This window comes from Staurois parvus, unplaced genomic scaffold (assembly GCF_062004578.1).
Source record: "Staurois parvus isolate SC_StPar_1 unplaced genomic scaffold, SC_StPar_1.0 ptg001054l, whole genome shotgun sequence".
NCBI lineage: Eukaryota > Metazoa > Chordata > Amphibia > Anura > Ranidae > Staurois > Staurois parvus.
In genome coordinates, this window is record NW_028318850.1 from 394,389 (window position 1) to 538,567 (window position 144,179).

Genomic DNA, 144,179 nt, shown 5'->3' on the forward strand with positions numbered 1-144,179 from the left:
TTGCAGGTGGAATATTGCCTTCGACTTCTCCCTCTAGTTCCATGGCTACCAATCCACATACAACTTCCTCCTCTAATTTCCCAACATGCACTTCTACTCCGTTGGGTGTATACTGTATACAAGCTTGTAAGTTACTCAGCAGATCCCTTCCTAGAAGATTGCATGGTACAGTATCAGAGACAAGCAACTTATGAAACATGTTATTGCTTCCAATTCCTATTTGTATAGGGGGCGTTTCTTTGAGAGGAGTGAACTTTCCTCCTACCCCAATTGCTTGTGGGCCAGATTTGAGGGGGACGTTTTTTGGTAGGAGGGACTTTTGAATTACAGTTTGGGCAGAGCCAGAGTCAACTAGACATGAACTTTCCTGGTCTGTTAAAAACAAACAGAAAGGGAGTAGTGAGCGCTTAATTCCAAAAGCAGCTATGCACTCAAAGCAACCAATAATGCAGTAGAACAAATACAGATTAGTGCAGCGCTAAAATCATATAAAATTGAATAAATTCAAGACAACGTCCATAAAGTCTATGACTTGTGAAATGGTGAAACTGCTAGGTACTGGTGGTGCTCCTTAGGAATTGATAGAAATGCGCACTCACCAGAAATAAATAGGGTAAGAGCGTTGTATAAAATCCCTCATCAGGGGTCTGGTCAGAGGTCTGGTCAGCTTGGGCAATCCTCAGCTTGGGCAATCTAGGAGAGGACACACTGCTGAGCTCTGGGCACATTCCAGCTGTGTTCCTGGAGGGGGACTGAGGGAGGACTACCTATTTTCAGATCCAGGCACCATACCAAGAGGTGGAAGATTTCCTGTAAACAGGCAGTTACTTCCAGCCAGCCCCTTTGAGGAAACCTCTGGTTACCTGTATCTTATTCTTCTCTAATGAGTCCTGTCATCACATGGAAGGGAGGATTGCTCAAGCTGACCAGACCTCTGAGCAGACCCCTGATGAGGGATTTTATACAACGCTCTTACCCTATTTCTGGTGAGTGCGCATTTCTATCAATTCCAAAGGAGCACCACCAGTACCTAGTAGTTTCATCATTTCACAAGTCATAGACTTTATGGACGTTGTCTTGAATTTATTGAATTTTATATGATTTAGCGCTGCACTAATCTATATTTCCTGGTCTGTTAATTGTGGAAAGTGTAATGTTACAAACGCGTCTTTACCGTCAGTCTCAGAGATGCACAAGTTGGACCCTGTAGGCTCAGAAAGTTCAGGAGACATTGATAGTCATTCATCACCTTCTCCCTCTTTCTTCTGCTTGCGTCTGTCAGGTAGTCTGCACCTTTTAGCCTTTTTAGCCCAACCTTGCAACAATTAAAACATTTCCTGCTTTCTCTCCTAAAATCATTAGCTCCTTGAACATGGTCTTGAGCCACAAAAGTATTAAGTCTTTTCTCTCTCTTCTCTTCTTCCTGACTTTCAATGCTGCTACATACTTCTCTTAGCAAAGTCCATTCATATCCCTTCCACTCTGGTTTTGTTGCCATTAATTGTTTCCTTGTTATTTCTTTCAGTCCCATCACAACAGCATTCTTACAACCTACAGTTGCAAGAAAAAGTATGTGAACCCCTTGGGATTACGTGGAGTTTTTCATGAATTGGGCATAAAATGTGCTCTGAACGTCATCTAAGTCACAACAATAGAAGAACACAGTCTGCTGAACATAATACTACACAAACATTAGATGTTGCCATGGTTTAATTACACATAACATGTAAACATTCACAGTGCAGGGAGTTCCTCCACATTTTATGTCCAATTCATGCAAAACTCCACGTAATCCCAAGGGGTTCACATACTTTTTCTTGCAACTGTATGGCAGTGATATTAGTGCGATCTGTCACATCTATGCCCACAGTTTCTGCCATATATTGTACACGCTTAAAGTAATCAAATACATCCTCAGTCTTTTCTTGTCTCACATCTAGCAAGCTACCAGATTTGTTCTGTGAGGGCCGTTTGTTAATAATTCTTCAACATTTTGTGCATTTTCTTTCTATTGTTTTATCTTCAGCCTGGAACAAAAAGTTTCCCCAGCCTGTGGGGCACATAGTGACATTGTGATTGTCGTCTGCACTTTTCTACGCGACCTTGTTCAGGTCAGCGGACCCAAGAACTATTCTCAATAATTCATATATATTCAAGTAAGTTGGTGCAGCGCTAAATGATAATACACTTTAATATACACAATATCATGCCATTTCAAACATATGTGGATACGTGGTATCACCTTAAGGTGATTATTAGTGATATAATTAGTTCAATATGATTGTGTGGATCATGAAGAGATCACAATCCAAGTGTGTGGACGTCCTGATCCGGGAGTGACAACAGGTGCAAGAATGGATAAAAAACGCACTCACCAGATGTGCGTTTAAAATGCACAATAATTAATCCTGCGTCACCAGGCTATAGAGAGGTCATCAGGTCTCGGGTCAGGATACCATGCGAATCCCCATCCAAGCTCCACAGAAAAGGTCACCAGAATCCGCTACCAGGTATCACCATCAGGGTCATCTTTTCTCCAGATGGGCACTGTGAATGATGACACATATATACAGGATGGTTGTGGTTAGATGTCCAGTTGCTGCAGCCCCCCAGACGCGTTTCGTGCGATGCACGTAGTCATAGGGATAAGGGCCCTGATGGTGATACCTGGTAGCGGATTCTGGTGACTTTTTCTGTGGAGCTTGGATGGGGATTCGCATGGTATCCTGACCCGAGACCTGATGACCTATCTATAGCCTGGTGACGCAGGATTAATTATTGTGCATTTTAAACGCACATCTGGTGAGTGCGTTTTTTATCCATTCGTTTGGCTTGCACCTGTTGTCACTCCCGGATCAGGACGTCCACACACTTGGAATTGTGATCTCTTCATGATCCACACAATCATATTGAACTAATTATATCACTAATAATCACCTTAAGGTGATACCACGTATCCATATATGTTTGAAATGGCATGATATTGTGTATATTAAAGTGTATTATCATTTAGCGCTGCACCAACTTACTTGAATATATATGTACTACTGGAGGTTTTTCTTGGTTGCCTTTCGGTGAATCAGCTGCTTATTAACATAATTCGTTGTGTGTGTGTGTATGTGTGTATATATATATATATATATATATATATATATATATATATATACTTCTTTTTCATTTTATGGTAGCGCTCACTAAAAAATCTTTTTATTATATTCTCAATAATTGAGCCATATCTGCCCAACACAAATCTTGAGATTCTTTTAACCTGTTAATTTCTTGCATAAAGACAGCTTTATCTTTTGATGGGTGTAAATGGCTAGTAGCAAGAGCTGGTGGTGACCATTGGTTGACCACCATCATTCGGTCCTTGTCTAGTTTTAGTAATTATCGAAGAGGATATGCACTGTATCTTAAGTCCATTCTGGCTTCATTTTCTTCCTCTAAGTCCTTGATAACTCCACTATATGGTCCTTGTCCTGCACTGTTAGGATCAGGACAAGCTTGGTAACTTGGGGGAGGAGGATGATTTGGGTAACAGGGTGCTGTGGGAGATGAAAATACTGGAGAGTGAACTTGGGGCAACTCACTGGGTTGAAGGAAGGGTCATTGTTTTTACTTAATCCTTCCGGCCACTGTCGCTATCTTCATCCTCACTGCTCTCACTCTCTGCCTTATCTTTCTTTACCTTTCCTTTATTTTTCGTTCTTTTACTGCGTCTGCGGAGTTGTGGGCTGTCCTAGGACCACCCTAATTTTTCAGCCATCTCTGACAGATTTTCTTCACATATCTTTCCATTTCTTAAACATTTTGATAACACTTGCATTGTTTGGTGTAATTCTGTCTTTCTAGACCCGTCAGTAATATGCATTAGAAAAATCTTAACAGGGTGATGACTAATCAGGATTTCATCACGTTTCATACTTTCAAAAATCCAACATTGTACACAAATGATTCCCAGCAACAATTCTGTCAGTCTACCATGAAAGTCAACATACACAGAAACCCAGGTTGATACATCATAAACTCCTACGTTTAGAATTGGATCAGGTCTGCTTTTTGTTCAACTTATAATAGTCTTGGTGTCTTTTCCCAACCACTGTCCATATTTATTGGTCATTTCTGCCAAAGGACTGAATTTGCTTGTGCCATTTATACCTCTCCCGGCGTCGAGAGGTCCATGGGACTGCCATTTTCCCAATCTTTAATGACCCACTGGCCTTAAGGGATTGCCCAGGTGAAATTATGAGGGAAGGGTTAAGGCTGATTAATTTGAATAGAGTCCCCCTTAAATTTAGGGATCTGACCTGGCTGTGCTTCCATGGGAGGCTCTATGTTTGGAGCAATGTGAAATATTGCAGTGAGACGGATCATAGTTGTCCTCGGGAGGAGTGTGCAGGTGAGGAGGAGACTATGGACCATTTTCTGTGTCATTGCCCTTTCAACCTAGAGGTATGCAAACAGGTGGGGCAGGCCCTCGGTGTTCCTTTCCTCTCTAGGCTGTATTATGCTGAGTGGGTGTAAAGATCATTCAACACTGGTGGGGTTTTTTGTTTGGATACACTTTTTTTAGTCTAGTAGTCTGTTATTTCACCTGGACCGCACGGTGTCAGGTCACCACTCGGCGTGACATCTTTCCTGTTTAGGTGGTGGTGTGTGACATTTTGTATGGGGTGGGGAAGATTTGGGTGCTTGAGAGAGATAAGTGGGGTCAGGGGGCTTGGTTGAAGGCGTGGAGGGGTTTTATGCATCTTTTATGCACAGGGGTTTCAAGCCTCCCTGACTACTAGGAGTCTCTTTCCGGGGTGTGGCTGTCTGTCTCTTATCACCCTTAGTTTTTTTTTCCTCGATGCTTAATTTTTGAAAAATGACTGCATACGTAGGTGATGATTGTGCCTCTTAGGCCCTCTCTGCTGCTTTATGTAAATAGTTTTCAATAGTCTGAAAATTTTGGTAGTAAATTATGTATATATTCTATTATGTATGTACATTCCTTTTGTTTTCTGTTGTATGACCGTACTATGATTATGTTTTTTTTACTTTTGTATAAAATTCTGTTGCTTGATTCTTTTCAGTAAAAGATCAATAGTGTCCCATCATTGGTGTCAGTGGGAGGAATAGTGCCCCATCGTTGGTGTCAGTGGGAGGAATAGTGCCCCATCGTTGGTGTCAGTGGGAGGAAAAGTGCCACATCATTGAGGTCAGTTGGAGAAATAGTGCCCCATCATTGGTGTCAGTTGGAGAAATAGTGCCCCATCATTGGTGTCAGTGGGAAGACTAGTACCCCACTGTCAGTGTCAGGAATATGCCCCACTGTTGCTGAGAGTGGGGGTAATAATAACCAAAGGACCAGATAAAAGCAAACAAAGGGCCGCAGTTTGGAACACTGGTTTGCAGCATGGGTGCCCAACCTGCAGCCCTCCAGCTGTTGCGGAACTACAAGTCCCATCATGCCTCAGCCATTGGGAATCTTGCTTGTAACTGTCAGCCTTGCAATGCCTCATGGGACTTGTAGTTCCATAACAGTTGGAGGGCCACAGGCTGAGCACCCATGGTCGAGCAAGGCACCTTTCACACTGGTGTACTTTTGCCATTCTTTTCAAGGGTGAAAAACGCACATGAAAACTGTTCCCAATTAAATTCTATGTAACTGTTCACCCTGCGGGGTAAACATCCTTTTTACACAATGCAGAGGATTAACCCCTTAGGTTCCACAGTGAGTATAACAAGCATGCTTTACTGCATCTACAGACTGATTGTACTGTTGTGGGTTTAGTAACACTTTAACCATGAATAATAGGTCTTGAATTATTGCTTTCATTCAGGCATACACAGTGATATGTAATGGGTAGTGCAGTAAACATTTTCAGGCACAGGCTCCCCTGATGCTTGTGTTTATGTGTGTTTATGCATGTACAGTATGTGGCAGTTGGGGGTTTATATTTTATTTTATACACTTTTTCTTTTTTCAATATGCTTATTTTTTATTCACAGAGGGAACAAAACATTCTCTGTGTGATTCCTTTGTTGTGACAGGTTATATTTAGTAAGACATCAGAGGTCTACTAGTCCCCTGATATTTAACCCTCCCTCCATTGAAGCTAATGGAGTGCAGATCGTGCTTCATTAGTGTAACAGAACTGCACTTGAGTACTTCCGTTAGAATACCGCTTCCCCGTCCAAACACTGACAACAGACACCACAGCCGACCATACAAGACTAGAAGTCCAGTCTGTCTGAACATGGAACTCTTTATTTTAAACTAAAAAAAAAAATACAATATACACTGAGACTGATCACATGATCATATGAAAACACAGCTATATACAGAAATAGACTTAACACTCTAAACAGAAAGTTCATTAGGTTAGCTAGCTGGGTGATCAAAACAAAAGGTGAATGGGAATTCACACCTAGACAATGGTTTGATGAATTAGGATCTCACTACAGAGCAGATGGTCCAGCTCCTTCAATTCACATGTCTAGTTCAGAATCAACAACCAGGAATAGTCTTCAAATGGCTGATAAATATTACTGTCCCATCTGAAGTAATTCCAACCGCATTCTCAGCGTCCATCAGTCACCCTGTGCCCCTAAGAGACACAGGGTGACTTACACATAAGAGGGATATGGAGTGCTGTGACAGGGGTCTCCCAACCTCTGCAAAGTAAGCTAGGTTCCATGGGCCCCCCACCCAAGGTGACTCCCGTCACAATTAGCTTCTTCCCCTGCCATCTCGGCCTAGGAAAGTGACATATTACACATTGCTTCCGGGTTCTTAGTAGGATGGGGCGATCAATGAATAGACATTCGCAATAGGCCTTCTCCCTATCCCATGTCACAGGGTTTGTAGTCTTTAGTAGCCAATCACCAAACACTGGTCCTACCACTTGAGAGGAAAGGAAATTACTTGCATGCTCCCCCATACTGGAAAGTATGGGGAATTTTTTTGCTCCGCTTGGGTGTGTCAGATGATTGCAACCCTTGCCATACACTTTGCTTCCTCCCTCTGTTTGCTAGATCATTAACCGCTTCCCAACAGCCCTATAGCAGAACTACTGCTACAAGGCGGCAGGGCTGCACAAAAATCACAAATAAATATATTTATAAATATATATATATATATATATATATATATATATATATATATATGTGTGTGATTTGGCATTTCCGGGTAGGGGGTGCGCGTGCGCTGCCATTCCTTCTCCGCTATTGGTGGCTACAGATGTCGATCACTGGGTCCTGGCCGGAGATTCCCCGCCGGCACCTGGCTAACACCGAGGAACACTGACAGGGGAGAGGTCTGTGTGTAAACAATACAGATCTCGCCTGTCAGCACCAACATGTTGCTTTGTATTGCTCTGCATAGCAGCATGTTTACATAGTAAAACACACTCAGCACACAGTTAATCCTTTGATTGCCCCAGATGTTAACCCCTTCCTGCCCACTGTTATTAGTACAGTGTCAGTGCTTTTTATTAGCACTGGTCATTGTATTTATGGTACTGGGGATGTTCGTGGCAGTTAGTCAGTTCCTCCCAGTGTCAGAATGCCTGTCGCAGTCCCAGACTCCTGCTATAAGTCGCTGATCACCGCCATTATTAGTATAAAAAAAAATTCCAGTACATACAGTATACCGCCATTTGTAGATGCAATAACTTTCATGTAAACCAATTAATTTACACGGATTGGGATTTTTTTTAGCAAAGACATGGAGCAGAATACATTTTGGCCTAAATTTATGATGAAATTTGATTTTTAAATTTTTTTTACTGGACATGTTTTATAGCAAAAAGATAAATATGTTGTTTTTTTTCTCAAAGTTGTTGGCCTTTTTTTGTTTATAGTGCAAAAAATAAAAAACGCACAGGTGATCAAATACCACCGAAAGAAGCTCCATTTGTGGTAAATAAAGGACATAAATTTCATTTGGGTGCAGTGTTGCACGACCGCACAATTGTCAGTTAAATTAACACAGAGTCTTATCGTGGAAATGGCCTGGTCAGGAAGGGGGGGGAATCCTCTGGAGGGCAAATGGTTAAGGGCTTGTTTATACCGGAAGCAGTCAGGTGCATTTTTTAATGCAGCATAAATGCATATGCAATTAAAATTAATGTATTCCAATAAGACTAGTTTATACCATTGCAATGCTTTCGCATGCATTTTAAAACGTACAACATTATTTTGTTCTGGAACGCACTGCAAGTATGTGTAAACGCATGCAAATACACCGCAAATGCCCATGAACACACACAAAAGCTGACATCAGATATCTGTCACCTGCCTCCGGGAAGCTCAGAAACACCCTTTGTAGTCTTCTCTTCCTTGTAGCTGTTCAAATGACAGACAACAGATAAACAGGTACAACTTATGTAGGAGGATTTGTTTCATCTGTGTGTATCACCTGAGGCCAGTCACTTCACTGGGTATATGGAAGGGTTTACAGCCACCTTAAAGCAGAATATTTGTTTACAACCCAGTCATACCAATGTGTTATTATTATACAGGATTTATATTATTATACGGGATTTATATTATTATTATTATACAGGATTTATATTATTATTATTATTATACAGGATTTATATTATTATACGGGATTTATATTATTATTATACAGGATTTATATTATTATTATTATACAGGATTTATATTATTATTATTATACAGGATTTATATTATTATTATTATACAGGATTTATATTATTATTATTATTATACAGGATTTATATTATTATACGGGATTTATATTATTATTATTATACGGGATTTATATTATTATTATTATACAGGATTTATATTATTATTATTATACAGGATTTATATTATTATTATTATTATACAGGATTTATATTATTATACGGGATTTATATTATTATTATACAGGATTTATATTATTATTATTATACAGGATTTATATGGCGCCAACAGTTTGCTCAGCGCTTTACAATACAAAGGGAGACAATACAGCAACAATACAGTTCAATAAAGAGGGATCCAGTGACCGCTGCATATCTTGGTAAACCAATTCCGAATGGCCTGTGCAGATTGTTCTTTCCCCTTGGACTTGCAAATAGTGCTTGACATGTTGTCTCACTCTTCATTCTTCTGAATAAAATGTCCTCCATATTGCCAGTAAAACAGAAGCAGTATTTCTTACGGCGATTACATCTGGAAGAAGGATCTCAAGAAACCCAAGCGTCAAGCTGTAAACTACCTTATTGCTACCATTGTTAAACAGAATAGCTCTAGTCTCTTCTTCAGCACCATACAAAGGTCTGCAAATCTTTGAATCTGGGTCAGGACATTGTCCTTCCAGCATGTCCAAACTGAAATGTCTGAGTCTTCACAAGCATTGGAGGTGCTGCTAGATTGTAAGCTCGACAGAGCAGGGCCCTCGAACCACTCATGTTTTGTCTTGTTACTGTATTGTCTCATGTTCTGTCCCCCACTATAATTTACAGCGCTGAGCAAACGTTTTGGCGCTATATAAATAATGTATAATAATATAATAATTGGAGGTAGAGGAGATGTTGAAGAAATAGATGGAGGTGACCCTTCTTTCAGAAGGTCAGGCAATGGTCTCAGAAGCCCTTGCAGTGTCAGAAGAGAACGTTCGCTGTCCACTAGGACAATTGCATGGTCGATGGTCAAGGTAGTCTTATGGGCTTATATGGCGAAGATGAATCCATCAATTAAGTGCAGAGCCCACTTTACAAGATGGATTGCTCAGAATCCAGAGGTCCCGATTATTCTGCAGGAAAGCAAGCATAATTTGTTAGACATGCATTTCTTTTGAATTTTTTGTTGCTATTCTGTCTCTCAGGGTTACAATACACCTACTATTCGATTATTAAACTGATCATTTCTTTGTGAGTGGGCAAACATTCAAAATCAGCAGGGGATGGAATACTTATTTCCTTCACTGTATAACTGGTTCTGTTATTGGGCAGGGGAGAGGAGCCTCCCCATACGTATATGCTGCCATGCTTATGCATCAAAAAAGGAAAATTACTGTCAGGTAAGTATACATTTTTCCGTTATTTTATACTGTAATTGTACCTGTGGCCTGATCTATCAGGCAGCAGCTCAGCACCAAAAACTGGGCAAAGAGGAGATGTAGGTTAATGTACCCTCAGCATGGGCATCATGTAGGGGCATATTATACAGTTTTGAAGGCAGGAGGGGCTTGAAGACTGTTACCAGAAAGGACAAAGAGACTTTCTTGATAGACCAGCCCCCCCTCCTCCATTGATACTTATTTTCACAGTATTTCCATGTTGCTGTATTCCCCGGTTGGAGATCAAGGTCTAATTCTTGTGTAAGTTCCATGTCAGACATTGCCAGAGCTTACACAGGGTTGCTGAACTTTTCTCCTCCACCACATAACAGTGTTTAGTCCTGGTGATTGACTGCCCAAGCGAGAGAACTGTATATTGAAAGGAGAGGAAGAAGGCATGTTCCCTTATACCTGTAAGTTTGAGTTGTTTTTTAGGGTTCCTACATATGAATGCACTGACGATATTATAGTCATTAGGACTATACTTCACTTACTCACTTACTCTCCATTCACGGGTTTCGGGATTTGGGAGACTCTGGTGGTCAACTCTACACCTGAATGTTTTGCCAATGTCCATCTTTGGGATGTACAGAATGGAAGTAGTGCTGTACAGACCGTCTTCACCTTTACATAATTCACAGTCAGTTGTAGGTAAGTCTTCTTCCTCATTAAACCATTTTATCTCTATAGTCTGGGGGTGGAAGGAGTGGACTCTGCAGAAAAGCTTCATCTCTTCACCAACACGTTCGGAGGTGATTTGTTCCACAACAGGCTGAGCTGAAAATATACAACAGCAGTGAGAATATTTAGGAGGGTTTTTAGTAAGTGCAGTATGCTCTGCTGATTTTGCATGTGAGGAACATTGCAGATGATAGACTACATAACATTTAGCCCTCATGCACACGGGATGTTTTGATAACGCTGGTAATGTTAGTTGTGTAAAGTCACATTAAAAACGTGAGTATTTTAGCGTTCTTGCATCAGTGTTTAGCAGCATTTTGCCACGATTCGCTGCGTTTCCGTTTAGCTTTATTTTTCTTACAAAAAAAAAAACAAATTTATGTTTTGGTCAAAAAAAGTCAAAAAATTCAGGTTTGTGGCGTTTTACCACCAAAAAACATCTCTTTCAAAGAACGTTGATTACAGTCTATGTGTGCATGACCACATAGGATAACATGCTGGGGGGGTTTACTGACTGTAGAAAAAAACATCAGAAGCCAAAAACAGCCGCTGTAAAAACACCCCGTGTGGGTGAGGGCTTACGCTGCTTTCACACTGATCAGTTTTTCTTCAAAATTTGTGTTAAAAAAAGTGGAAGAAAAATGCATTAAAATAAATCCTATGGTTCACACTGGCCAGTTGCGGGTCCGTTTTCTGTAAGTCCTGTAAACTGCATTTTTGGTGCATGTTTGGTGTGGTAAAAAAAAAAAAAAGCGCACCAAAAGAAACACACATCTGCATTGAAATGAATTGAAAACTCAACAAAAACGCACCTGTGATTACATTTTTGGTGTGTTTTTATGAATCACATTTTTTTTGCAAAAAAACACATCGGAAACGTAGCAAAAATGCATATGTACTTTTACAATCAGCTTTTCTCTATTTGCTTGTGAACTGTAGGGATGTGTTCCCTGTAGCCGGATTAAACTGTGTGTGTTTACTGATTTTTGGTGTGTTAGATTTTGCTGGGCTATGATGCTTTCCTTTATATGATCTGCCAGCCTCTGTTGAAATATCTAGAAGTCTGTGTAAAGCCAGCCATAGATGGGGCAATCTTCGTTCCTGCAACCACAGATTGAAAATAGCTCAATTTCCCCATCAACACAGTCAGTTTTGTGGTGAAATATCTCCCACATAGCTACTGTGTTCTCCTGGCAGGGGGCGGGGGAGCAGTACCTGCCGGCAGCACACACAGTAATTATTACTAGCAGCTATAGCATATTGCATGAAAAACTCAACATGTTGATGGATCAATTGATCAACTTGAGTACAATCAGCCTGCTCATATATGGTTCCAATCTCAGCCAGGCCTTGCTGAACCGGATGAGACTTGAACTGTCTATGGCCGGCTTAAGTGTATTATGGGTTAACATGTTTAAAGTCAATTCTTGGTTTACAAGCTTTAAGAAGGGTCTTGAGTGTGGGATCATGGGACTAAGCCTAGGTCTTGAGGGTTATACCCCATCTCAAGCTGAAAAAGTGGAAGGGTCCTCCAAACAATCCCATTTCACAGGAGAACACTGTCCATGGAGTGCTGTCCTTGGAATTGGGTGACCCGAGACTTCTGGCATCCAGCCACATTGTAGATGGTATGCTAGACTGCAATCAGAACTAAAATAGATTTTGAGGCTCTTTGATCCTTTTACTACACCAGAGGTCTGCACTGTTTCCTCCCTTCCCCGAGGGCTATACCCTCTGAGCTGAAAAGGGAGGTGCTGATCTATGGAAGAAATAAACCATGCTGTTTTCTGAGGGGCAATGGAGTTGAGGATGTGAGAAAATGTGGTGCCAGACCACTGCCCTTCTCACCAACTTGAGACAAAAGACTGGTCAACCTCACACCGCGCTGTTGCTTACGCAGAAGTGGCACTCTCAGCAGCGCCCTGCACAAAGATTTTCCAGCTTGCGGGACCACAATCCTAGTCTCAGCAGACTGAGAGTGATCTTCAGACTGAGAGTGATAGTTACGTTAACTAAGCAATGAACCCTTTTAATGATAATCTTTGGGCCTATCAGCCCTTCACAACAACAGCAATGACAACTATTGTTTTAGAATAAACTTCTGTAACACGCACTGTCACCGCGGACAGGTACTGTATAATCAGAGGGTTACACTACAGTACCACTCTTCAAGAGACAGAGATTCTTTTAGTTTGCATTAGGGTGTTAGAGACAGTTTTACCACTTTTCAAAATCTAGTTTAATAGTGAAAAGGGTAAATGGTGCAAATAAAATATTTTACAAAAAACAAGAAATTACAAAGTAACAAAAACAGTGATGCAATAGAGAAATAATAAGGAGCTGAGGGTGAGAATGCTTAACAATGTCCTGGTTTGCGGAGTCCAATGAATATGCAGAAATGGTACAGTGGCTCTCTCCAGTCCAATTGGATGTTCTGTGGTTTGATGTTAAAACGAGAGCTGTCAACTTCAGGAGCAGTCTCCTTTTCTCTGATATCAAGGGGCAGTTGTTAGAGACCAGCTGACCAATTAAACGTCTGAGTAGTGGCCATGGGATGTCACCGGGTTTATGACTGTATCATGGCCCTCTCTTAGACACAGTTTTTTATACTAATAATAATATCTGCCAATATGTCCCGGATGCATTCTGGAAACTGGTAGTTTATTGTTCAGCATTGAATTTGTTTCCAGGGATACCAAACACAGAGTATATCGGATGGGCCTGTCACCCAGGAGGTATCTGACTGCTATTTCACGTTCTGTACTTGTCATGTATGATCTCGATTTGTTCGCTATAATATTCCCCATTCAAATATATACCTAATATTGATTTGTCTTGGTCTTGTCTGACTTTATGAATCGTGTGTAGATTTTTTGAATTGTGAGTTGGGCAGGGGTCTCGGAAAGGTCACTTCGAGCCTGACTGCTTTACGATTCCCAATAGCCCTGATTAATACAATTTACTGCATTTGGTGTATTCCTAATGGGTTTTATTGCCTCAACAAACCATGGGGAACAGAACTGAAGGATTTTGTGACTGTTTATGATGGGTCAGAGGGGAGTGATACTCTGTAGATTTTAATAGTTAGCAGAAATTAACAGACATCCTGCCAGAACTTCAGTTGGTTATTTACAGCTGTGGTAAAAACCTGTGTACTGGTATCTGCTGTCCCTAAGCTGAGATAACAGGCTCTTTGAAATGCGAGTTAAAATGCTATGGAGGTACACTCCTATGTATTTGCTGCTACAAAGTGTAACTGCTCTACAAAAGTGTTATGGCCAACCTATGATTCTTGGACAACATGGCTGCCAGATACAGCTTTTCGCGTGCCCAGTACATGATCATTACAGAGGACCCTGAAGCCAAACGGAAACATTATTAATTATCTGTTGCTTCAATACCATACCCAGTGAGTGAAGAAAAAAAAGGGACTCCTGGATGGTAAATATCTGAGTATTCATCCAGGAAGAAATACTGTAGGTCAAATATGTCAAACTAAATTTCATCATGGGCTACATCAGCATTATGATTGCCCTCAAAGGGCCGGTAGCATCTGTAAGAGTAAATGTCCAGAGCAACCCATCCCCCTTACATCAGATGTCAAAAGTTCCCCCCAGAGGAGGACTGGAGTCTGCTGGATGTTGAGACCAGAAGAGGCGGAGATGAGGGGGTGCTGTGTCTGTACAGCAAGGCACATGATCTGTAGGAGAAGTTCTGTCCTCTCTGCTGCTGACAGCTTAGGCGGGGGGCAGATCAGAGATCAACCTCTCAATGGCATGGAGAAGTGCAGGATCTGGTGGAGGAGTTCTGTCCTCCTTTCTGCTGCCGATTGCAGAGACAAGGTGGGGATGGAGACGAGGGGGGTGCTGCAGCTGCAGGAGACGTGCTAGGGCCAAATGAAATGTCCCGGTGGGCCGAATTCGGCCCATGGGCCTTGTGTTTGACACGCGTGCTGCACGTGGTACAAAATTGGGTATTCCATCTACTCTCTTCTGTTCTACAATAAAGTCAAAATATATTTACAGCAAAGACAAAATGTTTTTTTTCAGTTTTGGATGAAGTAGGGAATGGTTAAAACCCTTCGGTTCTGTATTTGTTGTCTTTGTCTTATTAGGAAAACACACCAGGAAGGAGGGAGACATGTTTCCTAAGTGAGGGGAATTCCTCCCTTACCCTAAGTTCACACCTAAGCGTTTTCTGCAGCATTTTTGCAGAAACGCAGTACAGTCCATTTAACATGATTTCCTATGGGACATGTTCCATGGTCAAGGACTTTTTTGAATGCAAAACGTTGCGTTTTTGGTTCTATAGACTTCAATGGGAATGCTGCAGAAAAGCATGTATTTGCTGCATTTTTGCCACGTTTTTGATGTGTTTTGCATTTTAAATCTGCCTAGCAACAAGAAAAAAAATGCACCAAAAATGCAAGTGCAACAATACAAAACGCAAAACACGATTATTATTATTATACAGTATTTATAAAGTGCCAATGGTTCGCTCAGCGCTGTACATTACAATGGGGGACAGAACATGTGACAGAACAATACCAATACAATGCAAAACATGAGGGGATCGAGGGCCCTGCTCTTTCAAGCTTACAATCTAGGAGGATGCAGAAACGCCTCAAATGCAACCTGCATAAGTGTGAACCTAGCCTTAGATTGTTATCACCGAAACAGGTGTCCCCTTTGAAGGATTTCCCCTCTAGTTCTGTTCTAGCAACAGTTGAATATTTTGGATTTCTCACAACTTTTAGTTCTGAAGACAATGGCCACAAATAAAGGGGTGCATCTCCCCAGTGCAGACACAAACAATAAACCTGACATTCTAACCCTTCAATATTCAATCCAAAATATAAAGAAGTTGACCTAGAATACACTTGACGGGAAAGGTTTTCAAGCACTGGGGTTGATTTACTAAAGGCAATTAGACTGTGCACTTGGCAAGTGCATTTGCTCCAGAGCTTAGAAAATGAGCAGAAGCTCTGCTGACTTATATCATGAAATCACGTGCAAGCAAAAATGCTGTTTTGGGTTTTTTTTTTTATCCTTGCACGTGATTGGGTATTGTTTGCAAAGTGAAGCTTTACCTCATTTACTAAGCTCTGGAGCAACTTCACTTTGCAAAGTGTGCAGTCTATTTGCCTTAAATCCACCCCTGTGCAGACACTGTCAGAAAAGTTCTTACACAAAGGACTTGTTCTTCCAAATTAACAGATGTTCATAATTAGAATTGTACTCTGACCCAACTCCTTACCTGTAATTAATGTCTTATGGCTGCACTTTAACATTTTTCCTATTTCAGAGTAGACGACAATGCAGGTGTACTTCACGCGGTGATCCTCCATAACCTTCGCCGTGAACGTCAAGTTGCTGGATGTCTTGAGTACATTACCCTTGCATGGTTCATCTCTGGTTTCTTCATGCTTATATCTTGTGTCTTGTATCATCCCATCTTTATATATAACTTGTTCCCCTTTCAGCCAAGTAATAGATAAAGGTCCCGGATCACATTTAGTGATCTCACAAGTCAGAGTCACTTCTTCCCCGTGTTTTAGACATTGTGGGGCCATAATATGAGCTGTGAAATTATCTATAAAATGAAAGAAATTAACTTAGAAGATGCAGAATAAACCACTCCACCTGAGGTATGTGAGGTACTTATATAGCGCCGTCAATATTCACAAGGCTTTACACTATATATATATATATATATATATATATATATATATATGGGCAACACAGTGGCCAAATGGTTAGCATCTCCGCCTGGCAGCACTGGGGTCATTGGCTTGAATCCCAATCCTGGCACAACCTGCCTGGAGTTTGCATGTTCTCCCTGTGCCTGCGTGGGTTTCCTCCTTGTAATCTGGTTTCCTCCCACACTCCAAAGACATGCTGGTAGGTGAATTGGCTCCTGTCCAGGGGCGGACTGACAACTCATGGGGCCCCGGGCAAAAGGGGATCATGGGGCCCCTGTGTCCTTGCCCAAACTCAAAAAAGCCTATGAAAAAGGTACCAGAGGCATCTCATGGGGCCCCCTACTGATCCCGGGCCCTCAGGCAGTGCCCGGGTTTTCAAATGGTCAGTCCGCCCCTGCTCCTGTCTAAATTGGCCCTAGTATGTGTATGTATGAATGGGAGTTATGGACCTTAGATTGTACGCCCCTTGAGGGTTAGGGACTGATGGGAATGTACAATATATATGTAAAGCGCTGCGTACATTGATGGCGCTATATAGAAGTACCTGAAATAAAAATATATACTGTACATTCACATCAGTGGAGCAGACACAGACACAGCTTGCTATTTTCTATGGTGAGATCAGATGTAAACAGACCGCCTGTCCGTTTCTATCTGACTGTCATGGGATCTGCCAGATGGATGGGGATTGGATCCCTATCCAACTGGTTTTAGAGTACAGGATCGGACTGGATGCCGGCAAGTGTCAGCAAACACACGTCTGCTGACACCTGCTGCTCCATAGAGATGGTCCGATCGGGTCTGCCTGAAAAAAACTGATAGGTGTACCCGATCGGACTGCCAGTGTGAAAGGGGCCTGCAGCACTGTCTCAGATGGTCTATTATTTCTTAAGCCAGCTATAACAGCTGTTGTATTCACCCAGCAAGTGTGGAGAGTGAGGGGTTGCAGGGGGCAGAATGATGGAGTGCTCCCTGTCTTTTGAGTGTTTTATTGGGGTCCTTCTAGAATGCCCAGTGTCCAAAATTTGTTAAACATTCATTGGTTTTCAAAAAAATTTAAAAAATGTAAAGCCCAATTCTTGTCCCGCATGGCAGCATGCTAGGGGTAACCCTGGATTCTGAACTATCCTTTCAGGCCCACATCCAATCCCTGTAATATCCACCTTCATTTTGTAAAGCGCTGCATAGACTGTTGGCACTATATAAATCCTGTATAATAATAGTCATTTTTTGTTAGTGTTGGATAAAACGCTTGAAATGGGGGAGGGGGGGGGGTTGTCCCTGGGACAAGAAGGCACAGACATTAACAAAAAAAAAAAATAACAAAAAACCTTGTCAGGAGTTCTAACCCTCCTTCACTCCACTGCAAAATGTGGTTATGTTTTTGTGTGTGTCCCTGTTGGAGGGATCTATCACCTCCCATCCTGATACATATATCTTACCTCCTTTGATGTTCAGTGTCTTCTGTATAATAAGCGAAGGTTTCACAGCAGCGTGTTTTACTTCAATGACGAGTTTGGCCTCTTTATCATTCTGTTTGTTCGGGATTATACTTATTGAACAAAGACAACTATAGGAAAATATTGAACTCCATGGTTTGAGAGGTTTTATCCTATTTTCCTGCCTAAGAAGCGCAATAAATTTTCCTCTCCCATCATAATGTGCAGGGACATAATTCTGGTCTTCTGGTGGCGGGTATTTCCAGGAATCAATTACTTGCCGCTGATCACCTCTCTCCAGGTAAACATTTATCTCAATGTCTCTTGGTTTGAAGCCTGACACCATCCAGAACAGATTGGAGATCTTCCCATGAAACAAATACTCCATTCCAGTGATGTCCGAAATCTTCGGTGATACTGCAAGAGAGGAGAAATTGAGGATTCAGTAAGATGATTCTAAAGAGTGATTGCAACATAACCAGAGGTTGTCAGCCTACAAGGTATTGGCATTCTTCATACTAGAAGAAATGATAGAGAGATTGTGGACATGCTACAGGTTTGGTTAAAGATGAAAAACATGCTGTAATAGGCAGACAAACTGGTTACATGATATTAGAAGGAATCACTGCTATTACCCCATGAAAGAACAGTGTTTCTGGGAGAGGGACTGTTGGGTTCCAAGGACCACAAAAGTACCAAACAGCTGCAGTTTGGGCATTAGACCACCTATAAGGGGCATCAAAGCCAATGTGCAGACCAGGGTACCATATTGTATAATGCTTGTCCTTTTTATATGCCAGTTGAGCCTCAGTTTTCTCAGACAACATCGACTTGGTAATCCCAGATATCTGCCTATCTTCTCTTTATATGTTCATCCATCTGGGACTTTCTGCCCAACTGAATGAAAATAATCAATGCTGTCCCAGCATTCTGAAGAAACTTTGGGGTCTATGCATAAAAAGTTTGCTGTGTGGATGTCTTACCCATTTTGCAAGGGCACCACTAATGTCTGCGTGCTGATTGTAGTACCATTATCACCTATGATTGTCAGTTCCATCTAGTGCCCATAATGCTGTATTCTTTTTTTAACTGAGATATTTTAGGAAAATACCATATTATGGGCACTAGATGGAGCTGATGATCATAGGAGATAGTGATAATACAGACAATATGGCAGGCATTCCTTTTGGCCATTCTAATGCTGAAGACACCTGCACAGTGAATGTTTCACATATAGACCCTTTAGTGTACAACAAGATGCATTTCCAAAAATTGGAAGGACAGCAGTACAAATTTTCCATAGGACCTAATGAAGATTGCTGGGTGCAAGTGGGAGGGAACATTTTGACAGTAGGCTATGGTGTTGAGGAATGGAATCTGTATGCTGTTTTTATTACAAAGCTCATTCTATCTGCATCAGTACAGGGTCTCTTTATGTGGTGAGAACCAAAGTGTAAAAATTTATGTTCTGAATACAATGTGAGACTTCTCACCATAGGAGTCATTTCCAGACAAGAACTTTGGGAAGAAGACGATTATTGTCTAAAGCAGTGATCTCCAAACTGCGGCCCTTTGCTTGCTTTTATTTGGCCCTTGGGGCACTGTTCCTCTTACTGATACAAAACATTTTACTGACACCAACCATGGGGCACTATTCCTATCACTGACACCAATGATGGGGCACGGTTCCTCCCACTGACGCCAACGATGAGGCACTGTTCCTCCCACTGACGCCAATGATGGGGCACTATTCCTCCAACTGATACCAATGATGGGCCACGATTCCTCCCACTGATATCAATGATGGGGCACTATTCCTCCCATTGACACCAATGACGGGGCACTATTCCTCCTACTGACACCAATGACGGGGCACTATTCCTCCCACTGACACCAATGACGGGGCACTATTCCTCCCACTGACACCAGTGACGGGGCACTATTCCTCCCACTGACACCAGTGACGGGGCACTATTCCATCCACTGATACCAGTGATGGGGCACTATTACATCCACTGACACCAACGTCTGCAACCCCTAAAGGCTGAAGGAAAGTAAACTGTCCCTTTGTTTAGAACGATTGGAGACTCCTGGTCTAAAGGGCCGTACACACGGGCCAAACATCGGGTGGAATTGGCCGGTTCGATAGAAGCTGACCAACATTTGGCCCATTTGTACAGCAGCAGGTCTGACAGAAGCCTACCATTTGGCTGGCTTCTGTCAAAGGGGCATAACTGAAAAAGGACTGCTGATTGTCATCCGGTCAGCAATCTCAGCCACCTCTGGTTCTGGTGGTCGGGGGGGGGTCGTAGTCCCCCTGTCCGAAGAGAATAGCATAGTGAAGGAGATCACTGTACGTACATTGGATAGTTAGTACAGCTCCCAAGCTTTTCAGCTTTTTGTTCGTTTAGCCCGCTGGGTTGAACAAAAAAAACTAAAAAAGTGTGTACAAGGCTTAAAGGGGAGCTCCACCCAAAAGGGGAAGTTCCGCTTTAAGGCTTCATCCCCCGCTCCCTTTTAAGGATTGGCACCTTTGGGGAGTGGGGGGGGGGGCACCAAAATTTGACAGGCACCCTTCCCAACTTCTGCTGTAATTGCCTAGGGCCAGGGGTAGGCAACCTGTGGCTCTCTAGCTGTTGCGAAACTACATTTCCCATGAGGCATTGCAAAGATTACAAAACTGACAGTTACAGCTATGACTAGCAGAGGCATGATGGAACCTGTAGTCCTGCGGCTCTCAGGAAGCAGAAGTTGTCCTCCAACCCCCCCCCCCTTCGGCTCCCCCTACGAGACCATTCACAAAGCGCAGCGCTACTCGCATATGCGCAGTGAGCAGTGAAGCCACAGGCGCCGGGGACACCAGCTGGTGTGAGGACACCGCTGGATCCAAGTGCAGGTGTCTTTTTTTTTTTACATGTCAGCAGCTACAGTTTTTGTAGCTGCTGACTTTTTTTTTTTAATTTTGACTGGACCTCCACTTTAACCGCTGTAGCAATATGTTATATGCTGTGTATGGCCTCTAGGGGTCTCACTACTTAGATACTGGTACAACTGTGTTATTGCCTCTCTTTGGTTGTAGTTCTTAGGCAGACACATGTATAATGGCAGCTAGGAGCATCTAACAAAAATGTCTCCTGTTAACTACAGTGTGTGAGCATCTGAGCAGGATCCACTAACAGAACATGGTGGCAGCTGGGCACTGAACCTCTGAATAGCAAGTCTTCTGTCTACAAATACAGATTGTGTGACACTAGAACTGGGGCTGCTGAGCTGACTAAAGACAGGCTGAAGATGATGGAGGGCACCAGTGATGCCTCAGTACATGCAGTATCTGTGAAAGGCAGAGCAAGGTCCAGGCTCCCTGTGAGCTCAGTCCAGTGTAAATACTGTGGCAAAAGACATGAAAGAGACAAAGAGAAATGTCCAGCGTATGGGGAGTCCTGCAGGACTTGTGGCAAGATGAACCACTTTTCAGCTGTGTGCAGATTCAAAACCAGAAAACAGTACAGACAAGTCCACACAGTGACCCAGGACACAGACGAGGACAGCACAGAGGGCATCACATGGCTGCAGCTGCAGTCTGCAACAGAGAACGTCAATGTAGTCAAACAGCCAATAGCCAATGATGCAAAGCAGCTCTTTGCCATATTTATGATGGATGAACAGCCTATAAGATTTCAGCTGGATTGTGGAGCAAGCTGCAATGTCATTCCATTTACTCTGCTTAACAAACAGGTTCCCATTGAGTCCACTGATAAGGTACTGGTCATGTACAACAAAAGTGTTCTGAAACCCATGGGAACATGCAAGCTAAAATTAAGAAATCCACGTAACAGAAAGAGCTACAGAGTGGAGTTTACTGTGTTGCAGGAGGACGATCACATTCCTTTGCTGGGAGTTAAAGCAGTTCAGGCTATGGACTTAATAAAGGTGCAGTCCCATAACATCATGGCTCTGGACGTTTCTGAGAATACTCAAAATCCGAAACAAAAGGCAGAATACATTTTGGATTTTCACCACATAAAAACAGAGTATGCTGATTTATTTGAAGGTGATGGGTGCCTAGAAGGTAAATACAAACTAGAAATTGATCATACAATACAGCCTACCAGACTGCCTACAAGAAGAGTACCTGTAGCCTTAATGCAACCGCTTAAAGAGGAACTGCAGGATCTGCACAGCAGAGGTATGATAGCACCAGTACAGGAAAGCACAGACTGGATAAGCAGTTTGGTGATAGTGAAAAAACCATCAGGCAAGTTAAGAATATGCATTGATCCTAAGCCACTGAACAAGGCCCTTAAAAGAAATCACTATCCAATGCCAACAATAGAAGATATTCTACCAGATCTATCAAAGGCTAAAATATTTTCGGTATGTGATGTGAAAAATGGGTTCTGGCACGTGGAACTGGATAAAGAATCAAGTTTATTAACAGCATTTTCTTCCCCATTTGGACGCTATAAGTGGCTTAGAATGCCAATGGGAGTAAGCCCGGCTCCAGAAGTGTTCCAACAAAAATTGATGCAAGCTTTGGAAGGACTGTCTGGAGTAAAAATAATAGCAGACGATATACTAATAGTTGGGGAAGGTGATGATCTAGAATCCGCAACAAAGGATCACGATAAAAAGATGATACAATTCTTAGACAGATGTAGAAAAAAAACAAATCAAACTGAACCTGGAAAAATTCAAACTAAAAATGACGAAGTGCCATATATTGGACATCTTACCTCAAATGGTGTTAAAGTCGATCCAGAGAAGGTGAGGGCAATACAGGACATGCCGACACCTACAGATATACGTGGAGTACAACGATTCCTGGGCATGGTGAATTATCTTTCCAAATTTTGCAAGCATTTATCAGACATGTGTGAGCCACTGAGACAGCTAACTCACAAAGACGTACTCTGGGAATGGACAGAAAGCCATGAAACTGCTTTTCAGTCAGTGAAAAATGCTATTGCAGACGCAGCAACGCTAAAATATTTTGATCCAGATCAAGCAGTGGTAGTACAATGTGATGCCTCAGAAACTGGCCTTGGAGCCACACTAATGCAGGATAAACAGCCAATCACATATGCAAGCAGAGCGTTAACTCTAACAGAGCAAGGATATGCTCAAATCGAGAAGGAACTACTAGCGGTAGTATTTGGGTTAGAGAAATTTCACCAGTACACCTACGGTCGACAAGTGGTGGTGCATTCAGATCACAAGCCTTTAGAAAGTATTACAAAGAAGCCACTACTGAATGCCCCAAAAAGACTGCAGCGTATGCTGTTAAGGCTTCAGAAATATGATTTTAACATTTGTTACTGTCCAGGAAAGGATTTACTGATTGCAGATGCCCTAAGCAGAGCTTACTTACCCATCACAAATGAAGAAGAAAAAGACATTGAAAGCATCAATATGTGTGAATATCTCTCTGTCTCAAAAGACAGACTGAAACAAATACAAACCTGCACAGCGGAAGATAAAACTCTACAGATCCTAAAGACTGTCATCTTGAAGGGATGGCCAAAACACAAGCAGCATGCTCCAATGGAGGTTTCTCCATTTTTTCACATAAGAGATGAACTCTCTGTGCAGCATGGAATCATCTTTAAAGGAGAAAGGGCTGTCATACCAACATCCCTTAGAAGAGACATTATAGAAAGATTGCACTCGACTCACTTAGGTGTAGAAGGATGTCTACGTCGTGCACGAGAATATGTTTATTGGCCTGGAATGAATGACCACATAAAAAACTTTATAGCACAGTGTGAAATATGTGCATCGTGCAATGATAAGCAACCGAAAGAGACATTGCAACCACATACAATTCCAAACAGACCATGGTCAAAAGTAGGAACAGATCTGTTCACGTGGAACGACAAAGAATATCTGGTAACTGTGGACTATTTTTCAAACTTCTGGGAGATAGACTACTTACAGGACACAAGGGCCAAAACAGTAATTAAAAAACTCAAGGCCCATTTTGCCAGATATGGCATTCCGGATACTGTGTTCTCTGACAACGCCGCTCAATTTACATCAGACAAATTCAAAAAATTCAGGGAGAGGTGGGAATTTGAGCATCAGACATCATCTCCTGGATATCCACAGAGTAATGGTAAAGCCGAGTCAGCAGTAAAAACAGCCAAAAGACTCATGCAAAAGGCAAAACAGGCAGGTACAGAGATATACCTGTCTATACTGGACCACAGAAACACACCCACACAAGGCCTAGACACCAGTCCAGCACAGCGGCTTATGAGTAGACGTACAAGGACTCTCCTACCAACTGCAGGTCAACTACTAAAGCCAAAGCTTGTGGGCAATGTTAAAGCCAAACTAACGAAGAATCAAGATAGGCAAGCTTTCTATTATAATAAATCTGCAAAAGATCTGCCTGTTCTCCAGAGCAATGACAATGTACGGATTCAGCCAATAGGCAAATATGACAAACACTGGAAAAAAGCGAAGGTTGTACAGAAATTGGGACCACGGTCCTATGAAATTATAACAGAGGAAGGAAGAAGATGGAGGAGAAATCGGAGACATCTGAGAAAAACACAAGAAGGACATGATACAGGGCCCTGGGAACAGTATATGGACACTCAAAGCAATGAGACTATGAATACCAGCAACAAAGAAACAGGGACTGCTGAGGAGCATAGGGAGGTCTCTAGGCAGAGAGAGACAGTCCCAGAAAATAGACTGCCAGAATCAGAAGAACACCAAGATTTCTGTGAAGAAACCTCATATGTTACGAGAGCTGGCAGAACAATCAGAAAGCCAGCTCACCTCAAGGATTATATCTAACTTATAGCTATGTTCTACTTCACCATTTTGTGTTTGTTATATTTCATTGTTCTTTTATTTAAAAGAGAAAGGATGTAGCAATATGTTATATGCTGTGTATGGCCTCTAGGGGTCTCACTACTTAGATACTGGTACAACTGTGTTATTGCCTCTCTTTGGTTGTAGTTCTTAGGCAGACACATGTATAATGGCAGCTAGGAGCATCTAACAAAAATGTCTCCTGTTAACTACAGTGTGTGAGCATCTGAGCAGGATCCACTAACAGAACAACCGCCTCCTGCCCGCCATAGAAAGAAATGACGGACGACGGCGGTTCAGTCAATCTGGGAGGATGTCGGATGATGTCCTCCTGCTCTAGCTGTACATGAACGCCCTGGGGTGCGTGTTGAGGGACTAGTGGTGCACTGTGTCTCTGGGACACAGCGGATCACCTATCGCAGTAAAGAGCAGATAACGGCGGCTCTGTCATGTGATCAGCTGTATTCAATTACAGCTGATCACATGTAATAGGAAATGCCAGTTATCAGCAGTCGTCTCCTCACACTGACAGTGCATGAGGAGAAGAGAGCTGGTAATCAGCATTCCTCAGAGGGGACATCTATACTGATCAACAGTGTAGCCCCACCACTGCCACCTGTCAGTGCACAGCAATGCCACATACCAGTGCCCATCAGAGCTGCCTTTCAGTGCCACCTATCAGTGCCAGTCAGTGCCGCCTATCAGTGTCCATCAGTGCCATCTAACAGTTCCAATCAGTGCCATATATGAGTGTTGGCTTTCAGTGCCCATCAGTGATGCCTGTGAATGCCCATCAGTGCCGCCTATCAGTGCCCATCACTGCAGCCTCATTAGCGCACATCAGTGAAGGAGAAAAATGACTTATTTACAAAATTATATAACAGAATCTAAGAAAAAATTTTTTCAAAATGTTAAGGTCTTTTTTTAGTGTGTTTAGCAAAAAATAAAAACCTGATTGGTGATTAAATACGACCAAAAGAAAGCTCTACCGGTCTCAAAAAAATTAAAAAGTTAGTTTGGGCACAGTGTTGCATGACCGCGAAATTGTCAAAGTGCAACAGCGCTGAAAGCTGAAAATTGGCCTGGGAAGGAAGAGGGTAAAATTGCCCGGTAGGCAAGTGGTTAAGAAGAATTTCTCAAAATAATATTTACCAAAATGATTATATAACCTCATTAATTATTCTACTATATACAGATGACATACAATAGTATTAGCAAATAGGAAGTTAGATAAATACTGTATTGTTTTGCAGGCTGGGCTTGTTTTACTATCAACTCAGCTAAGCTGAACTCAGACAAGAAAGATACAAAGGAATGCAGATGAATACATCATTAAGCCCTGGTTCACACGTTTTCTGTACGAATTCTGCAAAACATCAGAATCGCACCCCGTTCATGCGAACCGCGAGGGCCGTGTATGTTAAGTTAACAACACCCCGAAAGCGCTCCACAAAACGCGGTGCGATGTGCAGAATCGGATCGCATAGGTGTGAATAGGTGTGAATACCCATGTGATCGGATTCTAATGTGGACCCACAAAAAGGGTCCTGCGCCTTTTTGGTGCGGTGCGAATAGAGCCATACAAAATGTACGGCTCTGATCGCACTGTGCACAAATCACATGTGATTTGTACAGGAATGCGGTGCGGTTCATGTGCAAATCACATGCGATATACCGCACCGCATGCATGTGAACCCAGGACATGACACAGAATCAGCTTTTTACAGCAGACTGGGGAGGAAGAAGCACAGGGGTGCATCTACCACGAGGCAAACAAGGTATTTGCCTTGGGTGCCATTTTACATGGGGGCAGTGCCACCCCCCAGACAGAAGGGACACTGTGTGTCAGCGGCAGGGCCACCATGGGTGGGGGTACAGCCAAGCCAAGCTGACACACAAGTAGGGTCACCTGGACCAAGGGACCAGCTGCAGAGGAGGGCAGAGTGGTGGGCGGATCCCCGGTGTGCGCTGGGAGCGAGTGAGGGCCGGGGCCCGCTGTCTGTGTGTGTCAGGAGGTGCCAGCGGAGGGCCTGTGGAGGAGGAAGAAGACGACGAGGTCAGGGTGGAGGAGCCCCCCCTCTTTTGCAGCTGCTGCCGGAGATCCTGTGGGAGATGGGACACAGGTACCCCTCCTGGAGTGATCCTGACACCATCTGGAGGAGCCGCTGCTGGACAGGTAAGAGCTTGGAGGACTGGTACTTCCCCACTCCTGTCACACTTTCTCCCCCCCCAACCCACTACCCTCCGACTAGCCCACTTCCCTCCCCACATCCCATTGCCCCCCATCCATTCTGCCTCCTGTCCCACTGCTCCCTCTTGTCCCGTACCTCCCATCACGCTGCCCTCCACCTGTACCCCTGCCTCCCCACCCATCATGCTATCCTCCCGCCATGCTGCTCTACATCACGCTGCCCCCATCATGCTGCCCTCCCCGTCACGCTGCCCCTCTGGCCCTGCTACCCCCCCCCCACACCTGTCCCGATGGCCTACTCTTGTCCCGATGCCCCCCATAATGCTGCTCCCCTCCTGTCCCACTGACCCCCTCCTGTCCTGAGGCCCCCCGATCACGCTGCCCCCCCTCCAGTCCCGCTGCCCCCCCCATGTCACACTGCTCCTGTCCTGAAGAGGTGGATCTTAAACATGAAGGGTTAGGACAAATTTAGATGGGGGGTGCCTGATTTTAGTCTTGCCAAAGACAGCACAAAACCAAAATACTCCACTGGAGAAGCAGCAATGGGAGCCAGTCAGCTGTGTTGTATACTAACAAACATGCTGATAGAAGGAGAGAGCAGAGTGACAGAAAGATAAACTCATCAGTCTGCTACTTCTATTACTACTAAACTGCAGCAGATAAAAATCTGATAGAGAGTGCTGTGCAGGGGTGACAGAGCTGTGTAAATCTATGGACTGCAGTGACAAAAACACAAATCCTTTGTCAGGTGAAAGAGCGCTCTTATATGTATTTCATCTGTGTATTTAGTCATTTGCCTGTATTTAGTCGCTTGCCTGTAGTTGCATGATAGTGCATTTCCATGCATTTTGTAATGAGTGGGTTACTGCAATGCAGAGGAGTGAAGCACAAAAACAGTTCAAAACCTTACTGTCCCGTTCACATTATCATGTTGCGGCGACGCACACTACACATCATGGCGCAATGCGGTACTATCCAGAATGAACACATTTTGCTGATGTACAACAAACAATGGTGCTGTGTGCAGCCAAAACTGCTGCCTGCATGGCTTGTGGTTGTTGTGGTGCGTTTCGTAGCTCATTTAAATGAATAAGATGCCCTAATGCAACGCTTATTAATGCGAGACACATCGCAGGTTAACGTGCATGCGTTTAACTGCATGCCGCCCAGCCACTGTACATATACGGTGGCAGGGCGGCACTCACAGGCAAAACCACATTTTAAAACGTGTGTTTTGTAAACAAATAGGGGGCACGTGCGAGGCGCGCTGCCGCCCTATTTGTCCTGTGGATCACCGCCGCAGATGTCAGTTGCCGGGTCACAGCCGCTCATTAGCGGCTATGTCCCGGCGATCGGCGGTAAACGGTGACAGAGAGCACAACTGCAGTAGCTGTGCTGTCTGTCACCTCTCTGTCAGCTCGAGGATGAGCTGATCGAGAAAGAACAGTTTCACTTTCTCGATCAGCCTTGTTCCGCCCAGAACACACCCCCGCCCCCTAATAAAACACTCCCCTCACTCCTATAACCCTTCCCTGAAAAATAAAGTTAACCCCTTCCTCCCCAGTGCCATTAGTACAGTGTCAGTTTTTTTTTTTTTTGCACTGATCACTGTATTAGTGTTTTTGGGGACGTCAGTGACCCCAAGTCAGTACCCCCCAATGTCAGAATGTCCGACGCAGTCCCGCCATAAGTCGCTGGTCGCTGCCATAAGTCACTGATCGCCGCCATAATTCACTGATCGCCGCCATAATTAGTATAAAAAACCCCTAAAAATCCCAGTATCTTTCCCGCCATTTGTAAACGCTATAACTTTCACGTAAACCAATTAATTTACACGTATTGGGTTTTTTTTTTAGCAAAGACATGTCGCAGAATGCATTTTGGCAGAAATTTATGTCTAAATTTGATTTTTGCATTTTTTTTTTACTGGACATGTTTTATAGCAAAAAGTCCAAAATATTGTTTTTTTTCCTCAAAATTGTCAGCCTTTTTTTTTATAGCGCAAAAAATAAAAACCGCACAGGTGATCAAATACCACCGAAAGAAAGCTCAATTTGTGGGGGAAAAAAGGATGTAAATTTCATTTATGTACCGTATTGCATGACCGCGGAATTGTCCGTTAAACTAGCGCAGCGCTGTATAGCAGAAAAATGGCGTAAATTGCAGTATTTATACCATAGTTTGTAGACGCTATAACTTCCACACAAAGCAATCAATATACACTTATTGGGATTTTTTTTTACCAAAAACAGAGCAGAATACATTTTGGCCTAAATTTATAACCAAGTTTGAGTTTACTATATATTTTTTATAGCTGAATATAAAAAATATTGTTTTTCTTCAAAATTTTTGGCGTTTTTTTGTTTATAGCGTGAAAAACACAAAATTCAAATTACACTGAAAGAAAGCTCTATTTGTGTGAAAAAAAGGACATAAATTTCGTTTGGGTGCAGCATTGCATGACCGCGCAATTATCAGTTGAATTAGTGCAGCGCCGAGTAGCAAAAAGAGGCCTGGTCATTAAGGGGGGTAAATCCTCTGGAGCTCAAGTGGTTAATGCATGGCAGTGGACATGACTGATATCAATGGGCCCTAAAATTTCAAAGAAAAAATAAAACTGACACGATATCATTATAATTTACCTTTAAAAATATAAGAATTGTACTTACATTTCAAGAAATACAAAAATAATGGTATGACTAAACTCATAACCAAGATTAGAGCTGATGTTATTATTGCAGGAATATAATTTGGAGGTGTCTCTGTAATGACATAAAACAGACCATCAATAAAGATTATGCAGAGAAATGTTCGTAATTACCTGAGAAAAAGAGAACCTTGTGACTACTTACACTCATTTTTGTTTACAGCTAAAAATCTGTATTCTTTTGCTAGAAAAGGACTTAGAACACCCAAACTTTATATACAGTAGGTATTTAAAAAAGAATTATCCCCCTTAAAAATAATCACATTTTGCAGCCTGAAATGAAGACAGACAGTTTTTGTTTTATCCAGCGGTATTTTCTCAGTGCAACTTATCACATCCAAGTGAAAGATATAACACCAACATGTCAGAACAAAATAAGAAAAAATTCAAAAACAGAATCACTGAGTTGGAAAAAGGATCACCCCCCCCCCCTCCTAAAAATGAATTCTAAACTCAACCAAGTATAGCTAATCACCTTCTCAATGACACACAAAGCCATTTGACTTTCAACTGTGATCAGCTGTGGTCATTTTGATTAGCTCAGCATGAAAAGAGCTTTCCTGGAGCATTTCAGTCCCTGATAGTGCAACTGAAGCAAACATTCAACTATGGGTGGCAAGGCACGGTCATAAGATCTCCAGGATAAAGTTGTGGACAGGCACAAGTCAGGAGATGTATATAAAAAAATGCAGAAGGCTTTATCACTGGCTAGAAGCACAGTGAAGTCTATTTTTAGGAAGTGGAAGCCATTTGGTAGACCCTCCCTGGATCAAGACGTCGCTCCAAACTGGATGAAAGAGCCAGGAGGAAACTGGACAGAGAGGCTACCAAGAGGCCTACAGTAACTCTGAAGCCATGTCAGGAATTGATGACAAAGAGCGGTCATTGTGTGCATGTGGCATCTACAGTATATCACAAATCCTCCACAAATGTGGCTTGTATAGGAGGGTTGCACAAAAAGGCCACTCCTCAAGAAGGGCCACATTCACCACTGAGCTTTTCCAAAAATGCACCTTGAAGATTCTGAGGCCACATGGAAAAAGGTGTTCTGGCCATCTCACCAGCCAAATACCACCATTCCTATAGTAAAGCATGGAGGGGGGAATATCCTGTTATGGGGGGTTCTCTGCAGCAGGGACTGGAGCACTTGTCAGGATAGAAGGAAAAATGGATGGGGCAAAATACCGTCAAATTCTGGAGGAAAATCTGCCACCCTCTGCCAGAAAGTTGTCAATGGGAAGAAGGTTTGCCTTCCAACATGACAATGACCCAACGCACACAGCAACAATGAGCCCACAGTGGTTGGGGGAGAAGAAGGTGAATGTCCTTGCATGGCCTAGTCAGAGCCCAGACTTAAATCCCAATAAAATCTGTGGAATGGCTTGAAGACTGCAGTCCACAAACGGTCCCCATCAAATGTAACTGAACTTGAGCAGTTCTGCAAAGAAGAGCTGGCAAATATTGCAAAGTCTAGATGTGGAAAGTTAGTAGAGACATATCCCAATAGACTAAAGGCTGGAATTAAAGCAAAAGGGGGTTCAAGAAAATACTGACACAAGGGGGGATCCTTTTTCCAACTCAGTGATTGTTTATTTATTTTAATTTTGTGACAAGTTGGTGTTATATCTTTCACTTGGATGTTAAAAGTTGCACTGAGTAAATATAGCTGGATAAAACAAAAACTGTATGTCTTCATTTCAGGCTGCAAAGCAACAAAATGTGATTACTTTAAGAGGGTGATTATTTTCTATACCTACTGTATATTTTTTTAGCAGAGGAACTAGTGAATAAAATGGTGGGTTTTCAAATATGTCACATAATATTTAAACATTTTTTTTTTAACACAAATTCTTTGGAAAAAATACACTTTAATGAATTTTAATGCACAATATACAGTGCCCTGAAAAAAAGTCTTCATACCCCTTGAAATTTTTTACATTTTGTCATGTTACAACCAAAGACGTCAAATGTATTTTATTGGGATTGGATGTGATAGACTGACACAAAGTGGCACATAATTCTGAAGCGGAAGGAAAATGAGAAATGATTTTCAACATTTAATGACAAATCTGTGAAAAGTGTGGCGGCACGGTAAAAACATAAAAGATCTTCCATAGTGTAAAACCATTTTAATTTAATATATAAATCAATTTGAGCCAATTGCCCACTCACTTTGTATAAAATAAGCGGAAGCATTAAAACCACATGTTATGGGTGTACTTGGATGGGTTTTGGGTGTAGCAAGATGGTGTCCGCACCGGAAATACATCACCACGTTCCTACGCGTTACGTCACGTTATCACGCAATTTATTTTTTAGATAAGCGTTGGTCACTGTAATTGTGTTTTGGTTGAGTGATATTAATCCCATAATAAAAGGGATCTGTGACACATTTGTTTTTTTCACATTTTCAGTCCCATTTGGACTTTTTTTGATTCATCATATATTTCTTTTTAAGTCACCACATTCAATCACTTTGAGGATGTCACTTTGGATCCCTGAGTAGGATCAGCTCACTTTGTTCACTTTATCTTAGTCCCATTTGGACTTGTTTGATTTCACTTTCTGATTATTATGTTCAACCACTTTTTTTTTCACTATAGATCCCAGAGTGGATCAAGTTCACTTTTTTGTCATATATGTAATTATATTAGTATAATTTTGGTTAATAGTTTATTTATAGGTTAGTGCTGCACCATTTGATTTATTATTGTTGTATTTTTCATATGGTATATGATTGGGTGTTAGCAGCTCCCCACGGTCAGTAGCAATTTTATTTAAGAGTGCAGGAGGATCATACTACAATTGTTCACTTTGAAAAACTGCCCTCTAGCATTTCTGGATGTGGCCATCTTGAGTAAGGGAAAGTGATACATGTAGCATTTACAGTTAGGTCCATATATATTTGGACACTGGCACAATTTTCATACTTTTGGCTCTGTTTGCCACCAGAATAAATGAAAACAAAACAATCCAAATTACTTTCAGCTTTAATTCTAGGGGTTAAACATAAATATCAAGTATAAATTTTAGGAACTGCAACCATTTTTATACACAGTCCCTCCATTTTCAGGGGCTCAAATGTAACTGGACAAATTAATATAATCATAAGTAAAATGTTCTTTTAATACTTTGGTGAGAATCCTTTACTGGCAATGACTGCCTGAAGTCTGGAACTCATGGACATAACCAAAGATTGGGCTTCCTCCTTTCTGATGCTTTGCCAGGCTCTAACTGCAGCTGTCTTCAGTTGTTCTCTGTGGGCCTTTCTGCCTTTAGTTTTGCCTTTTGGCAAGTGAAATGCGGTTGCTTTTGCAGTGTGTTTTGAATCATTGTCCATCTGTACTGTGAAGCGCATTCAATAAACTTTGCTGCATTTGGCTGAATATGAGCTGACAGTATATCTGTAAACACTGCAGAATTCATCCGGCTGCTTCTGTCTTCTGTCACATCATCAATAAACACCATTGACCCAGTGCCACTGGAAGCCATGCATGCCCATGCAATCACACTGCCTCCACCATGTTTTACAGATGACGTTGTGTGCTTTGGGTCATGAGCTGTTCCAAGCCTTCTCCACACTTTTTTCTTCCCGTCATTCTGGTACAGATTCATCTTAGTTTCATCTGTCCAAAGAATGCTTTTCCAGAACTGGTCCGGCTTTTTTAGATGTTTTTTGGCAAAGTCTAATTTTATTTTCCTATTCTTCAGGCTTATGAATGGTTTGCACCTTGTGGTGAACCCTCTGTATTTGCTCTTGTGAAGTCTTCTCTTGATTGTAGACTTTGACAATGATACGCCCACCTCCTGGAGAGTGTCCTTCACTTTTCTGGATGTTGTGAATGGGTTTTTCTTTACCATAGAGAGGATCCTGCAATCATCCACCACTGTTGTCTTCTGTGGACGTCCATACCTTTTTATGTTGCTGAGCTCACCAGTGGATTCTTCTTTCCTCAGAATGTACCAAACTGTTGATTTGGCCACTTCTAATGTTGCTGCTATATCTCTGATGGATTTGTTTAGTTTTTGAAGCTTTACAATGGCCTGTTTCACTTGCATGGACAGCTCCTTTAAACGCATGATGTAGGTTCACAGCAAGAGATTCCAAATGCAAATACCGCACTTAGAATCAACTCCAGACCTTTTACCTGCTTAATTGATGAAGAAATAACGAAGGATTAGCCCACACCTGGCCATGAAACAGCTTTTGATTCAATTGTCCAATTACGTTTTGTCCATTGAAAAGGGGGGGATAGCTCTTAAGAGCTGTAATTCCTAAACACTTCCTCCAATTTGGATGTACATACCCTCAATTTTAACCTGAGAGTGTGCACTTTCAGCCCATATTCATTATATAACTATAGCTTGAACATGTTGTGGTCAATACCTGAAACAACTAAAATTGTGTCTGTGTCCAAATATATATGAACCTAACTGGACTTCCTGGAATCCATCTGCTCTTAGCTCAGGTATGCATGCATGCAGGAGAGTATGCTTAACTGAGACAATCTCTCCCCTCATGAAGACTCCTGGGATGTATGACATCATTTGCCTAGGCAAGAAACCAGGAAGTAACTGGAGAAATGTAAAAAAAAGGTTTAAAATAAGTACATATGATATACTTTCCTACCTATTTACTAAGGCTAGCAGCATGGGGATTAAAAATAATCAAGGTTCACCGCATTCAGTTCCCCCATGCTTTCACGAGAACACAGCTGCTGCTCACAATTTAGCAGCCTTTCCAAAGCACTGAATCTATGTCTATCAACAATTGAATAATAACAAACAAAATGGAATTTTATTAGACCCATGCAGGGATCCTGTTATTTTCTTTGAACATATTGAAGTACAGTCAGTTACCTTTCAATGTAAGAGAAAATTCTGGGCATAGTCACGCTCCAAGGATCTGTGACTGACGATGCAGAAATATTTGTTTCCATCTTCATGTAGACTCGATGGTTTCACAAATATACGGCTGGTTACATCAAACGTCCCGTCATCCGCCTCTATGGGCACGCTGTTACAAGTCTCTCTGTCCAAGGCCGTTATCACAGAGGAGGCACTGCGCTTCTCCCATCGAATTTTCACAGATTCGGGATAGAACTTGTGTATATCACATGTAACAGATTGCTCATTGCCAAGTTCAATCATGACGTTGTAAGTAGACAAGGAAACAATTGGCCTCGCTGGGAAAATCAAATAATCAAAATTAGCCATACTCATTGCACACATGCATCATAAGTAGTGTAATGTATGCAAGTAAAATCATATTTGGTATAATCCATATTATAAATAAAAAAAAAAAAAAAAAGAAGTCATTCTGCTGTAGAATGGATCCCCTTCCTCCTTGTGACCATGAGTCCTAGCCATCTTGATCTTGGTAAAGGGAATTCCTTTCCTCATCTAATGCACACAGCAGGAGTCACTCATGTACAAAGTCACGGGCTATTATGAACCTTTGTGCATTTTCTACATTGGCCCAGGGCTGTCCTAATAGCATTATGGGCCCCTGAGCAGGGCTGCTGTTAGAAACCACAGGGCCCCATACAGCTAACTTGACAGGGCCCCCTACCCTCCAAAAAAAAACAACAGTTTACTAGGCTTCAGTTATAAATGAACACAGCGAGTGATCAGCACCAATCACTCATTGTGTTAATTCAGAAAGGAATGGGCTGGTAAATGTGGCATATTTACTGGACCTTTCCCCACTCTCCATCCTGAAGGATCCTATTGAGTGCTTGCAGCTGCCAGTGGGAAGGAGAAAAGGGAAGCCGGCAGCACTGCAAGGGTGGGGGTTTTGGATGCAGGGGAGGGGGGCCCACCCATCACACTCCCTGCCCACATCTGATTAATCCAGCTGCCTGGCCTCTCTTAGCTGGTCTGGGCCCCGTACAGGACTGGTGGTACCCCCTTAGCCATGGCCCTGCCCCTGAGCAATGTAATGCACTAAGGCCCCTACCAGCCTTCCTCAATTTACACACCTACTCTCAATAATTAAAGTATAAATAGTTGATATAATTAAACATTTTATTTATTAGTACCTTTAATAAAATCAATTTTAAACAATAAGAAAACATGCAATAAATCAAAGACTAGTCAAAACAAAGGGCACAGTACAGGGGGAAGGCAGAAGGGCACAGTACAGGGGGGGATCAGAAGGGCACAATACGGGGATCAGGAGGGCCCAATACCGGGGGGGGACAGGCACAATACTGGGATCAGGAGGGCACAGTACAGGGGGGGGGGATCAGGAAGGCACAATACTGGGATTGGGAGGGCACAATACGGGGGGATCAGAAGGGTACAGTACTGGGATCAGGAGGGCACAGTACAGGTTCACTGCCCGGGACAGCTTAGTTAAAAGCGTAACTGTCCCAGGTAAATCCAGGACAGTTGACAGGTATAATGTAATTCAAAATTATCATGGGGCCCAAAATGCACCTGGTGCCCCTGGGCAGTGCCCATGTATTAAGACAACCCTGCATAGAACAGTAGTCTGGCTCTACCAGCTGACCATAGATTACAGCACTTCAGCTCCAGGAGCTGGAGTTAAAGTGGTTTTAAAGCCTAAACATTTTTTACTTTAATGCATTTCTGGCATTAACCACCTCCATACCGGATACTTTTACTCCCTTCCTGCCCAGGCCAATTTATTACAATAATTATTATTATTGCAGGAGCTGGAATTAAAGTGATACTAAAGACATATATACATTTTTTAAAATAACAAACATGTCTATACTTACCTGCTGTAATGGTTTTGCACAGAGCAGCCCGGATCTTCCTCTTCTTGGCTCCCCCGCTGGCGCTCCTGGCCCCTCTCTCCTGTCAGGTGCCCCAATAGCAAGCAGATTGCTATGGGGGCACTCGCTCCTGAGCCACTGCTCTGTTTGTGGATTCATACACAGAGCTATGACTCAGCCCTGCCCCCTCTCTCTTCTCGATGGCTCACTGGCTGTGATTGGCAGCCGTGGGAGCCAATGGTTCCCCCTGCTGTCTCAGCCAATGAGGAGAGAAAGTCCCGGGATAGTCAAGATTCCAGTGCACAGTGCTGGATCGAGAGGGGGCTTAGGCGAGTATTACAGGGGGGCTGGGGGGGAATGATGCACAGGGAAGGTTTTTTAACTTCATGCATGGAATTCATGAAGGTAAAAAACTTTGAGCCTTTACAACCACTTTAGGTTTTTCATTTTATTTTATATTTTTAGTAATAAATATATATTATCTTTAAGGTATTAAATGGAAATATTCAGTATTCTCACTTACCTGACACCTCCATTTTGCGAGTTGCTGTGAGCTTGTTCCCTGCAACAAACCCATTACAGATGTACTCCCCTTCATCGCTTTTCTGGACATTGTACAGGGTGAGACTGGCGTTGCCCCTTTTAAATCCTTTCCATTCAACACTAGACTTTAGTCTATATTTATAATGGCGGCCATTTGTAAGCAGATATACTCTTTGTTCATTTCCATTCAATAACCTCATATCCCAGCGCACAGAATCCTTAGACAGATCCATTTCCCTTTGTGGTTGATATTTGCCAGTTAGCACACAAGGAATTGTCACATTCTGTCCCAGCAGCACATCAATAGGTGACGGACTATCGATGATCTTTAATTCTGAAAGGTAAAACAGACAAACATTAACATACTAAAGCAAGCTATTGACATGAAGGTGCCATTCAGAATTTATAAAGCAATAAAAAAAAAGCCAAATGACCTTCCTCTTCTGTGATGCCCTTAAAATATACATGTATCTCCTAAAGCTGGGGTCTCCATATGTTTAAACAAAGGGCCAATTTACTGTCCTTCAGGCTTTTAGAGGGCTAGACCATGGTCACTGGGAGTAGAAAATGTCCTGGCATCAGTGAGAGTAAACAATGCACCATCTTTCGTATCAGGTGGAGGAGTATTTGATGTTAGTGGAAGGAATAGTGCCCCATCCTGAAAGGAATAGTGCCCCATCCTTGGTGTCACTGGGTAGAATAGTGCCCCATCCTTGGTGTCAGTGGGAAGAATAATGCTCCATCCTTGGTGTTAGTTGAAGGAATAGGGCCCCATTGTTGGTGTCAGTGGCAAAAAAAAAAATATGCCCCATTGTAGGTATCAGTGGGAGGGATATTGCCCCAAGGGCAGGATGAATGCATCCAACCCCAGGGCCACAGTTTGGAGACCACTGTCCTAAAGAATCACTCCTGTATATAAAAAACTAGATGGGGTTGAGGAGCATAAGAAATACATACTGTATGTAACACCCTGCTGCAATGTCAGTGCAGGATGTTAGAACAGACACAAGATGGAAGAAAAATAAGTCTTATGGACATTACGTGCTGCATTGCAGGACTTTGCTGGAGAGGGGAGTGTCAAAGGACTACATTTCCCAGAGGAGCTGGCATGGGGCGGAAACTGATATATACAGAAGCCCGAGAGATTGGACGGGAAGTGAGAGGGGAGAGAGAGCTGTGTGGGCCACCAAAGTACCAGACCAGGCCGTAGAGTGAGAGACCAGCCAGTATCAAAAGCCTATAGAGAGAGACATCCTGTCAGCAGTGTGCTGTGACCAGACAGAGCACTGTACTGGGGATTGGAGAACTGCTGGAGGCCCTCATCTGCTGAGAGAGACCACCAGGACCTGCTGGAAGCCATAGATCAGACCAGAAAGTCTCACACGCCAGCCAGACCAGTGAACACTGACATCTCTTTCTCATCTACCAGTTCCCTACACACAGTGGCAGACATGGAAACTAGTTAACACGTGTTGTTGCCTAGTTCCCCTGGCCTATGACTACACACACATTCTAAGCCCAATTCAACCAATTCACAGCATTGTTTCTCTGACCATCAGCCCACCCTTTCAAAGGAACACTTGTTACCACTGCCATAGGCTGTTGCAAGCCAGGAGTGGAGTTACACCTTGCCTAGTGCATTTAAAGAAACATCATCAAGCCAAGTGCCACTTAAATGGATAGCACGTAAATCCTCCTTTGTTACCTTAAACCCTTTAAGAGACTGCCCCTTTACTTTCTTCAACTCGAGAGGCCTGATTTTCTGTTGTGCCCCAACAAGTGAGTGGAAGGTTCTTTTGAGTATTTAAAGGAGGTTAACTCCCCCAATTAAAATAGCTCTTTTCTATCTCAGATTTTTACCTTGCCCTCAGGTTCTGAGGGTCCAAAGTGAGCTAGATCTACCATTTTAAATTTTTACTTGCTCACTTTTGGGACCCAAAAAGAACACTTCAGACTTGAGGCTTTGAGGTAAATTCTGATCAGCAGGCCTGCCAGTATTGATTGATACTTTGTTGTATGTGTCATTTCTTTGCTTAAAGTGGTTAAGAGTGATAACTACCATTGCATGCACACACATTGTTTTATGTTGTCTACTGTGCTTGCAGCCAAGTTTATCATAAATTAGATCCCTGGATCCTTTTTTAAGGAGATAGATTCCTGTGTGACCCCCTTTATCTGGAGAGGTGCCTTTCCCCGCCTTGTGAAATATACATTGCAACTCCCTGGTCTGGCCTTCCTGGACTTTCAAACTATTGGGTGGCAATGCTGGTGCTGGTGTATTGGTGGTTTGAGGGCTTTAGGTCCAATGCTGCTGCCTGTTTAGAAGCAGCCTACTTAGGATCCCTAGCTGATGTTAACATTCCTTACCGAGGACGTAGAGCTTATGATACTATTCCAGGGTCAAGACAAGCTACGTTACGAATATGGGCATCGGCTAGACGGTGGTTTTTGCAACCTGACCGAATTTACCCAGATCAACCTCTTTGGGGGAATCATGCGCTCTCTCACTTCCATTGCATTCCTGACCTGCACGTCTGGGCAAGATATGGTTTTAGGACCCTAGCTTTTTTTTATGCCTTCTGGGGTATTACTACCATTCTCACAATTATCCCAAAAATTCCATCTCCCTCGGGGGGGATGCTCTTCCGGTACTTCCAACTGAGATATGTGGTCAGGGCTTAGTTCCCACAACCTCCTATCCTCCAGCAGGACCCCACTGAGGAGCTGTTGACTCCGGCGACTTAAAAAAAAAATTGTCTGTACTATATGAAATATTGCTTGGTATTAATTCCCCCAAGATCAAGAAGTTATGGGCCACATGGAAGGAGGATTATTTTTTGTAGGGATAAAAGTATACAGATCAAGCTTTTACACAGGGTTTATTACACCCCCTTGAGGCTTTCTCGGATATACCCGGAGCAGGATCCTAGTTACCCTCGTTACCGGCTACATCCGGGAACCTTTTTACACTTGTTCTGGACATGCCATAGAATTGTTCCCTTTTGGTCTGATGTTTTTGTTTTAATCAATGTATGGTTGCAGCTGTCCCTGCCCCTTTCACCTGCCTTGGCGTTGCTGTGGCTTCATGATGATGTACAAAGGTCCCACCACTTGAAATTGTTGATATTTTCTCCTGTATTATGCCAAAAATGAGATTCTATTACACTGGAACTCAGGGGACCTTCCTGTGACATTATCCTGGGAATCAGCTGTAGATGGGGCCCTTCCAATGTGCAAGCTCACCTATGTTAATAGGGACTGTCCCTGGAAATACGATAAGGTATGGCTCCCCTGGACATCTCGCTTAGGGTCTACAATGGGAACATTTGGTCCACTACCCTCTGGTGTGATCTTTAAGTGTGGGTTGATGGTAGCATCTCTTTTTCTCCCTCTCCCTCCTCTCCCCACTTTTTCCTCCCTTTTTCCTGTCCACTATGCGGTACTATTAGGTTATTGCTTTGTAACTACTGTGTGGTTTGGGTTCTCTCTCTTCCCTGTTGTTTTATATCGGATGTTGTGCAACTTACTGCTATTGTACTTTCGTATTATACTATGTCTATCATGTCAAACAATCGCATTTCAGCTGTAATGTTAATTTTCCTTTTACAATAAACATCCTTTCTTGTATAAAAAAAATGCTCATCATAAACTACATACCAGTTCACTCTAATTTGTGGGTTGGACTTTCGGAGCGGGGTTCAGAGAGACAGGGAGCCCTGAAAAAAACTCAGCAACTCCTAAGGGGGTAATGCTACATGTACAGCTTTGTAACCAGAGATACAATGTAACAATTCTAGCGAACACTAGACACAATTGGCAAATACATGTAACCATTGGTCACACTGGTGCCTCCTGGTAGCCCAGTCAGCAAGTTATACTCACCATGCCCCCCTCCCCATTGTACGAGCCCACAATGAGTAAGCTCTGGTGTTGGATCTTATGCAAGTAGATGCCATCAACCCTCCATGTACAGTGTTTGGGCCCATGATTGGCTGCTCAGATCGAACCAATGTCATATTGAGGATGTTAAACATACCCCCATACTCATATCTGTTTTTCTACTATATGTGAAGACTCTACAAATAAACATTTTAGGCTGAAGTTTAATCTTCATATTGCAATATGGGGATTCTGAGATCACTAGTCAGCCGCTTGTAAAAGTAACCAGGCAAACAAAACTAAACACGAACAGTCCATAATTCTGGCATATTGAAATACAATGGTTAACCGCCAGTATACCAGTCCTACACCAGGGTGTAAGGTTCCCATCCATCTTTGGGCTACAGGAGCTCAACAGACCATGTCTCGTTACTCACAAGACTGTGTATTGCTCTGCTCCACCTCAAAAATAGGTGCTGCCTCTTTCCTATTTGTTTTCAGGCCTTCCCTGCAGTTGGGTTAACCCTTTAAAGATCAAAGTTCCTGTTATTAGGGTTGAGCCTTTTTCCCACCGAAATTCTCTCAGAGCCTCTGAATTCTGTGTCCCAAATGAGCACCATCGATCTTGAGAAACTGTAAGGTTGGTTTCACACTGATCCACCGCAAAAACACATAGGTGTTTTTTGCCACACTTTTACCACGCTTATGCAGCACTTTCTGGGCGTTTTTTTTAAAGGTCACAGGACTTAAAAACTGCTCCAAAAACTCTTCTCAGAGGCGTTTTCCATTGATTTCAATGAGAAGAGGCATTTTGGGTGTTTTTTTTTTAACTCCCCAAAGATGCTGCAAGCGGGAGTTTTTACACCGCACCGCAAGCTCAACACCTCAGTGTGAAAACATACATAGATATATATTCACATACACAGGGAAGCAGTTTTCCTGAGCTTTTCAGGTACTTTTTTTCCTCTTTCAATAGGTTTTTATTAATTTTCAATAAAATACAAAACACTTCCCTGAAATACACTGGAGGAAGAGAGGAAAAGAAAAACATGTAACATTTCCATCAATGGAGACATATAGGCACATTCCAGTGTAGGTAAAGGCACAGCAATAACAACCTGATGGTGCATAAAGGCCCATCATAGAATGATATGTCAACAACAAAGAAAAAAAAAAAAAAAAAGGGGGGGGGGGGAGTGGAGGCACGCCCTCATCATCGCTCAGGTAGGTAGATGGTCCCAAGTCACAGAGAGCTCGACAGATATGTAATCCATGGGTCCCATATCCTTTCAAAAAGGGCCATCTTATCTTGAAGGATAGCCGAAAGGCATTCATTCATCTTGAGCAATGTCAGTTTGGCCTTCAAAAGGTAGAACGGAATCACAGGAGACTTCCAAGACCGCTGTAAAAAATCAATGTTATCAACCGTCGCACAGGTCTCGATGTCCACTCCACTGGGTTACCCAGTAGGGCCTGCTGAGGGCTTTTCCTGAGATTCATCTGGGTGAGAGAACAGACAAAGTTGTGTGTGTCTATCCAAAACCGCCGGACAACCACCAAACATGGATCACTATCTGTGCTTGGCCGCAGCCGCGAAAGCAAAGAGATGAGGCATTCGGAACACAGGACGCCACCCGCACAGGTACCATGTACCATCTCAGGAGGACCTTATAATTTGCTTCTATTTACAATGTGTTGATGAGCGACTGAGAAGCATATTAACCACTTCCATACCGGGCACTTTTACCCCTTCCTGTCCAGGCCATTTTTCAGTTTTCAGCGCTCTCACACTTTGAATGACAATTGCGCGGTCATACAACATTGTACCCAAACTAAAATTGTATCATTTTCTTCACACAACTAGAGCTTTCTTTTGGTGGTATTTAATCACCGCCGGGGTTTTTATTTTTTGCTAAATTAACAAAAAAAAACTGAAACTTTTGAAAAAAAAAAAAACACGTTTTTCTTTGTTTCTCTTATAAAAGTTTGCAAATAAATAATTGTTCTTCATAAATTTAGGCCAAGATTTATTCTACTACATGTCTTTGGTGAAAATAACCCAAATTGGGATGTATTTTTTAGTTTGTGGGAAAGTTAGAGTTCACAAACTATGGGATATATCTGAAAATTGATCAATCCTGAAGTACTGACGGCCGATCTAATTTCTTGAGGTCCAAGAATGTCAGAAAAGTACAGATATCCCCCAAATGACCCCTTTTTGCAAAGTAGACAGTCCGACGTACTTCATAAGAGGCATGACGAGTTTTTTAAAGTTGTATTTTTTGTCACAATTTTTCGGAAAATGAAAAAATAAAAAAAAATATTTTCACTTTGACATACTGTCACCAGTGCAGTACAGCGTCATCATATAACTGGCATAGCGGTGATCAGGGACACCGACTGGTGAAAGTATGAAAAAAAATATAATTTTTTTTATTGGTCATTTATTAAATTTTTTTCTTTTTTTAAAGATTTTTTTTTCATATTTCACTATGACCAAAGTAGTATAATGTTACCATAGTAACATTGTACTACTTTGGGGAAGTGATCAGTATTTTTTTTTTTTTTTTACACAAGACTTACTTTGCTATAAGCAAGCATTTACCTGAATGACATCGATTCATTCAGGGTTTTTTTTTTTTGTGTGCTTAGCTGTGATTTAGCCACGGCTAATCACATGACACAGCTGGGCTGTGATTGGCCCAGCTTGTGCATGTGATCGCTGTGACCATTCACAGCTAGACACTAGTATACAATGGATGGCATGAACGAAGCCATCCATTGTATACAACGGTCATGTGACCTGCTGTGACTGGTCACATGGTACCGGCAATGGGGCCGGTACTCAGATCTGTCATCGGCCGTGTCCGAGGTACACGGCCGGTGACAGATCGCGCCTGCAGTGCCACGCAGCGGCAAACTGCGCATGCCCGGGAGGATGCCATATGGCATCCACCCGGAACGCTGAAGGATTTTGCCAGCCTCCAAACGGCCATTGGCCGGGCTGCTAATGGTTAAGCAAGTCTACTCCAGTCAACCTTATCTATCTGCTCACCCAGATCCAGCTCCCATCTGTCCATGTAAGGCAATTTAGAAGAGTCGGAATATAATAGAACATAGATTTGAGATATAAATCCTTTCTACTTATCATAATTCTTCCATAATCGTTCCATTGGTGTGGAAGCGGTCAGTTCTCCTGTGCACCTTAGTGTCGCTATGAAATGAGTTATTTGAATATAGCGGTACATTTCTGTGGATGGGAGCTGGTATTGATTCATGAAGTATTGTCTTGTCAGGGCCCCCTTAAGGTCACATAAATCCACAATACGAAGAAGTCCTTTATTTGTAAAAGTACGTGGACTGAGACCGGGACGAAAGTTGGGTTACCTAGTAGTGGTGCCAGAGGTGTGTGTGGGGATTTATGTTGGGCTCAGGCGCTTTTTAACGCAAAGACGCTTGCAGCCAACCCCTCACCCTTCGTGGGAGAGAACCCCTGAGTCTTTTATCATCCCCTTTGGGACAACAACCCAAATATATTTTGCCTTCCCTGATTCTGCCTTTCCCCTCCCCCATCCACATGTTAATTGCATTTTTAATAAATCCTCCCTGTCTTCAATGCATACCTGATTTTAGTTCCAGTGATCACATCACTAGATCTCTTTAAGTCATTTTATGAACACATCCCCACCATGGGACATCATGCTGGGTATTTGGTAAAGTGGTGGTAAAGGCACTTTGTTTATTTTTACCTATAGGTACATTGAATATCTCCTAAACGTGCACCATTTAGGAGATATTGACTTTTTGCAGCAGCAGGTCGTGTCACTGGTGCATGCGCTCTGATGGAATGGCATACCCATACCGTTCCTTCAGAGCTCTGTGCCGCGGCTGTGACTCCAGCGTGCATGCGTGGTAGTAACGTCATCGATGCTCAGCCACTCACATGGCTGAAGCCCACGAAACCAGAAGAAAGACCGAATGAAGATGGAAGTGCCATGACCCCTGACAGCATACCACTGGAGGGCTCCATTTTCAGGTATGAGGTACATATCAGCATATTATGCCTAAAACCACCCTGGGGGTCCATTTTTTTTTTCTTTGGTGTGGTTTACTACCACTTTAATAAGCTTTCCCCGTTGAGAGCCAGAAGTCAACACTGTGCATGGCTACTAGCTCTAAATCCCAGACAACTTGAGTCCCCACTGGGGAATTGGCTATGGCACAGTGATTAAATTAGGTTGGAGGCTTCATGGAATGTATATACAAGTTGATCAGCGCACAAAAGAACATGGAATCTACCAATGGACCATGGCGTCTAAGAAAAGTCCATAATTGTAGCTGGCCAGCTAAGACCAGTCCTAGGTTGTTAATATGGTTCACATATATGTGTATACCAAACCTGCCAATAACCTCAGTACAGTATATATGTGCATATGTTAAAGCCAAAAGCAGAATCATTGCTGTAATTTATGTCTTTGATTGTTATATGACATTTATATATTCATTGTGTTAGCAGAAGCAGAAAAGGAAAATATGCCTTTAAGAGTTAGTTAAAGATGAGCCAATCACAGACAGCCTTATACTGTACAGAGCCTTAACCAATCCCAGCCAGTTTCACATCTATGCCTGTGTAAAACTCCCTGCTAGGATTTTCTAGAGACACATGCTCACCAGACAGAAGAGGAAACAGACAGTTCCAATCAGAAGAGCTTTATGAAGGCAGAGCAGGCCAAATAGGTATTTAATGCACTTGTGTGTTCCTCTATTGTTTGGCAGTGCAGGTGGATCTGTGTGTTGAAACTGTTGTGTGTGTTTTACTTTATTTCCACCGAACGAACTTATCGAATCGAACTTACGAATTCACCGAATCTAACAAATTTATCAAGCTATCAAATCAAACCACTGTAATATAAAGAAATAAGCTACTGTATGATAAATGAAACAAGCCATTGTAAGCAGTTATATGAAGAAGATTGAAGTTATTAAAGAAGTTAACTAAAGTATTCGGTGTGCTCTTTAAACCTACTGCATCCATAGAGCGGCATTGGAGGAATTACAGAGTAAAGTCAATCTAATTAAACAAAGAAACAGCAATTGCATAATTTTTCTAATGCCACAGCGCACAAGGCACCAAAGGGTGCTGCGCCTGCCACAGTGGAACTATTACCCTCAGAGGTCAAGCAACAGCGCTCCTCAACTTGCACAGTAAAGAGTACACTAGAGAAATAGAGCGCCAGCATATACAGCCACGCGGAGACACCTCAGCGGAAAAATAGTACAGGCCATAGCACGTGTGCATTAGTCAGACTGCAGACGACTCTTAAAGTGGCATAACGGCAAAGGCAAGACAGTCAGAGAAAGAGCGCCAAACCTCCTGCACCCCTAGAGAGAGAAAGAGATGCATGGGGGGAGGGCCAGAGTCCAGAGCTAGAGTGCCCGCACCGCTATCCATCAAGAGACCACGTGTTGCATCCAGAGAGTTCACGCAGAGCATCGCAAGTCACCGCAGAGCATTGCAAAGTCACCGCATCAAGAGAAGAAAAGTCTCCTTTAAGACTGACATTTGTTTCTGCAACCTTCAGATCACGGTATCCTGCTTTCCAATTAAGGTCAGAGCTTTCCTTTATTACTCACTTAGGCACATAGTTTTCTGCAAGAGACATTTTTGTGCTCAAGAGAATACAGACTTTTAATAAAAGAGAGACATTTATAGTATATGTGTCAGGGCTCCCGGGTATGACCAGAGGTGTGTGACTGACGCAGGGAAACGCAGACTTCAGATATATTATAAACAATATAATTTATTAACACTAACAATACAAACATAAACGCAGTGCAATACTAAAACATAACACAGTGCAAACAAACCAAACCAACCACCCACAGATAACCGTACATACAATGCAAGCGTCGTCAGGCAGGCCGGGTCAATATCAATCGGGCAGGTAGGTACAGGGGGAGCAAGCAGGGAATGGTCGGGGTCACAAGCCAGGTTCAGCAGGTAGCGGGCAGCGTGGTACAGAGGGTCAGGCAGAGGGATGGTCAGGAACGAGCCGGGGTCAGAGCAGGAGAAGTCAGCAGAGGTCCAAATCAGGCAGGGTCAGCAACAAGACAGGAACAGGATGCAGGAACAGGATACAGGGCCCAGGAAAACACACACCAAGGCAGAGTCTGCAGGTCTGGCCATCCCTTAAATACACCAGTATAAGCAGTTTCAGGTGTTTAGCTGGCTGCAAGGTTGAGTCTCTGATTGCTGGGAGCACCCGCTGGCCAGCCCTGGTACTGCAGCTCATAAGGCAGGTGAGTCCCACCATTGCTGGCCAGTCCATTTCTGACAGTACCCCCCCCTCAAGGAGCGGCCTCAGGACGCTCCAAACAGTCTTAGCTGGGCAAAATGTTCCACCGCCCGGGTCTGGTAACTGGCGGGATATCAAAGACTGGCACACCGGGCTGGACTCCGGGCAGCGGCACACCGGGCTGGACTCCGGGCAGCGGCACACCGGGCTGGACTCCGGGCAGCGGCACCGGGCTGGACTCCGGGCAGCGGCACATCGTATCACCAGGCAAAGCAGCAGGCCCCGGGCCCCCAGGCGGAGCGGCGGGCGCAGGACCCCCAGGCGGAGCGGCGGGCGCAGGACCCCCAGGCGGAGCGGCGGGCGCCAGACCCCCAGGCGGAGCGGCGGGCGCCAGACCCCCAGGCGGAGCGGCGGGCGCCAGACCCCCAGGCGGAGCGACAGGTCTCGGACCCCCAGGCGGAGCGACAGGTCTCGGACCCCCAGGCGGAGCGACAGGTCTCGGACCCCCAGGCGCAGCGACAGGTCTCGGACCCCCAGGCGGAGCGGCGGGCACCGAGTCACCAGGCACGACAGTGGGCTCCGAGTCAACTGTCATGACCGCTGGCACTGGGTCAGACATTGGGTCGTCTGGCTGGACAGCGGGCATCGGGTCACCAGGCATCAGGTCATTTGGCTCGACAGCGGGCACCGCGTCATCTGGCAAGGCAGTGGGCACCGAGTCACCAGGCACGACGGTGGGCTCTGAGTCAATTGGCACGACAGCGGGCACCAGGTCATCAGGTACCGGATTGTCTGGCTCGACAGCGGGCATCGGGTCACCAGGTATGACAGCGGGCACTGGATCACCAGGCATCAGGTCATTTGGCTTGCCAGCGGGCACCGCGTCATCTAGCAAGGCAGTGGGCACCGAGTCACCAGGCACGACAGCGGGCTCTGAGTCAATTGGCACGACAGCGGGCACCGGATCAGGTACCGGATCGTCTGGCTCGACAGCAGGCACCGGGTCATCTGGCGCTGGATCGTCTGGCTCGACAGCGGGCATCGGGTCACCAGGTATGACAGCGGGCACTGGGTCATCAGGCATTGGATCGTCTGGCTCGACAGCGGGTATCGGGTCACCAGGTATGACAGCGGGCACTGGGTCACCAGGCATCAGGTCATTTGGCTCGCCAGCGGGCACCGCGTTATCTGGCAAGGCAGTGGGCACCGAGTCAATTGGCACGACAGCGGGCACCGGATCAGGTACCGGATCGTCTGGATCAACAGCGGGCATCGAGTCAACTGGCCTAATAGGATCATCAGGCTGGGTACAGGCATCAGGCTGGGTACAGGCATCAGGCTGGGGTGCGGGTGTCGAGGCACCAGGCTGAACCACGGAAGGCAGGTTCTCAGACGGCAGGCTCACTGGTTTGGATACTGGCAGGATGGTATTGGTTGGAAAGAATTTTCGCTTTTTTCTGGTTTTAACTACTGGAGCACTGCAAGTAAATGCAGGTCTGCAAACGAATGGAGCAGCTGGAGACAGAGAAGAGCTGGAGGATGGAACAGGGGAGGGAACAGTTGCTACAGAGGACTTCTTTACAGGGTTAAAGGCAGGATAGGTGCAGCGAGTGGGAACAGGGTACTGACATGCGGTAGATAGCAGGGTATACTGGGCTGTAACTGGAGGTGCTGTTGGGAATGCAGGAATAGAGCTTTGAGGAAATAGATTAGAAGCAGGACTGGGTTTTTGTAAGCTGACTGAGGCTGGGTGCAACAAATCTGTCCATGTCTGCAGTATGGGTTGACAAAGCTGAGTTTACACAAAGCCTGTCTGGTCAATGACTGCACTGTGTTTATACAATCTCTGAGTACCTGTGGTGAACACGCAGAATAACGCTCCAGAAAGTAATCCACATCAACCTCTAATAACCATACCAGGGACTCTACCTGGTCGGCACTAAATGGCGGCAAAAATTCATCCCTGCATTCGGGGGTACCAGATGAAACCAACTCCGCACAAACCTGAATCAAAGGTTGCACCTCAGAGAACTCTGTGCCCTGATCTACTAGAACATGAGCGAGCCGTATACATTCTAGCAGTTGATCCCGGGGATACTCCTTCAGAGTCTGATAAGCATAGTCTCTGTCATCAAACACTAGCAGATATAAATACACAACCTCATCAAGATCCATCTTTCCCAGCAACAAGCCAAGATGGCTTCCCTGTGCAGCCACTTCTGGTCAGGATTGGGCCTTGGTGTAATGTCAGGGCTCCCGGGTATGACCAGAGGTGTGTGACTGATGCAGGGAAACGCAGACTTCAGATATATTATAAACAATATAATTTATTAACACTAACAATACAAACATAAACGCAGTGCAATACTAAAACATAACACAGTGCAAACAAACCAAACCAACCACCCACCCACAGATAACCGTACATACAATGCAAGCGTTGTCAGGCAGGCCGGGTCAATATCAATCGGGCAGGTAGGTACAGGGGGAGCAAGCAGGGAATGGTCGGGGTCACAAGCCAGGTTCAGCAGGTAGCGGGCAGCGTGGTACAGAGGGTCAGGCAGAGGGATGGTCAGGAACGAGTCGGGGTCAGAGCAGGAGAAGTCAGCAGAGGTCCAAATCAGGCAGGGTCAGCAACAAGACAGGAACAGGATGCAGGGCCCAGGAAAACACACACCAAGGCAGAGTCTGCAGGTCTGGCCATCCCTTAAATACACCAGTATAAGCAGTTTCAGGTGTTTAGCTGGCTGCAAGGTTGAGTCTCTGATTGCTGGGAGCACCCGCTGGCCAGCCCTGGTACTGCAGCTCATAAGGCAGGTGAGTCCCACCATTGCTGGCCAGTCCATTCCTGACAATATGACTCTGAAGTATTTAAAGTGAAAGTAATTTATTGCCTATGTATTTTGGTGCTATTACATGTAAAGTGAAAGTCATTTATTCTTGCATTTGTTAGTATTGCATTTAAAGTGACAGGTCCTTATTATTCACATTAATTGTTATAGCATTCAGAAATGGCTGAGCCTAGCATTGCCACCCCACTGTTAGCAGATGCAATGATAGATATGATAGAAGGTGAAGAGCAAGAGAACCTGTCTGAATCTGAAAGGTGCAATGTAACGGTAGTCTCGCCCCAAACAAATATGGCTGAAACAGGTGAACTAAGACGTTCATCACGGGACAGAAAGCCGACCCAAAAGGTGCTAGAAAATTTGGAGCAAGAGGCAGCACTGAAAGAAAAAAAGTTTGCCTGAATGTATGAGAGGTGGAAAGTATACACCATAGACATTCACAGAAAGCTAAAACAAGAAAGCATAAAGGAGAATTTGAGTGAAATAACAGAGACGGTAGAAGATTCTGAGTCAGAGCTTATGACAGCATATGTCAACTTGCGGTCGTCCTTGACACCCTCCCAGGATATTGTAAGGAACATAGATACATGTACCGCAGTCACTAGGGATTTAGTGAAGCTTATGAGAGAACTATCAGCAGCAGCAAATTATGATGAAGTCAAGGCCCGAAAGGGAATGCATGAGCTCTTCATGAAAGACTATGCTAGGTCCTTAGGAGGAACCACAATCTCAAGTATGACTTCCATCACTAGCAGAAGTGCCAGCCACATAACAGAGTTCTCAAGTACATCAGCCAAAAGAAAGGAATTAGCTGAACAACTCGCTGCCAAAAGAGCAGAAGTTGAGATGGAATCTGCCATTGAGGCTCAGCGTCTACAGATAGCCGAAATAGAGGCTCAGCGCCATAAAATGGAAGCCGAACTGGAAGCTCAGCGCCATAAAAATGGAAGCCGAACTGGAAGCTCAGCGCCATAAAATGGAAAGTCTGGAAAGGCAGAAGGAAGTTAAGATTATAGAAGCCAGACTCAGAGTGCACGAAGAGGATATGAATCAGGGTAGTCATAGATCCAAATCAGTACTAAGTGGAGAAGCAGACTGCTACGATCTTCCTTACGCCCAGGAAAATGGAAGGAAATCTCCAGCATGTAGTGAAGAAATAAGTCATAGTCCTTTCATCCCTGCTCAGAGAGAAAAGAAGAGAGACTCACCTGATTCAGAACAAAGTGGAAAAAGAGAACCAGATAATTCAACTCCCATATGTCATGGCAGTGGTCACGAGGATGTTACAACTGTTGACCCGGCGAAACCTCAGAGAATATTTCTCACTAGACTTCCTGTTCCAGAACCTACTATATTCTCCGGAGACGTACTGAAGTTTATAGAGTGGAAGACAAGTTTTGAAATGATCATTGAACATAATTGCTCCCGTCCAGTGGACAAGTTATTCTACCTCCAGCGGTATACTGGCGGAGAAGCAAAAAAGGTTCTTGAAGGTAACTTCTATAGGAAAGATGAAGAAGCCTACAAGCAAGCTTGGGAAAAATTAAATGCAAGATATGGTCATCCCTTCTTAGTACAAAGAGCTTTCAGAGAGAAGTTGATAAACTGGACTAAAATAGGTCCTAAAGAACACTTCAAGCTCCAAGAGTATGGCGACTTCCTGCAAGCATGCAGCAATGCTATCCCACATGTTCAAGGACTAGAAGTATTGAATGACTATCTAGAAAACCACAGGATGCTAGCCAAGCTACCAGAACAAGTGGCTTCTGGATGGAATCGCTATGTGACTAAACAGTTAGATCAAGGCAAAAACTTCCCAAGTTTTAAAGAGTTCTCTGAATTTGTCAATGAGGAAGCACGAATAGCGTGTAATCCAGTAACAGCATCTTATGTCTTAAAACCCTTAGAAGAAAGGCCTACAAGAGAGATAAGACGCTCAAGAGCAACTAGCTTTGCAACCAACACAGCTACTAAAGGTCCAGATGCCCATGAGAGCAAGTTCAATGTCATTACTGGGATCAGTAAAGAGTCAGAACTGACAAGTCTTCAGACTACCTTCAAGTGTATGTTCTGTGAAGAGAATCACTCCATACATAAGTGCCAACGATTGAAGGAAAGGTCTCCAGACGAAAAGAAAAGGTTTGTGTTTGATGATCAGCTGTGTTTTGGATGTGTTAGGAATGGACTGGCCAGCAATGGTGGGACTCACCTGCCTTTTGATCTGCAGTACCAGGGCTGGCCAGCGGGTGCTCCCAGCAATCAGAGACTCAACCTTTCAGCCAGCTAACACCTGGAACTGATGATACTGGGGTATTTAAGGGATGGCCAGACTTGCAGACTCTGCCTTGGTGTTGTGTTTCTCTTGGCCCTGTATCCTGTTCCTGCTACCTGTTCCTGTCTGATTCTCTGCTACCTGTCCTGATCCCTGGCTTGTGACCCTGACCATCTCTCTGCTTGACCCTCTGTACTACGCTGCTTGCTACCTGCTGAACCTGGCCTGTGACCCCGACCATTCTCTGCTTGCTCCCCCTGTACCTACCTGCCCATTGATATTGACCCGGCCTGCCTGACGACGCTTGCTTGTATATACTGTTATCTGTGGGTGGTTTGGTTTGGTTTGGTTGCACTGTGTTATGTTTTAGTATTGCACTGCGTTTATGTTTGTATTGTTAGTGTTAATAAATTGTATTGTTTATCACATATCTGAAGTCTGCGTTTCCCTGCATCAGTCACACACCTCTGGTCATACCTGGGAGCCCTGACATTACACCAAGGCCAATCCTGACCAGAAGTGGCTGCACAGGGAAGCCATCTTGGCTTGTTGATGGGAAGGATGGATCTGGATGAGGTTGAATATTTATATCTGCTAGTGTTTGATGACAGGGAGTATGCTTATCAGACTCTGAAGGAGTATACCCGGGATGAACTGCTAGAATGTATACGGCTCGCTCATGTTCTAGTAGATCAGGGCATAGAGTTCTCTGAGGTGCAGCCTTTGATTGAAGTATGTGCTGAATTGGTTTCATCTGGTTCCCCCGAATGCAGGGATGAATTTTTGCCACCATTTAGTGCAGACCAGGTAGAGTCCCTGGTGTGGTTATTAGAGGATGATGTGGGTTACTTTCTGGAGCATTATTCCACATGTTCACCACAGGTACTAAGAGACTGTATAAACGCAGTGCAGTCATTGACCAGACAGGCTTTGTGTAAGCTCAGCTTTGTTCAACCCATACTGCAGACATGGACAGATTTGTTGCACCCAGCCTCAGTCAGCTTACAAAGACCCAGTCCTGCTTCTAATCTATTTCCTCAAAACTCTATTCCTGCATTCCCAACAGCTCCTCCTGCCCTGCTATCTACCGCATGTCAGTACCCTGTTCCCACTCGCTGCACCTATCCTGCCTTTAACCCTGTAAAAAAGCCCTCTGTAGCAACCGCTCCCTCTCCTGTTCCATCCTCCAGTTCTTCTCTGTCTCCAGCTGCTCCATTCGTTTGCAGACCTGCGTTTACTTGCAGTGCTCCAGTAGTTAAAACCAGAAAAAAGCGAAAATTCTTTCCAACCAATACCATCCTGCCAGTATCCAAACCGGTGAACCTGCCTTCCGTGGTTCAGCCTGAAGCCTCTCTTCAGCCTGATGCCGGTACGCAGCCTGATGCCTCTCTTCAGCCTGACGCCTGTACGCAGCCTGATGCCTCTCTTCAGCCTGATGCCTCTACTCGGCCTGATGCCTCTACTCGGCCTGAAGCCTCTACTCGGCCTGAAGCCTCTACTCGGCCTGAAGCCTCTACTCGGCCTGAAGCCTCTACTTGGCCTGATGCCTCTACCCAGCATGATGAACTGATCCAGCCTGACGATCCTATTAGGCCAGTTGACTCGATGCCCGCTGTTGATCCAGATGATCCGGTACCTGATCCGGTGCCCGCTGTCGAGCCAAATGACCTGATGCCTGGTGACCCAGTGCCCGCTGTCATACCTGGTGACCCGATGCCCGCTGTCGAGCCAGACAATCCGGTACCTGATGACCCGGTGCTCACTGTCGTGCCTGTTGACTCGGAGCCCACTGCCTTGCCAGATGACGCGGTGCCCGCTGTCAAGCCAAATGACCTGATGCCTGGTGACCCAGTGCCCGCTGTCCAGCCAGACGATCCAATGTCTGACCCAGTGCCCGCGGTCATACCAGTTGACTCGGAGCCCACTGCCTTGCCAGATGACGCGGTGCCCGCTGTCGAGCCAGACAATCCGGTACCTGATGACCCGGTGCTCACTGTCGTGCCTGTTGACTCGGAGCCCACTGCCTTGCCAGATGACGCGGTGCCCGCTGTCAAGCCAAATGACCTGATGCCTGGTGACCCAGTGCCCGCTGTCCAGCCAGACGATCCAATGTCTGACCCAGTGCCCGCGGTCATACCAGTTGACTCGGAGCCCACTGCCTTGCCAGATGACGCGGTGCCCGCTGTCGAGCCAGACAATCCGGTACCTGATGACCCGGTGCTCACTGTCGTGCCTGTTGACTCGGAGCCCACTGCCTTGCCAGATGACGCGGTGCCCGCTGTCAAGCCAAATGACCTGATGCCTGGTGACCCAGTGCCCGCTGTCCAGCCAGACGATCCAATGTCTGACCCAGTGCCCGCGGTCATACCAGTTGACTCGGAGCCCACTGCCTTGCCAGATGACGCGGTGCCCGCTGTCGAGCCAAATGACCTGATGCCTGGTGACCCGATGACCGCTGTCCAGCCAGACGATCCAATGTCTGACCCAGTGCCAGCGGTCATCCCAGTTGACTCGGAGCCCACGGTTGTGCCTGGTGACTCGGTGCCCGCCGCCCCGCCTGGGGGCCTGAGACCTGTCGTTCCGCCTGGGGGTCCGGCACCCGCCACTCCGCCTGAGGGTCCGAGACCTGTCGCTACACCTGGGGGTCCGGCGCCCGCCGCTCCGCCTGAGGGCCCGAGACCTGTCGCTCCATCTGGGGGTCCGAGACCTGTCGCTCCGCCTGGGGGTCCGGCGCCCGCCGCTCCGCTTGAGGGCCCGAGACCTGTCGCTCCGCCTGGGGGTCCGGCGCCCGCCGCTCCGCCTGAGGGCCCGAGACCTGTCGCTCCGCCTGGGGGTCCGGCGCCCGCCGCTCCGCCTGAGGGCCCGAGACCTGTCGCTCCACCTGGGGGTCCGGCGCCCGCCGCTCCGCCTGAGGGCCCGAGACCTGTCGCTCCACCTGGGGGTCCGGCGCCCGCCGCTCCGCCTGAGGGCCCGAGACCTGTCGCTCCTCCTGGGGGTCCGGCGCCCGCCGCTCCGCCTGAGGGCCCGAGACCTGTCGCTCCGCCTGGGGGTCCGGCGCCCGCCGCTCCGCCTGAGGGCCCGAGACCTGTCGCTCCATCTGGGGGTCCGGCGCCCGCCGCTCCGCCTGAGGGCCCGAGACCTGTCGCTCCGCCTGGGGGTCCGGCGCCCGCCGCCCCGCCTGGGGGCACGATGCCCGTCGCCCCGCCTGGGGGCACGATGCCTGTCGCCCCGCCTGGGGGCACGATGCCTGTCGCCCCGCCTGGGGGCACGATGCCTGTCGCCCCGCCTGGGGGCACGATGCCTGTCGCCCCGCCTGGGGGCACGATGCCTGTCGCCCCGATGCCTGTCGCCCCGCCTGGGGGCACGATGCCTGTCGCCCCGCCTGGGGGCACGGTGCCTGTCGCCCCGCCTGGGGGCCCGGTGCCTGCTGCTCCGCCCGGGGGCCCGGTGCCTGCTGCTCCGCCCGGGGGCCCGGTGCCTGCTGCTCCGCCCGGGGGCCCGGTGCATGTCGCCCCGCCCGGGGGCCCGGTGCCTGCTGCTCCGCCCGGGGGCCCGATGCATGTCGCCCCGCCCGGGGGCCCGGTGCCTGCTGCTCCGCCCGGGGGCCCGGTGCCTGCTGCTCCGCCCGGGGGCCCGGTGCCTGCTGCTCCGCCCGGGGGCCCGGTGCCTGCTGCTCCGCCCGGGGGCCCGGTGCCTGCTGCTCCGCCCGGGGGCCCGGTGCCTGCTGCTCCGCCCGGGGGCCCGGTGCCTGCTGCTCCGCCCGGGGGCCCGATGCATGTCGCCCCGCCCGGGGGCCCGGTGCCTGCTGCTCAGCCCGGGGGCCCGGTGCCTGCTGCTCAGCCCGGGGGCCCGGTGCCTGCTGCTCCGCCCGGGGGCCCGGTGCCTGCTGCTCCGCCTGGTGGCCCGCTGCCTGCTGCTTTGCCTGGTAAACCGATGTGCCTCTGCCCGGAGTCCTGCCCGATGTGCCTCTGCCCGGAGTCCTGCCCGATGTGCCTCTGCCCGGTGTGCCTCTGCCCGGTGTGCCTCTGCTCGATGTGCCTCTGCCCGGAGTCCTGCCCGATGTGCCTCTGCCCGGAGTGCTGCCCGATGTGCCTCTGCCCGGAGTCCTGCCCGATGTGCCTCTGCCCGGAGTCCTGCCTGGTGTGCCTCTGCCTGGTGTGCCTCTGCTCGATGTGCCTCTGCCCGGTGTGCCTCTGCTCGATGTGCCTCTGCCCGGAGTCCTGCCCGATGTGCCTCTGCCCGATGTGCCTCTGCCCAATGTGCCTCTGCCCGGTGTGCCTCTGCTCGATGTGCCTCTGCTCGATGTGCCTCTGCCCGGAGTCCAGCCCGGTGTGCCTCTGCCCGGAGTCCAGCCCGGTGTGCCTCTGCCCGGAGTCCAGCCCGGTGTGCCGCTGCCCGGAGTCCTGCCCGGTGTGCCGCTGCCCGGAGTCCTGCCCGGTGTGCCAGTCATTGATATCCCGCCAGTTACCAGACCCGGGCGGTGGAACATTTTGCCCAGCTAGGACTGTTTGGAGCGTCCTGAGGCCGCTCCTTGAGGGGGGGGTACTGTTAGGAATGGACTGGCCAGCAATGGTGGGACTCACCTGCCTTTTGATCTGCAGTACCAGGGCTGGCCAGCGGGTGCTCCCAGCAATCAGAGACTCAACCTTTCAGCCAGCTAACACCTGGAACTGATGATACTGGGGTATTTAAGGGATGGCCAGACTTGCAGACTCTGCCTTGGTGTTGTGTTTCTCTTGGCCCTGTATCCTGTTCCTGCTACCTGTTCCTGTCTGATTCTCTGCTACCTGTCCTGATCCCTGGCTTGTGACCCTGACCATCTCTCTGCTTGACCCTCTGTACTACGCTGCTTGCTACCTGCTGAACCTGGCCTGTGACCCCGACCATTCTCTGCTTGCTCCCCCTGTACCTACCTGCCCATTGATATTGACCCGGCCTGCCTGACGACGCTTGCTTGTATATACTGTTATCTGTGGGTGGTTTGGTTTGGTTTGGTTGCACTGTGTTATGTTTTAGTATTGCACTGCGTTTATGTTTGTATTGTTAGTGTTAATAAATTGTATTGTTTATCACATATCTGAAGTCTGCGTTTCCCTGCATCAGTCACACACCTCTGGTCATACCTGGGAGCCCTGACAGGATGGTTAAGAAAAGGCCATATTACTAAAGAATGCAAGAAAAAGGCCACTTGCAGCGTTTGTAAAGGACGTCATCCTACACCACTACACGAAGAACGTCCAAAGAAAGAGAAATCCTTAATGCCCAAGGACACTGAGGAAGAAAATAAAGCGACAGTATTCTCTTGCAGAGTGAGAGAAAGAGAAATCAATGGCACGTCAATGGTTGTACCAGTGTGTATTTCAAATCCTAAAAGGAAGAACAAGAAGGTATACGTCTATGCGCTACTGGATGCCCAGAGTGACGTCACCTTCATTGATCAAGAAATCTGCAAGAAATTACAAGTGGCCACAGTACCAGTGAAACTCAAACTCACCACAATGACAGGAAGAGACACATTGGTGAACAGTCAAAGAGTTAAAGGACTGAGAGTTAGAGGACTCCACTCAAACTGCATATTAGATCTACCTCCAGCTTATACAAAAGACGATATACCTCTGGATCGAGATCGCATACCTACCTGTTTCAGTATGCGATCTCGATCCAGAGGTATATCATCTTTTGGCACTTCTGCTAGTGATGGAAGTCATACTTGAGATTGTGGTTCCTCCTAAGGACCTAGCATAGTCTTTCAAATGGGAACACCTATCTGTCATATCTCATGAAATGTCCCCGCTGAAGGAATTTGGTGTTGGACTGTTGATAGGCTACGACTGTCCCGAGGCCTTGGTGCCACGAAAGATAATCGCAGGAGGAAAGGGTGAACCCTACGCAGTCCAGACTGATCTAGGATGGGGTGTTGTTGGAGGAAAACGACAGATTGCAGATTCAGGACAGGTGACAGGATTGTGTCATAGAATATCTGTCCAAGAGTTACCAACTGTAAGTCCAGCGAAAGGACTCAAAATCCTAGAATCCGACTTTGCAGACGCAAGTTCTAATGAAAAGAGCGTATCCCAAGAGGACATAAAGTTTGTACAAGTTCTAGAAGATAATATTCAGCAAAATCAACAAGGTCATCTTGAAATGCCCCTACCTTTTAGAGAACGACCTCATCTGCCAAATAACAGATATCTTGCCCTGGCAAGATTGAAAAGCTTAAAGAAAAGGATGGGAAGAGATCCCAAACTGAAAGACGATTATTTGAAATTCATGAAAGAAATCTTCAAAGAAGGGCACGCAGAGAAAGTTGATGGTCAGCCTAAAAATGGAGAAGTGTGGTACATCCCACATCAAGGTGTCTATCACCCAAAGAAACCAGATAAGATCAGAGTAGTTTTTGATTGCTCAGCAAGATACAATGATGTTGCATTGAACGATCATCTACTAAAGGGACCAGATCTTACAAACACTGTACCTGGAGTACTCTGTAGATTCAGAAAGTATCCCATAGCAGTCATGTGCGACATTGAAAAGATGTTCCACCAATTTCATGTGAAGGAAGAAGATAGAGACTTCCTGAGGTTCCTATGGTGGGAAGACGGAGATACAGAGCCGCAGAATACAGGATGAAAGTACACTTGTTTGGAGCAGCATCATCCCCAGGTTGTGCTAATTATGGTATGAAGTATCTGGCCAATCAGAATGAAAAGGATTGTCCATCAGCAGCAAATTTTTTGAAGAAAAACTTTTATGTAGATGATGGTCTTATAAGCCTAGAATCCTCAGAATCGGCAATTCAGTTGGTGAGAGAGAGCCAAGAGTTATGCACAAAGGCAAACCTGCGTCTTCACAAATTCATCTCAAACGACAGAGAGGTACTAGAATCCATCAGTGACTCCGAACGTGCATCAACAATAAAGAATGTGGATCTTAACTATGAGTTAAGTTCAGTTCAGAATGTACTCGGATTGGGATGGAATGTAGAAAACGACAATTTTTTCTTTGAAATATCCATGGAAGAGAAAGTTCCAACTAGACGTACCATTCTTTCCACAGTAGCCTCAATATATGATCCGTTGGGATTCCTATCACCAGTAATCCTCAGAGCAAAAGAAATACTGCAAGAATTATGCAGACAGAAGTTGGGATGGGACAAACCCATACCTGCAGGCTTGAGGCCAAGGTGGGAGAGTTGGATAAGAGACTTGCAAAATTTGAAAGAAATTCGGATACCCAGATGTTTTGTACCTCCTGATTTCGGAAAGTACAAGAAAATAGAACTTCATCACTTTTCAGATGCCAGTAGTCATGGTTATGGTCAGTGCTCCTGCATCAGAGCAGTAGGAGAAGGAAAGATACACTGTGCCCTAGTTATGGGAAAGGCCAGAGTCGCACCCAACAATATTCAGACAATACCAAGACTCGAACTAACGGCAGCCGTCGTTTCAGCATCAGTAAGTCAGTTTCTGAGAGAAGAATTGGAACTGAAAATAGATGAAGAGCATTTTTGGACAGACTCACAAGTTGTCCTAGGTTACATAAACAATGAAGCTCGAAGATTCCACACTTTTGTCGCTAACAGGGTTCAAAAAATTCGAAAAGCAACGAATCCAGAACATTGGCACTATGTTGACACAAAGCAAAACCCGGCAGATCATGCTTCAAGAGGCCTAAATGTAACAGAATTGAAGAATTCAAACTGGTTCACCGGTCCAGAGTTCCTTTGGGAAAGGGAAATCATACCCAGTGAAGGTTATACAGAACTGTCTATGGGTGATCCAGAAGTAAAGGTAGTTCAAACATTGAGCACTGCTGCCAAGTGTCAAGATGACATACGTGAACGACTAGCCAGATGTTCAAAGTGGAATACAGTCATAAACATAGTAGCTCGAATTCAACACTTAGCAAAAGGAATCAGAAAGAAAAAATCGTTGAATGTAGAGGAAAGAGTGAAAGCTGAAGAAACGGTTATAAGACTCATTCATCAAAGATTCTACAGTGAAGAATTGAAGAAACTTAGTCAAGAACCTAAGAGACTTCCAAACAACCACCCATTGTACAAGCTTAATCTTATTCTGCAGGATGGTATACTGAAGGTGGGAGGGAGGCTGGAAAATGCATCGCTACCTAACAGAGTTAAGCATCCAGCAATTCTACCCAAAAATTCTACCTTCACAAGATTATCAATCACTACCACAACAAATCCTTGCATCAAGGAAGAAGCTTTACTCAAAGCTGTTTGAGAGAAGGTGGTTACTGGATAGTGAAAGGAAGCAAAGTTATAGCGAAGTACATAAGTAAATGTGTAATCTGTAGAAAGACACGTAGACCTACAGAAGAACAAAGAATGGCTGATCTACCAGCTGATCGTCTAAACCCATCACCACCATTTCTTTATAGCGGAATGGATTGCTTCGACCCACTTATCACCAAACAAAACCGCAAGGAGTACAAGAGATACGGACTGATATTTACGTGTCTAAGCTCCAGAGCAATTCACCTGGAAATGTTGGAAGATATGTCAACCGACGCCTTTATCAACGCCTTAAGATGTTTCATAGCCATTAGAGGTACTGTCAGAGAACTTAGATCTGACCAAGGATCTAATTTTGTTGGAGCAAAGAACAAATTGAAAAAGGCTTTAAAAGAGATTGATAAAGAAAAAGTAACTGAGTACTTGTTAGAGAAACAGTGTGATTTTCACATGAATGCTCCACATGCAAGCCATACAGGCGGAGTCTGGGAGAGGCAAATCAGAACTGTAAGAAACGTACTAAGTTCAGTGTTGAAAAAGAACGCCGGAAGATTGGATGATGCTTCACTTAGGACACTATTCTATGAAGGAATGTCTATTGTTAACAGTCGTCCACTTACAGTCAACAACATCAACGACCCAACAAGCTTGGAACCTCTAACGCCCAACCATCTACTTCACCTTAAAGCTGATTACATACAGCCACCGCCTGGCAACTTCACCAAAGAGGATTTATATGCAAGGAAAAGATGGCGAAGAGTTCAATATCTATCAGAGCAGTTTTGGAATAGATGGAGCAAGGAGTACTTAGCTCATCTCATACTAAGAAGTAAATGGCAAACATCTAGAAGAAATGTTCATGCTGATGACATAGTGTTAGTAAAGGAAGACAACTTACCTAGAAGTCAATGGAAATTGGCCAAAGTCCTAGAAGCTCGAAAGGACGAAGAAGGACTAGTAAGAAGAGTTTTGTTACAAATGGGAGACTCAAAACTGGACAAAAAGGGAAAACGTCTCACAACTCCACTCAAGTTGGAACGTCCAATACAAAAGCTAGTAGTTCTGCTTGAGAGTAACAAAGACACTTGAGAGTTGAGAAACTGATGGAAAATTCCTCAAATTCATGTTCGAATCCTATTACTGAGAACATAGAATTATAGGTAATTTTGGTGGGAGTGTAGCTGGCCAGCTAAGACCAGTCCTAGGTTGCTAATATGGTTCACATATATGTGTATACCAAACCTGCCAATAACCTCAGTACAGTATATATGTGCATATGTTAAAGCCAAAGCAGAATCATTGCTGTGATTTATGTCTTTGATTGTTATATGACATTTTTATATTAATTGTGTTAGCAGAAGCAGAAAAGGAAAATATGCCTTTAAGAGTTAGTATAAGGTGAGCCAATCACAGACTGAGTAAAACTCCCTGCTAGGATTTTCTAGAGACATATGCTCACCAGACAGAGGAGGAAACAGACAAAGTTCCAATCAGAGAAGCTCCATGGAAGTAGAGAAGGCCAAATAGGTATTTAATGCACTTGTGTGTTCCTCCATTGTTTAACAGTGCAGGTAGATCTGTGTCTAAAAACTGTTGTATGTGTTTACTTGTAGTTCCACCGAACTTACGAATCAAGTCACTGTAGAGTAATCTAACGAATTTATAAATTCAAGCGAATTTATCGAATCAAGTCACTGTAGAGTAATCATAATCGAACGAATTTACCGAATCTAACGAATTTATCAAGCTATTGAATCAACCCAATGTAATACGAATTAAACCATGTAATATGAAAGAAATAAGCCATTGTAAGCAGTTATATGAAGAAGATTGAAGTTATTAAAGAAGTTAACTATAGTATTCGGTGTGCTCTTTAAACCTACTGCATCCATAGAGCGGCATTGGAGGAATTACAGAGTAAAGTCAGTCTAATCAAACAAAGAAACAGCAATTGCATAATTTTTCTAATGCCACAGCGCACAAGGCACCAAAGGGTGCTGCGCCTGCCACACTTAAGGTTTGGGTAATCAAATCGATTCCCCCTGGAGATTCCCAGGCTGACAGATTCCACAAACTTTGCATCAAAGAAACATTCTGGATTTTTTACCCTGAACACTTTGTCACCAAAAGGGCATAATGAAGATTTGGACAATAATCCCATCATATAATTATACTCATTACCATGCTCCAATATACTTTAAGTACATATCTTGCTTTTATAGCATGTCCTCAAATTACATCTTTCTTATTATAAGAACCATCAAGTTTCAGTGTTAGCACCTCAATATAATAATGTTTCCATTGGAGAAATATACAATAAATTCATTTTTTCAATATACCGTATTTTTCGCTCCATAAGACGCACCTGACCATAAGACGCACCTACGTTTTAGAGGAGAAAAACAAGAAAAAAAAAAATATTCTGAACCAACCAATAGACTGCAGACATAGTATAAGAAATGACCAGAGGCTGCGGACACCGTACAGGGGATGACCAGAGGCTGCGGACACCATACAGGGGATGACCAGAGGCTGCGGACCTTTAGGGAGGGGCAGCGGGTACCTGAATTTGACACTTCTGCGGAGCTGTCCTCCCTTTAGTGTGGGCACCCGGCTGTGAAGGCCGGGTGCCCACTGCGCGAGAAGCGCTGAGCTTTGTGAATGCCCCGGCATCTTCTGGGACCTGTCATGTGTCTCAGAAGACGCCGGACCATTCACAAAGTGCAGTGCTTCTCGTGCATGCGTAGTGGGGACCCGGCTGTGAGAGCCGGGTGCCCACACTAAAGATGCAGGCGCAGGAAGACTGTACAGCGCTTGGCTGAGGAACAGGTAAGGTCCTGCTGCAGAGAAGAGCTGAGCGGCCGGCCCGGTATTCTAACACGGTGGCGGAAATACTGGACCAGCCGCTCCATAAGACGCACTGACTTTTTCCCCCCTTTTTTGGGGGGGAAAAAAAAAGTGCGTCTTATGGAGCAAAATATACAGTATATTAAAGTGTATACCTTTCCTACCTATTCATAGTAGGTGGTATTTTTAAAAAAAGCCACTCCATTATATTATAGTTACAGGCTCATGGAACCCCCATTTTTAGGGTATGGAAAATATCTGTATATACCTTTATATTCATTTTTTAATAATCATATTTTTGCATATTTATTTGCATCTCCTTGCAATTTGCATTCTCCTGTGCCTATGGTGGATCCGATCATGTAGCTGCATGATTTTTACTTTTTTTTCTTCTTACTATAACTTTTAAATTTTTTTTATCAGATTTTTCCTTGTTCCTGGACTTCTGGTTCTGGTTCCACTTCCCCTTCTCCCGTACCACGTTCTCCCTACTCTTTTCTTCCCCCCCCTTCCCTCTTTTTTACTTATGAGAATCTTTTTCATGGACTTGTAAACTATGGCCAATTTGCAGTTCACTAGTCCCGAAAATGTCTGCGATCATCGCTTAGCTCATTGCACACTGTCACTGCACCCTTTCTGCTCTCTCACTCCTCCTCTTTCCTTTCCCCATTTGCTCTCCGGGGTCTGACAGCTTATATATCCCTCTGTTGTATAGGCGGGCTTGCTTGACAAAGGAAGCAGAGCTTCTGAAACGCATTGTACCCGCCATTCACCTGTCACATCCCTCCACCGCTCGGCTGGAATTTTTGAACGAACGCGCGGCTCCCTTCCAGGTTATGCAGCCTACATCGATCCATCGATCAGAGTGTACTGCGGTCCCGCTTCTGTCTACCATCTCATCCTGCATGCTGATTGAAGGATTCTTAAATGAAAGTCTTCTGCAATAAAGTTTCTATGTTTTTTAACTTACACCGACCCAGTCAATCTTATTGACACCCCAAACACAGGTCGCAAATGCAGCGCACTGGATCGCATGGTACAAAACGACTATGAAATCCGGTTGCAGTGCAATTTTAAAATTGCTGCATGCATAAGTTTGGTGCTATGTGGTGTGATTGCGGGGGAATGCGGTGTGGTTCCTGTGCCATTCATATGTGGTTCATAATGTGAACCAAGGCTTAAGGTACATGTCACTAACATGTAAGGCTACATGCACAGGGTGGTTTGGCTCATGTGCATGAAGGTGGCGTTTTTTAGGTGGCACAGGAGCAGCATCCAGCTCCGCTGCCTGCATGACAGGCTGAAATATGCTGGATGCTGTGCCAAGGCTTACAGTCGTATGCATTTTGGCCTTACAACCCTAAACGCACACAGCCGTAAACGCAAGTACTACTCAGTACAGCATTTGACCACATCCAGCCACCGGGTATGTCAGCCTGTCATAGCTTGTGATAGGCTGCTGGCAGCAGAGCTGGGTGCTGCTCCTGTGCTTCCTGTGCACCTGAATATGCCAGATGTGACATACACTCACCGGCCACTTTATCAGGCCCACCTGTTCAATTGCTCGATAACAATTGCTAATCAGCCAATCACATGGCAGCAACTCAATGCATTTAGGCATCTAGAAGTGGTGAAGTTGACTTGCTGAAGTTCAAACAGAGCATCAGAATGGGGAAGAAAGGGGATTTAAGTGACTTTGAATGTGGCATGGTTGTTGGTGCCAGACGGGATGTTCGGAGTATTTAACCACATACCACCCAGCCACTGTAGAAATACGTTGGCACGGCTGGGAAAAACCACGTTTTAAAACACGTGTTTGCAAAACAGGTAGGGAGCGTGCACGAGGCGCGCCACCGCCCTACCTGTCCCGCCGATCACGGCCACGGATGTCAGTCGCCGGGTCACAGCCGGTTGTTACCGGCTGTGTCCTGCCGATTAGCGGCAATCACTGACAGAGAGCAGGGCTGCAGTAGCTCTGCTTTCCGTCAGTTCTCTGACAGGCTGAGCCGAGAGAAGAGTTTATCTCTCCAGATCAGCGTGCCCCCCCCCCCCAGTACACACCCCACCCCCTAGTAAAACACTCCCCTCACACAGTTAACCCTTTCAGTAAATAAAAAAGTTAACCCCTTCCTGCCCAGTGCCATTAGTACAGTGTCAGTGTTTTTTTTTTTGCACTGATCACTGTATTGGTGTCACTGGGGATGTCAGTGACCCCAAGTCAGTTCCCCCCCAGTGTCAGAATGTCCGCCGCAGTCCCACCATAAGTCACTGATCATCGCCATTATTAGTATGAAAAAAAAAAATTAAAACCCCAGTATCTTTCCCGCCATTTGTAAACGCTATAACTTTCACGTAAACCAATTAATTTACACATATTGGGGTTTTTTTTAGCAAAGACATGTCGCAGAATGCATTTTGGCTGAAATTTGACGAAATTTCATTTTTTTTACTGGACATGTTTTATAGCAAAAAGTCCAATATATTGTTTTTTTTTCTCAAAATTGTCAGCCTTTTTTTTTTATAGCGCAAAAAATAAAAACCGCACAGGCGATCAAATACCACCGAAAGAAAGCTCTATTTGTGTAAAAAAAAAAAGAAGAAGAGGGACATACATTTCATTTATGTACTGTATTGCATGACCGCGCAATTGTCTATTAAACTTGAGCAGCGCTGTACAGCAAAAAAATGGCGTAAGTTGCAGTATCTATACCATAGTTTGTAGACGCTATAACTTCCACACAAAGCAATCAATATACACTTATTGGGATTTTTTTTTACCAAAAACATGGAGCAGAATACATTTTGGCCTAAATTTAGAACTAATTTTGAGTTTACTATATATTTTTTTTTATAGCTGAAAGTAAAAAATATCGTTTTTCTTCAAAATTTTTGGTCTTTTGTTTATAGCGTGAAAAATAAAAAGCGCACAGGTGATCAAATACCACCAAAAGAAAGCTCTATTTCTGTGGAAAAAGGATGTAAATTTAGTTTGAGTGCAGCATTGCATGACCGCGCAATTATCAGTTGAATTATTGCAGCGCCGAGTAGCAAAAAGAGGCCTGGTCATTAATGGGGGTAAATCCTCTGGAGGGCGAGTGTTTAAAAAAAAAAAAACTGCTGATCTACTGGGGTTTTCATGCACAACCATCTCTAGAGAAATTAGCAGTTTGTGTTACCAAGCAATTGAACAGGTGGACCTAATAAAGTGGCCGGTGAGTGTATATAGACCAAGTCGTCCGTATACATGAGGCCTAACACAAGGATAAAGGACAGTAAAGTAACAATAACATACCATTAGAAGTATAACACGGAATACTACACTAGAATATGGCGGCCCTGCATATCTCCCAGTATTCATGCTGTGACCATTAACCCTTTGCTCTGATATGCAGGATAGACTCACCCTTTAGCGTATGGCCCAGGAAGGGAAAGCTGATTAGAACCAGAACTTTCATTGTGGTCCGTACTTGGAACTTTTCCCCAGGACACATCTTGTTGAGTCACTTCTACTGAGACCCATATGAATCGACTGAATCCCAACCCGAGAACATGTCTTCACTGTCAGCCAACTACACTGATTTCACTTTCACTTTGTCAGTACGGAATGACGTCTGCTGCTATCTACCGCCACATACAAGTACTGCAGTCTCAACAAGGACTATTTAAGGCTCCCTTCACACCAATGTACTTTTTTTTAGTGCTTTCTGCAGAAACGCACTACAATCCATTTAACATGGTTTCCTATGGGACATGTTCACACCTATGTTTTTTTGAGCTGCTGTGTTTTTTAAAGGGTTGGGGACTTTTTTTAACCACTAGCCTACAGGGCACTTATACCCCCTTCCTGCCCAGGCCAATTTTCAGCTTCCAGTGCGGTCACACTTTGACAATTGCGCGGTCATGCAACACTGTACGCATATGAAATTTTTATCATTTTTTTGAGACTGAACTTTCTTTTGGTGGTATTTAATCACCTCTGGGTTTTAAATTTTTTGCTAAACAAAACAAAAACCACTGAAAAGTTTCAGTTTTTGTTATAACATTTTGTAAATAAGTGATTTTTTTTCCTTCACTGATGTGCGCTAATGAGGTTACAGTGATGGGCACTGATAGGCTGCACTGATGAACACTGATAGGTGGCACTGATGAGGAGGCACTGATAGGTGGCACTGATGGGCATTGGCAGGCATCACTGATGGGCACTGAAAGGCAGAACTCATATATGGCACTGATAGGCGGTACTGATAGACGGCACTGAAAGGCAGCTCAGATGGGCACTGATGAGCACTGGCAGGTGGCACTGATGGACACTGACAGCTGGCACTTCTGGGGCTACACAGATCATCAGGCTCTTTCCGTTGATCGGTGATCAGCTGTGTCCGAGGGACACAGCGCACCACCAATCGTTGTGCTGTGCGCTCACGGAGCCTCGCATGTGTGATTAGAATGGGAGGACGACATCCTCCCAGAACGAGAGAACCGCCTTGCGTCCGTCATTTCCTTATATGGCATGCAGGAGGCGGTTAAAAGCAAAAGGCACCGTTTTTGCTACCAGTGAGTTCAATGGAGAAGCTGCCGAAATGCATGGTAGTGCGTTTTGCATTTTTGTTCTTCCCAGCAACAAAAAAAAAAAAATCCACTTTAAAAAAAAAAACTGAACAAAAATGCAAAACACGGTAAAAATGCATGTAGAAAAGTGCAAAACAAAAATGGCAAAAAGCATCAAACGCAAGATTCATATGTGTGAATCAAGCCTGAAAGCAGGGGCGTATTTACCAGAAAGCAAACAAGGCATTTGCTTAGGTCAGCATCTTTCAGGGGGGCAGCAGCATTTTTCAGGGGGGCAGAGCTGCCCCCTTAAAGAAGGGATGGAAGAAGGGACACACGCAGCACGGGGACCAGGTGGGATCTGAGAGAGGCTGCGTGCTGCTTAATGGTGTATGCAGAGCCTGACTCTTGTTCCTGGGGATGTCTGGAGCTGTGAAGGTGAGTTGGGGTGGGTTGCCAATGTATGGGGGGCAGTGGTAATGGAAGGCTCCCTCTTGGGCGGGGCTGGGGTGTTGTTGGTCACTGTCAGGCACTCATTGTGGGGGAGGAGGGTGTTGGTCGGTGTCAAGGACTCTCCATGCGGCCGACTTTTGTGTTGCCTAGGGCAGCACAAAACATAATTACATCACTGCCTAAACGTATATTTCCACTTTTGCATGTTTTTATGCACATAAACAAGTTGCTGCTTACCTTTTGAAGTGATTTTTACTTCCTTACCCCTTATGCTGCCACTAATGAATGGCATATGTCAGCAGTGTTGAGTTTTACACAGACACACCCGGCTGCTACAGGAGACGGGAATAAATAGTTAGCCTAGGTCAGTGTTTCTCAACTCCAGTCCTCATGGACCCCCAACAGGTCATGTTTTCAGGATTTCCCTCAGATGAAACAGCTGTGGTAATTACTAAGGCAGTGAAACTGATCAAATCACCTGTGCAAAATAATGGAAATCCTGAAAACATGACAAGTTGGGGGTCCATGAGGACTGGAATTGAGAAACACTGGCCTAGGTCCACACGTCCCTGTGGCGCAACGTGTTGGGGAGGGGCTTTGACGTCACCACAGCAACCCGATTTCATGGCGAGTATAGTCTGTGAGCGAGTGTAAGCAGCCACGCAGGAGACCTGTCACAAACGCATGTAGCAGTTTCACTTATTTTAACTCAGCGCTTTTTATACTGAATACTTGTGAGTGCATAAGAAGAAGTTGTGAATAAAATTGTTAAACGATAAGGCACTATGTACCTTTCTCTTTCCCACTATACTAATGAGGAATACTACAAGGAGATGGAGCACTTTTTATTGCCATGAGAAAAAGCTAACCCACAATCATCTATAATCAACCATCAGGAGTATCTAAGGGAGTCTCTAAAGATAACCATCAAGGATAAACATCATAAAGCTGTGTTAGCCCAGCAGTGGGCTTAATGTATTGTATTTGAAGTATTCATATCTCACATTTAGGGCGCGGCAATAAGCAATCAATTTAGGTTCACGCCAGTGCTGCTACATAATTATGCGTCTTTCAATGCATTTTTGTAGAACATGTTTGATGCATTTTTAAAGTGTTACTAAACCCCCACAGTACAGTCAGTCTGTATATGCAGTACAGCATGCTTGTTATACTCACTTTGGAACCTAAGGGGTTAATCCTCCGCATTGTGTAAAAATGCTGTTTGATCCTGTCTTCTCTGATCCTCCCCTTTTTCCAGCGTCTCCCTCTTATCTCCTGATAAGACATATTGTGTGGAGACACTCCGCACATGCTCAGTTTGGTGTGTATTGCTAGATAGGTTTTTCTTTGTTGGGAGAGTGCATGTGATCAGCACAGGGCCAATCAGCACTGTCCAGACGGAGGTCGGGGGTTCTGCATCCTCCTAGAGCAGAATGAAAACTCCGCCTACAAGCTTTATGCCGGATGTAGTGAATGCGGGGTCCGGGGAGAGCGGATACAGTGAATGCGGGGTCCGGGGAGAGCGGATACAGTGAATGCGGGGTCCGGGGAGAGCGGATACAGTGAATGCAGGGTCCGGGGGGAGCGGATACAGTGAATGCAGGGTCCGGGGGGAGCGGATACAGTGAATGCGGCGTCCGGGGGGAGCAGATACAGTGAATGCCGCGTCCGGGGGGAGCGGATACAGTGAATGCCGCGTCCGGGGGGAGCGGATACAGTGAATGCCGCGTCCGGGGGGAGCGGATACAGTGAATGCGGCGTCCGGGGGGGGAGCGGATACAGTGAATGCGGCGTCCGGGGGGGGAGCGGATACAGTGAATGCGGCATCCGGGGGGGAGCGGATACAGTGAATGCGGCATCCGGGGGGGAGCGGATACAGTGAATGCGGCGTCCGGGGGGGAGCGGATACAGTGAATGCGGCGTCCGGGGGGAGCGGATATAGTGAATGCGGGGTCCGGGGGGAGCGGATATAGTGAATGCGGGGTCCGGGGGGAGCGGATATAGTGAATGCGGGGTCCGGGGGGAGCGGATATAGTGAATGCGGGGTCCGGGGGGAGCGGATATAGTGAATGCGGGGTCCGGGGGGAGCGGATATAGTGAATGCGGGGTCCGGGTTTAGTAACACTTTAAGTTAATCTGCCTGCCTTTCATCAGCCACATGCCAGGACATTGGCTTTATGTCACACTGTTGATTCTGTTGCTTGCTACTAGTGATATTGCCACATGTGCTAACACTCAGCTCTCCCTCTCCTATAACATTGAGTCCCACCAAGATGTCACTCCTTTGCAGTCTGTTAGACATGTGGGGTTCATTTCATTCCAAATCAAAATTCAGACAACATTTTCGTTATATGGATGTATCCAAAGTTTCCAGATTACAATACTAAAGAATTTAAACAAATCTGAAATAACGAACCGTCATTTCATCCAAAATAATTTGAATCAAATTTGAAAACAAATTAAAACTGTAAACATAGCCATACAACCAATTTATTTGTCCTGGGACTTTAAATGAGGCACAACATACATGACCAACAAATAACTAGTTTCCAACATAATTTTTAATAAATGAATAAACTGCTCATTCCTTACAAAAAGAGGATATAAAATGGTAACAACCTGATTTGTAATAAATCTATATTAATGCATTTCATACATAATTGGATATACAATGGACCATGTGCAATCCAGATGTCAATACATAAATTACATTAAAATTGCATTCAAAAACTCGACGCATTTCGTGACTCTTAGTTTACTTCTTCAGGAGTAGATGCATAGAATAGCTGCAGGTAAATCATCAAGTATATAACAACCTAGTGGTATCTTGTAATCTATAAAGTAGTTTCAATCTCAAGGGTTACCAAATGGACCCTAATACTTATAAATCAGCTAAAAATATATATGACAGTATTTCCAAAAAGTGATCGTCAGGGGAGTCTCACTCGGGAGCTGTGGAAGTATGATTCCGTGAGAAGGGGACAAACCAGAAGCAGATTCAAAGTAGGTGGGCAATCATGATCGCACCCAAAGTAATTACTATGGAGAGAAATTTTAATATATAAAGATATCTGTCAGGGATCCAGTTGCCGTGCAGTGGTGCGACGGCGACAGGTCCCCTCGAGTCGCGACGGTGTGCAGGCGCGGGAGCGTGCGGCCGCGCATGCGCGGTAGTGCGGAAGGCTCGCACATGCGCAGTAGCGCACGTCATGTTTGGTGGGCCATTTAAACCTGCTGCATATGGAAATCATTGCCTTCTGGTCTAAATACGTTCCTGCACACATTTCCTGATTCTGATAACTGCATACCCACCTAAGAAAGAACTCCGCCTGCACCGACCCTGGCTATCCCTGACCATTCTCCTGCCTGCTCCTCTTGTACTGATCTGCCTGCTTGTTACCGACCAGCCTGCCTGACTCTGCTGTATTACTCTGCCTGCACCTGCACCCGACCTGTGCCTGTCAGCTACCATATCCATCTACTGCTGCACCCACGGCTCTGCATCTGCCTACATCCGGAACCACCGCCATATCCGTCAGCCACCGCATCCACGCACTGGTGCTCGGTCCCATGACCCGCACCCTAACTGCCACCAAAACCACTTGCTGCTGCACCTACATCCCTGCACCCGCTCCTGGCTTGTGTCCGGACTTCCTGGGTCCCCAGCTACCTCCTGACAGCCGCAAGATCTACACGGCACTCCTGCCCCTCCTGGCTCTGCGCCCCTGTTCCCACTTTCAGGGGTTCCGAGCGAGAGCTGCAAGAGGACGCCTGCTCTCCACTTCAGGCTCCCCTACCAGGTATGTGACAATATCACTAGGTTGTTACATACTTGATGTTTTATATTATATATGCATCTACTCCTGAAGAAGTGAACTAAGAGTCACGAAACGCGTCAAGTTTTTGAATGCAATTTATGTATTGACATCTGGATTGCACATGGTCCATTGTATATCCAATTATGTATTAAATGCATTTATAGATTTATTACAAATCAGGTTGTTACCATTATATCCTCTTTCTGTAAGCAATGAGAAGTTTATTCATTTATTAAAAATGATGTTGGAAACTAGTTATTTGTTGGTCGTGTATGTTGTGCCTCATTTGAAGTCCCAGGACAAATAAATTGGTTGTTTGGATATATTAAAAGGGATGGAGACACATCACTTGGTTCATCAGGTCACATTCTCTTTGTTAAATCCCCCTCCCCGCTTTGATTGCACACACATGGTGGTGGGAGGGACTGCTGATTAGCCCCTGGGGATAAATAGTTGTAGCTTATGGGGGTGGTTTGCTCCATGAGGATACTGAGAAGCAACATTTTGATGTACAGCTCTCGATTCATGATGGGTCATGTTTTGGCAGCTTATATTTGTTTTTGCATTTGGCCTTGGGTACTTGGTGGTCTATTTTTCACTGGTATATTATTTCATCTTCTGACTGCATTCTGCGATTTGGGTTCCCTTTTCCTTCTTCATACCACCAGGTGCAATACATTTCAGAGAGATCTCATTTCCTTTTATTATTGCTAAATTACAGCCAGTGCTGCATTCCACTTTTGTTGTTTATTGTGACTCAAATGTCTATTCAGTATTACAATGAGAGCTTCTGATCCATGGTGGTTCATGCTTTGGCTGCCTATATTTTGTCTTTACATTCGGCTCTGGTTATTTGGTGGTCTCTCTTTACTTGCACACCTCGCTGTAGACTAGACTGTGAGACCCAGATGTCTTTCCATTTCTTCTAGCACTAGGTAGAGTCTCTTACAATTCTCAAATACTCGCTTACCATATGTCTCCTTAATCACTGCTGTACTGCAGCCAGCGTTACATGTTACTTTTGTCATTTATCACTCATCTTTATTTCATCATTCATTTATTTCTATAATATATATTAAAATTTCTCTCTGTAGTAAATTACTTTGGGTGCTATTATGATTGCCCACCCACTTTGAATCTGCTTCTGATTTGTCCCCTTGGGTTCTCATGGAGTCGTACTTCCACAGCTCCCAGGTGAGACTACCCTGACGATCATCATTTGGAAATAACAAATAACGTAAAGCTTCTGCGCTAAGGAAGCTTCCAGCAACTCAAAATAAGTAAATAAATGGCGGCTGCTAACATCCACACTTATTACCTAAAGTGATAATGGATAAATAAAAAATGGAGTGCTCAAACCAATAATAAAAAAAAAAAATACCTTAAACAAATATATATAAAATGATATAAACTTAAAAAAAAAAAAAAAAAATAGAACAAAAAACACTCTTCCACAGATAAAATAATGACCTTAATGCAGGCCATAGATGGGGAGAAAACCGGACGATTTTTCTTTAAAAAAAAAACAAAAAAACAAAAAAATCGGTCATTCAAGCGGCCGACGTTACCAGGAATAGTAAAAAAAAAAAAAAAAAAAAAAAGGCCGATTTTCATCCAGTCTACAGCTGGCAAAAAGTATCCCTGCAGAGAGCTCCGCTATTTCTTTGACATTTATAGCGGCTGCAACATTGTATCTATTTGTACATATTTCGGATACAGATGTTTTTATTCAGAAACAAATAGATACATTGTTGCAACCGCTATAAATGTCAAAGCACTGTCAAAGAAATAGCGGAGCTCTCTGCAGGGACACTTTTTGCCGGACTGGAATTCTTCTTCTTCATCCTCTTCTTACTCATCCTCTTGCAGGTCACTGCTCATGCGCAGATTTTTTATCGGTAAAAAGATCGGCCGATTTGCTAATAATTGCCGCGAAAATCGGCCGATCAGCAAAATCGACCGATCTTTTTCCAACTTTACCGATAAATAAAATCTGCCAAAATACCGAAAACCGGCCGAACAATTAACCCACTAACGATCTGAAAATCGGCCAATTTTATTTTCGGCCGAAAAATCGGCCGATTTTCGACCCATCTATGGCCTGCATTAGTGCGAGAGATTCTGAATAAATCTCCTACTAGTGTCTAAATACAATGAAAACATGATGACCATAAAGTGAGATAGTGAAAAACAATTGTGACATACTACAATACATGCATTCACAAATCCACAAATTTAGACAATAGTAGGAGATTTATTTAGAATATCTCGCACTTAAGGCATTATTTTATCTGTGGAAGATTATTTTTTGTTCTATTTTTGGTTTGAGCGCTACATCATTTTGTATTATTCACCATTTGGAAATACGGTCATATGTCATTTTTTTTAGCTGATTTGTAAGTATTCAGGTGCATTTGGTGACGCTTGAGATTGGAACTACTTTATATATTACAAGATACCATTTGATTGTTATATACTTTGTTTTACCTGCATCTACTTCTGAAGAAGTGAACTAAGTCACGAAACGCATCGAGTTTTTGGATGCAATTTTAATGTAATTATGTATCGCCCTCTGGATTGCATATGGTCAATTGTATATCCAATTATGTATGAAATGCATTGATATAGATTTATTACAAATCAGCTTTTTACCATTTTGTCCTTTTTGTAAACAATGTGAAGTGTATTTGTTTATTATAAATTAATGTTGGAAACTCGTTATTCATTGGTCATGTGTGTTGTGCCTCATTTAAAGTTAAGCTTAATAGCATGTGAATTTATAATGCAGCGCTAAATAATGAAAGTGACAAATGCATATAAAGTGAGGCTAAAAGTGATCACAGGGTGTCTTCAAAAACATAAGTGAATGGATAATTCAAATAGTGGCAATGGTGTCGTATTCCACATAAAGGGGTAATGAACTAATAAATACACGATGAACGCATCCGGAAAATAAATGAAGACAAATAAACATAGGAGTCCAAGAGTGATCCGTAAATATCCGTACACGTGACTTCCATGATAGGGATTTGTAGTATGATTGCACTCACCAGAAGCGCAATAATACGCATAAATATATATCCAAAATGATCCTTGGTGAACATTAGGGTTCAGATGGGGACAAGGGGCTCCACTGGTACATAATCAGCACAGAGGAAAAGCACTCCGGACCCTCACAGCACATGGGGACAGCTCTTCTCATATCTCTCCACCACAGGAATATGTTGCTAAAAGGATATATCTCCACCTTGAATGGCTCATACACAAGCCACAACAGTTTTTTATAGTGTAGTATTTTTTATTATAAATTTCAGCAAAATAACCAAACTTAGGATGATGAACAGTGTATGCTTACAGGCTCAAAGATGGCCGCCAGCCTTGGCGACGTGACATCACTGCGGCAAGGCTCCTCACTGACGCATTTATCTGGAGGAAAATAAAAGTAATCTCCAAACACAGAAAGGTTTCTTCACAGTAAGAGCTGTGAGAATGTGGAATAGACTCCCTCAAGAGTTGGTTGTGGCCAGCTCAGTGGATTGCTGTAGGAAAGTCCTGGATCCTTTCTTGGATACACAGAATATAACTGGATATAACATTTATAGGGAAAGTTGATCCAGAGAATATCCGATTGCTTCTCGGGGGATCAGGAAGGAATTTTTTCCCCTGCAGGAGCAAATTCGATCGTGCTTTACTGGTTTTCTTGCCTTCCTCTGGATCAACCGTGGGTGTAGGATTATAACTTTTTTTTAATGGTTGCACTGGATGCACTTTTGTTTTTTTCAGCCAGACTATGTAAAGTCCCAGGACAAATAAATTGGTTGTATGGATAGATTAAGGGATGGAGACATCACTCGGTGCATCAGGTCTCATTCTGTTTTTGTTAACTGTAAACATATTGCCGATTTCATTCAAAGACTGTATTAGTGTTATGCTGGCCTTACACGGTTAGAAAATCGTTTGGATTTATGAAGATCTGTCAAATCTTTATGCGATAATGCCCTCATTGTATCAATATTTATCCCCCCCCCCCCAATTAGCAACATATTATTGATCGATGAAAACAAATTGTACATTTTTTTTTCAATTGATTAGTCTTTGGTTACATGTTAACAAGCACATGCATTTTGAAAGCCGAATGATCAAGCATATCGAACGTGTTTTTAAACCATTTTCTAACCCTGTATGGCCAGTCATCTTCTGAAATATTAATTTTGAAAATATTATAAAAGCATAAAACAGAATACCCAGAAATGCAAAATCATGTGTATATACACACACACACACACACACGTGATTTTGCACACCTCTGTAGCAGTATATCTGCTATAGGGCAGTGAGAAATCTGTTACACAGAGCATTGAGGTCGGCTTGTAAATTGGAAACATCCTGTAAGGACGTTATTCCACAGCTTGGTGTCATCTGCAAAGACTGAACTGGGTTTTTAATCCCAGACCCTATATCATTTATAAATATATTAGAAAGTAAGGGTCCCAACACTGAACCTTGGGGTACACCACTGACACCCCTAGACCATTCAGAGTATGAATCATTAACCACTACTCTCTGTATATGATCTTTTAGACAGTTTTCTATCCATTTACATACAGATTTTTCTAAGCCTGTAGACTTTACCTTACACATTAGTCATGTGTGGGGAACTGTGTCAAACGCTTTCGCAAAATCCAAGTATACCACGTCCACCGCCACCCCTCTGTCCAAGTATACCACGTCCACCGCCACCCCTCTGTCCAAGTATACCACGGCCACCGCCACCCCTCTGTCCAAGTATACCACGGCCACCGCCACCCCTCTGTCCAAGTATACCACGGCCACCCCTCTGTCCAAGTATACCACGGCCACAGCCACCCCTCTGTCCATGTATACCACGGCCACAGCCACCCCTCTGTCCATGTATACCACGGCCACCCCTCTGTCCATGTATACCACGGCCACCCCTCTGTCCATGTATACCACGGCCACCCCTCTGTCCATGTATACCACGGCCACCCCTCTGTCCATGTATACCACGGCCACCCTTCTGTCCATGTATACCACGGCCACCCTTCTGTCCATGGTTTTGCTCACTTCCTCATAAAAAGAAATCAGATTTGTTTGACAACTTCTGTCTTTCATGAATCCATGCTGTCTGTTGCTTAAAATATTTTTTTCCAGCAAGAACTCATTTATGTGGTCATTTATTAAACTCTCCACTACCTTCCCAACTATAGAAGTTAAACTAACAGGTCTATAATTACCCCTTTTGACCCCTTTTTAAATATTGGCACCACATTGGCCTTGTGCCAATCCAGTGGTACTATGCCAGTCATTAAAGAGTCCCTAAAAATGAGAAACAATAGCTTTGAAATAAATTCTTTAAGGACTCGTGGGTGTATGCCATCCGGTCCAGGTGCTTTATTCACCTTTATTCTGTTAATATTTCTGGATCATATCAATTGTGAGCTAATGTGGATCATCTGGAGCTGTGTCAGTACCACCCCCCATTATGGACAAGAGCTCCCCCATTTCCTTTGTATACACAGAGCTGAAGAAGGGATTTCATACATTGGACCTCTTTGTCCCCAGTCACCCAGTCTAGATTATTCTGTAAAGGGCCTACATGCTCAGACCGGACCTTTTTACTATTAATATATTTGAAGAATATTTGGGGGTTGGTCCTGCTACCTTTTGCAATCTGCCATTTGTTTTAAATTTTTGCGGCCTTTATTTCCAATTGCATATTTTGTTATGTTCTTTATAATGTTTAAACGATGATAGAGTTCCATCATGCTTATATTTAATAAAAGCTCTTTTCTTATTATCTATAAACTTTGGCCATAAGCAACATAGGTTTGATTTTTAGCCTTTTAAACTTGTTGCCCATGGGAATATATTTTGCAGAGTGTGCACATATAGTCTTCTTGAAGTACTCCCATTTCTGTGTTGTATTCTTTGATACCAATATTCCCTCCCGGTCTAAGTCTTGGAGAGTAGCTCTCAGCCTTGGAAAATTAGCTATCTTAAAGTTGAGCATTTTTATTCCTGTATGTGCTTGTTGTCTACAGCTAACAATAAATGAAATCATGCTATAGTCACTGCTACCCAGATGTTCTTTTATATGGACATACGTAATAAGCTCTGCATGGTTTGAGATTACCAGGTCCAGCAGAGCATCATTCCTAGTAGGGGCCTCTATGAACTGCACCATAAAATTGTCTTGTAGTAGGTTTATACATTTTGCCCTTTAGAGAACATAGCCAGGAATATTAATGGCCTAGTCATGTGAAGAATGAAGCCAAGATTCAGCAATACCAATTAACTCATAGTTCTCTTCATGCACCAAAGCTTCCAACTCACCTGTTTTGCTTGGCAGACTTCTGGCATTGGTGAACAAACACTTGAATTCATTGACACCTTGTGCACACCTATTTTGCATATTTTTTATTTTCATACAAATAGTACCAATTCCACTGGTTGTAACATGGGAACCTTCTTATCATCTGCCATGACCCTCCCCCCATCTTTCCCCATTCAACCCACCAATAAGTACTGACCCGTGTCTGATCTGTCTACCCCGTTATAATCTAATTTTCCCTCCCCCCCTCAATCTTAGTTTAAATACTCCTCCAGCCTTCCCATAAACCTCTCCCCCAGCACAGCAGGCCCCCTTCCATTTAGGTGCAAACCATCTCTAGCATATAGGTTGCACCCCAATGAAACATCAGCCCAGTGCTCTAGAAACCCAAATCCTTCACACTTACACCAGGTCTTCAGCCATGCATTGAGTTCTCTAATCTCACCGTCTTTCCTCAGTTGTGCATGGCACAGGTAATATTTCAGAGAATATCACCTTGGAGGTCCTTCCCTTCAACTTGCAGCCTAGTTCTTTAAATTAAGTCTTAAGCAGCCTCCACCTTCTATGTATTCTGTCATTGGTTCCAACATGAACCAAGACAGCTGGGTCATGCCCAGCCCCTCCCACTAATTTGTCAACCATGTCCACCACATGTAGAACCCTGGCACCAGGGAGACAGCAAACCATTTGGTTGAAGCGATCCTGGCGACAAATTATTCTATCAGTCCTTCTGATTATAGAATCCCCTACTACCACCAGCGGTCTAGGCCTTCCTGCACTACCCTCACCACCCCTCCCACATGCCTTCCCGGCTGTTAGGGATAGCAGTGACATCCAGGGCTGCTACCCCTGAGCCTAAATTACCCCCACATCCTCACCCAACTTGGCAAATCTGTTTGGGTGCTCAAACCCAGGGCCAGCCTTCCTTTTCTGTGAGCCCCTACCACTCCCTCTCGTTACAGTAACCCATCTTCCTACCTGATAATCCTGATTAGCCCCTCCGCCCTCCACATCAATCCCATTAGCTACCTGCTCAGAGCAAAAGACCCCTTTCAAGGTTGTCAGTTCTGCCCAGTGTTGCAACTTGCTCCTCCAGATCTCGAATGCGAGTTTCCAGAACGGCAACCCGCTCACATCTGTCGCAGTGGTAGCCATCCTGGAGCTGTTGCTCTATTGTTGCATACATGCAGCACACTGTGCACTGCACAAAACCTTCAACCTGCTAGCACTCATATCCCAGTTACTATATTAATAGGAAATATCAGCTGTCACTTACAGGTTAGTAGACTCCTGTTATAATCTCCTGTTTTCCACTCCAGTTTTTAACTCCACTTATCAAATTGCAAGCACACAAAATACAGGCAAGCTCAAGAATGAGCAAGTTCAGAGTGAGCTCTACAGCAAGTTATATAGGACCTGGAGCACCTGTGACCAATTACCTCCTCCTCCTAATTAGCAGACTGAAGGAAGGAAAGGAAGAAAAAAAATGCTATTTAAAAAATGACAGAAAAAGTGATTTAAAAAAAGTAAATAAACTTTTAGCAAAACCCAAAGAAGAAAATAAAAACTACAATCACAAGCATTCAAAAGTAAAACTGTTTTTCACATTCCACTCAAATTTCCCAGCTATCAGCCAGAAAAATGGGACAGACTCAGAATAGAAACAAAGGAATAGAAAATAAAAGAATAGAATAGAAACTAAAGGAAGAGAAAATAGAATAGAAACTAAAGGAATATAATAGAACAAAAAAAAAGAATAGAATAGAAACTAAAGGAATAAAATAGAACTGAACACAAAATAAAAGAATAGAATAGAAAATAACAAACTAGAATAGAACTTCAAGGATTAGAATAAAAAAAGAATAGAAAAAAAGAAAAATAAATAGAATAGAAAATAAAGGAAAATAAAAGAATAGAACAGAACAGAAACTAAAGGAATAGAATAGAAAATAAAAATAGAATAGAAACTAAAGGAATAAAATAGAATAGAAAAGAATAGAACAGAAAATATAATAATAGAATAGAAACTAAAGGCATATAAAAGAATGGAAACTAAAGGAATAGAATAGGAAAGAATAGAACATAATAGAAACTAAAGTAATAGAATAGGAAAGAATAGAATAGAAACTAAAGGAATAGAAAAGAATTGAACAGAATACAAAACTAAAGGAACAGAACAGAACAGAAACTAAAGGAATAAAATAGAAAAGAATAGAAACTAAAGGAATATAAAAGAATATAAAATAAAATAGAAAATAAAGGAATAAAATAGAAAAGAATATAATAAAAAAATAAAGAATAGAATAGAAACTAAAGGAATAGAATAGAAAAAAGAAAATAGAATAGAAACTAAAGGAATAAAATAGAATAGAACAGAAAATATAATAATAGAATAGAAACTAAAGGAATAAAATAGAAAAGAATAGAATAGAAACTAAAGGAATAGAATAGAAAAGAATAGAAAATAAAATAGAAAATAAAGGAATAAAATAGAAAAGAATATAATAAAAAGTAAAGAATAGAATAGAAACTAAAGGAATAGAATAGAAAAAAGAAAATAGAATAGAAACTAAAGGAATAAAATAGAATAGAACAGAAAATATAACAATAGAATAGAAACTAAAGGCATATAAAAGAATATAGAAAAGAATAGAAAATAAAGGAATAGACTAGGAAAGAATATAACAGAATAGAAGCTAAAGTAATAGAATAGCAAAGAATAGAATAGCAACTAAAGGAATAGAAAATAATAGAACATAATGCAAAACTAAAAAGGAACAGAACAGAAACTAAAGGAATAAAATAGAAAAGAATAGAATAGAAACTAAAGGAATAGAATAGAAAAAAGAAAATAGAATAGAAACTAAAGGAATAAAATAGAATAGAAAAGAATAGAACAGAAAATATAATAATAGAATATAAACTAAAGAAATAGAATATAAAGGAATAGAATAGGAAAGAATAGAACAGAATAGAAACTAAAGGAATAGAATAGGAAAGAATAGAACAGAATAGAAACTAAAGGAATAACATAGAATAGGAAAGAATAGAATAGAAACTAAAGGAATAGAAAAGAATAGAACAGAATAGAAACTAATGGAATAGAACAGAATAGAAAATAAAGGAATAAAACAGAAGAATAGAATATAAAAGAATAGAAACTAAAGGAATAGAATAGAAAATAAATTAGAAGAGAAAATAAAGGAATAAAATAGAAAAGAATATAATAGAAAATAAAATAGAATAGAAAGAATATATCCATCTTCCGAAATTCGAATTTCGAATAGAATAGAATCAGCTTTTCTTCAAATTTGGATCAATTCAATCATTTCAATTCAAATTCGATTCGAATACTTTGAATCCATTGAATGAAAATTTGAATACGGCTGAAAACGAATAAACAGAAGGATACAAATTTTGTTACAAATGCGTCAAAACGAAATTATAAACGTCATGAATCCATCTGAAACATAATGAAACATGTTTTCCTTCTGCACATGTCTAGCCCATGTTAGGGGAACATGACATTATCTCCCTCTGGGGGGATTTAGCCAGCAGCAGAATCACCAGTGTAACATGAACTGTAAGAGCCGTAGGATTAGAAAGAGGGGTTGAGGATTTCCCCCAATGGGGTCTGTATAAATGTCAATATTTCTACTAATACCAAATATGGTGTTCGTTCGGTGATGTCACAGGGAATTCCCTGTAGATCCCTCCCCAGTATTCCTAGAACCATATCCCCGTTGGCCACACCTCCATTCAGAGGCTGACCACAAAGGAGGTGGGGAACATTATCTCCCACATCTCTCAAAGATAAAGAGACAGATTATCAGAGTGGAATTTTTATTTTGCATTTCTTACTGTTTTTACTCTTTTTATAAAAAAAAAATAAAAAAATAAAAATAGTAACATTCATAAAGTTAATTGAATGACAAACTGAAACACTGATGGTTGATGGAACAGGAGGACATACTGTATGGTGAAACGTCTTCTTAGGAACAGAAATACAAAACACATAAAAATACACCCAACTAATACAAGCAGAAGGAGTATGTAGCACCATTGCTGAACAGATGTCAGCTACCTGTGACAGGGAAGCACATTCCACACATGGGAAGGGTCCATGGGAAGGGTCCCTGGGCATAGCTGGCATAGTGTAGTTTTACAAAATTGAAGCCCAAATCCCGGAACTACAAAAAATCTACCCCATCCCCCTGCACAGCAAGGGTTAAATGCACATTATGTCGGGATGTAGAAGAAGAGGTTGTACTACCTAAGCTGGCCATACATGGATTGAAATTTGGCCGGTTCATCTGGGAGCAGATGAATTGCGGTCCATCGATGGGCATTGTATCCAACTGCAGCATCGAATGACTTGGGTACGACCAGCCGGTTGGATTTTTGGCTTGCTTTTACTGGCAGCGGCCGTAGTCGCTAGCAGTAATCATTGTGTCCTGCCAGACAGGAAGGTTCCCTGCGCCCCCCACTGGCAGAACCCAAAAGGGAGGGATTCCCTCCATCAACCGGGACTGTGTTGATTAGGGAATCTAGTGATTTTCTTTCCTTCCACCCGTGCTGGAAGGAAAGAAAATTGAATCATCTATGGCTTGCCTAATTGTATTCCTCAGTCAGGTGCTGTCCTCCTCTCCCCCAGTCTGTGGGTGGTCCCTTGGAGCCATCGCATTAACCCTGAATTGTATGTAGCGGAGGCAGGAGTGAGACTGTGGCCAGGAGCACCTTCCAGAGGAGGCTTAGCGGGACAGGTTCACACAGCTGGAGGGACCCTGCTGCAATGAGTAAGGTATTAGGGCATGTTTGCACTTGCAATAGGGGGCAGTGAATACCTATGGTTGAACCAAGATTTACTACCCCAAAAGCTCCCTCTTAGGGAAAGTTCACACTACATGCGTTTCAGTTGCTTTTTTTTCCGCATCCAAAACGTACAGATAGTAGGTTACATGGCTGTCAATGTCATAGTTCACATCATTGCTCGCAGTTCCAGTGCGTTCAGTGACCAAGCCCCCTATGGGCGGGGCGAAACACATCAGAGGGCATAGACTGATCGACGGCTAAGGTCATTGGCATCACAGTTCTCCTCAAGATGGGTTTGAGCAGCGTCCATCCTCCTTCTTTGCACACTCCAATGCATTCCAGTTGCAGAAAATAAAAAGTAGGTATAGGCTTCATTTTTTTCTGCACAGAACTGTACTGGAACTTGGTAAAATGCATAAAAAATACACCAGAGCGCACCAAAAATGCACATGTCCCTATTTGATTTGAAAAAAAAAGGCTTAAAAATGCACCGGAACCCATCAAAAGTGTATCAAAACCGCACCAGAATGTGCCAAAATTGGATCAAAAACATGCATGCAGAAACGCATCCAGAATGCATCTGGACTGCGTTTCTATAGTGTGAACCGACACTTAAGGTAGAACTAAAGGCAAACTTTTTTTTAAAACCCTTTATAACCCCTCTCAGATTTATTTTCTTTTTTTGCCACCCCAGTGCCACACTGGGGAGATTTTCCTTCACATCCTGTCCCATATCCAAAACTGAAAGTGAGAGGAAATCCCTGCAAAATGAGGGAATCCCAGAGTGTTACCCCATTGGAGGATTTCCCGAATACACATTTTCTGGGGACAGTCCAAAACTTGGGATTTTGTTTCACATTCAGTGATAAACAGGACAAAGAGAGGGCGAATCTCTCTAATAGGGACACAGACAGCAATAAAAACCTGACAGGGGTTCTAATCCCTCTCCGCTCTATCAATCACATGTTCACGTGCTGTGGCAATGATGCTCTACAGCAGCATTTAAACCCCTTGTCGTGTTCAGTGGGCACTACCACCCGCTAAGCAGGACCCACTGATTGGCCCCTCAACCATGTGCAATGCAGTTAAAATAGAGTTAAAACAGATAGTGGGGGGGGGGTGGCAATATCACTTATTCTGATCATTGGGGGAGACGAAACTGAGGAAATGTTTCCTCCTGCCTGCAGCAGACTTATGACATCATATCAGCCTGGGAAAAGTCACTGGACTGGACCTCAAGGAGGACTTTTTAATACTAAAAGGTGAAGCTTTTTGAAAAATGATACTGTTGCTGAATGTAATAACTTGTTAGAAATGTATTCATGTAGACTTGTATGCTGGGAAAGCTGTTATGAATATGTCTTTTTTTGTTAATTACATAGAATTAAGACTGTTTAAACCAGTTCATGTCAACCTGCACTGATAGTAAACCTGTAGGATTTGTCTCAAACCGGGATTTGCAGGACAGCCAGATCAAAACTAGGAGGACCTGGGAACCACCACAGCCCCAGGCTTCACAGAGGGAAAAAAGAACCTGGGAACCACCACAGCCCTGGGCTTCACACAGGAAAAGTAGAACCTGAGAATCATCACAGCCCCAGGCTTCAAAGAGCAAAAGGAGAACCTGGGAACCACCATGGCCCTAGGCTTCACAGAGTACCGGAGAACCTGGGAACCACGATAGCCTCAGGCTGCACAGAGGAACTGGAGAACCTGGGAACCACCATGGCCCTAGGCTTCACAGAGTACCGGAGAACCTGGGAACCACGATAGCCTCAGGCTCCACAGAGGAACTGGAGAACCTGGGAACCACCATGGCCCCAGGCTCCACAGAGAAGCGGAGAACCTGGGAACTGCCACGTCCCCAGGCTTCACAGAGGAACTAGAGAACATTTCTCCTCTGGACCATAGGATGAGCCATTACTCCTAACACTGGGTACTCTTCGTTGGGGTTGGCACACGTTGGAAGGGTAGACTTGTCTTTCAGTTTAGATAGCTGGTCTTGCTCATCTTTTCCTGTCTCCATTTCTCTTATTTTAAGACTTTTGGTGGTAACCTTGAATCTGAATGTTTCCCTGGTGTCCTCCATCTCTGGTTTTACTTCAGAATGGACATAGTGCTTTACAGATCATCTTCAACTCTTCTTAAAGTATGGTCAGGGGTTTGCAAGACTTTATTCTGCTCACAGAATTGACGGAGGTTTATGGTAGGAATGAATTTTGGGCTCTGTCTACTGGCCCACTCGGTGCTCTTCATGCTTGACTGGGATCAGCTGCAATATAAAAAGAAACACAGATCGTGAGAATACCTGGGGTGGGTTTACTACTGTTTGTTTTGGTTCTTCCAAACATAATTAGACATAGTTCATAAATGTCTCAGCTAAAACTCATTGTCTGTGTCTTGTATGAATTTCTCAGACTCAAATACAAGTGCAACCTTTCATGATTCCAGGCTGCAAATGATTATGGAATATGTTGATCTAGGTCAGCCATTCTCAACCAAGGTTTCGTGGACCATTGGGGCTCCTTGCTAGGGGTTCCTTGGGCTGTGGCTAATTGACCTTCTATCTAAAGGCGCATAGTTCCATGTTCAATGCCACTTGGCAGAGCCACAGGCATGATACTATTGATCTTTTTTAGGTGTTGCTAAGGACAGCATTGTGATCACTGCTAAAAGGTGGGCATTCTTCCCACTGACCGCCAATGTAAGGGGAATTCTTCCCACTGACCACCAATGTAAGGGACATTCTTCCCACTGATCACCAATGTAAGGGACATTCTTCCCACTGACCACCAATGTAAGGGACATTCTTCCCACTGATCACCAATGTAAGGGACATTCTTTCCACTGACCACCAATGTAAGGGACATTCTTCTCACTGATCACCAATGTAAGGGACATTCTTCCCACTGACCACCAATGTAAGGGACATTCTTCCCACTGATCACCAATGTAAGGGACATTCTTCCCAGTGACCACCAATGTAAGGGGCATTCCTCCCATTGACCTCCAATGTAAGGGGCATTCTTCCCACTGACTACCCATGTAAGGGATAATGAACCCACTGACCACCAATGTAAGAAGCATTCTTCCCACTGACCACCAATATAAGGGACATTCTTCCCACTGACTACCCATGTAAGGGACATTCTTCCCACTGACCAACAATGTAGGGGCATTCTTCCCACTGACCACAAATGTAGGGGGCAATCCTCCCATTGACCACCAATGTAAGGGGCAATCATCCCACTGACCACCAATGAAGGGGGCATTCTTCCCAATTTTTCTTTATTAAAAGTCTTGCAACCAATAAACTTAAAATCATATACAGAATATATAAAAATAAATAACTATATACATATTTGTACAAAAACAAAAATAGAGCAAAATCTGCTGTCAGACAAAAACAAAACTCTCAGAAATGAACATGTCATTACTGGGGGAATAAATCTTACTACAACTCACATCACTACACCAGACATCAAACCTGAGAGGTCCAGAAACCACCCCGCCCCCATTGTGCATGCAGCCCTTCTTCAAAACGAAGATCTTAACCAACAAAAACTAAGGGAGTGAAAAGAACAGCATAAGAAAAGAGCACCTCACCCAGAGATGGACAGTTCACCAAAGGCAGGTCTGATATTCCTCCACGCCCTTTTCCAGACCACCCGAGGCTTCCTGCCCTTCTCAACACCCCGAATCTTCCCACCCTCACCCAGAATATCATGCACCACCAAATCAACAGGGAGGACTTTCTTCCACAGGGTAATATGACACCGTGCATTCCATATAAAGCAACAAACAACTATACTAACTAGAAAAATTGTGTCCAAATCAAAGTCCCAGCTCGCTGGGAATGCCCCGTACACCCACTCTGCATAACTCATGCGACAGAGAAAGGGGATGCCCAGAACCCTCCCCACCCTTTTATATACCTCTGTGTAAAAGGGACACTGGAGCAGAAAGTAGTGCATAGACTCCACTTTACCAACACACTCTGCTCTAGGATAATCCAGATCATCCACAGGGCGGTGCTTCAGGTTTCCTCTCACATAGAGCCTTCCATGGAAAGTGAGCCAGGCTTGATCCCTAAACTTCAAAGGGATTCTCTCCAAGTTAATTAAACGCAATGCCTCTCACATTACAGAGCCTGGGCAATCCTTTAAGGCCAGTGACATACTGAAAGCAGAAGCCAAAATCCTCTCCGACAAAGACTTCCTGGGAAGGGACCTGATATCCTCCACTGTTACCTGCCACTGCTGAAGTATTTTCAGACATGGGGCAACATAAGCTGGGAGACTTTTCACTGGCCCGCCATCTTCCCAGCAACGCAGAAAAGGCTTAAACCAAGATTGAAAAATACCCACCCATCCCGGCAGGGTCTCTGCTAACATATTACCAAGATTGTACTTTAAAAAGAGCAAGGAAAAGAAAACTATCAGGTTGACCATTCCCAGGCCACCCTCCCGCCTGGACAGGTAAGTTACATTGCATTTGATCAGGTTCAGCCTGTTTCCCCATAACAGTTGGAAAAACCAGCTGTAGACCCTTGCATACAGAGATACCAACAAGATACAGACAAAGCTGACATATAAAAAGATCAGGATCAGGTAAGTTTTAATCAAGTCAACCCTCTACCTCATCGAGAGCCTCCATCTCTTCCAGTTCACTACTTTGGCATTGGCATCCACCAACCTGCTTTCCCTATTTCAATGACCATAGTCACCAGGACCAAATTTGATGCCCAACACTTTAGTTATCTGCTGGGGCTCCGGGAAGGCATCCGGACGTTTAAAGCTTTCACCCTCCTCACCCATCCAGGAAACGTCACTCTTTTCATGGTTGACTTTACAGCCAGAAGCCTCCATGTACTGCTCTATCACAGAAACCACCTCCTGCGCCTCCTCAGTCCCAGAGACAAAAGCAGACACATCATCAGCATAGGCCATGACCTTCAAAGATGGTGCACCAGCAATGCCCAAAGGCATCCCACACAATGATTCACCCTCTAGCCTTCTTACAAGAGGGTCAATTGCGAAAGCATATAGCAGGGGGCTCAAAGGACATCCATGGTGCACATCATCCATCCAGCAGCCCTGCATCACTCCAAAGCCTCCCTGACAGTCAAAACTGATGAAAAGGTTCTTCTACCTTAGACCAAACAGTGCTGATAGCTGGACAACAAATCACCTGCTACGGACAACACGCACCAAAAAAGAATCTTTGCCAAGATCTTTCTATCAACGTTGAGAAGACTGATGGGGCGCCAGTTTTTTTGACAGAAGAATCATAGCGGATTGCCTCATGGAGGGAGGGAGTGAACCCTCTTCTAGACAGCTATTAAAAACCTCCACTAAAAAGGGAGCCAGAATGAACTTAAAACACTTGTAAAATTCAGCTGTCAATCCATCTGGCCCAGGTGATTTTTTGGTAGCCAGCTTGTCTATAGCACAAACTACCTCATCCGCTGAAATTGGTTCTGTCAAATTCATCAAAAGCAATGTACCATTTCCCAATCCTGGAGTAGAATCCAGAAAGCTTTCCATCCTGTCCCGGCTAAGGTCCTTTCTTCCCAGAAGGTCTGTATAATATGACCTGAAGATCTCCAAGATCCCTAATCTGAACATCACCAGGGAACCCTGGTGATGTTCAGATTAGGCCAATGACCGTCTTAACTGCTATGCATTGCTTACAGTTTTGGTAAGGATCAGGCAAGTGATATTTCCCATAATCCCTCTCCAGAACTAAGGAGGCATGCTGGTCATATCGACACTTCCTAAGAAGAAGCTTCACTTCAGAGATCTCCCCTGGATCTCCTCCATACGAGACCAAGATGATCAATGCTGGTAGGCAATATACATACCAAGCTGCTTCTTCTTACTTATGGCCTTGAAAAGTCCAATCGCACTTTGTTTCACAAGCTCCCACCATTCTGACTTACTGCTGCAAAAGTTCAGAACAGAAACCTGTGCCTGAAAACAAATCCTCAAAGGATTGTCTTTTTGGCAATTGTGCGCTTAGACACATGGACGCTGGCAACCATTTTTGTCTCATGACCTGTTAATCTCATTCCCCTCCGTCTCTCCTCCCTTTTGAGTAGAATGTGGTCTGTATGTGAACTGGGGTCACAAGTGAACAGGCACAGCTGAATAAACTTCATGGTTGTAATCCCTTGACAACCACTTTGCTCTGCCCGGTTGTAAAACCATAACTCAGTCGGTCACGACCTGTAAGCATTACAGCTGGGGTGCCATAAAAAGTACATCCCACATGAGTCATTCTTCATACAAATTCATAAACTTCAGCAGGAAATGGGCACATGGATATGAAGTATATATTCGGATAGGTCATTTTAATATGAGTCACATGACACCTTACATCCCTACAAGAGGGTAGAAAGCAATCTCTTTTATCCGGAGTGGCAAGATATGCTACAGTTTAGTATCTGTACTTTCGGAATATGATTCTACATATTAATCTGCCAGTTGCTAGGATGCTACCTGTACCTATTGAAGGTTATTGACCATATTATGAACTTGTGAAGGATTTGATCATAACCTTGGTCACCGCCTAACACCCATCCCCAAATGAGGCGATTGGCTCTTTGCTTTCAGGAGATATCCCTTTGAGATACTAGGAAAAAGGCACACGTGCCTGGAGAGAAAAAGTGAGATCTCTCCCTTTTAACATCAGGAACCATCTTTTGGAGAAAGGCAACCTTTTTGTTCGGACAATTGGACTCTGCTCAAACCAAGGCAAGTATCCTGCCTTCTGAAACTTCTTTCTTTTATTTCTCTGTTGTTTTATTGCTCTCTTTATATATATATATATATTTGTTACATCTTTTTCTGTAAATATGTTAATTACACCTTTTTTTATCCTTTTTAGTAATAAATCCTATTTTCTGAAAAGTGTTGAACTGTTTCTAAAGCTCTTAATGCAAACTAAGAATCCCTGTCTCTGGAGAGTGCTACTGTATGTATTAATCCTATGAATACATCTGTCTGCGGTGGCAGTGTGTATTACAGACGCTTATTTTATTATCATAGTGTTACGTGAAGGGTTAATTGCGTAATTAACCTGACCCAGGGTGCTGGCACATAGATTGTAGTCCAGCGAGCTGGAAAATCTTTGTGCAGGGCGCAGCTGAGAGCGGAAGGTCCTTCGGTCACAAGTTGGTGAGAAGGGCTGGGGTCTGACTCCACGCACCGTCACAGTCTTACCTCTACATATTCCAGGAGAGCCGAGTTCAGTTTCCAGACACCCCTTCCCCTGGGTGGAGTGTCCGAGGCATTCAGAGTCACAGACAAGAAGTGTTCAGAGAACTCCATCACCCTCAACTCAAGAGCAGAGTTCTCCTTAAAAAAAACCTGTCTACCCTGCCCTCACTATTCCCTCTCTGAAATGTGAAACCCGTGCTGCCAGGGCAGTGCTTAATGTGCACATCTACCAGGCCTGCCTGTCTAACCAAATCTCTGAGAAAAATGCTATCATAACCCAGTCGGTCTATGGAACCTCTCCTATCTTCAGGCCTAATTATGGTGTTAAAGTCACCTCCAAAGACAACCTGCTGGGACGTAAAAAGGAAGAGCTAGATCTTTGTGAGGAGGCATTTCCTTTCCCATTTTGACCAAGGTCCATAGATATTGATCAGGTATGGGTCCTTTCCTCTAACAGAGATGTCTAAGACCATGCATCTCCCCATTTCTACCTCAATTAGCCACTGGCACGTTACCATATTGGTTTTAAAAAGCACCGCAACTCCGCTGCAAGGCTCAGCTGCAAGAGACCAAAAGGAGGGACCACATCTCCACAGCCATTTTGCTAGATGGACATAGGCCAAGGTATTGAGCTAGGTCTCTTGCAAAAATAAAATCTCAGCATCAAACTCGCTGAGCAAAAATAAGGCCATATCACGAGCTCTTGCAGATTTAATGCTGGCAACATTAATGGTCGCCACCTTTAACGGAGCATGAACTGCCATCAGGATTGGGGCAGTCGTTTCTTAACCTCTACCACACTCTCATCACCCAAAACAGTTCTTTTCAGGCTATGTGGCTCCTTCTCATCCATAGATGATAAAGAATTGGATAAATCAGATTCCATCTCATCACCTGACAAAACTGAATAGGTGTTGCCAAGAGGAACCCCTCCTGGGTCTGATTCTGAAGAAGAAAGGACAGCTCTTCTCATCCTTTTCTTCTTTTTCTTCCCCTTAACCCTCTCTCACACCTCATTAGCTAAATCCCCTTTAGCAGGATATGAGACATAGGACATAGACACCCCTCCCTCAGCCCCATTGGCTCCACCCCCATCCAGCACCCCTACACTCTCCTGACCACGTTTGTGCTGTTAGGGGACAGGTACTGAAAGTCGAGTAGGCCAAGAGGGAAGATCAGCTAAACCTTCCCCCCTAGCAGCTTCCGCTAGTCTGGAGAATCTACGTACAGTAGGATTAGGAACAGGGACAGACTCAGGGATGACATTACTACGGGAAACAGAATCTGATACAACAGACGGAACAGACACAAGCTGGCAACAACAGTTTCCTCCCTAGCATCAGCTGCCTCTCATCTTTTTTATCCAGCCTCTGCAGCTCAGCCTCCAACCCTGTCAGGTTATGTAGTGCCTCTGGGCACTGACTATATGGATGACCCAGCTGCTGACAGAAACTGCACCAAATCTGGGTGCATTCTTTGGCCAAAATCCTAGCACAGTGAGCACTTCTTGATGGTGCAGGATGATGCAAAGTGGCCTTTCTCGCCACATTTATTACAAACCTTAGGCTAACCCTGAGAGAAAATGGTCAACCTATCCCTCCCAAGAAAGGCTGAGCAAGGCAGGTACTGAACCACATTACCCAGCACCCTCAATTGCAGTGACACTGTCCAGGCCCCTGTCCATATCCCATGCTCATCAAGGACCTTCCGCAGTGGGGTGAGGACTTCGCCATATCAGCGTAGCCACACTACCAAATCAGCCTCTGGCATCGATTTTTTGTGGACCAGGATCATCACTGATTTTATCAAAGGCTGCCTAAAAACCACCTTTGGCCCCAAACTTCTCCGCTGCTGAAAGCCCCTGCACTTCCTATATCTCTCCCAAAAGAGATCCAGACCTTCAGGTTTTACAAACGATAAATCATATTCACAACTGCCAACTAGGCAGATCAAAGCAAAAACAGAGGCTTTAAACCCCATCTCCAAAATCAGCTCAGCCACCCTCCCCCTTACTGTTGGGGTTCCCCCCCCCACCTCAACTGAACAACATTTCTCCTCCTGAATCCACCAACCATCCCACCACCAAACCTCCCAAAATTGTGACCATTAGGATTGCCAACATTCCCTCCACTCCCCTTGGTGCAATTCCCCAAAACAGAAGCATAGCTCCCCACATTCCTCCAAGCAGTAGAAACATTTGTGTGTTTGGATGCAGCTGATAAAACTCTAGAAGATACTGATTGTACAGATTCAAGAATGGATAGTGAATCCTCTCTGCTGAGCAGGGGTAGAAATGTCATTTTTACTCTTGCCAGCAACATTAACCCCTTCACCACCGCCCACCACCAACACATCCATTGCTTTACCAGTATCACCAGTCATATTACTTGTTGACACATTCATAATCTTCACAGCAATGTCCTTACTCACTGCTGCAACCATAGAAACTTTAGTTCCAGCTGTCATTTCTTCCCCCAAGAAAGGCTTTCAGCCCAGGAACGTGCAACCTGTTCAGACATACTAACAAGTGACACACAGGAGACATCCATGTTTGTTGTTTGCTGTCCACATGATGCAGTGTGCTATTCCCCTCCCCAGCATCAACCAGCTCTGGAACACATGGGGGTTCAGGTGAAGCAGACTCTTTGCAGGTGGCAGCCATCTTGCCTGTAGAGGGACCACTGGTTTCAGCAGGAACAGCAGCAGTAACATCCATCTCTGGGGTGTTTGGTGCAGGTCCATCCACATTCCCCTGATGGTCTGGAGACATTGCTGCAAGGGGTTTTCCCTCCAAGTTGGCTGAGGATTCCTCCACAGCAGAAACTTCCACAGCATGTTGTTTGCAGAACTCCTTCTCATCAGCAGTACTCACCACAGCCGGTGGGGCATACATGTTGGAAGCAGTCATCTTGGTGTACTAGGATTTCTGTACCTCTTCTGTCCATCCACAGGGACTTCTGAAGGGTCATCAGAAAAGGCAAACCTGTCTGCTCTCAGGGGTAATTCCATCTGCTGGATGAAGGTCAGGGTGCCATGCTCACTCTCAACCCCCTGGCTGGTTGCTGCTGACAACTCCGCAGCCTGACATGGGGGGAGAGACACTGAGGTATGTGGATTCGGGTCAGCCATTACCTGAGGCTGCTGAGCCCCAGAACTCGCTGATGTTTGGTTGGCAACTCTCCTCTCATTGTCAAACCTTTCTTTAAATGCTCCACTTCGGGCTTTAAATTTTTCCAATAATAAAGATTGTTTCTTCACCTTTTCCTCCATTCGCTGTAATTCCAGCTTCATGGCCAATCTGTTCTTACTCCAGGCCTGGCAGTATTTGTCTCTGAAGGATTCATGCTCATCCTTCAAAACTTTAAGTGTTTCCTCAGCTCTTCCAATAGCCAAGAAACAATCAATAATCTTCTGTCTGAAGACATCCACTTCCTCACCAGTGCCTGGACCCACAGTCAGGTCCTCTTCTTCCTCCTCTTCCTCCTCACTAGGCCTTGTGTCATCAGGGGGATCCCTCCCAGGGCCTCCCCCCAGATCAGGCATGGTTCCTGGGCCAAGCTAGCAGGCATGGCCCAGGCTTGAAAACGCTGGTTCTCAGGGAGAGCTCCTTCAGTGTGTCTTCCTCCTTCTCCCACTGACCACCAATGTAAGGGACATTCTTTCCACTGATCACCAGTGTAAGGGACATTCTTCCCACTGACCACCAATGTAAGGGACATTCTTCCCACTGATCACCAATGTAAGGGACATTCTTCCCACTGACCACCAATGTAAGGAGCATTCTTCCCACTGATCACCAATGTAAGGAGCATTCTTCCCACTGACCACCAATGTAAAGGACATTCTTCCCACTGATCACCAATGTAAGGGACATTCTTTCCACTGACCACCAATGTAAGGGACATTCTTCCCACTGACCATCAATGTAAGGGACATTCTTCCCACTGATCACCAATGTAAGGGACATTCTTCCCACTGACCACCAATGTAAGGGACATTCTTCCCACTGACCACCAATGTAAGGGACATTCTTCCCACTGACCACCAATGTAAGGGGCATTCTTCCCACTGACCACCAATGTAAGGGGCATTCTTCCCACTGATCACCAATGTAAGGGGCATTCTTCCCACTGACCACCAATGTAAAGGGGATTCTTCCCACTGACCACCAATGTAAGGGGCATTCTTCCCACTGACCCCCAATGTAAGGGCCATTCTTCCCACTGATCACCAATGTAAGGGACATTCTTCCCACTGATCACCAATGTAAGGGGCATTCTTCCCACTGATCACCAATGTAAGGGACATTCTTCCCACTGACCACCAATGTAAGGGACATTCTTCCCACTGACCACCAATGTAAGGGACATTCTTCCCATTGACCACCAATGTAAGGAACATTCTTCCCACTGCTCCCTCATACATATATATGAGCTCTGATAAAATCAAGGTATGTAGGCTGCATTAGTGGCAAATAAATCAATGTCTATACATGTCATTAGGAGGAGATTCATAATTTGCTGATAGGATGAGAGAGCAGAATAACAGTGGGATTAGTTTATGAGTCTGATGCTTCTTCTTTCACCAATTGAAATGTGGAGAGGGGACCTAAGTGAAAGTGAAATTGAGGAACAAAAAGATTAGCAAACTCCCCCCCCCCCGACACACACACAAACACACATCAGATAGGGCTGTACTGTGGGGAAGAGCTGTGTGAGTCTCAAGACTGGATGGCCAAAAATACATACACTGGAAGGTAAAACAGGTTCAAAGTATGTATTTCATGTTCATCTAATGTAACTTTCCTATCCTACACAGATGTAGCTAGGTACAAGGTACCATGACTAAAATCAACCCAAGTGTGTCAGTAAAATGTCTATGCTCAGTGCCTAAATATGTGTCCAAGGCTTTGCACATATATGTTAGCTCTTTCAGAAGATGCTCTAGGCTGTCTGTGTGAAACAACTCTTTTTTTTTCATGATCCTTTCACAAAAAATATTCCTAATTTCATTCGAGGTATATAACATTAGCTCATATCATTACTTAGTCTATTTTATTTAACAAATTGATGTGCGAATGCATTTGTTTAGCCATAATGAATAATCTTCATAATCTGTGTAGTATGTTTTTTATTAGCGTCATCTCCATCTAGTGGCCAAACTGCGGTATTTTCCTGAAATATTCCAATCAGGAAAATACTGCATTATGGTCAATAAATGGAGCTGGGGATCATAGGAAATAAACCTATTAGACAAAATTTGGGGATTATCCATGACAGCTGTGCGAATGCTTAAGACATTCACACATTTTTTATAAATAGTCGTCTCATGTTTTTAGAGCTTACCTTTATTTATTTTAATCGTCTGGCGTACAATGAGAGGAGATTTCAGAGAAGTGTGTATCACTTGTATAACAAGTTCTGCCTCATCATCTCTCTCTTTGTCAGGAGTTATATGGGTAGAACACAGACAGCTGTACACCATGAAAGATCTCTTTAGTTTAAGAGGCTGTTTTTCCTTTTCCAAGAAAGAATGAATTTCATTGGAGGAGCTTAGAGTTAGACATTCTCCCCTCTGACTGTATTTTACAGTACATTTTTTCCCTCGTTGAGGTGGAGGATGTTTCCAGGACTCAATCTTGTGATTCTCTATGCCTTCAGCTCTCTTTAAGTACAAATGTACTTCAATATCGTTTGGTTTGAAACCTGAAACCATGAAGACCAGGGTGGACCTCTTCATATGAACCAAATCATCCACTCCGATAATCTCTGAAACCTTTGGTGTCACTGCAGGAAGAGATAACAAGGATCAGGACAGGAAGAGATAACAAAGATTGGGACAGGAATCAAGGTAACAAGAATTAAGAGGGGAAGAGATAGCAAGGATCGGGATGGGAAGAGGTAACAAGGACCGGGACGGGAAGAGGTAACAAGGACCAGGACAGGAAGAGGTAACAAGGACAGGGACGAGAAGAGGTAACAAGGATCAGGATGGGAAGAGGTAACAAGGATCGGGAAGGGAAAAGATAACAAGAATCAGGACAGGAAGAGATAACAAGAATCAGGAGGGGAAGAGGTAACAAGGATCGGGATGGGAAGAGGTAACAAAGATTGGGACAGGAATCAAGGTAACAAGAATTAGGAGGGGAAGAGATAGCAAGGACCGGGATGGGAAAAGGTAACAAGGACCGGGACGGGAAGAGGTAACAAGGACCAGGACAGGAAGAGGTAACAAGGACAGGGACGGGAAGAGGTAACAAGGATCAGGATGGGAAGAGGTAACAAGGATCGGGATGGGAAGAGGTAACAAGGACCAGGATTGGAATTGGTAACAGATTAGGAGTGGAAGAGGTAACAGGGATCGGGAGGGGAAGAAGTAACAAGGATCAGGAGGGGAAGAGGTAGCAAGGATCAGAATGGGAAGAAGTAACAAGGATCGGGACGGGAAGAGGTAGCAAGGATCGGGACGGGAAGAGGTAGCAAGGATTGGGACGGAAAGAGGTAATAATGGCTGGGTCGGGAATAGGTAACAAGGATTGAGAGGGGAAGAGGTAACAAGGATCGGGAAAGGAAGAGGTAACAAGTACTGGGACGGGAATAGGTAACAAGGACCGAGAAGGGAAGAGGTAACAAGGATCGGGAAGGGAAGAGGTAACAAGGATCGGGAGGGGAAAAGGTAACAAGTATCAGGACAGGAAGAGATTACAAGAATCAAGACAGGAAGAGGTAACAAGGATCAGGACGTTGCCAAGAAGAATCTAAAGAACAATGGCTGTGGATGGTGATATACAGGTAGATCCCTAATTAAGCATAAACTTGTAAGTTGGACCAGATCCAAACCAACCTGAGCCCCTCTGACAGGAGTTATATGGGTAGAACACAGACAGCTGTACACCATGAAAGATTCCTTTTGGTTTGAGAGGTTTGTATGAACTTGGAGTTGGACATTCTCCCCTCTGGTGATCTTCTTTACATTATCTCACTCATTGAGGTGGAGAATGTTTCCAGGACTGATCACCAGAGGGAAGAGGTAACAAGGGTCAGAACGGGAAGAGGTAACGGGTCGGGACGGGAAGAGGTTTGAGAGGTTTGTATGAACTTGGAGTTAGACATTCTCCCCTCTGGTGGTCTTCTTTATATTGTCTCACTCATTGAGGTGGAGAATGTTTCCAGGACTGATCACCAGAGGGAAGAGGTAACAAGGGTCGGAACAGGAAGAGGTAACAAGGGCCGGGACGGGAAGAGGTAACAAGGGTCGGGACGGGAAGAGGTAACAAGGGTCGGGACGGGAAGAGGTAACAAGGGTCAGGATGGGAAGAGGTAACAAGGGTCAGGATGGGAAGAGGTAACAAGGGTCAGAACGGGAAGAGGTAACAAGGATTAGGATGGAAGAGGTAACAAGGATCAGGATGGGAAGAGGTAACAAGGATCAGGATGGGAAGAGGTAACAAGGATCAGTAGCTAAAGAGGTAACAAGGATCAGGACGGGAAGAGGTAACAAGGATCATGAAGTTGCCAAGAAGATTCTAAAGAACAATGGCTGTGGATAATAATATACAGATGGATCCCTAATAAAGCATAGACTTGCAAGTTGGGCCAGATCCAAATCAGTCTGAGCCCCTCTCCCATAACGAACCTCACCTGAAATGTTTAAAGTGAACTCCAACTTCCCTTCAGTTGTACAGGCTCCTCTCCAGTACTGAAACTGAATCCTCTGAATATACAGCATTATAAGCTGCAGCAAGTCAGATAGAGTCCACCTCATTTACTGGCTGGAGGATGTCGTCATGCCTTTTCCTTCCCAGCCTGGCTGTCCCTTTCACTAATTGGATTGCAGATTTTTCAGTCATGGAGGCTTAGCATCCTGTAATGGTGTGTTTATGTTGCCTAGGTTAGACCACATGCAAATGGAATTCCTACTCCTCTAGACTGACACCCACCCATCAAGGCATTTTTATTTTTGTGTAAGTCCTCCCAAGGGCCACCCCACTGGGATGAGAGCTCTTGAGAGGAGTACTGAGGCAAGGTGCTGTCATGTTTTCACGAAACCATATACAGCACCCTGTTGGCCCCTCCCACTAGCCATGATCTCCCTGTAATGATGAGAGAAGCACAGAGACCTAGTGGGAATATCACTGGGTAAAAAATAGGGTGTAGCATATATGTGTGACCATTGGGTAGATTTACAATTACTTTTGTACTAGTGACCATTGTCACCAAAAAAGAAAGTAGGGAGGAGCACAGATTTTAGAGATGTTTTGAGGACAAGAGATGAGGGAAAACCTTCCAATAGAGATACCTGTTCCAGGGACAACTGTGTAAGGCCTTGTTAACACAGGTGGTCAGGGAATGGTAAAAACAAATGGCTGAGCCATGATTTTAACAAAACACCCCTGCCTTCCCCCTGCCCCCCGACAAGTTAACATAGCCAGGCGCCATACTATTCCATGCTACAGGATGCGTTCAGCAGACATTGGATGGGGCTGTGCCAGGTGCGCACTGCCCAAGGGCCCGGGCTACATGAAATGCCCCTGGTACCTTTTATAGGCTTTTTTTGAGTGTGGGCAAGGACACAGGGGCCCCATGATCCCCTATTGCCCAGGGGCCCCATGAGTTGTCAGTCCGCCCCTGGGCTGTGCCACAACTGCTCTGCAATTATGTGTAATGCATGCAATTGTGGTGCGGGGTGCTTGTAATGGTTACACAGATAGTAACCTAGCAGGGGTTCTAACCTTTCCCTACTCTACCCAAAACTAAAAAATGTTTTTGCTATGCATACACTAGTAATATTTCATCAAGTGGGTACATCAAAAATTCTGCAACCGCCCTTACTTTACTACCACCCGCCAAACACAACAAATTCAAGCGGTTGCAGAGCGGTGGTGGCTTTCAGGGTAAACAGGAATACTTAACCCCTTGACTACCGGGCACTTATACCCCCTTCCTGTCCAGGCCAGGTATTTACTCGCCGCTGGGAGTTTTATTTTTTGCGCTATAAACTAAAAAAAGAGCAAAAAATTAGAAAAAAAAGTTTTTCTTTGTTTCTATAAAATTTTGCATACGGGCAATTTTTCTCCTTCACTGATGTGCGTTGATGAGGCTGTACTGATAGGCAGCACTGATGGGCACTGATAGGCGGCACTGATGAGGTGGAACTGATGGGTGGCACTGATAGGCGGCACTGATGAGCTGGCACTGACTGGCAGCATTGCTGGGCACTGATGGGTGGCACTGACTTACGGCACTGACTGGCGACACTGCTGAGCACTGCTGGGCACTGATGGATGGCACTGCTGGGCTGTACTGATGGGCACTGTTGGGTGGCACTGGTGGGCACTGATGGTCACAGGTGGGTGGCACTGGTGGGCACTGATGGTCACAGGTGGGTGGCACTGGTGGGCACTGATGGGCACAGGTGGGTGGCACTGCTTTGCACTTGTGGGCAGCACTGCTGGGCACTTGTGGGCGGCACTGGTGGGTGACACTGCTGGGCACTGATCATCAATGCCCTGATGATCGGTGCTGATCCCTCCTCTGAGAACTGCCAGTTCTCGGCAGTACTTTCCTCACACTGTGAGGACAAAAAATGTATAGATTGCAGCTTAGCAGCCCATAGATGTGTCCGCTGCATTCGTTTTCTTTATTCAATCTTTATTTTCTATGATTATCATCACCATCTAGTGGCCAAAACACGATCTATTCTTGCTTGAGGTATTTCAGGAAAATACCACATTATGGCCAATAGATGGAGCTGTCGTCATTGAAAAAGTCCTGGATTCTTTCTTGGATACACAGAATATAACTGGATTTAACATTTATAGGTAAAGTTGATCCAGGGAATATCCGATTGCCTCTCGGGGGATCAGGAAGGAATTTTTTCACCTGCAGGAGCAAATTGGATCGTGCTTTGCTGGGGTTTTTTGCCTTCCTCTGGATCAACTGTGAGTGTAGGAGTATAACTTTTGTGTTTTTTTTGGTTGAACTGGATGGACTTTTTTTCTTTTTTCAGCCAGACTATGTACAGTGGCAAGAAAAAGTATGTGAACCCCTTGGGATTACGTGGAGTTTTGCATGAATTGGGCATAAAAAGTGCTCTGAACGTCATCTAAGTCACAACAATAGAAGAACACAGTCTGCTGAACATAATACTACACAAACATTAGATGTTGCCATGGTTTAATTGCACATAACATGGAAACATTCACAGTGCAGGGAGGAAAAAGTATGTGAGGCCCTAGCTTAATGACTTCTCCCAGAGCTAATTGGAGCCAGGAGTGAGCCAACCTTGACTCCAATCAGTGTGATGATATTGGATGTGTTGCTGACAGCTGTCCTGCCCTTAAAAAACACACACCTGTTTTGGGTTTACTGGTTTCAAGAAGCACTGTCTGATGTGAACCATGCCTCGCAGAAAAGAGCTCTCAGAAGACCTACGATCAAGAATTGTTGACTTGCATGAAGCTGGAAAGGGTGACAAAAGTATCTCCAAAAGCCTTGATGTTGATGTGTCCACAGTAAGACAGACTGTCTACAAATGGAGAAAGTTTAGCACTGTTGCTACTCTCCCTAGGCGTGGTCGTCCTGTAAAAATGACTGCAAGAGCACAGCGCAGAATGCTGCATGAGGTAAAGAAGAATCCCAGAGTGTCAGCTAAAGACCTACAGAAATCTCTGGCACATGCTAACATTTTTGTTGACACATCTACAATAAGGAAAACATGAAACAAGAGTGGAGTACATGGGAGGACACCACGGAGGAAGCCATTGCTGTCCAAAAAGAATATTGCAGCACGTTTGAAGTTTGCAAAAGAGCACCTGGATGTTCCACAGCACTACTGGCAAAATATACTGTGGACAGATGACACCAAGATTGAGTTGTTTGGGAAGAACACACAACACTATGTGTGGAGAAAAAAAGGCACAGCACACCAACATCAAAACCTCATCCCCACTGTGAAACATGGCGGAGGGAGCATCATGGTTTGGGGCTGCTTTGCTGCCTCAGGGCCTGGACGGATTGTTGTCATCGATGGGAAAATGAATTCCAGAGTTTATCAAGACATTTTGCAGGAAAACGTACGACCATCTGTCCGCCAACTGAAGCTCCGCAGAGGATGGGTGATGCAACAGGACAATGACCCAAAGCATACAAGTAATTCAACAAAACAATGGCTGCAACAGCACAGAATACGCCTTCTGGAGTGGCCCAGTCAGAGTCCTGACCTCAACCCGATTGAAATGCTGTGGCATGACCTTAAGAGAGCGATTCACACCAGACATCCCAAGAATATTGCTACACTGAAACAGTTTTGTGAAGAGGAGTGGTCCAAAATGACTCCAGATCGTTGTGCAGGTCTGATCTGCAACTACAGGAAACGTTTGGTTGAGGTTATTGCTGCCAAAGGAGGGTCAACCAGTTATTAAGTCCAAAGGTTCACATACTTTTTCCTCCCTGCACTGTGAATGTTTACATGTTATGTGCAATGAAACCATGGCAACATCTAATGTTTGTGTAGTATTATGTTCAGCAGACTGTGTTCTTCTATTGTTGTGACTTAGATGACGTTCAGAGCACATTTTATGCCCAATTCATGCAAAACTCCACGTAATCCCAAGGGGTTCACATATGGGTTTCTTGCAACTGTAACTATGTTAAGCTGACTACGGTGAAGGTTTGTGACTGCTGTGCGAATAATTGAGACATCCGCACAGCAATTTTTTTTTTTTTTTTTCACCCCAGGTTCATGTCTAAGCTTTTTCTACAGCATTTTGCAGTTTGCTGAAATGCAGTACAGTCCATTTAACATGATTTCCTATGGGACAGGTTCACATCTCCCGCTGCGTTTTTGGAAAGGGTCAGGGAGTTTTATTTAAAGCAAAATGTTATGTTTTTGGTTCTATAGACTTTCATGGGAACGCTGCAGAAAAGCATGTATTGCGTTTTTGCTGCGTTTTCGCTGCGTTTTTCATGCGTTTTGCTTTTAAAATCTCACTAGCAACAAGTAAAAAAACTCCGCAAAACAAATCAAAAACACGGCAAAAACCCAAGTGCAAAAACGCAACGCAGAAACTCCTCAAAACGCAACCTGCATAGGTGTGAACCTAGACTAAAATTATGAAAAAAAACAACAACTGTAGTTAATCCGTTGAAGCAATTAGCTTCACTTGGGTGAATAGTAAATGTGTATAGAGAACATTCCCAGTGTTCAGTTTTAAAGCCTTATGCACATGGGGCTATTTGATCCATACCCCATGCAGGGCCATGCTTTATCAGTACAAGGATGCACATGCGCACCTCCATGCCGCCAGTCCCATTCATGTCAATTGGGACAGAGCAGCTGCACAGACACAGGCACCGCTCCCATTATGACATCTGTGTGGGTGCAGGTGCACTGCCCCCCCCCGAAAGCACCCACGATGTGTTCGGGGACACGCACGTACATGCACCTGAACTAACAATATATTGAGAAGCAGGGGCTGTGTCCCAATAGAACTGAATGGTACTGCCTGCATAGGGATGCATGGAACATCTGTGAACCTGGCTCAGGGCACGGATCGAATCACCCCATGTGAGCGAGGTCTGTTCTAAAAACAGAATGGAGCTTACCTGTTAGGAGATGCCCAGCAACCAAAACAATCAAAACCAAAAGTCCAAACACGACAGAGTTTATGGTTATTGAAGTAAAACAACTTCTGCTCAGCTCTGTAATGACACAAATATGAAAGGAATGAATAACCGGAAAAATCCATTGTTCCTTAGCATGCTCGGCTGACTAATGTGGAAGTCTGAGGTCAACGGCCTATAAATGGCAGTCCTACGCTTGTGACTTGGGCTTCAGGGATGAGGCTAGACTGTATGAGCAGTTTTATTCCCACATGTCTGAGGTTGGCGGGATTTAAGTGGTATATTTATTTCAAAACTGTGTTAATTACCCCGCAAAAATTGCAAATGCCTCCAAAATCAAATGCTGCTAGGCTATTTTCTCTCCAGGTTGGATGTTTTTCATTCATAATAATAACATGAATAAGGAAAATACTGTCACTAGATGGTACTGATGATCATAGTAAATAGGTGTTTGTTTCCTATAATCATCCGCGCCATCTAGTGGCCATAATGTGGTATTTTCCTGATTCATTCTATTCTGAATGAATGAGGAATATCCAACCTGTAATAATTTCTAGAGGGATAGATAGTGAATTGTGTTGCCTACATACATCTCCTGCAAATTGTTTTGGGCATGTTAGCAGATAGCTAGATAGATAGATAGCGTACATTGGGGATGAGCTTGGGTTTGGTCCCAATCTATGATTGGGCTAACACAAAAAAGAAGCTGTCAACTGCTGTTTTGGTATTTGTGCAGCTGCAGGGTAAGGAATACCTCAAGTAACGGAAGGCTTGTGACACCATTGAGCTAATATGCCTCAACCACAACGGATGGGCTCTGCACCGACAGCTTCCTTCCCGGTAAGGTGTTCAATAGATACAACTAGCAAAACAGACAGGTACAAAGAGCAGAGCTGTGGAAGGGGTCCAGCAGGTCCACCTACTACAGGCTTCCTGCAGAAAACTACAGGAGGGGGCGGAGACAAGACCAGTCACCCTGCACAAGGAGAGAGAGCAGCAGTGAGCGGTCTTTATTACAGGAAGTCTCACACTGGGTTACTGCTCAGATCTGGAAGAAGCACACTGAGATTCCAGAAGAAGACACACAAGGAATGGATTTGAACAATATTTATCTTGGAGTTCAGCTTACCTTCTACTATTAGAGTAACACTGACATTCTGGTCAGGGCTGAAGGACGCATGTGTGACAACACAATGATACACGTCTCCATTCTCCTCTGGGCAGGAGGGTGCCACCACCAGCTGGCTGCTCACATTGTAGGACCCATCGCTGTTCTCCTCTAGCTCAGTTCGATAAGATGGTTTTTCCAAAAAAGACCAGGTACCGGAACGCCTACTGTGCTTCGCCCATTGGATCTTCACCACTTTCGGGTAGAACCTGCTGACTTCACAAATAACAGAATCCTTCCCTCCAGGTTCAATGGTAAGTTCAGGTGTGGAGAGAGAGATGTTTGGTTTCCCTGAGAAGGTGAAGTAACAGTCATTTACAGTCTTCTCATAAGTAGTTTGTAGATCTTAAAGCCCAACTCCGGGGACAACAAAAATAAAAAGAATTGCCCCCACCCCCCCATATTGTAGGGGTTAAATGTTCATTAAAGCTAAACTACAGGTATGGATTTTATGGCAGTTATATTGGTACAACATTGATCAATGTAAGTATGCATATACTTAGTGACGCACTAAGAGGGTGCAGTGCGCACCAGGTGCTAACACTCAAGGGATGCTGTCACTTTCTGACTTTTTTTTGTCTTGCATGGCTCCACAGTGCCTGCACTCTCTGCATAAAGCACTCCTGAGCCATGCAGACATTGTGTTTTAAATATCATACTCCAGACCACTGTACCCTGTACACTGGGCTGCAAATGACATACTCCTGACCATTGCACCCTGTACACTGGGCTGCATATGGCATACTCCTGACCATTGCACTCTGTACACTGGGCTGCATATAACATACTCCTGACCACTGCACTCTGTACATTGGGCTGTATATGACATACTCCTGAACATCACACCGTGTACACTGGGCTGCATATGACATACTCTCAAACATCGCACCCTGTACGCTGGGCTGTGTATGACATACTCCCGAACATCGCACCCTGTACGCTGGGCTGTGTATGACATACTCCCGAACATCGCACCCTGTACGCTGGGCTGTGTATGACATACTCCCGAACATCGCATCCTGTACACTGGGCTGCATATGACATACTCCCGAACATCGCACCCTGTACGCTGGGCTGCGTATGACATACTCCCGAACATCGCACCCTGTACACTGGGCTGCATATGACATACTCCCGAACATCGCACCCTGTACGCTGGGCTGCGTATGACATACTCCCGAACATTGCACCCTGTACGCTGGGCTGTGTATGACATACTCCCGAACATCGCACCCTGTACGCTGGGCTGTATACAACATACTCCCGAACATCGCACCCTGTACGCTGGGCTGTATATGACATACTCCCGAACATCGCACCCTGTACACTGGGCTGCATATGACATACTCCTGACCACTGCACTCTATACACTGGGCTGTATATGACATACGCCTAAACATTGCAAGCTGTACACTGGGCCGTATATGACATACTCCCAAACATTGCACCCTGTACACTGGGCTGCATATGACATACTCCCGAACATTGCACTCTATACACTGGGCTGTATATGACATACTCCCGAACATTGCACCCTGTACACTGGGCTGCATATGACATACTCCTGAACATTGCACCCTGTACACTGGGCTGCATATGACATACTCCCAAACATTGCACCCTGTACACTGGGCTGTATATGACATACTCCCGAACATTGCACCCTGTACACTGGGCTGTATATGAAATACTGTGGACCTCTGCACTCTAAGTACATTACTCCCGAACTTCTTTAGGCTGCGTTCACACTATAGCTATACACACAAACATAGCTCTAGCTATCCTATGAGGAAGTCACACTATTCGTGATGAAACGCATCATTACGTGACGTCATTATGCCGGAAGCATGAGATCGGCCATTTTACTTGCTGTACTTTGGATGGATGTTTTTCTTTAACCACATGCCACCCAGCCACTGTAGAAATACGTTGGCAGGGTGGCACGGCTGGGCAAAACAACGTTTTAAAACGTGTGTTTTCAAAACAGGTAGGGGGCGCATGCGAGGCACACCACCGCCCTACCTGTCCCGCCGATCACCGCCGCGGATGTCAGTCGCCGGGTCACAGCCATAAGTCGCTGATCGCCGCCATTATTAGTATAAAAAAAAAAAGTAAAATCCCAGTATCTTTCCCGCCATTTGTAAACGCTATAACTTTCACGTAAACCAATTAATTTACACGTATTGGGTTTTTTTTTAGCAAAGACATGTCGCAGAATGCATTTTGGCAGAAATTTATGACTAAATTTGATTTTTACATTTTTTTTTACTGGACATGTTTTATAGCAAAAAGTCCAAAATATTGTTTTTTTTTTTCTCAAAATTGTCAGCTTTTTTTTTTTATAGCAAAAAGAATAAAAAAACGCACAGACGATCAAATACCACAGAAAGAAAGCTCAATTTGTGGGAAAAAAAGGATGCAAATTTCATTTATGTACCGTATTGCATGACCGTGCGATTGTCCGTTAAACTAGCGCAGCGCTGTATAGCAAAAAAATGGCGTAAATTGCAGTATCTGTACCATAGTTTGTAGACGCTGTAACTTCCACACAAAGCAATCAATATACACTTATTGGGATTTTTTTTACCAAAAACATGGAGCAGAATACATTTTGGCCTAAATTTATAACCAACTTTGAGTTTACTATATATTTTTTATAGCTGAAATTAAAAAATATTGTTTTTCTTCAAAATGTTTGGCCTTTTTTTGTTTATAGCGTGAAAAATAAAAAGCGCACAGGTGATCAAATACCACCGAAAGAAAGCTCTATTTGTGTGAAAAAAAGGACGTAAATTTCGTTTGGGTGCAGCATTGCATGACCGCGCAATTATCAGTTGAATTAGTGCAGCGCCAAACAGCAAAAAGAGGCGTGGTCATTAAGGGGGGTAAATCCTCAGGAGGGAGAGTGGTTAAGGGGACAACTTGTATTTGAATGATACAGGCGATGGTTCTTGTGCACTATTGTTTGTGAGTACGCTTTATTACACATACGTATAAATGGATTCCTAGGGGTTACAACACTATGAGAGAGCTTTTATTCTTCCCCTACCATATTGGCTTTTATGTGATCCTTTGAGCTACTGACATGAGATTGTGAAGAGAGAAGATTACTACTTATGATATTGGGAAAGCTGATTTTGACCCTAACTTAAAAAGTTGGTCAATAAGTGGAGGTAAGTGCCAAAAGTATTCAGCCGCCGGCCTTTCCACGCACATGACCTTTAATGGCCCCCCCAGTCTTAGTCCGTAGGGTTCAATATTGAGTTGGCCCCGCCCTTTGCAGCTATAACAGCTTCAACTCTTCTGGGAAGGCCGTCCACAAGGTTTAGGAGGGTGTCTATGGGAAGGTTGGACCATTCTTCCAGAAGCACATCTGTCAGGTCAGGCACTGATGTCGGGGGAGGAGGCCTGGCTCACGGTCTCTGCTCTAATTCATCCTAAAGGTGTTCTTTGGGGTTGAGGTCAGGACTCTGTGCAGGACAGTCAAGTTCCTCCACCCCAAACTGGCTCCTCCATGTCTTTATGGACCTTGCTTTGTGCACTGGTGCGCAGTCATGTTGGAACAGGAAGGAGCCATCCCCAAACTCTTCCCACAAAGTTGGGAGCAGGAAATTGTTCAAAACGTCTTGGTATGCTGACGCCTTACGAGTTCCCTTCACTGGAACTAGGGGGCCAAGCCTAACCCCTGAAAAACAACCCCACACCATAATCCCCCCTCCACTAAACTTTACACTTGGCACAATGCAGTCACGCAAGTACCGTTCTCCTGGCAACCGCCAAACCCAGACACGTCCATCAGACTGCCAGACAAAGAAGCGTGATTGGTCACTCCAGAGAACACGTCTCCACTGCTCTAGAGTCCAGTGGCGGCGCACTTTACGCCACGGTATCCGACGCTTTACATTGCACTTGGTGATGTAAGGCTTGGATGCAGCTGCTCGGCCATGGAAACCCATTCCATGAAGCTCTCTACACACTGTTGTTGGGCTCATCTGAAGGCCACACCAAGTTTGGAGGTCTTTAGCTATTGACTCTGCAGACAGTTGGCGACTTCTGCGCACTGTGCACTTCAGCATGCGCTGACCCCGCCCTGTCATGTGACGTGGCCTACCACTTGGTGGCTGAGTTGCTGTTATTCCCAGTTGCTTCCACTTTGTTATAATCCCACTAACAGATGAGTGTGGAATATTTAGTAGCCAGGAAATGTCACGAATGAACTTATTGCCCAGGTGACCACCTATCACGGGACCACGCTTGGAGTCACTGAGCTCCTGAGAGCGACCCATTCTTTCACCAATGTTTGTAGAAGCAGTCTGCATGCCTAGGTGATGATTTTATACACCTGTGGCCATGGAGGGGATTGGAACTCCTGAATCACATGATTTGGAGGGCGGGGACAATACTTTTGGCAATATAGTGTAGATATGTACAAAAAGTCAATTAATTCATTCAAAAAATGGGCAGACTTGATAAACCACCATTTTTTTTTATTACAGATAGAGAAGTTGCTGTGATTGTCAGGAAATTAGCATTTTCAGAAAAATGTCAGCATTGGCCACTCCCATATTAGATTGTATCTGTATTGTGTACGGATTTATGGTTCAGCAATGTCACTTACCTAATACCGTCACATTCACTTTAGTCCAGGCCTTATTAGGAGTGATATAAATTTCACAGATATATTCTCCTTCATCATTTCCCTGCACATGGGGTAAGGTGAGGCTGGCGTTTCCTCTTTTCAGTTCTCTTTCATCTATAGTAGACCCCGGTCTAATGTCTTCATGAGTGTAATTTCTGAATTTATATACATTCGTCTCACTTCCATTTGGTAACATTTTGCTCCAGCGGACATCCACAGTGGACACATTCAGATCCAGATCCTGGTTAGCAGCTTTAGCCAGAACACACGGGATTGTTAAATTCTGCCCCAGACAGACTTCCATAGGCGGTAGCTTTTCCTCCATATGTATTTCTAAAAAATAAAACCAAGTCTATAAATGAGATACAAATCCTTGGCATCCAGCTGCTTCTGGGTACCCATTTAATACACCAATCAGGGCAGTTCTAGGATGTCTCAGCCTTGGTCCACAAGTGGCTTTAAGGTAGGGTGACCCAATGAAATGTCCCTGATTGAGTCCCTGGTTAAAAGAAAGTGTCCCTGATTGTTCCACCTTTAGTAATATCGTCCCCGGCCTGGGTGACTGTAGGGTAAGCTATCTTAGCAACATTTCTCTGACTGGCCTGGAGCAGGAGAAGGGAGGGGTGTGTCTGCTCCCGGCTGTGTCACGGGTTATTGATGATGTCATATGCCAATATTATGTGGTCTTCACAGTCCCTCCCCTCATGGCTTGTAAAGACTTTGTTGTGGGATGTGGATAATTTGCTGCCTTACCCTTGCTTGTGATGGTGACCTGCCGGGCACCCCCGGGCCTTCACTCTTGATCCAGAGCAAAGTAGATATTATTAAGCCATACCCCTTTAAGCTCCTCCCACTGTTAGCAAATTGTGGCCACACCCCACATTTGTGTAAGTAACAAACAGAGGTCAGGAGAAACTAATGCCTGTGCAGGAATACATAATGCACAGAGTACAGAGATCAGGAGTAAGAAACACGCAGAGGTCAGTAGTAATTAAGGCATAGAGTACAGAGGTCAGGAGTAAGTAACACGCAGAGGTCAGGGGTAAGTAACATACAGAGTACAGAGTTTAAAAGTTAGTAATGCACAGAGGTCGAGGTCAGGAGTAAGAAAACACAGAGTACAGAGGTCAAGACTAAGTAAGGCACAGAGTACAGCGGTCAAAAGTAAGAAATGCAAAGAACAGAAAGGTCAGTTAACAAGCAGAGTACAGAGAAGGTCAGGAGTAATTAAGGCACAGAGTATAGAGGTCAGGAGTAAGCAACACACAGAGGTCAGGAATAAGTAACATACAGAGTACAGAGGTCAAGAATAAGTAAGGCACAGAGTACAGAGGGGTAAGTAACATACAGAGTACAGAGGGGTACGTAACATACAGAGTACAGAGGGGTAAGTAACATACAGAGTACAGAGGGGTACGTAACATACAGAGTACAGAGGGGTACGTAACATACAGAGTACAGAGGGGTAAGTAACATACAGAGTACAGAGGGGTACGTAACATACAGAGTACAGAGGGGTAAGTAACATACAGAGTACAGAGGGGTAAGTAACATACAGAGGGGTAAGTAACATACAGAGTACAGAGGGGTACGTAACATACAGAGTACAGAGGGGTAAGTAACATACAGAGTACAGAAGGGTAAGTAACATACAGAGGGGTAAGTAACATACAGAGGGGTAAGTAACATACAGAGTACACTGGGGTAAGTAACATACAGAGTACAGAGGGGTAAGTAACATACAGAGTACAGAAGGGTAAGTAACATACAGAGGGGTAAGTAACATACAGAGTACAGAAGGGTAAGTAACATACAGAGGGGTAAGTAACATACAGAGGGGTAAGTAACATACAGAGTACAGAGGGGTATGTAACATACAGAGTACAGAAGGGTAAGTAACATACAGAGGGGTAAGTAACATACAGAGTACAGAGGGGTAAGTAACATACAGAGTACAGAGGGGTAAGTAACATACAGAGTACAGAGGGGTAGGTAACATACAGAGTACAGAGGGGTAAGTAACATACAGAGGGGTAAGTAACATACAGAGGGATAAGTAACATACAGAGTACAGAGGGGTACGTAACATACAGAGGGGTAAGTAACATACAGAGTACAGAGGGGTAGGTAACATACAGAGTACAGAGGGGTACGTAACATACAGAGGGGTAAGTAACATACAGAGTACAGAGGGGTAGGTAACATACAGAGTACAGAGGGGTACGTAGCATACAGAGGGGTAAGTAACATACAGAGTACAGAGGGGTACGTAACATACAGAGTACAGAGGGGTACGTAGCATACAGAGGGGTAAGTAACATACAGAGTACAGAGGGGTAAGTAACATACAGAGGGGTAAGTACCATACAGAGTACAGAGGGGTAAGTAACATACAGAGGGGTAAGTAACATACAGAGTACAGAGGGGTAAGTAACATACAGAGGGGTAAGTAACATACAGAGTACAGAGGGGTAAGTAACATACAGAGTACAGAGGGGTAAGTAACATACAGAGGAGTAAGAAAACACAGAGTACAGAGGTCAAGACTAAGTAAGGCACAGAGTACAGCGGTCAAAAGTAAGAAATGCAAAGAACAGAAAGGTCAGTTAACAAGCAGAGTACAGAGAAGGTCAGGAGTAATTAAGGCACAGAGTATAGAGGTCAGGAGTAAGCAACACACAGAGGTCAGGAATAAGTAACATACAGAGTACAGAGGTCAAGAATAAGTAAGGCACAGAGTACAGAGGGGTAAGTAACATACAGAGTACAGAGGGGTAAGTAACATACAGAGTACAGAGGGGTACGTAACATACAGAGTACAGAGGGGTAAGTAACATACAGAGTACAGAGGGGTACGTAACATACAGAGTACAGAGGGGTACGTAACATACAGAGTACAGAGGGGTAAGTAACATACAGAGTACAGAGGGGTACGTAACATACAGAGTACAGAGGGGTACGTAACATACAGAGTACAGAGGGGTAAGTAACATACAGAGGGGTAAGTAACATACAGAGGAGTAAGTAACATACAGAGTACAGAGGGGTACGTAACATACAGAGTACAGAGGGGTAAGTAACATACAGAGTACAGAAGGGTAAGTAACATACAGAGGGGTAAGTAACATACAGAGGGGTAAGTAACATACAGAGTACACTGGGGTAAGTAACATACAGAGTACAGAGGGGTAAGTAACATACAGAGGGGTAAGTAACATACAGAGTACAGAGGGGTAAGTAACATACAGAGTACAGAGGGGTAAGTAACATACAGAGTACAGAGGGGTAGGTAACATACAGAGTACAGAGGGGTAAGTAACATACAGAGGGGTAAGTAACATACAGAGGGATAAGTAACATACAGAGTACAGAGGGGTACGTAACATACAGAGGGGTAAGTAACATACAGAGTACAGAGGGGTAGGTAACATACAGAGTACAGAGGGGTACGTAACATACAGAGGGGTAAGTAACATACAGAGTACAGAGGGGTAGGTAACATACAGAGTACAGAGGGGTACGTAGCATACAGAGGGGTAAGTAACATACAGAGTACAGAGGGGTACGTAACATACAGAGTACAGAGGGGTACGTAGCATACAGAGGGGTAAGTAACATACAGAGTACAGAGGGGTAAGTAACATACAGAGGGGTAAGTACCATACAGAGTACAGAGGGGTAAGTAACATACAGAGGGGTAAGTAACATACAGAGTACAGAGGGGTAAGTAACATACAGAGGGGTAAGTAACATACAGAGTACAGAGGGGTAAGTAACATACAGAGTACAGAGGGGTAAGTAACATACAGAGTACAGAGGGGTAAGTAACATACAGAGGGGTAAGTAACATACAGAGTACAGAGGGGTAAGTAACATACAGAGGGGTAAGTAACATACAGAGTACAGAGGGGTAAGTAACATACAGAGGGGTAAGTAACATACAGAGTACAGAGGGGTAAGTAACATACAGAGTACAAAGTTCAAGAGTAGGTAATGCAGAGGTCAAGATTAAGAAAACACAGAGTACAGAGGTCAAGAATAAGTAAGGCACAGAGTACAGAGCTCAGGAGTAAGAAATGTGAAAAGTATAAAGGTTAGGAATAAGTAACAGAGTGCAGAGGTCAGGAGTAAGAAACGCAAAGAGTAGAGGTCAAGAATAAGTAAAGCACAGAGTACATAGGGGTATGTAACACACAGACAGACCCAGACTGGCCATAGGGCACACTGGGCGTTAGCCCAGTGGGCCGCGGCTGCCTGGATAGCAGAGGTGGCCGGGTGGGACATAGAGGACCATGCATTTCTCGGTTCCTGTATGTTTCGTCCGGCCGCCTCTCCTGCAGACTGCATGCCCTGGGCTTCTGTATGCCTCCCTGCGGCTGGCCTCCCCAATCCTCCTGGAGCACTGCGGGGGATCTGTCAGCATTTGCCGTCCCCAGTGCTGACAGTTCCCAGCCCACCACAGACGGAAGTGGAGAGAGAAAGCTGCCCCTCCTCCTCCCACCCATTCCTCCTGTGTTTGCCCCGCCCACACTCCCCCCCCAGCCTTGTGTAATCTCTCCCCCCTTCTTCTTTCTTTCTCTCCTTTCTTTCTCTGTCTCCTGTTTCTCTCCTTTCTCTCCTTTTTTCTCTTTCTTTCTTCCTTTTTTTATACTTCTCTCCCTTTTTTTTCTCTTCTTTCTCTCTCTCTTTCTCTCTCTCCCTCTGTCTCCTGTTTTCCTCCTTCCTTCCTTCTTTCCCTTCCTTTCTTCATTCCTTCCCCACTTATTTCCCTTCTTCTTTCTTTCTTTCTTTCTTTCCCTCCTCTCTTTCTCTCTCTCTCTCTGTCTCCTGTTTCCCTCTTTCCTTCCTTCTTTCCTACCTTCCTTCCGTCTTCCCTCCTTCTTTCTTTCTAAACGTCTCTCTCTCTTTCTTTCCCTCTATACATCTCCCTTTCTTTCTCTCTCTGTCTCTTGTTTCCCTCCCTCATTCTTTATTTCCCTCCTTTCTTTCCTTCTTTCCCTTCTTCCTTTTTCTTTCTTTTCTCTCTTTCTTTCCTTTCTCTCTTTCTTTCCCTTCTTCCTTTCTTCCTACAAAAAAAATGTAAAAAAAAATAACAATATAAAATTGAAAAAAATAAATAAAAATAAAAACCTACTGGCACTAGTGGCGGAACTACCAGGGTTACAAAGGCCGCTCTTGCAACTGGGCCCTGGCGTTCCGCCACTGGGCTCCAAGGAACAGGTCCCTGGGCTTTGGGCTGCTCAGTACAAAATGCCCGGGCCTGCATACAGAGTACAGAGTTCAAGAGTAGGTAATGCACAGAGTACAGAGGTCAGGAGTAAAAAACACACAGAGTACAGAGGGCAGGAGTAAGTAACACACAGAGGGCAGGAGTAAATAACACACAGAGGTCAGGAGTAAGTAACACACAGTATAGAAGGCAGGAGTAAGTAACACACAGAGTATAGAGGGCAGGAGTAAATAACACACAGAGTATAGAGGGCAGGAGTAAGTAACACACAGAGTATAGAGGTCAGGAGTAAATAACACACAGAGTATAGAGGGCAGGAGTAAATAACACACAGAGTATAGAGGGCAGGAGTAAATAACACACAGAGTATAGAGGGCAGGAGTAAGTAACACACAGAATACAGAGGTCAGGAGTAAAAAACACCGAGAGTACAGAGGGCAGGAGTAAGTAACACACAGAGAGCAGGAGTAAATAACACACAGAGTACAGAGGGCAGGATTAAGTAACACACAGAATACAGAGGTCAGGAGTAAATAACACACAGAGTACAGAGGTCAGGAGTAAGTAACACACAGAGGTCAGGAGTAAATAACACACAGAGTATAGAGGGCAGGAATAAGTAACACATAGAGGGCAGGAGTAAATAACACACAGAATACAGAGGTCAGGAGTAAATAACACACAGAGTACAGAGGGCAGGAGTAAGTAACACACAGAGGGCAGGAGTAAATAACACACAGAGGGCAGGAGTAAGTAACACACAGAGGGCAGGAGTAAGTAACACACAGAGGGCAGGAGTAAGTAACACACAGAGTACAGAGGTCAAGAAGTAAGTTACTACAGAGGTCAGGAGTAAACAACGCAGAGAGTACAGAGGTGTGGAGAAAGTAATGCACAGAGGTCAGGAGTAAGAAAAGCAAAGAATACAGCGGTCAGGAGTAAGTAAGGCACAGGGGTCAGGAGTAAGTAACATGCAGAGGTCAGGAGCAAATATGATACAGAGTACAGAGGTCAGAAGTAATGCGCAGAGGTCAGAAGTAAGTAACAGAGTACAGAGGTCAGGAGTAAGTCATGCTCAGAGTTCAGGAGTAAATAACATACAGAGGTCAAGAGTAAGTCATGATCAGAGTACAGAGGTCAGAAGAGATGTGCAGAGGTCAGAAGTATCAGAGAATAGGAGGTCAGGAGTAAATCATTTACAGAGGTCAGGAATAAGTCATGCTCAGAGGTCAAACAGAGGTGGGCATCTATATGGCAGGTGAGGTTCAATGTGGGAATATGTAAAGTAATGCACTTGGGGGCTAAAAACATGAAAACAAGTTACGCGCTAGCTCTGGGGAAATAAGGATGGAAAAGAATCTGGGGGTCCTAGTTGATGAATGTCTCAGGAATAGCATGCCATGCCAAGCTGACGCAAACAAAGCCAGCAGACTATTAGCATGCATTATAAAGGGGATCTACTCAAGAGATAAATTCTATCACTTTACAATACTCTGGTTTGGCCACATCTGGAGTATGCCATCCAGTTCTGGTCACCAGTCCCCAGGAAGGATAGGCTGTAGCTGGAGAGAGTTCAGAGAAGGGCAACAAAGCTAATAAGGGGACTGGAGGACCTCAGTTATGAGGAACTACTACATGCATTAAGCCTATTCTCCCTGGAGAAGAGACTTTGAGAGGAGATATGATCACAATATACAATCGCTTCCGCGCTGCCCTATAGCAGAAATACCACTACAGGGCGGCACGGGTGCGCAACATCACGTATATATATGTGATTTTGCAGTTCCGGGTAGGGGGTGTGCATGCGAGCCCTACCTGCACCGCCATTAACGGCCCTGGCCGGTGATTACTTGCTGGCACCCGGTGATAGCTAAGTATCTCCGATGGGGGAGAGACCTGTGTAAAAACAACACAGATTTCTCCCGTCAGCTCCTGCACACTGCTCTGTATGACTCTGCATAGCACAGCCATACAAAACAGTGAGCTTACAGTGAAACACAGCCAACACAGTGAAACAGCACACAGTTAACCCTTTGATCACCCCTCAAATTAACCCCTTCCTGCCAAGTGCCATTAGTACAGTGTTAGTGTTTTTATTAGCACTGATCGCTGTATTGGTGTCACTGGGGATGTCAGTGACACCAAGTTAGTTCCCCCAGTGTGAGAATACCTACCGCAGTCCCGCTATAAATCACTGATCGCCGCCATTACTAGTAAAAATTAAAATAAAAAATCCCAGTATATATACCACCATTTATGAACGCTATAACGTTCACGTAAACCAATTAATTTAATTTTGTTATGATTTTTATTAGCAAAGACACGGAGCAGAATACATTTTGGCCTAAATTTATCACAAAATCTGATTTTTAAAATTTTTTTTTACTGGACATGTTTTATAGCAAAAAGTCAAAAATATAGTTGTTTTCTAAAAATTTTTGGTCTTTTTTTTGTTTATAGCGCAAAAAATAAAAAAAAACCGAGCGATCAAATACCACTGAAAGAAAGCTCAATTTGTGGGGAAAATGGACGTAAACTTCATATGGGTGCAGCGTTGCATGACCGCACAATTGTCAGTTAAAGTAACGCAGCACCGTATCACAAAAAATGGCCTGGTCAGGAAGGGAGGGAAATTCTCTGGAGGGCGAGTGGTTAAATGAGGACTCAAGAATTGGAAGGAAACGTTTTAATTCTTGGTCTCTAAAGAAGATATATAATATAATGAAACACATAATGAAAACTGACAAGAAGCAGTTCAGTCTTAAAGTGGTTGTAAACCTCAGACATGAATAATGAACAAAGCAGATCCCTCTATAGTGTGTAGTTGTTTCAGTTAGGAGTACTAAGTGTAGCACCCTCCTAGTTACACTAGGTGGAGCTAGCCCCTGATGGCTAAAGAGGAGCTGATTAGCAGCTCAGGTGAGATAGTCAGAGGGGTCAAAATGTGGTCAGGACTGATAGACTATGCAGCCCAGCCCTTCTGGAATTTCCTTCTGCTCTGAGGCTTTCAGAGGAGGGCTTTGGAGGCAGTGGGAGTATCTGAGGAATGGTTGGCTGTGCTTTTTTAGGGACCTCAGCCAATCCCCAGCAGGAGGCTCGGCAAGGGGCTGGATTCCCTTAAAAGGTGTTGGAGCCTGCTCAGCATCAGGAGTGGAGGAGAGAGTTGTCGAGTGGAGGATGTGAGACTGGAGAAAAAAGGCTGCCAGGAGGTCTGCTGGGATGAGGCCTGCCTGTGAGCCTGGAGTCAGAGAGGAGAAACCTCATGACTCACTGGCCCCCTGAGAGAGGGCCACCTGTGTGGCAAGGAAGGAGCTGCCCAGCTGATAGGTCTGGAAGCAGCAGCCATTCCGCAAGTGGTACAGGAGAGGATCTGAGTGAGCACCCCTGCACCCCCTGGTTCCCACTCTGGTGAGAAACCAGCTTAGCCCCTACTAATGACTGTGCACCAGGGGTGGACTGACCATTCGAGCACTCAGGCGAAGCCTGAGAGCCTGGAGTCAGTAGGGGGACCCATGAAATGCCCCTGGTACCTTTTATAGGCTTTTTTGTTTGAGTGTGGGCAAGGACACAGGGGCCCCATGATCCCCTATTGCCCGGGGGCCCCATGAGTTGTCAGTCCGCCCCTGAGGAAGGGGCGGACTGACCTTAGCTGAAGGAACAGGAGCCAGATCCCCTGCTCAGGAAAGGAAAGTTACCAGACTGCTGGGTGGAGAGGAGTTCATCTGTTGTCTGGGGTACTACACCTAGAGTTGCTGGCTAGCACTCCAACAGCGACTATCTTGAAAGGAGAAGCTGTAAATAGTTCAGGAAGTTGTCCTCAAGATTTCCATTCCCTTGAGCACCCTATACACTCCTTACCCCGTCCAAGTTTAATCCCCTCAATCTAAAAAAAACAAAAACAACGCTCAAGGCCTGATTTCTGACTATGGATGGTTGTGTGAAAAATGCTGACTGACTGGCTATGCAGGACTATAGGAGACCCAAATTCAACAGCAACCCCCAAGGGGGTAGTGCTAAATAAGTGTCATTTCTGTCTGCTGCTTTGTTTCTCTGCTATCAGCATGAGTCACTTCTGACAAGTTTCCCTGACACCAAGAGAAAAATGGTGACAGGGAAGGGATCTCCAGCAGATTGACAGCCTCAGCTCTGCTCCTATGCTGTGTGTGAAGGGGGGGGGTAGTGTCCCTTCCCTCCAATCAGCTCTCAGAGCTCTCCTCACTGAGCTCTGCAGTGTGTCATTTCAGCACCCCCCCCCCTTTCTTCCGAACTCTCAGACAAGCTTCATAAATTCTGCACTTTGAATGAATGTAGAGAAGAGAAGACTGCTGATAAACAGATACAACAAATGTAGAAGGCTATGTTTCATCTCTGTGTATCATCTGAGTCCAATCACTTCACTGGGTATACATAAGGGTTTACATCCAATTAACCCCTCGCCTACCGAGCACTTATACCCCCTTCCTGTCCAGGCCAATTTTCAGCGCTATCACACTTTGAACGACAATTGCGCTATCATGCAACACTTTACCCATATGAATTTGTATAATATTTTATTCACACAAATAGAGTTTTTTTGCACTATAAACAGGAAAAGCAAAAAAATGGAAAAAAAAAGTTTTTCTCTGTTTCTACTATAAAATTTTGTAAACAGGTAGGCAGCACTGATAGGTGGCACTGATGAGGCTGCACTAATATGCAACAATGATGGGCACTGATGTGCACTGATAGGCGACACTGACTGACGGCACTGACTGACGACACTGACTGGCAGCACTGATTTGGGCACTGATGGGTGGTACTGCTGGGCACAGGTGGGTGGCACTGCTGGGCACTGATCATCAGGTGCGCAGTGCCCTGCTGATTGGTGGCGATCCGTCCTCTGACAATTGCCGGTTATCGGCAGTACTTTCCTCACGCTGTGACTGCGTGAGGAAAATACTGCCGATAACCGGCAACTGCATTTATCGGTGCTCTGCTGTGTCATTGGTCACAGCTGATGACGTGGTAAAAGGCCGCTGTGATTGGCCTTTTACCACATCACGTGATCGGCTGTGTCCATAGGACACAGCAATCATGGAGATCGCCAGGTGCGCGCCCGAGGAGTGCACGGGAGGGCGCATTCTGGGAGGACATCATATGACGCCCACCCAGAACTGGACAACTGCGCTGTAGCCGTCATTCGGCTATAGTGCGGTTGAAAAGTGGTTAAACTCAATAAGGGGTTCTTTACTGTTAGAGCAGTAGGAATGTGGAACTCCATTCCACAGTTACTGGTGTCAGCGGGGAGTGCAGATAAGTTGAAAAAAACATTTTAGATATGTTTTACAATGTACAGGGAAATGGAGCACAGTAGTCACACATACATGTTTAACTGGATATACCGGTCTCTTCAGCCAACCTCATTACCTATGCAAGAATCCCCCAGCAGCTAGGCTGGTCATACATAGAAATGAGGCCTTACAGATCTCCTCCTTACCTCCAGCCTGTGACTTTGTAAGAGTGGAAAATCATCAGTCATTTTGCTTCGATCGGCAGCATTGAGATACTTTGTTCATGAATATGATCATATTCCGATCAGATTATTAGATTACATGGTGGAAACAGAGATCCGATCAATAACGTCCTATCATAAACTACTATCTTATCCTAAAGTGTTACTAAACCCTGAACCCTGCATTCACTATATCCGCTCTCCCCAGACCCTGCATTCACTATATCCGCTCTCCCCAGACCCTGCATTCACTATATCCCTTCTCCCCGGACCCTGCATTCACTATATCCGCTCTCCCCAGACCCTGCATTCACTATATCCGCTCTCCCCGGACCCTGCATTCACTATATCCGGTCTCCCCGGACCCCGCATTCACTATATCCAGTCTTCCCTGACCCCGCATTCACTATATCCAGTCTTCTCGGACCCCGCATTCACTATATCCACTCTCCCCGGACCCCGCATTCACTATATCCAGTCTTCTCGGACCCCGCATTCACTATATCCGCTCTCCCCGGACCCCTCATTCACTATATCCGCTCTCCCCGGACCCCGCATTCACTATATCCGCTCTCCCCGGACCCCACATTCACTATATCCGCTCTCCCCGGACCCCACATTCACTATATCCGCTCTCCCTGGACCCTGCATTCACTATATCCGCTCTCCCCGGACCCCGCATTCACTATATCTGCTCTCCCCGGACCCCGCATTCACTATATCCGCTCTCCCCGGACCCTGCATTCAATATATCCGCTCTCCCCGGACCCCGTATTCACTATATCCGCTCTCCCCGGACCCCGCATTCACTATATCCGCTCTCCCTGGACCCTGCATTCACTATATCCGCTCTCCCCGGACCCCGCATTCACTATATCTGCTCTCCCCGGACCCTGCATTCACTATATCCGCTCTCCCCGGACCCTGCATTCACTATATCCGCTCTCCCCGGACCCCGTATTCACTATATCTGCTCTCCCCGGACCCCGCATTCACTATATCCGCTCTCCCTGGACCCTGCATTCACTATATCCGCTCTCCCCGGACCCCGCATTCACTATATCTGCTCTCCCCGGACCCTGCATTCACTATATCCGCTCTCCCCGGACCCTGCATTCACTATATCCGCTCTCCCCGGACCCCGCATTCACTATATCCGCTCTCCCCGGACCCCGCATTCACTATATCCGCTCTCCCCGGACCCCGCATTCACCATATCCGGTCTCCACGGACCCCGCATTCACCATATCCGGTCTCCACGGACCCCGCATTCACCATATCTGGTCTCCCCGGACCCCGCATTCACCATATCCGGTCTCCACGGACCCCGCATTCACCATATCTGGTCTCCCCGGACCCCGCATTCACTATATCCGCTCTCCCCGGACCCCGCAGTCACTATATTCGCTCTCCCCGGACCCCGCATTCACTATATCCAGTCTCCCCAGACCCCGCATTCACTATATCCAGTCTCCCCAGACCCACATTCACTATATCTGCTCCCCCCAGACCCCTCATTCACTGTATCCGCTCTCCACGGACCCCGCATTCACTATATCCAGTCTTCCCAGACCCCGCATTCACTATATCCCCTCTCCCCGGACCCTGCATTCATTATATCCAGTCTTCTCGGACCCCGCATTCACTATATCCGCTCTCCCCGGACCCTGCATTCACAATATCCGCTCTCCCCGGACCCTGCATTCACAATATCCGCTCTCCCCGGACCCTGCATTCACTATATCCGCTCTCACCGGACCCTGCATTCACTATATCTGCTCTCCCCGGACCCTGCATTCACTATATCCGCTCTCCCCGGACCCTGCATTCACAATATCCGCTCTCCCCGGACCCTGCATTCACAATATCCGCTCTCCCCGGACCCTGCATTCACTATATCCGCTCTCACCGGACCCTGCATTCACTATATCTGCTCTCCCCGGTCCCTGCATTCACTATATCCGCTCTCCCCGGACCCTGCAATTACTATATCTGGTCTCCCACAGTACACATAACATGGAAATGCAATTATTTTTAGTAAATATAAACTGCTAAATACCTTTTCTCATCAGCAGCATATAGCAGTCTTGTGACTTCTATCAGTGTCCAGCAGAGCACTGGTTAAGCTTGTAGGAGGATGCAGAACCCCTGGCCCTCTGTCTGGACAGTGCTGATTGGCCCTGTGCTGATCACATGCACTCTCCCAAGAAAACATAAAAACTTTTCTAGCAATACACACCAAACTGAGCAGGTGCAGAGTGACTCCACACGATATGTCTTATCAGGAGATAAGAGGGGGGCACTGAAAGAAGGGGAGGATCAGAGAAGACAGGATCAAACAGCCTTTTTACACAATGCAGAGGATTAACCCCTTAGGTTGCACAGTGAGTATAACAAACATGCTTTACTGCATCTACAGACTGATTGTACTGTTGTGGGTTTAATAACACTTTAACTATCGATTGCAATCCACTTCCCTGTGTGTGGCATATCGATTGCATGGGCTGTTGACTACAGATCAGTTATTCTGATCATAAGAGATCGATCAGAAAATAAATCAAAGAGTATATGTCCTGAGCTAAGCTCTTGCCTTGCATATGTGGCGCGGGCCCGCCATGTAAAATTGCATTGAGCAATTTAAAAAAAAAATGGGGAAAAAACAGGTACCAGGAGATGGAAATAGCACCTCCTGAATGCCAATGCTCAACAGCCCTCTGAAAAGTGATCCACAGCAGAGATCTGAAAGAAGCCTAATAGAAGAACAAACAATAACATATACTGCATATACAGACTGATTTTGCTGTGGTTGGTTTAGCAATACTTTATCAATTGCAATCCACTTGCATGTGGTATATCGGTCACATGGGTAGTCGACTACAGATCCATTATTCTGATCATAAGAGATCGATCAAAGAGTGTATGGCCTCCATAAAAAAGAGGCTAAATGGTTAGCACTTCCACCTGGCAGTAATGGGGTCGTTGGTTCAAATCCCAGCCACGGCATCACCTGCCTGGAGTTTGCATGTTCTCCCTGTGTCTGCGTGGGTTTCCTCCGGGTACTCCGGTTTCCTCCCACACTCCAAAGACACGCTGGTAGGTGAATTGTCTCCTGTCTACATTGTCCCTAGTATGTGTATGTATGAATGTGAGTTAGGGACCTTAGATTGTACGCCCCTTGAGGGTTAGGGACTGATGTGAATGTACAATATATATGTAAAGTGTGGAGTAAATTGACGGCGCTATACAAGTACCTGAAATAAATATGATTGTACAATCAGATAGTATCGTATATGGCCAGCCTAATAATAGTCACGCATACATCCATAAAAATCCATTTCTTTTCCGATCAATCTCCGCTGACCTGAATAATCGATCGATATGGCACACATGGGGAAGTGGATTTCCCCTTCATCCCGACGTCACACGAATATGCGGCCTCACAGAACTCGGTTTTTTTCCTTGGGGGCCGCATATTTGCAAACCTGCCTTTCTGCTGGGGGCGCGCTGCATGGCACACTCTCAGCACAAAGACCGCGGTGTCACTGACAGCCCCGGGTCCCGTTATAACGATCAGGACCCAGGACTCCTGATTCCGAGTCACATGATCGCTGTGATAGCCTCTGATTGGTTATCACAGTGATCAGTCACTGTACAGCCCGCCCTCTTGGTTTTTTTTCTCTATGAATGGAGGAGATACATTGTATCTCTCTAACTCCTGGCATAGAGGGGAAAAAAATGTTTGTTAAAAAATAAATTAATAAATTAATTAATATTAAAAAATAAAGAAAATATACCTAGATCAAGGTTTGATCTAGTTCAGTGCCGGGGTAAGTGTTTGGGTCTGATTGGCTATCACAGTGATCAGAAGAAGCCTAATAGAAGGACAAATCGAAACAATCCGATCAATTTGTATCAGATCAGGCAGACCCTTGCACTACATAGCTGATGGATGATCTAAAAAAAAAAAAAGTACAATCAAATTGTATGCAGATTTACCAGCCAAGTGACCCTTTTGCACATGGAGGTGAATTATTATTATTATACAGGATTTATTATTATTATTATTATTATTATTATACAGGATTTATTATTATTATTATTATTATACAGGATTTATTATTATTATTATTATTATTATACAGGATTTATTATTATTATTATTATTATACAGGATTTATTATTATTATTATTATTATTATTATACAGGATTTATTATTATTTATATTATTATTATACAGGATTTATGGCGCCAACAGTTTGCTCAGCACTTTACATTATAACGGGAGACAATACAGCAACAATACAGTTCAATACAAGAGGGATAGGAGGGGCCTGATCCTGGGAGGTGAATGGAGGCTGCTAGTTCTGCTGCCCAAGTCTGAACTCACTCCAACAATCAGGGTGACGTACCTTGTGAATGACCCTCGTAGGGACAGAAGATTGTCAATATTAATCCGAGAGCAATCATGTCTCCCAATATCTGTCCGGATCTGTAAGATCTCATGCTGTTGATGCAGTTTTGCTGAGCTCAGCTACAGACAGAGCAGACTCCACCTTGTGTGCACACTGAGAAGAGCTTTTTCAAGAACTGTGACGTCATCACGTCCAAGAACGTGTATAATGATAGGATAATGGACAGCAATTAAAGATCGAATGACTGCCATACGTTACACTCCCTTGGAATGCTGAACTCCCTACAACATTCATTCCACTGGGAAGGATTTTGCACATTTGTTATTTAGTCCCCATGCACACTTGACGTTTTTACAGCGGCTGTGTTTGGCTTTTGACGTTTTTTTTTTTACAGCTAGTAAACCCTCCAGCCAGGGGCGGAATAACCATTTGGAAACCCGGGGACTGCCCGAGGGCCCGGGGTCAGTAGGGGGCCCGATGAGATACCCCTGGTACCTTTTTCACAGGCTTTTTTGAGTTTGGGCAACGACACAGGGGCCCCATGATCCCCTATTGCCCGGGGGCCCCATGAGTTGTCAGTCCGCCCCTGCCCCCAGCATGTTATCCTATGTGTCCATACATACATAGACTGGAATCAGCGTTTTTTTGGCTGGAAAAAATCCCCAAAACTAGTGGGTTTCTAGAGGAGTTTTTTTTAGCTGTGTAAATGCTCTATTGCTGAAAAGCATGGTAAAATGCTGCAAACCAGCATTTTTGGACTTTTTTTGAGCAGAAATTTTTTTTTTATCTTTTGGTATAAAAACGCTAAAAAAACGCAAACATGGAAAAATGCCGCTAAACGTGGAATAACAGCGCTAAATGCTAATGCACAAATGCAAAAAAAGCGCTGAAACCCAAAACTGGTGGGTTTCTAGAGTTTTTTTAGCTGTATAAACGCTCTAACACTGAAGAGTGTGGCAAAACGCAGTAAAACATCGCAAACCAGCGTTTTGGGATTTTTTTTGACCATAAAAATTTTTTTGGGTAAAAAAACCCCTAAAAAATGCAAACATGGAAAAACGCTGCTGAATGCTAAAAAAAAAAAGCTGAAACCCAAAACTAGTAGGTTTCTAGAGGAGCTTTTTAGGTGTATAAAACCAGCGTTTTTGGACTTTTTCTTTATAAAAAAAAACACTAAAAACCACAAACATGGAAAAACACCGCTAAATGCTAATGCAAGAATGCTCAAAAAAGCCCCAAAACTCTGGTTTTTAATGTGACTTTACACAGTTTACGTTAAAACACTGCAAACCAGCTTTTTGGGCTTTTTTTGACCAAAAAAAATGTATTTGGTAAAAAAAAACGCTAAAGACGCAAACATGGATAAACGCCGCTAAATGCTAATGCAAAAATGCTAAAAAAAAAGCTGAAACCCAAAACTAGCAGATTTCTAGGGGAGTTTTTCAGCTGTATAAAAGCTCTAACGCTGAAAAACGTGGCAAAATGCAGTAAAGTGCCGCAAACATGCAAAAACGGCACTAAATAAATGCTAATGCAAGAATGCTCAAAAAGCCGAAAAACTCTGGTTTTTAACGTGACTTTACACAGCTAACGTTACCAGCATTATCAAAATGCCCCGTGTGCATGGAGCCGACAATCTGCACACTTCGATTAGTATTTAACCACCTCCCATCCGGCTGTTGTATATAAACGCCTGGACGGTGGCAGTGCCGGGTCGGGTGGCTGTTTATAAATGGCCTCTCCACCCCCTGCCTGTGTGTGCTCCCTGGGAGTGCGCAGCACTGCGATCCTGTGCCCGCTGTGTCCTTCGGACACAGCAGAACACTGATCATCGGACGGGACCTCTGTGCGAGGTCCCGATCATGTGATCACTGATTGGCCAATCAGTGATCACATGCAGAGTAGTAAGCAAGATGTCACTTCTGACATCATTGCTTACTACGTGTGAAATCTGTGAATGATCACAGACAGGGACGGACTGACCATTTGGAAACTCAGGCACTGCCCGAAGGCCCGGGGTCAGTAGGGGGCCCCATGAGATGCCCCTGGTACCTTTTTTAGGGGCTTTTTTGAGTTTGGGCAAGGACACAGGGGCCCCATGATCCCCTATTGCCCGGGGGCCCCATGAGTTGTCAGTCCGCCCCTGATCACAGAGGTTACATCTTACAAGGCTATTCACAACAGCCTTGTACCATGTGACAAGCTGTGACCAATCACAGCTCTCACAGTATTTCTCAATGGCTGCAAGAATGCAGCCAGAGAGAAGGAGAAATTATTGCTTTTAAAGCCTTTATGGGTGTAAAAGCAATCAGTGTAAAAAAAAAAAATCTTCATCACCCCCCACAAGTAGTACAGTGTCACCATGGTGACACTGTACTGCTGGGGTGACAGTATGTAAAAAAAAAAGAAAAAAAAATGTTTAAAAATTATAATTTTTGGTTATAAACTAATTTGGGTTATTTTTTTTTACTAAAAAGATAACGGAATAAATTTTGGCCGAGATTTATGATGAAATACTATTTATTTGCAAAATTTTATAAGAAAAACACTTTCTAAATTTTTGGATTTCATTTACATAGCAAAAAAAATAAAAATCCCAGTGGTGAATAAATACCACCAAAATAAAGCTTTATCTGTCTCAAAGAAATGCTAAAAAATTCATATGGGTACAGTGTTGCATGACCGCGCAATTGTCATTCAAAGTGTGATAGCGCTGAAAGCTGAAAATTGGCCTGGACTGGAAGGGGGTAAAAGTGTCCGGACTGGAAGGGGGGGAAAGTGTCTGGACTGGAAGGGGGTGAAAGTGTCTGGACTGGAAGGGGGTGAAAGTGTCCGGACTGGAAAGGGGGTGAAAGTGTCCGGAATGGAAGGGGGGGAAAGTGTCCGGACTGGAAGGGGGGGAAAGTGTCCGGACTGGAAGGGGGTGAAAGTGTCCGGACTGGAAAGGGGGTGAAATTGTCCGGACTGGAAGGGGGTGAGAGTGTCCGGACTGGAAGAGGGTGAAAGTGTCCGGACTGGAAAGGGGGTGAAAGTGTCCGGACTGGAAAGGGGGTGAAAGTGTCCAGACTGGAAAGGGGGTGAAAGTGTCCAGAATGGAAGGGGGGGAAAGTGTCCAGACTAGAAGGGGGGGAAAGTGTCCAGACTGGAAGGGGGGTGAAAGTGTCCGGAATGGAAGGGGGTGAAAGTGTCCGGACTGGAAGGGGGTGAAAGTGTCCGGACTGGAAAGGGGGGGAAAGTGTTCAGACTGGAAGGGGGGAAAAGTGTCCGGACTGGAAGGGGGTGAAAGTGTCCGGACTGGAAAGGGGGTGAAAGTGTCCGGAATGGAAGGGGGGGAAAGTGTCCGGACTGGAAGGGGGGGAAAGTGTCCGGACTGGAAGGGGGTGAAAGTGTCCGGACTGGAAAGGGGGTGAAAGTGTCCGGAATGGAAGGGGGTGAAAGTGTCCGGACTGGAAGGGGGTGAAAGTGTCCGGACTGGAAAGGGGGTGAAAGTGTCCGGAATGGAAGGGGGTGAAAGTGTCCGGACAGGAAGGGGGGTGAAAGTGTCCGGACTGGAAAGGGGGTGAAAGTGTCCGGACTGGAAGGGGGGGAAAGTGTCTGGACTGGAAGGGGGGGAAAGTGTCTGGACTGGAAGGGGGTGAAAGTGTCCGGACTGGAAGGGGGTGAGAGTGTCCGGACTGGAAAAGGGGTGAAAGTGTCCGGACTGGAAAGGGGGTGAAAGTGTCCGGACTGGAAAGGGGGTGAAAGTGTCCGGAATGGAAGGGGGTGAAAGTGTCCGGACTGGAAAGGGGGTGAAAGTGTCCGGACTGGAAAGGGGGTGAAAGTGTCCAGACTGGAAGGGGGGAAAAGTGTCCGGACTGGAAGGGGGTGAAAGTGTCCGGACTGGAAAGGGGGTGAAAGTGTCCGGAATGGAAGGGGGGGAAAGTGTCCGGACTGGAAGGGGGGGAAAGTGTCCGGACTGGAAGGGGGTGAAAGTGTCCGGACTGGAAAGGGGGTGAAAGTGTCCGGAATGGAAGGGGGTGAAAGTGTCCGGACTGGAAGGGGGTGAAAGTGTCCGGACTGGAAAGGGGGTGAAAGTGTCCGGAATGGAAGGGGGTGAAAGTGTCCGGACAGGAAGGGGGGTGAAAGTGTCCGGACTGGAAAGGGGGTGAAAGTGTCCGGACTGGAAGGGGGGGGAAAGTGTCTGGACTGGAAGGGGGGGAAAGTGTCTGGACTGGAAGGGGGTGAAAGTGTCCGGACTGGAAGGGGGTGAGAGTGTCCGGACTGGAAAAGGGGTGAAAGTGTCCGGACTGGAAAGGGGGTGAAAGTGTCCGGACTGGAAAGGGGGTGAAAGTGTCCGGAATGGAAGGGGGGGAAAGTGTCCGGACTGGAAAGGGGGGAAAGTGTCCAGACTGGAAGCGGGGGAAAGTGTCCGGACTGGAAGGGGGTGAAAGTGTCCGGACTGGAAAGGGGGGGAAAGTGTCCGGACTGGAAGGGGGGGAAAGTGTCCGGACTGGAAGGGGGGGAAAGTGTCCGGACTGGAAAGGGGGTGAAAGTGTCCGGACTGGAAAGGGGGTGAAATTGTCCGGACTGGAAGGGGGTGAAAGTGTCCGGACTGGAAGGGGGTGAAAGTGTCCGGACTGGAAGGGGGGTGAAAGTGTCCGGACTGGAAGGGGGGGAAAGTGTCCGGACTGGAAAGGGGGTGAAAGTGTCCGCAATGGAAGAGGGTGAAAGTGTCCGGAATGGAAGGGGGTGAAAGTGTCCGGACTGGAAAGGGGGTGAAAGTGTCCGGACTGGAAAGGGGGTGAAAGTGTCCGGAATGGAAGGGGGTGAAAGTGTCCGGACTGGAAGGGGGTGAAAGTGTCCGGACTGGAAGTGGTTAAAGAGCAGTACCCTTCACCCAGCCCTTGTAAGTAGTAGAGGCAAGCTGGCCATACACTGTCAGGGAGGGGGGGAAGGGTGTTGCCAAACTTTCTAGAATTACAACATTACAAATATTCTCATTCCAAAAAAAAAAATCAGTTTTATAAGAATAACTCAAATTTAAATGAATCCGTAAGTTTAAGGGTCCATTCACACTGGTGCGACTTTACAGTGTGACTTGTTGTGACTTTTGGTGCCACTTTGGCTTTGACCAAGGAGGATTGTTTGCACTCTACAAAGTCCCATGTACATCAGTCAGATGCGACTTTCATGCAACTTTGGAGGGGTTTGCATTGAATTGTATACCCCTCAAGTCGCACGAAAGTGCTGCAGGAACTACTGTCAAGCCATCGTGACTTGAAGTCGCACAGATGTGAATGGTACTCATTGGGAAACATGGGGTGCCACTTGTCATGTGACTCTGGACCCAAAAGTTGCAAAAGTTGCACAAGTGTGAAAGGGCCCTTCCTTGGAGTTGTTTGCTTTGTTTATTTTTTGTAATCAGTGTGATATGATTTAGAACAACAGAGAAAAACTTTAGTGAACAAAGCAAAGAAATTCCTAGTAAACTTGAGCCCATCAGAGCCCCCTTATATCAGAGTGCCCATCAGTGTCCCAACTTACATCAGAGTCCCCATCAGTCCCCACCTTACATCAGAGTGCCCGTCATTGTCCTAACTTACATCAGAGTGCCCATCAGAGCCCCCTTATATCAGAGTGCCCATCGGTGTCCCACCTTACATCAGAGTCCCCATCAGTGTCCCAACTTACATCAGTGTCCCCATCAGTGTCCCACCTTACATCAGAGTCCCCATCAGTCCCCACCTTACATCAGAGTGCCCGTCAGTGTCCCAACTTACATCAGAGTGCCCATCAGTGTCCCACCTTACATCAGAGTCCCCATCAGTCCCCAACTTACATCAGTGTCCCCATTAGTGCCCCAACTTACATCAGAGTCCCCATCAGTCCCCACCTTACATCAGAGTGCCCGTCAGTGTCCCAACTTACATCAGAGTGCCCATCAGTGTCCCACCTTACATCAGAGTCTCCATCAGTGTCCCAACTTACATCAGAGTGCCCATCTGTGTCCCAACTTGCATCAGAGTCCTCATCAGCATCCAAACTTACATCAGAATCCCCATCAGTGTCCCAACTTACATCAGAGTCCTCATCAAAGCCCCCATCAGTATCCCACCTTATATCAGTCCCCCCCCCCCCCACATCAGAGTCCCCTTTACATCAGAGCCCTGCTTATATCAGGGTCCCCATAACAGTCCTCCCTTAGTCTCAGAGCCCCCATCAGTCCCCACCTTACATAAGAGTGCCCATCAGTGTCCCAACTTACATCAGAGTGCCCATCAGTGTCCCAACTTACATCAGAGTCCTCATCAGAATCCCAACTTACATCAGAATCCCCATCAGTGTCCCAACTTACATCAGAGTCCCCATGAAAGCCCCCATCAGTATCCCACCTTATATCAGTGCCCCCCCCAAATCAGAGTCCCCTTTACATCAGAGCCCTGCTTATATCAGGGTCCCCATAAGAGTCCCCCCTTAGTCTCAGAGCCCCTATCAGTATCCCACCTTACATCAGAGTCCCCTTTACATTAGAGTCATCCTTATATCAGAGTTCCCACTGACATCAGAGTCCCCCTGTGAATGGTAAGTATAAGCATTTTTTAGTAGTTAGTATAAGATTTAGAAGGGTGGGGAGGAGGGGTTGGAGCAGGTTTAAGCATACCTAGCATAGCATGGAAATTAGTGACTGGCCCGTTGTAGCTTTACTGCTACAGGGCAGCCGCTTTGCGCAGAGTCACGTACTGTATACATACATGATACTACATTTCCCAGGAGGGGCGCACGTGTCCGCCTGCCCGGCTGTGCTGTGAATTGTCCCAGCACATACCGATCACCAGGTACCGGCTATTGATTGACTGCCGACACACGACGATCGGATCTGAGATTCACAGAACACGGTTCTGTCAGTGTAAACAGCACAGAGCTCTGATCAGTGACAAGTGATCTAGTTGATTTTTCATTCCCTGCTAGGCAGTAAATGAAACCAACTAGGTCCCCATATCACACACATAAACACATAGTTAGGCACATATTTAACCCCTTGATCGCTGTAGATGTTAACCCCTTCCCAGCCAGTGTCATTAGTACAGTAACAGTGCATATTATGGGCAGCGCAGCGGCATAATGGTTAGCCCTTCCGCCTGGCAGTACTCAGGTCATCAGTTCGAATCCCAACCATGGAACCTCCTGCCTGGAATTTGCATGTTCTCCCTGTGCCTGTGTGGGTTTCCTCCGGGTACTCCGGTTTCCTCCCACACTCCAAAGACGTGCTGGGAGATTAATTGGATCCTGTCTAAATTGGCCCTAGTATGTGTATGTATGAATGTGACTTAGGGACCTTAGATTGTACGCCCCTTGAGGGTTAGGGACTGATGTGAATGTACAATATATATGTAAAGTGCTGTGTAAATCGACGGCGCTATATAAGTACCTGAAATAAATATTATTAGCAATGATCACTGTAATAATGGCACTGGTGATGTCAGTGGCAGTTAGTTCCCCCCAGTATCAGTTAAGCTGGTCATACACGGTCGAAATAATTTTTTTTTAAAAATCTTTTATAAGAATTTTTCGTCCAGAGGCGGACTGACAACTCATGGGGCCCCTGTGTCCTCGCCCACACTAAACCACACCCAAAAAAGCCTATAAGAAGGTACCAGGGGCATCTCAAGGGGCCCCCTACTGACCCCAGGCCCTCAGGCGGTGCCCGAGTTCCCAAATGGTCAGTCCGCCCCTGGTTCGCACCATTAGTGGGTCACAGAAATGCCCAATTTTCAAGCGAACATCGAATTTGAGTGATTGGGCACGTTGGAGATTTTTTGAAAAATCAACAAATTTGTAATCAATGATGGGAGAATTGGGCAAAAAATGTAATTGAAAAAGAAATGAGCCTGAGCTGTGACCTGGAACAAAAAGAAAATTCTTGGCCACGAAAATGCTTTCCTGTAGCAACACAAGGTGAAATTAAAGGCTTGGTTGGTCAAACTTCGAAATCAATGGTGACGCCATCGAATTACAAAACGCACAAAATTTCCGATTTTCGAAAGAAAATTTGTTTGGAATTCGACCCATGTATTGTGGCAGGCGCAGCACCCTTTGGTGCCTTGTGCGCTGTGGCATTAGAAAAATTATGCAATTGCTGTTTCTTTGTTTGATTAGACTGACTTTACTCTGTAATTCCTCCAATGCCGCTCTATGGATGCAGTAGGTTTAAAGAGCACACCGAATACTTTAGTTAACTTCTTTAATAACTTCAATCTTCTTCATATAACACTGCTTACAATGGCTTATTTCTTTCATATTACAATGGTTTAATTCGTATTACATTGGGTTGATTCGATAGCTTGATAAATTCGTTAGATGCGGTAAATTCGTACGATTATGATTACTCTACAGTGACTTGATTCGTAAGTTCCTAAGTTCGGTGGAACTACAAGTAAACACATACAACAGTTTTTAGACACAGATCTACCTGCATTACTAAACAATAGAGGAACACACAAGTGCATTAAATACCTATTTGGCCTTCTCTGCTTCCATAAAGCTTTTCTGATTGGAACTTTGTCTGTTTCCTCTTCTGTCTGGTGAGCATGTGTCTCTAAAATATTCTATCAGGGAGTTTTACACAGGCACAAATGTGAAACTGGCTGGGATTGGTTAAGGCTCTGTACAGTGTGAGGCTGTCTGTGATTGGCTCACCTTTAACTAACTCTTAAAGGCATATTTTCCTTTTCTGCTTCTGCTAACACAATGAATATAGAAATGTCATATAACAATCAAAGACATAAATCACAGCAATGATTCTGCTTTTGGCTTTAACATATGCACATATACACTGTACTGAGGTTATTGGCAGGTTTGGTATACACATATATGTGAACCATATTAACAACCTAGGACTGGTCTTAGCTGGCCAGCTACACTCCCACCAAAATTACCTATAATTCTATGTTCTCAGTAATAGGATTCCAACATGAATTTGAGGAATTTTCCATCAGTTTCTCAACTCTCAAGTGTCTTTGTTACTCTCAAGCAGAACAACTAACTTTTGTATTGGGCGTTCCAACTTGAGTGGAGTTGTGAGACGTTTTCCCTTTTGTCCAGTTTTGAGTCTCCCATTTGTAACAATACTCTTCATACTAGTCCTTCTTCATCCTTTCGAGCTTCTAGGACTTTGGCCAATTTCCATTGACTTCTAGGTAAGTCGTCTTCCTTTACTAACACTATGTCATCAACATGAACATTTCTTCTAGGCGTTTGCCATTTACTTCTTAGTATGAGATGAGCTACGTACTCCTTGCTCCATCTATTCCAAAACTGCTCTGATAGATATTGAACTCTTCGCCATCTTTTCCTTGCGTATAAATCCTCTTTGGTGAAGTTGCCAGGTGGTGGCTGTATGTAATCAGCTTTAAGGTGAAGTAGATGGTTGGGAGTTAGAGGTTCCAAACTTGTTGGGTCGTTGATGTTGACTGTAAGTGGACGACTGTTAACAATAGACATTACTTCATAGAATAGTGTCCTAAGTGAAGCATCATCTAATCTTCCGGCGTTCTTTTTCAACACTGAACTTAGTACGTTTCTTACAGTTCTGATTTGCCTCTCCCAGACTCCGCCTGTATGGCTTGCATGTGGAGCATTCATGTGAAAATCACACTGTTTCTCTAACAAGTACTCAGTTACTTTCTCTTTATCAATCTCTTTTAAAGCCTTGTTCAATTCGTTCTTTGCTCCAACAAAATTAGATCCTTGGTCAGATCTAAGTTCTCTGACAGTACCTCTAATGGCTATGAAACATCTTAAGGCGTTGATAAAGGCGTCGGTGACATATCTTCCAACATTTCCAGGTGAATTGCTCTGGAGCTTAGACACGTAAATATCAGTCCATATCTCTTGTACTCCTTGCGGTTTTGTTTGGTGATAAATGGGCCGAAGCAATCCATTCCGCTATAAAGAAATGGTGGTGATGGGTTTACACGATCAGCTGGTAGATCAGCCATTCTTTGTTCTTCTGTAGGTCTACGTGTCTTTCTACATATTACACATTTACTTATGTACTTCGCTATAACTTTGCTTCCTTTCACTATCCAGTAACCACCTTCTCTCAAACAGCTTTGAGTAAAGCTTCTTCCTTGATGCAAGGATTTGTTGTGGTAGTGATTCATAATCAATCTTGTGAAGGTAGAATTTTTGGGTAGAATTGCTGGATGCTTAACTCTGTTAGGTAGCGATGCATTTTCCAGCCTCCCTCCCACCTTCAGTATACCATCCTCCAGAATAAGATTAAGCTTGTACAATGGGTGGTTGTTTGGAAGTCTCTTAGGTTCTTGACTAAGTCTCTTCAATTCTTCACTGTAGAATCTTTGATGAATGAGTCTTATAACCGTTTCTTCAGCTTTCACTCTTTCCTCTACATTCAACGATTCTTTCTTTCTGATTCCTTTTGCTAAGCGTTGAATTTGAGCTACAATGTTTATGACTGTATTCCACTTTGAACATCTGGCTAGTCGTTCAAGTATGTCATCTTGACACTTGGCGACAGTGCTCAATGTTTGAACTACCTTTACTTCTAGATCACCCATAGACAGTTCTGTATAACCTTCACTGGGTACGATTTCCCTTTCCCAAAGGAACTCTGGACCGGTGAACCAGTTTGAATTCTTCAATTCTGTTACATTTAGGCCTCTTGACGCATGATCTGCCGGGTTTTGCTTTGTGTCAACATAGTGCCAATGTTCTGGATTCGTTGTTTTCCAAATTTTTTTAACTCTGTTAGCGACAAAAGTGTGAAATCTTCGAGCTTCATTGTTTATGTAACCTAGGACAACTTGTGAGTCTGTCCAAAAATGCTCTTCATCTATTTTCAATTCCAATTCTTCTTTCAAATTTTGCAAGTCTCTTATCCAACTCTCCCACCTTGGCCTCAAGCCTGCAGGTATGGGTTCGTCCCATCCCAACTTCTGTCTGCATAATTCTTGCAGTATTTCTTTTGCTGTGAGGATTACTGGTGCCAAGAATCCCAACGGATCATATATTAAGGCTACTGTGGAAAGAATGATACGTCTAGTTGGAACTTTCTCTTCCATGGATACTTTAAAGAAAAAATTGTCGTTTTCTACATTCCATCCCAATCCGAGTACATTCTGAACTGGAAGAGGATCATAGTTAAGATTCACATTCTTCATTGTTGATGCACGTTCGGAGTCACTGATGGATTCTAGTACTTCTCTGTCGTTTGAGATGAATTTGTGAAGACGCAGGTTTGCCTTTGCACATAACTCTTGGCTCTCTCTCACCAACTGAATTGCCGATTCTGAGGATTCTAGGCTTATAAGACCATCATCTACATAAAAGTTTTTCTTCCAAAAATTTGCTGCTGATGGACAATCCTTTTCATTCTGATTGGCCAGATACTTCATACCATAATTGGCTCAACCTGGGGATGATGCTGCTCCAAACAAGTGTACTTTCATCCTGTATTCCGCTGGCTCTGTATCTGTATCTCCGTCTTCCCACCATAGGAACCTCAGGAAGTCTCTATCTTCTTCCTTCACATGAAATTGGTGGAACATCTTTTCAATGTCACACATGACTGCTATGGGATACTTTCTGAATCTACAGAGTACTCCAGGTACAGTGTTTGTAAGATCTGGTCCCTTTAGTAGATGATCGTTCAATGCAACATCATTGTACCTTGCTGAGCAATCAAAAACTACTCTGATCTTATCCGGTTTCTTTGGGTGATAGACACCTTGATGTGGGATGTACCACACTTCTCCATTTTTAGGCTGACCATCAACTTTCTCTGCGTGCCCTTCTTTGAGGATTTCTTTCATGAATTTCAAATAATCGTCTTTCAGTTTGGGATCTCTTCCCATCCTTTTCTTTAAGCTTTTCAATCTTGCCAGGGCAAGATCTCTGTTATTTGGCAGATGAGGTCGTTCTCTAAAAGGTAGGGGCATTTCAAGATAACCGTGTTGATTTTGCTGAATATTATCTTCTAGAACTTGTACAAACTTTATGTCCTCTTGGGAGACACTCTTTTCATTAGAACTTACGTCTGCAAAGTCGGATTCTAGGATTTTGAGTACTTTCGCTGGACTTACAGTTGGTAACTCTTGGACAGATATTCTATGACACAATCCTGTCACCTGTCCTGAATCTGCAATCTGTCGTTTTCCTCCAACAACACCCCATCCTAGATCAGTTTGGACTGCGTAGGGTTCACCCTTTCCTCCTGCGATTATCTTTCGTGGCACCAACGCCTCGGGACAGTCGTAGCCTATCAACAGTCCAACACCAAATTCCTTCAGCGGGGACATTTCATGAGATATGACAGATAGGTGTTCCCATTTGTTGGCTGTTTCACAGGTAGGTATGCGATCTCGATCCAGAGGCATGTCGTCTTTTGTATAAGCTGGAGGTAGATCTAATATGCAGTTTGAGTGGAGTCCTCTAACTCTCAGTCCTTTGACTCTTTGACTGTTCACCAATGTGTCTCTTCCTGTCATTGTGGTGAGTTTGAGTTTCACTGGTTCTGTGGCCACTTGTAATTTCTTGCAGATTTCTTGATCAATGAAGGTGACGTCACTCTGGGCATCCAGTAGCGCATAGACGTATACCTTCTTGTTCTTCCTTTTAGGATTTGAAATACACACTGGTACAACCATTGACGTGCCATTGATTTCTCTTTCTCTCACTCTGCAAGAGAATACTGTTGCTTTATTTTCTTCCTCAGTGTCCTTGGGCATTAAGGATTTCTCTTTCTTTGGACGTTCTTCATGTAGTGGTGTAGGATGACGTCCTTTACAAACGCTGCAAGTGGCCTTTTTCTTGCATTCTTTAGTAATATGGCCTTTTCTTAAACATCCAAAACACAGCTGATTATCAAACGCAAACTTCTTCTTTTCATCTGGAGACCTTTCCTTCAATTGTTGGCACTTATGTATGGAGTGATTCGCTTCACAGAACATACACTTGAAGGTAGTCTGAAGACTTGTCGGTGCAAACTCTTTACTGATCCCAGTAGTGATGTTTAACTTGCTCTCCTGGGCATCTGGACCTTTAGTAGCTGTGTTGGTTGCAAAGCTAGTTGCTCTTGCACATCTTATCTCTCTTGCAGGCCTTTCTTCTAAGGGTTTTAAGACATAAGATGCTGTTACTGGATTACACGCTATTCGTGCTTCCTCATTGACAAATTCAGAGAACTCTTTGAAACTTGGGAAGTTTTTGCCGTGATCTAACTGTTTAGTCACATAGCGATTCCATCCAGCAGCCAATTGTTCTGGTAGCTTGGCTAGCATCCTGTGGTTTTCTAGATAGTCGTTCAATACTTCTAGTCCTTGAACATGTGGGATAGCATTGCTGCATGCTTGCAGGAAGCTTGAAGTGTTCTTTAGGACCTATTTTGGGCCAGTTTATCAACTTCTCTCTGAAAGCTCTTTGTACTAAGAAGGGATGACCATATCTTGCATTTAATTTTTCCCAAGCTTGCTTGTAGGCTTCTTCATCTTTCCTATAGAAGTTACCTTCAAGAACCTTTTTTGCTTCTCCGCCAGTATACCGCTGGAGGTAGAATAACTTGTCCACTGGACGGGAGCAATTATGTTCAATGATCATTTCAAAACTTGCCTTCCATTCTATAAACTTCAGTACGTCTCCAGAGAATATAGTAGGTTCCGGAACAGGAAGTCTAGTGAGAAATATTCTCTGAGGTTTCGCCGGGTCAACAGTTGTAACATCCTCGTGACCACTGCCATGACATAAGGGAGTTGAATTATCTGGTTCTCTTTTTCCACTTTGTTCTGAATCAGGTGAGTCTCTCTTCTTTTCTCTCTGAGCAGGGATGAAAGGACTATGACTTATTTCTTCACTACATTCTGGAGATTTCCTTCCATTTTCCTGGGCGTAAGGAAGAACGTAGGAGTCAGCTTCTCCACTTAGCACTGATTTGGATCTATGACTACCCTGATTCGTATCCTCTTCGTGCACTCTGAGTCTGGCTTCTATAATCTTAACTTCCTTCTGCCTTTCCAGACTTTTCATTTCAGCTTCCATTTTATGGCGCTGTGCCTCCATTTCGGCTTCCATTTTATGGCGCTGAGCCTCCATTTCGGCTTCCATTTTATGGTGCTGAGCTTCCATTTCGGCTTCCATTTTATGGCGCTGAGCCTCCATTTTATGGTGCTGAGCTGAGCTTCCATTTCCTGGCGCTGAACCTCAATGGCAGCGAGTTGTTCAGCTAATTCCTTTCTTTTGGCTGACGTACTTGAGAAGTCTGTTATGTGGCTGGCACTTCTGCTAGTGATGGAAGTCAGACTTGAGATTGTGGTTCCTCCTAAGGACCTAGCATAGTCTTTCATGAAGAGGTCATTCATTCTCTTTCGTGCCTTGACTTCATCATAATTTGCTGCAGATGATAGTTCTCTCATAAGCTTCACTAAATCCCTAGTGACTGCGGTACATGTATCCATATTCCTTACAATATCCTGGGAGGGTGTCAAGGACGACCGCAAGTTGACATATGTTGTCATAAGCTCTGACTCAGAATCTTCTACCGTCTCTATTATTTCACTCAAATTCTCCTTTATGCTTTCTTGTTTTAGCTTTCTGCGAATGTCTATAATGTATACTTTCCACCACTCATACATTCGGGCGAACCTTTTTTCTTTCAGTGCTGCCTCTTGCTCCAAATTTTCTAGCACCTTTTGGGTCAGTTTTCTGTCCCGTGATGAACGTCTTAATTCACCTGTTTGAGCTATATTTGTTTGGGGCGAGACTACCGTTACATTGCACCTTTCAGATTCAGACAGGTTCTCTTGCTCTTCACCTTCTACCATATCTATCATTGCATCCACTAACAGTGGGGTGGCAATGCTAGGCTCAGCCATTTCTGAATGCTATAACAATTAATATGAATAATAAGGACCTGTCACTTTAAAATGCAATACTACCAAAATGCAAGAATAAATGACTTTCACGTCACATGTAATAGCACCAAAACACAGGCAATAAATGACTTTCACTTTAAATACATCAGAATCATATACTATAACTGTCTCTTTTTTTTAAAAAAAGTCTGTATTCTCATGAGCACAAAAATGTCTCTTGCAGAAACCTATGTGCATAAGTGAGTAATAAAGGAAAGCTCTGACCTTAATTGAAAAGCAGGATACCGTGATCTGAAGGTTGCAGAAACAAATGTCAGTCTTAAAGGAGACTTTTCTTTTCTTGATGTGGTAACTTGCAATGCTCTGCGGTGACTTGCGATGCTCTGCGGTGACTTTGCGATGCTCTGCGGTGACTTGCGATGCTCTGCGGTGACTTGCGATGCTCTGCGGTGACTTTGCGATGCTCTGCGGTGACTTTGCGATGCTCTGCGGTGACTTGCAATGCTCTGCGGTGACTTTGCGACTAGTCTTGCGAACTCTCTGGATGCAACACGTGGTCTCTTGATGGATAGCGGTGCGGGCACTCTAGCTCTGGACTCTGGCCCTACCCCCATGCATCTCTTTCTCTCTCTAGGGGTGCAGGAGGTTTGGCGCTCTTTCTCTGACTGTCTTGCCTTTGCCGGTATGCCACTTTAAGAGTCGGCTGCAGTCTGACTAATGTGCACGTGCTATGGCCTGTACTGTTGTTCCGCTGAGGTGTCTCCGCGTGGCTGTATATGCTGGCGCTCTATTTCTCTAGTGTACTCTTTACTGTGCAAGTTGAGGAGCGCTGTTGCTTGACCTCTGAGGGTAATAGTTCCACTGTGGCAGGCGCAGCACCCTTTGGTGCCTTGTGCGCTGTGGCATTAGAAAAATTATGCAATTGCTGTTTCTTTGTTTGATTAGACTGACTTTACTCTGTAATTCCTCCAATGCCGCTCTATGGATGCAGTAGGTTTAAAGAGCACACCGAATACTTTAGTTAACTTCTTTAATAACTTCAATCTTCTTCATATAACACTGCTTACAATGGCTTATTTCTTTCATATTACAATGGTTTAATTCGTATTACATTGGGTTGATTCGATAGCTTATCTCGATAAATTTGTTCTGTATATTTTGATAGATTCGATAGATTGTATTGATTATGATTACTCTACAGTGACTTGATTCGTTTAATTCGGTGGAACTACAAGTAAACACATACAACAGTTTTTACATACAGATCTACCTGCATTACTAAACAATAGAGGAACACACAAGTGAATTAAATACCTATTTGGCCTTCTCTACTTCCATGGAGCTTCTCTGATTGGAACTGTCTGTTTCCTCTTCTGTCTGGTGAGCATGTGTCTCTAGAAAATCCTAGCAGGGAGTTTTACACAGGCATAAATGTGAAACTGGCTGGGATTGGTTAAGGCTCTGTACAGTGTGAGGCTGTCTGTGATTGGCTCACCTTATACTAACTCTTAAAGGCATATTTTCCTTTTCTGCTTCTGCTAACACAATGAATATAAAAATGTTATATAACAATCAAAGACATAAATCACAGCAATGATTCTGCTTTTGGCTTTAACATATGCACATATACACTGTACTGAGGTTATTGGCAGGTTTGGTATACACATATATGTGAACCATATTAACAACCTAGGACTGGTCTTAGCTGGCCAGCTACAGTCTGCTCTTCTAGTGCCTGCTGGGCCTCCTGATCTGTGTCAGTGTTGGTGGTGGTGTGTTGTGTCGGATCTGTCACTCTGTGGGATCGCTCAGTTCAGGTGTTCTCTGTGTCTGTGAGCTGGGCTGCCTGCTGTCACAGTGTTTTACCTCCCCCCATTGCCTGGGGAATTCCAGCCTGGGATCTGTCAGAGTGTGGATCCATCATCCAGCCTGCCCGTGACACTGATTTTATCTCTAATATTGGTGCTGGTGGCATCTTATGGCACTTATTTTTGCAAATTAAAAGAAATTTAGCAGATTCATGTTTTGTTGACTTAATATTTTCTACTGTATTTAATTTTTTTTTTGGGGGGGGGAGGGGGGTGCAAGTAGCTGGTCTTGCCTAGGAGGCAAAATAGTCTAGCACCGGCCCTGTTTACTACTCAGGTTAGTCAGCACAGATGTTCGGAGGGGTACGGGGACGTCTGTTTACGTTCCCCGCCCTCAGAGCCTTTACTCACCCCCCAGCCTGTGAGGAGGACGATGAGGGTCCTATTAGAGAGGCTTCAGGCTAGGAGAGAAGTATCAGACCCGCTGCCTACCTCACTCACAGTGGAACTTTGGTCCTCTGATGACACTTCCTCCTCTTCTGGTCCCTGACAAGTCCTAATGGCCACCTGGTCCAGGAGGTGATGTGACGCTCAGGCACTTCCGATCCGGTGTTACCATCTTGTGCATCTACCTGGCAGTCCCTTGGATAACGAAGTGCTGGTGCGCAGTGGACATCTTGACTGCACAGTACCGCAATGCCCCGACCCTCTCTTGGCACAGGGGATGGTCCTGATGGTGCTCCTGAAGGTCCTGGTCTGCCTACAGGTAGATGGAAAGTTCCCCAGCTTACCTCAGGTAGACTACCACTCCGTGCACAAAGTTAATGCTGGAACCTCAGGAATGAGAGGAAAAATATAGGCCCAGGACTCACAGATGGAAATAAGGAGCAGAGGTCACCAGTGAAAACTGAGGGGGAAATAAAAATTAAATGATGAAAATGTCTGAACCACCCTCCGGAGGAATTGTCCCTTCGAGGTATTTATGATGTAGATGAGCCATTCCTGGCTGGGAGTCGGTCAGAAGATCCAAACTGAAGGCCAAGGAGAATCCTGAGGGCAGTCCAGAGGACAGATCTGAGGTAACTGCTGACCCCGCCCACTGACAGGAGAGGAGATACATGGGAGACGTACACTCCTTGGTCAGATGTTTCCCGCCAAAAAATTTGTCACCAATCCAGAGCTCAGCTCTGACTGAAGGTCCGCACAGCAACTGAGGTAAATCTTCCCGGCAATGTCACTATACAGACCTGGACACCACAGTCAGCATAGAGACTTGGAGCAGGAGCTCTGTCATGGCTCTGTCAGTGTCTCATGGCTGTTGGGTGCTGACTGTATGGCTGCACTGTGTCACAATCCAACCTGGAACACACAGTACAGCCAGACGTTAAAGTCAGCAACCAACAGCCATGAGACACCGACAGAGCCATGACAGAGCCCCTGCTGTGCTGTGTGACACTGACAGAGCCATGACAGAGCCCCTGCTGTGCTGAGTGATGACTGTAATGCTGAGGAGAATACACAGGGAGAGGCTACTTTACACTCAGGGCCGGCGCAATCATGTTTGTCTTCACAGGCGAAGGTGCATTTTGCCCCCCCCCCCCTTCCCCCACACACACACACACCATTCTCCTGCCATTGTGACAGGAGAGGGGCATCTGCTGCCTCCCTCCTATCCCGCTGCCCCCCACCTGTCCCGCTGCCTCCCTCCTGCCCCCCACCTGTCCCGCTGCCTCCCTCCTGCCCCGCTGCCCCCCACCTGTCCTGCCCCCCACCTGTCCCCCTGCCCCCCACCTGTCCCGTTGCCTCTTTTCTGTCCCGCTGTCCCCCCCCACCTGTCCCGTTGCCTCTTTTCTGTCCCGCTGCCCCCCACTTGTCCTGCTGCCTGCCTCCTGTCCCGCTGCCCCCACCTGTTCCGCTGCCTCCCTCCTGTCCCGCTGCCCCCCACTTTTCCCGTTGCCTCTTTTCTGTCCCACTGCCCCCCACTTGTCCCGCTGCCTCCCTCCTGTCCCGCTGCCCCCCACTTGTCCCGCTGCCTCCCTCCTGTCCCGCTGCCCCCCACCTATCCTGCTGCCTCCATCCTGTCCCGCTGCCCCCTCCTGTCCCGCTGCCCCCCACCTATCCCGCTGCCTCCCTCCTGTCCCGCTGCCCCCCTCCTGTCTCGCTGCCCCCCTCCTGTCCCGCTGCCCCCCTCCTGTCCCGCTGCCCCCTACCTGTCCCACTGCCTCCCTCCTGTCCCACTGCCTCCCTCCTGTCCCGCTGCCCCCCACCTGTCCCGCTGCCTCCCTCCTGTCCCGCTGCCCCCTACCTGTCCCGCTGCCTCCCTCCTGTCCCGCTGCCTCCCTCCTGTCCCGCTGCCCCCCACCTGTCCCACTGCCTCCCTCCTTTCCCGCTGCCCCCCACCTGTCCTGCCCCCCACCTGTCCCGTTGCCTCTTTTCTGTCCCGTTGCCCCCCCCCACCTGTCCTGTTGCCTCTTTTCTGTCCCGCTGCCCCCCTCCTGTCCCGCTGAACCCCACTTGTCCTGCTGCCTGCCTCCTGTCCCGCTGCCCCCACCTGTTCCACTGCCTCCCTCCTGTCCCGCTGCCCCCCACTTGTCCCGCTGCCCCCCACCTGTCCCCTTGCCTCTTTTCTGTCCCACTGCCCCCCACTTGTCCCGCTGCCTCCCTCCTGTCCCGCTGCCCCGCACTTGTCCCGCTGCCTCCCTCCTGTCCCGCTGCCCCCCACCTATCCTGCTGCCTCCCTCCTGTCCCGCTGCCTCCCTCCTGTCCCGCTGCCCCCCACCTATCCCGCTGCCTCCCTCCTGTCCCGCTGCCCCCCTCCTGTCTCGCTGCCCCCCTCCTGTCCCGCTGCCCCCCTCTTGTCCCGCTGCCCCCTACCTGTCCCGCTGCCTCCCTCCTGTCCCACTGCCTCCCTCCTGTCCCGCTGCCCCCCACCTGTCCCGCTGCCTCCCTCCTGTCCTGCTGCCCCCTACCTGTCCCGCTGCCTCCCTCCTGTCCCGCTGCCTCCCTCCTGTCCCGCTGCCCCCCACCTGTCCCACTGCCTCCCTCCTTTCCCGCTGCCCCCCACCTATCCCGCTGCCTCCCTCCTGTCCCGCTGCCCCCTACCTGTCCCGCTGCCTCCCTCCTGTCCCGCTGCCCCCCACCTGTCCCGCTGCCTCCCTCCTCTCCCGCTGCCTCCCTTCTATTCCGCTGCCTCCCTCCTTTTCTGCTGCCCCCCACCTGTCCGCTGCATGTGGGGGGCTGCAGGACAGGAGGGGGGTAGTGTCACTCTGATCACACACACAGCTATGGAATGACCAATCCTCCCAGGTCTCACCTATCCTGCAGCAGCTTCTCCAGATGGTGTCATTGTTTGGGATCTGGTGGCGGGAGGGTAGCTGTTTCCCAGGTAGACAGAAGATCGCCAGTGGCAGCTACAGCAAAGAGCAGGGGAAGGCTCCTCCACCCTGACCTCAT

At 44.9% G+C, this 144,179-nt stretch overlaps 2 protein-coding genes across 2 annotated transcripts; both read right to left on the bottom strand.

Annotated features, from left to right (window-relative positions):
• Nucleotides 1-347: 347 nt before the first annotated feature.
• On the bottom strand, nucleotides 348-66,819 carry LOC149440758 (uncharacterized). Its single transcript, XM_089658171.1, has 9 exons — nucleotides 66,688-66,819; nucleotides 36,868-37,221; nucleotides 34,479-34,787; nucleotides 17,885-18,298; nucleotides 15,998-16,333; nucleotides 12,590-12,724; nucleotides 10,615-10,837; nucleotides 8,281-8,331; nucleotides 348-372 (listed from the first exon to the last, which is right to left on the bottom strand). The coding sequence occupies exons 1-9, from the start codon at nucleotides 66,773-66,775 to the stop codon at nucleotides 348-350; spliced, it is 1,935 nt and encodes a 644-aa protein (XP_089514297.1). The 5' UTR covers nucleotides 66,776-66,819.
• A 15,462-nt stretch (nucleotides 66,820-82,281) lies between these two features.
• LOC149440759 (natural cytotoxicity triggering receptor 3 ligand 1-like) lies at nucleotides 82,282-124,193 on the bottom strand. Its single transcript, XM_089658167.1, has 6 exons — nucleotides 124,049-124,193; nucleotides 108,897-109,250; nucleotides 104,240-104,569; nucleotides 103,093-103,188; nucleotides 95,833-96,273; nucleotides 82,282-85,539 (listed from the first exon to the last, which is right to left on the bottom strand). Exons 1-6 carry the CDS (start codon nucleotides 124,140-124,142, stop codon nucleotides 85,520-85,522), a joined length of 1,335 nt encoding a protein of 444 aa, XP_089514293.1. The 5' UTR covers nucleotides 124,143-124,193; the 3' UTR covers nucleotides 82,282-85,519.
• Nucleotides 124,194-144,179: the final 19,986 nt, after the last annotated feature.

Coding starts and splice junctions, on each gene's coding strand:
- LOC149440758 (XM_089658171.1), bottom strand. CDS start 66,775: ATGTGTCCTGGGGAAAAGTTCCAAGTACGGACCACAATGAAAGTTCTG. Junction 16,334..17,884: donor GACACTGAACATCAAAGGAG/GTAAGATATATG, acceptor TTCATTTTATAG/ATAATTTCACAGCTCATATT. Junction 10,838..12,589: donor CAGTCTTTTGTCTCAAGTTG/GTGAGAAGGGCA, acceptor GTATATTTTCAG/CTCAGCCTGTTGTGGAACAA.
- LOC149440759 (XM_089658167.1), bottom strand. CDS start 124,142: ATGAGATCTTACAGATCCGGACAGATATTGGGAGACATGATTGCTCTC. Junction 109,251..124,048: donor CTACGAGGGTCATTCACAAG/GTACGTCACCCT, acceptor TTTATTTTTTAG/AAATACATATGGAGGAAAAG. Junction 103,189..104,239: donor TGTTACTCTAATAGTAGAAG/GTAAGCTGAACT, acceptor GTGTCATTACAG/AGCTGAGCAGAAGTTGTTTT.